Source organism: Corylus avellana, chromosome 6 (genome assembly GCF_965113065.1).
Source record: "Corylus avellana chromosome 6, dhCorAvel1.hap1.2, whole genome shotgun sequence".
In the NCBI taxonomy this organism is placed as follows: Eukaryota; Viridiplantae; Streptophyta; class Magnoliopsida; order Fagales; family Betulaceae; genus Corylus; species Corylus avellana.
In genome coordinates this window covers 1,464,486-1,593,207 of record NC_142495.1, presented here as the reverse complement: position 1 = coordinate 1,593,207, position 128,722 = coordinate 1,464,486, and the positions used below count along the sequence as shown (strand labels likewise).

General features: G+C 36.9%; 13 protein-coding genes and 2 pseudogenes across 22 annotated transcripts; 10 read left to right on the top strand and 5 right to left on the bottom strand.

Annotated features, from left to right (window-relative positions):
• Window positions 1–919: 919 nt before the first annotated feature.
• Window positions 920–3,721, bottom strand: LOC132188167 (GDSL esterase/lipase At2g23540). The gene is made up of 5 exons (XM_059602571.2): window positions 3,123–3,721; window positions 2,801–2,931; window positions 2,429–2,677; window positions 2,076–2,331; window positions 920–1,222 (listed from the first exon to the last, which is right to left on the bottom strand). Exons 1-5 carry the CDS (start codon window positions 3,373–3,375, stop codon window positions 999–1,001), a joined length of 1,113 nt encoding a protein of 370 aa, XP_059458554.1. The 5' UTR covers window positions 3,376–3,721; the 3' UTR covers window positions 920–998.
• An 814-nt stretch (window positions 3,722–4,535) lies between these two features.
• Window positions 4,536–9,331, top strand: LOC132187663 (uncharacterized). The gene is made up of 5 exons (XM_059602053.2): window positions 4,536–4,924; window positions 5,065–5,301; window positions 7,222–7,305; window positions 8,073–8,202; window positions 8,289–9,331. Exons 1-5 carry the CDS (start codon window positions 4,635–4,637, stop codon window positions 9,111–9,113), a joined length of 1,566 nt encoding a protein of 521 aa, XP_059458036.2. The 5' UTR covers window positions 4,536–4,634; the 3' UTR covers window positions 9,114–9,331.
• A 5,126-nt stretch (window positions 9,332–14,457) lies between these two features.
• On the top strand, window positions 14,458–18,205 carry LOC132186814 (uncharacterized). Its single transcript, XM_059600889.2, has one exon. It carries the CDS (start codon window positions 14,989–14,991, stop codon window positions 17,836–17,838), a length of 2,850 nt encoding a protein of 949 aa, XP_059456872.2. The 5' UTR covers window positions 14,458–14,988; the 3' UTR covers window positions 17,839–18,205.
• Window positions 18,206–19,706: 1,501 nt separating this feature from the next.
• On the bottom strand, window positions 19,707–25,640 carry LOC132187199 (Prolyl oligopeptidase family protein). 3 transcript variants are annotated; one of them, XM_059601423.2, is made up of 11 exons: window positions 25,278–25,640; window positions 24,959–25,137; window positions 24,431–24,653; window positions 24,176–24,317; window positions 23,884–24,084; window positions 23,377–23,508; window positions 23,120–23,248; window positions 21,881–22,299; window positions 21,435–21,651; window positions 20,919–21,109; window positions 19,707–20,445 (listed from the first exon to the last, which is right to left on the bottom strand). In XM_059601423.2, exons 1-11 carry the CDS (start codon window positions 25,628–25,630, stop codon window positions 20,268–20,270), a joined length of 2,364 nt encoding a protein of 787 aa, XP_059457406.1. In that variant the 5' UTR covers window positions 25,631–25,640; the 3' UTR covers window positions 19,707–20,267. The 3 variants fall into 3 exon arrangements, with proteins under 3 accessions (XP_059457406.1, XP_059457408.1, XP_059457407.1); XM_059601425.2 differs by having other exon boundaries at window positions 24,959–25,182; window positions 25,278–25,361; XM_059601424.2 differs by having other exon boundaries at window positions 20,363–20,445; window positions 20,896–21,109.
• Window positions 25,641–27,949: 2,309 nt separating this feature from the next.
• Window positions 27,950–30,881, top strand: LOC132188750 (putative B3 domain-containing protein At5g66980). Its single transcript, XM_059603285.2, has 5 exons — window positions 27,950–28,161; window positions 28,825–28,965; window positions 29,823–30,153; window positions 30,253–30,386; window positions 30,495–30,881. Exons 1-5 carry the CDS (start codon window positions 28,147–28,149, stop codon window positions 30,792–30,794), a joined length of 921 nt encoding a protein of 306 aa, XP_059459268.2. The 5' UTR covers window positions 27,950–28,146; the 3' UTR covers window positions 30,795–30,881.
• A 1,584-nt stretch (window positions 30,882–32,465) lies between these two features.
• On the top strand, window positions 32,466–33,331 carry LOC148584766 (cytochrome P450 82A4 pseudogene; annotated as a pseudogene).
• Window positions 33,332–36,327: 2,996 nt separating this feature from the next.
• Window positions 36,328–38,296, top strand: LOC132186483 (putative B3 domain-containing protein At5g66980). The gene is made up of 4 exons (XM_059600462.2): window positions 36,328–36,373; window positions 37,243–37,576; window positions 37,678–37,811; window positions 37,916–38,296. The coding sequence occupies exons 2-4, from the start codon at window positions 37,483–37,485 to the stop codon at window positions 38,240–38,242; spliced, it is 555 nt and encodes a 184-aa protein (XP_059456445.2). The 5' UTR covers window positions 36,328–36,373; window positions 37,243–37,482; the 3' UTR covers window positions 38,243–38,296.
• A 1,204-nt stretch (window positions 38,297–39,500) lies between these two features.
• LOC132186482 (strychnine-10-hydroxylase-like) lies at window positions 39,501–41,875 on the top strand (annotated as a pseudogene).
• Window positions 41,876–45,947: 4,072 nt separating this feature from the next.
• LOC132188228 (cytochrome P450 CYP82D47) lies at window positions 45,948–48,330 on the top strand. Its single transcript, XM_059602637.2, has 2 exons — window positions 45,948–46,993; window positions 47,598–48,330. Exons 1-2 carry the CDS (start codon window positions 46,052–46,054, stop codon window positions 48,219–48,221), a joined length of 1,566 nt encoding a protein of 521 aa, XP_059458620.1. The 5' UTR covers window positions 45,948–46,051; the 3' UTR covers window positions 48,222–48,330.
• A 3,238-nt stretch (window positions 48,331–51,568) lies between these two features.
• Window positions 51,569–53,067, top strand: LOC132188497 (cytochrome P450 CYP82D47-like). The gene is made up of 2 exons (XM_088517757.1): window positions 51,569–52,261; window positions 52,350–53,067. Exons 1-2 carry the CDS (start codon window positions 51,584–51,586, stop codon window positions 52,971–52,973), a joined length of 1,302 nt encoding a protein of 433 aa, XP_088373883.1. The 5' UTR covers window positions 51,569–51,583; the 3' UTR covers window positions 52,974–53,067.
• A 270-nt stretch (window positions 53,068–53,337) lies between these two features.
• Window positions 53,338–60,965, bottom strand: XLG1 (extra-large G-protein 1). 3 transcript variants are annotated; one of them, XM_088517320.1, is made up of 9 exons: window positions 60,776–60,965; window positions 59,167–60,627; window positions 58,944–59,081; window positions 58,755–58,859; window positions 58,477–58,662; window positions 56,948–57,128; window positions 55,841–56,082; window positions 55,141–55,304; window positions 53,338–54,351 (listed from the first exon to the last, which is right to left on the bottom strand). In XM_088517320.1, exons 2-9 carry the CDS (start codon window positions 60,469–60,471, stop codon window positions 53,754–53,756), a joined length of 2,919 nt encoding a protein of 972 aa, XP_088373446.1. In that variant the 5' UTR covers window positions 60,472–60,627; window positions 60,776–60,965; the 3' UTR covers window positions 53,338–53,753. The 3 variants fall into 3 exon arrangements, with proteins under 3 accessions (XP_088373446.1, XP_088373447.1, XP_059456077.2); XM_088517321.1 differs by having other exon boundaries at window positions 59,167–60,588; XM_059600094.2 differs by having other exon boundaries at window positions 59,167–60,965.
• A 1,636-nt stretch (window positions 60,966–62,601) lies between these two features.
• LOC132188269 (Transducin/WD40 repeat-like superfamily protein) lies at window positions 62,602–64,110 on the bottom strand. Its single transcript, XM_059602690.2, has one exon. The coding sequence runs from the start codon at window positions 64,108–64,110 to the stop codon at window positions 62,680–62,682; it is 1,431 nt and encodes a 476-aa protein (XP_059458673.2). The 3' UTR covers window positions 62,602–62,679.
• Window positions 64,111–67,798: 3,688 nt separating this feature from the next.
• LOC132187653 (vacuolar protein sorting-associated protein, putative (DUF1162)) lies at window positions 67,799–108,750 on the top strand. Of its 5 annotated transcripts, XM_059602041.2 has the most exons (36): window positions 67,799–68,312; window positions 68,429–68,525; window positions 68,818–71,120; window positions 72,851–72,965; window positions 74,433–75,125; window positions 75,338–75,623; window positions 75,698–76,170; window positions 77,233–77,359; window positions 77,442–77,566; window positions 85,710–86,377; window positions 86,467–86,584; window positions 86,773–86,889; window positions 89,434–89,528; window positions 91,203–91,354; window positions 96,014–96,069; window positions 96,166–96,379; window positions 97,849–98,268; window positions 98,356–98,633; window positions 98,844–98,929; window positions 99,013–99,099; window positions 99,238–99,499; window positions 99,607–100,005; window positions 100,117–100,213; window positions 101,954–102,231; window positions 102,829–102,945; window positions 103,092–103,256; window positions 103,752–103,880; window positions 103,979–104,068; window positions 104,197–104,303; window positions 104,389–104,537; window positions 105,926–106,008; window positions 106,085–106,180; window positions 106,550–106,672; window positions 107,157–107,240; window positions 107,516–107,659; window positions 108,313–108,750. In XM_059602041.2, exons 1-36 carry the CDS (start codon window positions 68,032–68,034, stop codon window positions 108,646–108,648), a joined length of 9,450 nt encoding a protein of 3,149 aa, XP_059458024.2. In that variant the 5' UTR covers window positions 67,799–68,031; the 3' UTR covers window positions 108,649–108,750. The 5 variants fall into 5 exon arrangements, 4 of the variants coding, with proteins under 4 accessions (XP_059458024.2, XP_088373218.1, XP_059458025.2 ...); XM_088517092.1 differs by lacking the exon at window positions 107,157–107,240; XR_009440841.2 differs by lacking the exons at window positions 106,085–106,180; window positions 106,550–106,672; window positions 107,157–107,240; window positions 107,516–107,659; window positions 108,313–108,750 and adding an exon at window positions 104,829–104,899 and having other exon boundaries at window positions 105,926–106,013.
• Window positions 108,751–112,952: 4,202 nt separating this feature from the next.
• Window positions 112,953–115,869, bottom strand: LOC132187190 (UDP-N-acetylmuramoyl-L-alanyl-D-glutamate-2, 6-diaminopimelate ligase). Its single transcript, XM_059601410.2, has 5 exons — window positions 115,724–115,869; window positions 115,592–115,644; window positions 113,600–113,776; window positions 113,432–113,512; window positions 112,953–113,327 (listed from the first exon to the last, which is right to left on the bottom strand). The coding sequence occupies exons 1-5, from the start codon at window positions 115,778–115,780 to the stop codon at window positions 113,159–113,161; spliced, it is 537 nt and encodes a 178-aa protein (XP_059457393.1). The 5' UTR covers window positions 115,781–115,869; the 3' UTR covers window positions 112,953–113,158.
• A 5,034-nt stretch (window positions 115,870–120,903) lies between these two features.
• LOC132187294 (Protein kinase superfamily protein) lies at window positions 120,904–125,793 on the top strand. 2 transcript variants are annotated; one of them, XM_059601559.2, is made up of 4 exons: window positions 120,904–121,412; window positions 121,568–122,320; window positions 123,820–123,894; window positions 124,359–125,793. In XM_059601559.2, exons 1-4 carry the CDS (start codon window positions 121,388–121,390, stop codon window positions 125,627–125,629), a joined length of 2,124 nt encoding a protein of 707 aa, XP_059457542.2. In that variant the 5' UTR covers window positions 120,904–121,387; the 3' UTR covers window positions 125,630–125,793. The 2 variants fall into 2 exon arrangements, with proteins under 2 accessions (XP_059457542.2, XP_059457544.2); XM_059601561.2 differs by having other exon boundaries at window positions 120,905–121,263.
• Window positions 125,794–128,722: the final 2,929 nt, after the last annotated feature.

Sequence of the window (128,722 nt, the reverse complement as noted above, 5' to 3'; positions counted from 1 at the left end):
TGTGGCACGCTTAGGCTCATTAGCCATCTACATGTCCCTGGCAGACCCTCATACGTCGCTGTCATCTCTTCAAAACTTCTGAACCCCAAACACCATCGCTATCCGCTCTTCAGTCTCCCCTGCTTATTTGGTCGCCCATAATCACTGACAATTTTCTTCTTTCTTCTCTTCTACAGTTTTGCCTTTGAAAACTCTCTCTCCCTCTATTTCTTTATGGCATTTTCTGCTGGAGCATGATTCTCCCATATGGTTTGTAGTTCCTATAAACAGAGCATTATTCCCTGAGATCTGGACCATTTTCGTTCCATTCGCTAAATGTTATTTTGGTTGGTTGGGATGCTAAAATAATGTTTGATGTGTCAGAATAATGTGGCATAGAAAATACTTGTGGTCGGGTTTTGATAGTCTTTGGCCTAGACTGCCTAGTATGCGGTTTTTTTTTTTCCTCTCTTACTTAGAAGCATTTTGAAGTCTTCCTTGATCTCATTTTACACATGTATAGTTAAATTTCAGAGTTTATATTTCATTTAACTAATTAAGAAGATTGTAAGTCAACATTTTTCTTCATTATAATATCTCTTGTTCCCTTATAAAATAGAATCATCCAAAACCCCATGAGCTATATTCGTGGAGAGAGTCAAGATGACAAGGGGTGATTGTTTGTCTTATAATTAGTTGGATCAACCACCCTCAACTAAATCGAATCTATCCAACAAGCATGCACATTAATGGCACGTAGTTATACTTTTAACTACTATATATATATCCCTTCCACTTTTTTCATTAATTTAAGCTTGCAAGCAATATGAAATGTAAGTTGCAAGAATGAAAGAAACCAACAACAAATCCAAAGAACAAAAGAGAAAGCAAAATCCTTTTAAATGAAAAATCTAAGAAACATATACTTTATTAAGGAGCAATACTTCAAACAAGATATTGGGTAATGTTCAAAGGAGATAGTGCAAACTGGTAGACAAGAAGTGTCATGAAAATGAAAATCAGTGATCTCGAAGTTGTTTGAGATTCATAGGAGAGATGACCGTTGTGTCTCCATTGATCAATTGCTTGGCAATTATAAGGTTGGCAGCCTCGCTCGGATGATAGGGATCCCAAAACACATGCTTGTTGCGGTCCGAGCACATACTAGATGTAGGCCCGCACGGTATTATCCCCGCAAACTGGCCTCCATTTCCACAACATGCTTTGCTTGCGGTTGTAAATCCTGCAAAAAAGGTTCATATTCTTAATTAGTAGCTGTGACTTGTGCATATAACTTCAATTCCACCATGTTCATTAAAATTAAGGTAGCTATCCAAGTCTAAGGATACCGATTCTTTGGAATTCGAGTAGAGAATAAGAAAATAATATTGGACAGGACGTGTCCGAAAAGGTGGGCTTTGCACCCTGGGCTGCATAGGGACCTGAATTCTTACATGTATTCAGATTGAGATCCCCTAAAACTACTTTTTAATTTGAGATTCTTAAATTTATAAATCTCAGCCGTCCATCTCATCTAAGTGTCTAAAATAAATAATGTTTTATAATTTAACGAGGAAATTATCTTATGAAATTTCTGTCACTTAGTAACTTTCTCACTAAATTCTGAAATATAACTTATTTTAGACCCTTAGATGAGATGTACGATTGAGATTTATGAATTTGAGAATTTCAAATTTTATGAGAATTCTAAGGGATCTCAATCTCATGCATTCTAAGATTAGGAATAAGTATAAGTACCTATTTTTCTGTTTACTCGTGTACCCTAAAAAAATAAATTTTTTTCCTCGCTAGGCAAGGGGGCGACAATTAACCATTCACTCTTCTTTGGGCACCTTAGGCCTGCCCGAGAAGGTGAGCCTTGTGCTTCAAGCTATTCAGAAATATGTCTAGACACCTCGATCCTGCACTCTCCTCTTTCGTTCCTGGCCCAAAATTTTCAGAAGTGGGCAAGAATTCCAAGGAATCCTTATTCCAATCCCAGACCCTTTTACATAGACTACCTTTAGCTAAGGACCTCAATGTGTTACAAACCATAAATAACTCATTGTACAAATACTATGTGCCATAAACTTTACCGTGTTGTTTATAATTGGTGATGAGCTCCAAGACCAGATCATAGACGTTTGCAAGAACAAAGGTGGCTCCAGGGAGGTTGTCGTTGAGTTCAGTGAGCAAATCCTTCAACCGGGCATTGTATCGAACAGCTAGCTTGTTAGGTAAGTCCACACACTCGTCTTCCGTTAACTGATTTATTGTCTTTTGATAAGGTATGCAGCCTATCGGCCCAACGTTCCCGATGACGAACTTCCGGGCATCTAGCCGGTAAAGCCTCTGCCATCAAACATGCATGCAATTAATACTGTTTAAGACACCGGATTAATTAACAGTAACACCCAATTTAGCATTAAAGATGGTCTAATTTACGCACAGTAAGTTGGCCCCTTAGATGCTCGATCATGTCATTGACGAAACCATCTGGGCTTTCAGAAATTCTTGCTCCAATGGAGAGGACTGGAAGTAGATAGTTGTTTAGAAAATCGTTTGCTCCAATTGTGATTGAAAAGATTGATTGCTTCATTATGTAATCTCTGGCCTCTGATCGACCCAACAAATCGTCAAACTGTTTTCTAGTGATGTTAAAATAATCAATTTGAATGTCCATTCCAAGCCGATTAACCTGCAAAAATGCATAAATCTTGAGCATGTGGACGCATCTTTTCCAAGCCAAATGGGAAACAATATTGATGAAAATGAAAGCGAATTGAAATTTCTGCAGAAGGGTTGAGTCCTAAGTGCTAACAAATATTCTTCCAGTCGCATTCATAATTCCTCCTCCTCCTGATGCATAATTCACACCAGATAACATCGCTTTCCCAGTGGAATTCGGGTCCAAAAATGGGACAGCATAGTTTGCTGTTCCCAATTCTTCTCCTGAAAAATAATTCACACCAGATAATAAATATACCAGATAATTTATTTATTTATTATTATTATTTTTCCTTTTTCTGAGCAATAAATACAAAGAATGTGAAAGAAAGGGTTTGCCAATTAATGCCTTCTAGTTAACCCACCCCCACAAAACTTACATGGAAAGTCACATAAAGAAAGAGCCAATGCTTTACCTACAATATCACCAATGGTTCTCCCATTGGTATACCGGCCTGTAGGCTTTCCTCCAGAAGCTTTAAAATCGATTCCATTAGGTGATATATTTGCCTTGGACAACGTTGGAAGGTAATTATTGTTCCCGGCATCAACCAGAGAATCACCAAAGATAAAAGAAGCTCCAATCCCCTTTTGATTAGCAGCCTTCCCAAAACAGCTCAAACAGATCACGAGCAAGAAAGCAACCAAGGCCACAGTGCATGATTTCATGGCGGCCACGGCCTCCTATAGTCTCCCTCAAATTGATGAAACAGAGGACTAAAACAGAGGCACCAATTCTAAGCCATTAGCCTTGAGGTAGGCATATAAGTACACACCTTCTTGTTCACAGGAGAAGCAAAGAGAATCCATGGGAGAAACTTGTAAACTTGTGTATAATATAGTTAAGTGGCATTTGGTTTGACCCCCTTTTGTAGTGGAAAAGGTCGGCAAGTTGGTCGTAAAACCTTTCATGGGGTAGTTCATCAACAATGGCGGGATTTTCTGAACGTGCTACGAAAATTGGTAGATTTTGCGTCTGCCATAAGCAAAAAGCCCCACATCAGATGAGGGTCAAAGAGAGTGTACCAACTTAAAACATGTTGCCGTGTTATGCCCACATTAACATTAAAGAATGTTGTAGGAGTACTTAGGTGGGTTGTAGTTGAGTTGGAGCACCAATCTATTTAATACAAAATTTCAATAACCCAATTTTAATTGAAAATCTCCATCAATTGAAGAACACGAATATAGGAATATTACACTTATGCTTGGTCCGTTTTTCATGGGCTTTATGGTAGGGAGAGCCCATACTTGAATCAGCCCAACACTTATGGACAAATTTTTTTTTAACTGAATTGGAAAAAAAAAATTCTAATTTAATCTATTAAATTAACATAGGCTGAATTTGAATAATTTTTCATGTTTTTATTTGGAGGAAACTTTGTCTAAATTAATGGAGCTTAGAAATTTTTTAATTTTTAATTTTTAATATAATTGGATGGTATAATAAAATATTCTACACATGGTCCTAATTATAGAACTTAAATCCAATATTAATAATTATGAGAATTATTCGTTCTTATAAAACTTTCTCATCTTTCCAAGATCATGACTTTGATGTACATGAAATTACCTAATCAATAGAACTTGGAACTTTAGCCTAGAGGAGTAAATTTAATCAAGAGTGGTAATTTCAAGCATCACTCATCTGACTCATCTCTTTCTTTAGTTCCTATGTTTGGTTACTGAGAAAAAAAAAAAAAAAAAAAAACCCACTCCCCAGTGACACCACTAACCCCCAACCCAAATAAATAAATAAATAATATTTTTTGAACAATTATATTAATAAAAAAGAATTGATTAAATTCATCTCCATCCCAAATTCCCAACTTTACTTTTACTCCCTCCCATATTTCAGAACCCCTTCGTAGGGCTCCAAACTCGACCGTTGGAGATTCAAACCACCGCGAGAGAGTTCTTCATTCACAATGCCAACCCTGAGAGAGAGAGCTCAAACCCTGGAATCCCCTGCGAACCATACCCATCAAACTCACAATGACCAAGCCCAGACCACCGAGACCCAGGAGGTCTCGCTGTACGAGCAGTCCAGAGAGGAAAGGATCAAAGAAAACCGAGAGAGAATGATGAAACTCGGCATTTTCGACCTCTCTCTCAAGGTAAACTCCGTCATCTCCACCAAGCGCACCGCCAGGACTCGGAATACCGCTCTGCGGCCCTCTCGGACCCCGCCGTCTGGACCGGCTCGCCGTTCTTCCCGGTAACTTTATCGTACCCTCTTCATGTTACTGTTTCTTCAATCGTTGCAGTTATTTATTTAATCTGTTTTAATTTTCTGACAAAATGGGAATTTTGATTGGTCATATTATTATGATTTTTGCTTTTTAATTGTGGGTTTAGGTTGCAGAATGCGACGCCGGTTAGCTATGTGGAAGTGGATATGGTGAAGAAGGGTAAGTCTTTGAAAGGTGAGGGTATTTTGCTGGAAGAGGGTTCGAAGCCAGAGTTTTACACAGAAGAGCACGAGAAGCTGTTGGGCAACACTGAGAAGAGCTGGACACTATTTGTGGATGGTTATGGGAAGGATGGAAGGAGAATTTATGACCCAGTTACAGGAAAGACTTGCCACCAATGCAGGTCTGAATGGTTTTCTCCGCTGTTGTATGACTGGCCCTCCTTTTTGGATTACAAACTTGGCTTGGTTTTTAGGTATCTGAAAATTATGAGGGGAAAAACCTTAGCCCACCAAAATGATATTAGTTAACTGGACAATACCAAAGTTGGGACACGTTTTGAATGCCTTAAAATTATCCTTTTAGAGAAAAAATAAAAAGTAGGAGTGAGGATGTAAGAAAGGGAGTTTATGGAAACGGAAGACCATTTATGATGAAGAATAGATTACATTTAAGGTAGTATACTCGTATACATTGACTTCATTGTAACCTCTGAATTCAAAACTTATCCCTTTTGTTCAATAATATGTGAAGATTATTTCAAAGTCCATGTTTAAATGAAATATGATTTTTTTTTCCCAGTTACAGTTGGAATACTCATGTGTGAGTGGCATAATTAGCTAAGTAGTCAAGTCCCATAATGTATTGTAATAACAAGAGTGGCTTTTTGACATAGTATTGTTGGACCCTAACTTACTGGCCTTAAACTTTTGAGTTAAGGTAGTATTCTAATTTGTCATACCAAGGTCTCAAATAGAGGCGCTCCCCAAAGTGTTAACGCTTAAGTCTTAACTCCCACAAATCCAAAAACCCAACAAATGGTATCGGAGGTGATGATTTGACAAGACAAATATCAATGCAACTATGCTATGTGGATTGCTCCAATTATGGAGGTAGGTGACTCCAATTGTTGCTTCAACCATAGTTAAACTCTAATGGTAAGTATTGGGTTTGGTGGTAATGTATGGCATTTAGATTGTTTAGAGAAGCTCCCATCCATGGGGGAGGCTAGCTGGTGGTTTGATCTAGCAGAAGACTCACAAGTCTAACGTAAACTCTTGGATTAAGGTAGTGTCCCTTCATATTAACTCTCAAATCTCACAAACCAAAAGTTCTAACAGTTATATGTCTGTTTGTAATATCCTTGTGGGATTAAAGGTTTGTTACGTAAAAATACCCTAAGGTGGTCACTCTAATTTCACAAACCAAAATTCCCAACAGTTATATGTCTGTTAATAATGTCCTTATGACATTAAAGGTTTTAAAGAAAGCTCATATCTACTTTTTATTATTATTTATTCTGGAGGTGGGGTGGGGTTGGGGGGATTAAGGAAAGTCTTCTTTGTTTGCTTTTTCTAAAATGTGGCTTTCCTACAATATGAATTTGAGTTCCTGGTCTGGCTTCCAGTTGTGGTTTTGTTGGGAGGTGGACCATGAGGATGCTGGTGCAATTTAGTGATGTGGTAATACTGATGTCAAGTTGACAATGGTGGCAGTGGCTGAAGTAATGGGTGGTGTGACCATTGTGGAATGGTGCAGCTAGGGTGGTCAATGTGGTAGTATTTTGTTCTTTGGACAGATTTGTCGTGGCTGAAGCGTCATTGCCCGTTTAGCAGGGTGCTATTGGTGACTACCAAAGAGTTCTCTTTTTCCGTCCTTTGTACCTTCTAAAATTACATACGAAAATACTATATTTAATGCAAAACAAAAGTTACTTGTTGTTTTATGGTTATCAAATATATGCTTCAAAGCTGGTGGATTAATTTTGCTTCTTGATTGAAGTTCCTTTTTAGGGATACGACAACATTAAAAGGTGGATTTTCGGTGGTATAGATTTCTTAGATTCCCTCTGCTTAACCAGAAGTACCATGCTAGCCCTTGTTTCAATGCTATCGGCTAAAAATGAAACAAACATAAATAAAATGCCTTTTCTAAGCTTTTATTTTTATTTAGATATCCATTTCCTAATTCCCCCCCCCCCCCCCCCCCCCTATTTAGTTGTAAGATTTCCTCCTGCATTTAATGTTCTTGTTTTATATGGACCCTCGGCCTGAAATAATTAATGCAGTTTCGCTTATTCATAAGATGAAATGTTGTTATACAGGCAGAAGACTCTTGGACATCGGACTCACTGTAGCACATGTAACATGGTCCAAGGACAGTTTTGTGGAGATTGTTTGTATATGAGGTATAGACCTCATACTCTGTTCAACAGTGTTATATGCCCTAAATGAACCATCGATTTGATGTTATGATTTTCTTTTATTTTTTTGGTGAATATGTTATGATATTTATAAGAGCCTAATACGCAATGATTGCATAATACTTGGCACAATCTCACTATGGCACCTTCCACTTATTCGTACTTCTACTTCAGAAAAAATTTCATTTTTAAGCTTTTTCTCGAAAGTGCATTTTGGCCCATTTTAGGGTACTTTTGGAGTTTTTTACCAAACAAATCAGCTTTTTGTTAGACACAGCTTTTTAGATACTAAAAGTGTTTTTTAAGCTCCCTAGCACAATTTCAAACAGGCTCTAAGCATTTGCTTACAGATTCATTGTCAACCCCAAATCCAACTACATCCTACATAAGCACAACTAGGTTTTTTGTTGTCACACACACATAGGTTGATTGGAGAGCTATGACAGCACATCATCCCAGAGGAGACTCTTAACTTCTACCTTTTATTATTTCCATGTTAAACAATCACCAAGAAATATGATGAAAACTACATTGGAGGTTATTTTAGTCTTCGTACTCCAAACCTATCCCATCCCGTTACCAAAATTATCATAATTCAGATGGTTATCTGCTTCTTAGTTTTTGTGTATATGGTTCCACATGAGCTCACTTGAGCTCCATATTGTAAATTGTAAAATTGTAAAATCTGACTCTCCTCTTTTTCTTTCTCCTTTTTTTTGGGGGGCGGGGGGGTTTGTCTTATCTTTCTGCAGATATGGGGAGCACGTAGTTGAAGCCTTACAGAACCCTAATTGGATTTGTCCTGTCTGTCGTGGAATCTGCAACTGCAGTTTGTGCCGGCAAGGAAAAGGATGGCCTCCCACTGGTACCCTTTATAGAAAGGTTATTCTTTCAACCATCTCTCTCTCTTTCTCTCTCTAAAATTTGATTTGAAACTAAGCTCAATTTTGGCCATACTCTTACTCTAGATATCACAATTGGGCTTCAAATCGGTTGCGCACTATCTCATTCAAACTCGACGCTTACAGACAAATTTAGATGAAAATGCAGATGCTACCAACCAAGTTTCTGCAAAGAGATCACTGCCATTCTCGGATATTGAAGCACAGCCCAAAGGATCTCTTGAGGTTGACAGTATTCACCTTCAATCATTAAAGCCTCAAGCTGATGTCAAAAGTGAGGATGAGTTCAAGAGTGAAAAAGAGAACAAAATGCAAAGTAGCCCAAATCCAGGTTCTAACAATCAAACTTCCGCAAGGAGGTCATTACCCTTTTCAGATAGAGGAGCGCAGTCTGGAAATTTGAATCCTCCAGAGATTGACCATGAGGTTGATGACCTCCATGGGTTATCAAAGCCGCATTCTGAAGACAAGACAAATGACCAGTTCAAAGGTGAAAAGGAGACGGAACTCCATTCTATGGATCAAGAACATGGTCATACCAGTAATGTGATGGAAAGTCACCTAAAGGTTAACAATCGTGCACTTCCCATTTACCAAAGCCGAGATAGTATTGCTGGGAGGTTAAGGCAGAGGTGTAGAGAAGGCAACAGCCACAATGATGAGAGGTCACCAGGGGTGAATGAGAAAATTTCAGAGGCTGTAGAGAATATTTCATTAGAAAACAATGTAGAGAAAGAGAAGGAAATGCATTCTAAAGAAATAGACAAGCAGGGTACAGATAATGTTGCATCAGAGAGAACTCCAAAGCTTAAAAAGAAGCCTGCTTCTGCTGCTGAACCAAGCCTAGACAGTATTGCTGGAAGATTGAGGTCTAGACGTAAAACAACATGAAGATAAGAAGAGTGCTCCTCTTTTTCCCCTTTTGTACTGAACCCTTCTCTCTAACTTTTCTTCCCTTTTTGCCAGAGTATTGAGTTTACAATACTCGCGACATGTTTGCCTAAAATTGTAAGAGACAGTGGTAGGTTTCAGTCCGGACTCCATTTTGCAACATGTCAAAGTCTTTCCTACTTCTACCAGTAGAAAAGAACCTTCTAAGTTACGTACTTCTTCAGTATTATCAACTTTGAGATTGGTATGTGATTTTTAGAATGCAGGTAAAAACTATATGCTCTAACGATAAATGTCAATTTAATAAACTGAGTTAAAGAAATTTCTTACAACCTAATTTAGAAAAAAACTTTGTAATTCCAACTTGAGCCCAGCCTGCATTAGGCAACATGATCTAACACCCTACTCTACACACACCACAACAACAACAACAACAACAACAACAACAAAAAAAAAAAAAAAAAAAAAAAAAAAAAAAACCAATATATATATAAAGCACTCAAAAAGGGCCCAGAATTGATTCCCAGACCGTCTTACAAGTACAAGCCCAACCCGGGCCTTTCGCTAGCCTAGAATTAAGGGATCAGAGAGATCATGTAGACTCAATTTTAAACTCAAAAACAAAGATTTCTCAGCCTTCGGGACCGAATAAAAGTATCATAAGAAAAATAAAGTTATTCCTTTTTTTGTTTTCAAGTTTAAGAAAATTTCAATATTACATGCTGCATGTTTCCCGTCAAAAAATAATACTACAAATCGTTTCAAACAGGTGATACAATGTCCATTAGTGATTGGAGAAAGTTTTTTTCTTTTCTAAATGGGGTAGAAGAAAATTAATAAATTGACATTTATCCTTAGAACTTGTAATATATATATATATATATATATATATAATTCTCATGTATTTTAATATTATGTGTCAGTTTAATAGACTTAATTGGAATAATTTCACTAATCCAATTCGAAAGAAAACTTCGTCCTTAGCATTCCCATGATATGTTCTTATATTATTGTTGTTATTGTTGACAGGACAATTTATGTCAAGTGCCGGGTTTGGGTCAAGTCAACTATAATTTAATTCATTTAATTAAATTGGTCACACTCCTTAACCATAATTCACTAATTTTGTATTGAATTTGCGTATTGTGTCAATAATTGTTCACCCTAGATAATTGAAACTTTGGATACTCATTTTCTTCCTCAAAGACCCAAGGCATCCCATGAAATCTCATATCAACAAGGACCTCTAGTTGTCTGTTGGATTGTTGGTTGAGGGTACCACTTTTTACCAACAAAACACCCCAAGTCAAATTTCTGGTGCACAATGACCTAATCCAAAATCTTTTATAGTGGAGCTTGTAAAGAATTGAGCATCTTAGAGCGAGCTCAACAAAGAAAACCTCCAAAAAGAAAAGGCATTTGAGCACAAAAAGAGATCACCCCCCTACTCATCAACTCTCTAATCCCCTCCACCTTTAACAAAGTTGCCACCTTCGTGCTTTGAGGCACATAAATTAGTTTACAGACAAACACAGAGATGCTCTAATGGACACCTTGTACTTCGATCATTGCCTCCCTTTTGTTGCCCTCTTTTCGTGGGAGGCATGTGATGGAAACCTGGCTGCCTCGTGATCCGAGCAAAGGGTAAGTTGGTCCTTCAGGAAAGAAAAAAAAAAAAAAAAAAGGATCGTTGACTAATCGAGTTGTCGTTCGATGCAGTCCACCATCGTGAATTGACCAGGGGTAGTTTTGGTCTTCACGAAACTTGGTTGACTAAGCATGATTGTGTTGGGCTGGCTTCAGATAAATACAACTACGGTCTATGGCAACAATTCACGTGCTCCACGATGAGCCCTTCAATTTCATTGTCAAGAAAATATACCTTTCAACTCTTATATAATTGCATAAATAGGGTTTAGAATATCAATTAAATTATTAATTTTTTAATCAATTTAAGTTATTGATAACTGATAACTACTTATTTGATATAGTATTAAAGTAAATGTTGGATTGTATATTACTATATTATCTCCATTATTGATCTCCTATTTCAATTAAATGTTTCACGTTTTGGACTTTATTTATTAATGAAGAGCTTGAGTTACACCTATATAGACGGTGTAAAATATTAATTAAATTTAATTATTTTTTATTTATTTAAACTTTTAAAATAAATGATAATAAAGCCTTAATTGAAAGTACCTGTGATTTTCTATAGTTATTGATGTACCTAGTTATCAATGGCTCCCCATCGGGCCCAACAATTATGGGACCAATTACAACCAAGTCAACTTAGGGGCTCCTAGAAGCCACTTAGGCTAGCCTAATTGTTACATGCCGGCAAAGGGTCCATAATCTTAGCCCATAACACATCTTGCCTCAGAGAACACCTCAACCACAGTAAAATATGTTATACCTCATCACTCCCATTTCGCCACAATAAGTAATCACTAGGCACACAGGATAACCTCACAGATATTCTAGGGAGGATATCTCTAATGAAACAAGATTATTTCTAGTTTATTTGAATTGGATAATATCCAATTAGTTATATTAGAGAGGCATTTTTGTCTTTTTACTTTTTTAGGAGACATAAATATCACTCCAATATAACTAATAGGATATTTGAACCGGAGAGTATCCTAATTCATTTCTCATGGCTCCAACAAAGAATATGTGGGAGTCCCAAAACCCCTATCGCTTCACCATATATATGCTCAATTTTCTTCTTACCTACCATGTGTCGTTTTAACTTTCCTCCTTACTTCACTTTCTAACGGTTCCGCCAATACTTTCATTGAACCTTTGTTACTCTTTTGCCTTCTTTACACACTTTTTTCTCCAAATATTTGGCGTGTTGTATTTGAACATGTTAAAGTATTTAATTAAATGATTAAATTTATTTATTTATTTTTATCGACATAAACTTTTAAAATAAGCGATTATTTAACATTGTATCAAGGCATAAATAATGTTCTAAATGAATGGTGGAGGGCAAATAAAAGGATTTGCTATGATTTGTGTTAAACATTTTAAGCTTGAAGTGCACTGGGCTCTTAAATTACGAAACTAAATAAAAAGGAACAAAGAAATGCATGTGATTATCTGCCACTTCTTTATTGTTTGTATTGTAGTAGCTTTCTTTTTGGGAATTTTTTTATTTTTTTATTTTTTTTTGGAGTGTAGTCAATTTGATAATCGCAAATTAAAAAAGTAAACGGAATGCTGCCAATTGATCATTTTCTTTTCGAGGCAGCTTCTAGGGTTTTGTGCATTGAGTCCGGCTATTGAGGAGAGGGAATCCAAAGGCAGTCTGTAGTGTCTGTTTGTTTCCTTCTTCTTCTTCTTTTTGTTTTTTTGATTGAAGGAATTTCTGATATCAAAGGAATCATCCCCTTTGATCATTTAACCAAAAATATATAAAAGACCCCCCCGGATCAGCAATATCACTGTAAAAAATAATTCCAGACCATATAAAATTATAATTATTATTTAATATTTACCATAAAACTTGTCTTACTAAGTAATTATATCATGAAACATAGTTAATGCAAAAACCCAATATTCCTGCCTCATTAACTAGGCTCATTCCTATGAAGAACAGAACTAAAGTAGAATCTCTTTATGGGCAGCTTTTTGTATTATAGCCTATAAATATCTCAACTTTACCTTCGATAAAAATTATTATCAACAGATAAAGTGCAATGACCATCCAACCCAACTCTTTCCCATGTACATTGACTCTTCAATATGATTCTGAAACAAAACATTCTCCCTCTAATAATGATTGCACCAGATCAACACCCTTTAGTGTCTTTTTTCTTTTTTTGTTAATGTTTTAAGTGGGCACCAAAGATAAAGATACCAAATTGAGTTTGCAGTAATTAAAGGGTATGCTAAATTTACCACACTCTAGACTCTAGAGAAAGGAGCCCCCTCTCCACAAACATTCTTTAATGGGATTGCCATAATTGCATGGATGCTTGATATAAATAGGCCATATTAAGCACTTTTGTTGCAATAGAGTTATTTTTCCCTGACTGTTATTTCAACTTGGTGATGTATTGAGCTGGCTGTGTTTATTAATGTGGGTTTTAAAGCATTTTTTGTTTTTTGGTTTGAAAAAAAATGTTATGACGTGAAATAAAAATGAAAACTGTTTTGTGTTTTTAACAACGTTTTGTTTTATTTTTGTTTTGTTTGTTAATATACTTTTCTTTTTCTTTTTTAGAAGAGAGAACAAAAGACAGAAAATAAAAATTTTAACAAACAATGCCAGCGTGATTAACCTACAAATGGAGTTAAATTCACCGATGAGTATGGGCATCCTAACAACATAGTCTGCATTGGATTAATTCATAGAAATGATGGAGAATTAGGTATGGATAAAACTCCCTTAATAAATTATTTTTATCTTTGATTAATCCTGTTATGGGAGTTGACTACGTTGGTCATTTTCCTGATAATATACTATAAACGTTATCCAAAATTGCTAAAGAAAAAGACAAGTTTAAACAGTTGATCTATCTTCATGTGCCTACAGCCTACGTTTATTTATCAGTTCTCCCCTTTCTAATTTGTTGTCTTCTTTTTTTGTTTTTTTCAAGACAAATCTTAGTCTTTAACAGTATGCCTAGAAGGCCAGAAACACCCACCACTCACCTGCCACAAGGAAGAACCAATAGGCAATAGCTCAATTTTTTTTGTTTTCCTCTATGCCAATAGCTCTAATTTATACTAGATAACAAGCTTCTCAACCACTAAACTTTCTTGATTTAAGATTCCTCGATTAAAAAGAAAAAGAAAACTAGCCATGTTGGTTTTCTCAATTTAAATTATGAATTTAATTATTTAATTAATATTATAAAATTCACATATATATCAAGTAACACTCTTAACGATAGAATATGTTAAATCTATAGAAATAACAGAAATACTGCAACAAAAAAAAAAAATCCCTCTTAATAAATAATCAAAAATAGAGCAGTATTAGTTTGGAGAAAATATCCAAACAGGCCAACATGACAATAATGCAATATTTTTAAATAAATAAAGCATGTGATGGAAGAAGTTAATTAATTAAAAAGATTTCAGGGGGGGTTTTGGATGTGGCTGCCTAATTGGACAGAACACAGCTTTTACACACAAAGCCCAGCCGATTGTTTGACTTTTAGGCGTGGATATGGACTGTGTAGCAAGGAATGGCTCGTAGTGGGTCCCGGCCACAGCACAGCAGGAGCTTAATATATAATTTCTTCTAAGAAAAAGAAAACCAAATTAATTAATAAGGAGTTATAAGAATAGCGTCATTTTACAAATTGGGTTTGTGAAAGTCAATGTCCTTTCTCACTGTTTGTGAAGGGCAGGATAGTGGAAGATTGGAGAGAGAGAGAGAGAGAGGTCAATGAGATAGAGAGCAGAGTGGGGTTATCAATACCGGTATGTCTTGGATTTACTATTATCAAAGTAAATCAGAGAGAGCATTTGATGTGGAGGGTTTGCTTAATTGCTTGCTTTTAATTGTATTGTAGTGAAAAAGAGAGAGAGAGCGAGGTCTTTCTTTGAGCTCTTTCAGGTATACTGGGTTCATCTTTTCTGGGAAGCCCTTTTCTTCTACATTCTTTTACAGTGTTATTGTTAATCTTGGGGATCTGGGTTCTAAGATTTGAGCCTTAAAGTTTCGATCTCTCTTGGGTTTCCTTGCAATTTTGTGTTTTTCTTGGAATTGTGTTTCTATATTGGGATTTTTACCTGGGAAATGGTCCACTGAAAGCCTTAATTTTTGTGGTTGGATTCTCATTGTTCTTCACATTTCTTTGGTGTTGGAGTTATAGATCCTTTGAATTGCTGGGTTTCTTTGATCTGAATTGCTTTCATGCATCTTTCCATATGGAAAAACATTTCCCAATGCGCCGCTCTGATTCTGGACAAGAAGAGCAGCAGCAGAAGAAAAGATGGGTCTGATTCAGCTCTTGAAACCAAGAAAAGCTCGTCGATTCTTCGGAAATTGCAAGAGAACAAGCTCAGGGAAGCTCTCGAGGAAGCTTCCGAAGATGGGTCTCTCTTCAAATCCAAAGACATGGAGGATTCGGAGTCGCTGGCCAACCAGGACGAGACCTTGGGTCGGTCCCGCTCGCTCGCGAGGCTCCATGCGCAGCGCGAGTTCCTCCGAGCCACTGCCCTTGCCGCCGAGCGCTCTTTCGAGTCCGAAGATGCCATTCCAGGCCTCAGCGAGTCCTTCTCGAAGTTCCTAACCATGTATCCCAAATACCAGTCTTTGGAGAAGATCGATCAGCTGAGGTCCGAGGAGTACTCGCACTTGTCCCCTAAGGTATGCCTTGATTACTGTGGGTATGGTTTGTTTTCTTATGTTCAGACTCTTCACTATTGGGAGTCTTCCACGTTTAGCTTGTCTGAGATTACTGCAAATTTGAGCAATCATGCTTTATATGGAGGTGCTGAGAGAGGAACTGTTGAGCATGATATAAAGACTAGGATTATGGACTATTTGAACATTCCTGAGCATGAGTATGGCCTAGTTTTTACCGTGAGTAGAGGGTCTGCATATAAATTGTTGGCTGAGTCATACCCTTTTCATACCAACAAAAAGTTGTTGACAATGTTTGATTACGAGAGCCAGTCTGTGAATTGGATGGCTCAGGGTGCTAGGGAGAAAGGTGCTAAAGTGCACAGTGCGTGGTTCAAATGGCCAACCCTGAAGTTGTGCTCCACTGATTTGAGAAAGCAGATTTCTAGCAAGAAGAGACGGAAGAAGGATTCTGCAGTCGGTCTTTTCGTGTTTCCAGTTCAGTCTAGAGTTACTGGGGCCAAGTATTCGTACCAATGGATGGCACTAGCGCAGCAAAACAATTGGCATGTTTTGCTTGATGCTGGTTCATTGGGTCCCAAGGATATGGATTCACTTGGGTTGTCCTTATTCAGACCAGATTTCATTATCACATCATTTTACAGGGTATTCGGGTATGACCCGACTGGTTTTGGATGTCTTCTGATCAAGAAATCAGTGATGGGAAGCCTTCAAAGTCAGTCTGGGTGTACTGGGGTTGGAATGGTGAAGATTACCCCCGAATTTCCTTTGTATTTGAGTGATTCTATGGACGGTCTGGACAGGTTGGCTGGAATTGAAGATGATGAACTAGTTGGGAATGGTGATAAAACCTCTGAAACTCGCCAGGGAACTCAGTTGCCTGCTTTTTCTGGTGCATTTACATCTGCTCAGGTGAGGGATGTATTTGAGACTGAGATGGATCATGATAGCTCTGAGAGGGATGGGACAAGCACCATATTTGAAGAAACTGAGAGTATTTCAGTTGGGGAGGTGATGAAGAGCCCGGTCTTCAGTGAAGATGAATCATCTGACAACTCGTTCTGGATTGATTTGGGTCAGAGTCCATTGGGGTCTGACAATGTAAGCCAACTGAACAAACAGAAGGTGGCCTCTCCCTTACCGCCCTTCTCGTTTCCTAGCAGGAAAAATCACAAGCGGCTATCTCCAAAGCCCTCTTCCAAGATGTATGGAAGCCCGATATATGATGACAAGGAGGTCAACCATGGGCCTCATGGTGACCGCCATGTGCTATCGTTTGATGCTGCTGTCCTGTCAGTTTCCCAGGAACTGGAACGTGTCAAGGAGGTCCCTGAAGAAGAACAATTTGCAGCAGCAAACCCCACTTCAGAAAATAGTAGAAAGTTTATTGATCGTCTTCGTGTTCAGGAGATTGAAGAAGAGACCACAACCAGCAAACCCCTTCCTAGTGGGTCTGTTTCCAATTCTGCAGCAAATGGATCCCGTGTCAACGGATCATCTTCTGCTTTTCAGCATAGCAGCCAAGAGAATGGCTCAACCTCTGAAATTTACATGGAGATGAAAGAGAGCGCCATAAGGAGAGAAACTGAAGGTGAATATAGGTTGTTGGGGAGAAGGGAAGCGAATAAATATGCTGGTGGTAGATTTTTTGTTTCAGAAGACAATGAAACAGCAAACAGGGAAAAGAGGGTATCCTTCAGCATGGAAGACAATCATAAAGAGCGGCTGAGCCAAACATTGGAGGCAGGAGAGATATCTGTGACCAGCCTGGATGATGAAGAGCACACTAGTGATGGTGAGTATGATGACGGGCAAGACTGGGACAGGAGAGAACCTGAGATAATATGCCGGCATCTTGATCATGTTAATATGTTGGGCCTCAATAAAACCACCCTCAGGCTACGGTTTTTGATCAATTGGCTTGTGACCTCATTACTGCAACTAAGATTACCTGGTTCAGATGGGGATGACAGCAAGAATCTTGTTTACATCTATGGCCCAAAAATAAAATATGAAAGAGGTGCAGCGGTGGCTTTCAATGTGAGGGACAGAAACAGGGGTCTTATCAATCCAGAAGTTGTTCAGAAGCTGGCCGAAAGAGAAGGTATCTCTCTTGGCATCGGCTTTCTTAGTCACATAAGGATTCTAGATAGCCCCAGACAGCAACGAGGTACTTCAAATTTTGAAGATACAACGCTTTGCAGGCCGATGGAAAATGGCCGGCATGATGGAGGAAAAAGTGGGTTCATAAGGGTTGAGGTTGTTACAGCTTCTCTAGGCTTTCTAACAAACTTTGAGGACGTTTACAAGTTATGGGCTTTTGTGGCGAAGTTTCTTAATCCGACATTCATCAGAGAGGGTGCCCTTCCAACAGTTGAAGAAGGTTCTGAGACATAAGACCCCCATACATATCCACGGCTTTGTTCTATTTTGCATATAGTTGAATGCTTTTGGCATGGAAACTTCTTCCGAGGAATCTCCTGCAGTACTCTCAGTGAAAGATTCAGAAGCCAAAGGAAGGATGGGAAAGCCTCAGCAAGGGCGTGAAGGTATTAATTTCTGTGGCCAGATACCCGGGCTCTTCCTCAGACTTCTCAATCCATATGGCTGAATTTGTTAATTCATGTTTGTTATTGCTCGGAATTTTCTTTTTTCAAACTTTTGGGTTCCTGTAGAGTTGGCTTTAGAAATTTATATGTTCCCAGGAAGTCATGGTGAACTTGAAGCTGAAATATATGATAATATGAACACAGTTTCACCATCACATGATAGTCTGCTTGCTTCTGTTAAAAAAGTAGCTAATTTTGCTTACTTTACCTTACAATTCTACTCAATGGCATATGCTTATTTTACCCACTCAGCCTCTCAGGGAACTCTGCAAACACAATTCATCACAGCCACAGGGAAGTTCAAGTTGCTATCTTCCTCTATTTCCTAGTACATACATACTATACTACGTATCCAATCAGTGATCAAGCACCTTCATTCCTCACAGAACCCTTTTTTCTAACTCTACAACATTTGTCTAAATGGAAATTTCTGGTTCGAGTCGTGTCGAAGCATGAAGTATTTATATTAGTCAATTATAATTTGGTTGATTTAATTAAAAATGTCAAACACTTCCACTATAGTCTATAATCTATTAATTTGATGTTAAATTTGTGTTGAATTTGTGTTGAATTTGCGTCTAATTTGAAAAATTGTCCCTGGCTATTTCATGTCCAAGGCATGAGTCATGACTAGTAAAGCAGGTGTCGTTTTCGGTTCAACTTGGTTTAATCCTTTTCCTTACTGGAGGGGGGGACAAAAAGGAACGATTGAATCAGACCGGGCGTGCTCGATCACCAAGAAAGAGGGATTTGACGTTAATAGGAAATAGATATTCCTTTGCATAATGCGTAGAGCATTATCAAACTGGGAAAAGTTAAAGCAATCAAAGACAGGCTAGTTTTAAGTGTATGGGATCTCTTTTCTCGTTTGTAATTATCAAAATTGGGCCATAATCGTCGAGTTTTGTACCCATGGAAATATAGTGGCGAAGGTGGAGTCATTCTTCTTCTTTATTTCCTTTTGATATGTGGATTCTGTGCTCTAGAAGCTTGAGAGGGTCCTTTTTGTGAAGCTGGTAGGGTATGGTCATGCCAGTGGCGGCTTCTTTTTCAAACTTGATAATGATCACACAAAATCTCGAGCGTCTGTTTGTTAATGTGTGTTTTGATGGTTTGTTTGTTTACGTCTTCGGCTTGAGAACATAAAACAAAAGACAAAACAATGTTGTTGACAAATATGGCCAGATTTTTTTTTTTTGGTGGGGTGAGTTGGAATATCCAAAACCTGCTTCTCTTAAAATAGAAAAGAATACAAGCAACCTACCCTGAACAAGCTTCTCTTTGAATATATATATATATATATATATTTCTTTCGTTCGGTATATCTTTTATATACCATCCAAAAGATTGGATTAAAGTAGTTGAGAAAGAATGGTGTGCTGTTTGACAAAACCCTTAAGGGAGAGGCTTTGTAAGGAAGTTGTCTTCTGAAGTGGATCTCATATGGTAGTTGGTGACAGTGATCCGTTGACAATCTCAAGCCGATAGAAGATGTAGTTGGCTACTAAACTAATAGATTTCGAAGATTTTGCTTGTCTATAATCGTCAGCATCAACATAAAATACATACTATCTTAGAAAGATAAAGTACTAGATCAACTAGCTTCTAATTTAATAAGTCCTTATCATAAGATTAAAAGATGAGGACACCTTCAACTTCAAGACATAGTTTTGAATTTCATATATGACCAATAAGGTGATTTGAATTCCTAGCAATTTGTTGATCTGAGCAGTAAATGTAAAAGAACATCATCCTATGAGACTCACTTGCTCGAGCAGGAAATTAGGCTTCCCAAGACTGTTCGGACAAATGAGCCCTATAAGAAGAGCTTTCTCACATTTATTGCCCGAATCACTAATAATCCAAACAACAAAATTATTGGGTATAGATTCCCAATAAGGTACATGGAAGTGATCTCAACTAAAAATAACCACAATCGAAGGTCTTCTTCATGCACCTACTATAGAAATCCCTTCTTGTCTTGATGCAGTTGGCTACTTATGCAAAATGAGCCACCACGTTAGGCCAGATCATCCACCCCCCAAAAGAGTAGGCTTTATATGGTACCACAGCAACCAAATAAGACTTCGATTATTAAATAATGAATCCACAGAGGGATAGTTTGGATTGTAGAATTGATCCCTGAAAAGATGCCTCTCCCCCCCCATTGGTAGAATTTCTGCCTTGCCGAGATCATAAGATTTGGTGGAAGCAAAACTAAGATTCCATTACCTTTATAAGAAATGCAGTCTCCAATGCTGATTCCTTGCACTGTAGGTACCTGTTTTCCTCCACTATGTCTGTTGTTAAATTAAGTAGTATTGGACGTTTTGGATCATAAATAGCAAGTTCACGGACTCGTGCAACCCATTTTGCAGCTTCCCACACCCCAAATCTGAAACATGTCAAAAAATAAAGTGAGTGCTCCACTATATCCGTTCAGTAGATTGGCTCATAAAAAGGCAAAAGAAATAAAAATCAGCACTTCTAGAAGGCCTTAAACAGCACATTTGGCTATTTACAGATATAAGCAAGTAGATCTCTAATCATATCTTATCTTTTTTATTTCTTATAAGTAAAACTAGATCTGTCCAGGAGGCCTCAGCAGGCCATTATTTAGGGACAACTACTGAAGCTCCAAGTTGAAGTCCCCTCACTTCATGTTTTGACTCCTACCCATTTGGAAACTCAAAACCCCTAGTGGCTAATGACATAGCCAACTTCCATTGATAACCATCAAACTTCCCTCATCCAACAACTGGCACAAATTTCTCATTTAACAGTGGTTCTGGTCATACTATACTTCCACAAGTAACACAAGTTAATGTGCATGTCATAGAAAAACCTCAAAATGGTTTAAAATGCTACCGCGTGTTGAAAGATGAGGTAACCAATACAGCTGGATAAAGAGCATCCTTCTGAATATTATCGTAAGGAGAATATTTCTGTATGGCATGAAAATCATCAACATCTCCGGGGTACCCAAACTCTTCATAGTCAACAGCCGTGAGTGGTAAAATGGGATAGAGAAGAGTGTTGGTTGGATCTAGAAATGGAACCTGAAACAGATATATAAGATGGAGTGACATACAAAGAAGAATGTACATCTGCATTCAGTTCTACTATAAGTTCTATATACTCAATATGTATTACGAAAATAAAAAATCACATTGCCTCCTTACAGCTGTGTACAGGCAAGTGCTCAACTTCCATGCCATTGGCTTTCATTTTGGTATGGTGATAACATAACAAGCATTTCTTACACAAGACTTTTCAACTAAGAACAGTGGATACCATCTGATCAAAGCAATCAGACAAAAAGCTATGCAACAAGAACAACAAGAGACTCAAAAGCATGCAGATAGACTCATTACTCATACATACCTTCAAAATTGCAGCACGAAATAAATCTGGGCAAGAATTGATGGCAGAAGCAACCAAAAGCCCTCCAGCACTAAAACCCCAACCAGCAAGCTTGTTTTCTTGCACAATCCCTCTCTCAATAAGGAATTTGGCACAGGAGAGATAATCTTTTGTGGAATTATTCTTTTTTGTACGTCTGCCATCATGATGCCACTTTTTACCCCCACCACCTCCACCCCTGTAACAGATCATCCAGACCATTACAGTTAAGCAATAGGCAGCCAAATTGCTCTGGAAAATTATTTCCCATGCATTTGAAGCAAAAAATTATATTTCCACAAGGGACTTTGAGAGTAGAAAACATAGCCACAGGAATAAAATGCAGCTCAGTTCACAAAATACCTACATTCAGTGCAAGAATAAAAATTCCAGCTAAACAGGACGTCAGTAATTAACATGAAACAAACCTAACATCAGCGTAAGCAACAACCCAACCACGATCAAGAAGGCTTTTCAACTCGCTACGCCATCGTTTGTCAAGTAATTCACCGTAAGCTCCATGCCCATGAAGTAATCCAGGGTTCTGATTCTCTTTCTTGTTTTTGTGTGAGTATACAATAGTTAAAGGAACCACAACCCCATCATGTGAAGAGACATCATAGTGTTCACAAGCATAAAACTCAGAGAGGTCATTCCACATGTTATCATCTTCAACATTGACTTCATTCGTGGAATTGGAATTTTTGGTATTTGAGTTGTTTTCAGCAATGCTTACAGAAGAGACTGTTCCATACAATATTCGTGTTCTTTCATGAAGAATATTTTGCTGTTGAATGATATTCCACTTGCCATTTGAGAGGTCATAATCAACCACAGCATCGGGCATCTGAGAAAATTTCAAGAGCATGGGGTTGATTGGCTGGGAGATACATACTGTCTCATAACAACGTGAAAAGAAAAGACACGTGATCTTTCAAATTAAGAACAATAAGCTACCATGCGAGTTATCAAATGGTATAATTCAGCAATCCATAGGGCAGAAGCATGTATGCTATGCCCAATTTCTTTTTTTTTTTTTTAAATGACATCAAGCAGGTGAAACTGTAGAAGAAAAAAGTTCCAAATCCCTTCTCAGTGATACAGGAAAGAATTGATCTGCATGGCTTACCTTTGAAAGCCAGAGGTGTAGACTATAGTCTCAAGACTAAAATAGTTTGGCTGGTAAATAGATGTAAAATTTAGCGATCACTTTGTGCTAACCAATTTGATTTGAAAATCCAAAGGCTCAAAGACATTATTGTAAGTAATCCAAAAACATATTATCTGATCGCTAAATATGTAAGTGCTATGTCGTAAACATCTTCCATGCACTAGTGAACAAAATACTTCACTCAAAGTACATTACTCCCATAATAACATTTAAGATTCTAATAGAACTTGGTATTAACTTGGTGTTTTGAATTAGTCATAACTTTGATACACACAGACACATCAAAAAATTTAAACACACATTAGTCTCGTAGTAACAACTATGACAAATAAATTGAACCTTAACAACATTTTCCATTCACATCTTCCAACTAGGGTTTGATCAGGATTCATTAATAAATTGTGGGCCATTAACACAAATTAGAAATGATATCAAAATAATTAATAAAGTGGCTTCCTCAAACTATCTCAGAAGAAGACAATATTTACTAACATACCACAGGCGATGAGATTGTAAAGCGCATGGAGGATGAATAGTAGTCATAATTAGGTCCAGATGAAATTTGAGAAACATATTTCGGAAGAGGGAGGAAATATGGATTTAGATCTTTCAGTTGAACTGCTTCCTGCCACAAGATAAAAAACTATGAGACTGAGAGTTGTCAAGAGCATGAAACCATCATGCTTATGGTGAAATTGTTGTCGTCAATGCATGATGTGCACAAACCCCAGATTGCTGTTTTTACGAGTCTACCTTCCCAGCAGGCAAAGGGAGAGTAACGGAACAAATTCTGAATTTTTGACCTTCCCTTGTAATAAGGACCAAGTGTGTATCACTGAAATCAACATCCTCAATGATCAAATCTCCATCATCAAGAAATACACTCTGCAGTAAATAAGACAGTAGTTACTTTTTTAAATATTGAATTTTTGTCATCAGTGAACGAGCTAAACAAGACAGTACATTATTCGAGGTGTATATTAACTGTGAAAACAATCAAGACAGAAAGAAAAACCATGCAGACATAAGCACAGAGTAACTGCAAGCTAATGATAATTAAATAGGAAAATCATTAATAAAAACATTTATTTACACAATTAAAAGAAAGCAGAGAAATGCAACAAACCACAAACATATCTCAAGCAGCAAAAGTATCTTGCTGAAGACATAAAAGAGACTCAATGTATTACAGATCCAATAATTTCACAAGTAAGAAGGGAGGATTATTAGAGCATTAAAAGACATAGTTGACCCACCAACCTCCCATACTCTCGGACTGGAAGAAGCATCAACAGGACTGCGAAGAAGATAATGATAATCAACTGATTGGCTCTCTTTGGCAGCATCTGTAAATATATAAAGGCATCCTTGGTGATGCTCAACTATGCAGTGGGCTATACCTTCACAATCCCAAATTAATGTCATGCCAGACAATGGATCAGCTGCATTTATCAGAAATACCTAAAAAATGGTCAAGATCATTATATCATTTCAACATAAATTGATGTCAAAAGATCCTTACTTCATAACAAACTGTTTTGCATAGCGATACCTTTGAAGATGTAGTAGAGAATGTATTTACAGTCACAAATCGAAAATCCTTTGTATGTCTTATGTTAATATGAACATTATCATCTGATTCTTCCATAAGCAAGACATCTTCATCAGTCGATCCAATCATGCTGCAGTATATCCTGATTCGAAGAATAAGAATGCCAAACTCCCTTATGCTAAATCCAATGCACAATTGAAAAAACAGATAGGAAAATGACATAAAGAGAGCCATTACAAACTCCAAGTAACCCACCGGTACGGCCTCTTATTTTTGTCTGTGACAACATAGAGCAATGCCTGTCCATCCTTGGCCCATGCCAAGTTTGAAACACGTTCTGCTTGAGGTTTACTACATAAAGCACCAGAATTTAAGTTCCTTACGGACAACCTGAAGTAGTCATTATCCTTATCGTACATGGTATATGCAAGAAACTTATGATCCGGAGACACTTCTGATAATTCCTCATAAGCATAACCTGTAAGTAAGTGAGATAAAACAACAATAAACTTTGTGCTTAAAAAACTACTTGTTTTCTCAAGCATTCCAAGTCATTTTCCTTTCCTATTTTTTGCTTTGTTCTGTCCAATATTCAAAATCAGGCTAAATTATGTGATATTTTAATTCAATTTTTTAAGTCAAGAGTTCGAACTCAATATTAGAAGCTCTAACACTATGATAAATTGCCACTTAGCATAAAAATTTAAGCTGAAGGAAATAATGAATTTAACCATTTATCAGTTACTATAACATTAAGAAAATGATATATGTATATATAAGCACCTCCAAATCTCTCAGCTTCCTGATTATAATCAAGCAGCTTCTGCTCAATTCTCTTGCCAGAGGTAAAATCAAACCCAGCTGAAGGAGATTTGTGAGAAATGAACTCTTCATTCAAGCTCGCCAATCTCCGACACAGAACTGGATACTGTTTTCCTTCTTCCACCCGCCGATAGTACAACCTGCGCGGCGACCGAAGATCCACTTTGAATGACACCATTCAGACTCTGAAACAAGAAATAGTAATGCTAACAAAAATAACCAACCACACCCTCACTCGCATTTACACATGCATATTGGAGAAAAAATAAAGAAGACCTACCAAGGGCCCCAGTGGAGGGGAGGGGTGGAGAGGTCGAAGGCGAGGCGAGAGGCCATCTCGGACTGGAGCTTGGGCTGGAGTCGCTCGGTGTCGGACATGACAGCCTCTGTGTACTTCTCCTCCTGCTCCATATATACGTCCATGTGCCGCATGGCCACCTTATCGCCCAGGTTCGACATCCAGCTGTACGGGTCCTCCCAGGTCGAGTCCTGGAACGTGAAGCTCTGCGGCTTCCGCGGCGGTCTCGGCGGCGTCGGCGGTGCCGGCGCAGTCGGGACCTTGAAGTGGGCCCACCGGTAAAAGAGGCGGCGGCCAAGGCGGCCGCGGAGGAGTGGGATTAAGAGGTGGCGCATAGTTGGGTGGTGAGGGTTTAGGGTTGGGGATTGGAAAATGGCTCGACCCGTTAGGGTTTAACAGTCCACGAAAATGGACCAAGCCCATTGTTTTCATGGGTCATATGCACTTGTCCAATGACCAAGATAGTCAAAAGATTAAGCCCCCAAAAAAAAAAAAAATAGTCAAAAGATTATAATTTTTTTTATAATTTAAAAATATAGAGATTTGTGAAAAGTATGGATTTCAAATTAAATAATAAATAATGTTTAATTCGTATTGTGATAAATTTGTAACAATTTCTATTTTTTTTTTTTAAAAAAAAAAGATTAAAGTTTTACATGTAATTTTGTGAATTTTTTCTCAACAATTTTATATTAAGGGTTAATTGTTAATCTAAAAATAGTTCTCTCGTGATTTTATGTTTAGGGCTAAATCACCCTTTACCCATTGCGAGGGGAGATTCCCCCCGCAATCACAAGTTCACAACTCCCACCCCTGGGGTTGGATCTCCACCACCAATAGTATGCGAGGATGATTTCCCTTGCCTTTTTTTTAAAAAAAAAAATAATGCTGACGTAAAAGAATGAGACACTTGTTGAATTCTAAAAGGTATGATATTTCATTAAGTTTTTTAATAGAATATGGGCGGAGTGACTAATTTCATTAATTAGACAAGCCCATGTACCATGTATTAACTTTTGAAATCAATGTGGCTATTTGACAACAGTGTATTAATTAATTTATTTATTTTTCTTAGTAAAAAAAGTGGACAAAAAAGACCAATTATAAGTTTATAACTACTCTTCCTAATAGTGACTCCGGGTATTGCTATTGAAAACGATTATGAATATATATTCATGAAAAATACTATTTACACATAATACTATTTTATACATGATAATTCTCTTCCCCAAAGCTTCAAATCTCATCACGTCTTATATCAATAATTACAAAAATGAATGCTTCAGAAGACATTGATTAAAACGTACCAAAAAAAAAAAAAAAAACGTACAATCAAACACAAAAGAAGCATGTCCCTGCTGTGGCACATGCGATATGATGAACATTACAAACAAGAAAAAGGAAAGAGAGAGAGAGAGAGAGAGAGAGAGAGAGATAAAACCCAAACACAAAAGAAACATGAAGGGAAGAGGACGTAGTACAGACTGCACAGTCCAACATTTTCTTTTTATGCACACTCACGAGGCAAAGACACTTTTAACCTATTCTTTTTATTTGAAAAATATCATTTACATGTTTTTTATTTTTTTAATTAAGGGCATCTCTCTCTCTCTCTCTCTCTCTCTCTATATATATATATATATATATACAAGCCTCTTGTCTATACATAAAATGTAGGCTTTGTTATTCATTAAAAAAAAAAAAACGCATAAAAAATATATGTATAATTTTAAATGACGAACCACTTTATAAATTTCATTAAATACTAAATTATGATTTATAAATTGGCTTGTCTTAATTACTTTTATATATATATACATATATATATATATCCTCTCTTCCTTTTAAGATAAAAAATTTGATGGTGTGCTCTGTTCCTATTTGCAGATCGAGGATGTTTGTCCTCTTCCCCTCCCGTGTTTCTTTTGTGTTTTGACCATTTGAGGTACTTTCTTCCTCTTTCTTTTTTCATACGTGCCACAGCAGGAACATGCAGAATCACGCTTCTCTTGTGCATGTTTCTCTCTTTTTCACTCCCTTTCTGTCGCTCTCTTCAAATATATATATCCAAACGAAAAAAGATCTTCTGCAAACCCAGCCCCTCCCTTTCCCACGCTGCCAGCCTGCCACTCCACCTCCCCCCAAACACCTACATTAATTAATTGGTTCAATACTAAACAGACATTAATTAAGCCTCCAAATTCTAATATAACACTAAATTTCAATCCCAAAAACAGAGTGCATTGTAAAGGCAGTAAATAGATGAAGCTAGAAAAAAACTCAAAAAGGCACCTATTATTGCGCAAATTCTTGACAAAAACGTAACTAGAAACTATAGTAGACACAATGGACAGCGCCGGAGCAGAGAGAACAAAGCCAGACTAGCCAGTCCTTGTTAGTTATTGACCAAAACAAACATCACGGACACCACACCAGACTTGTGATATTGCAGATACTCATCACAATGATGGGCTTGTCCTATCTCTCTTCTTTCTCTCTCTCTCTCTCTCTGGTTCTTAGCTTTTTATTTTGTGGAATAAAGAAGATCTTCTTCACATTGAGATATACCTACTCACCAACGACTCTCTCTCTCTCTCTCTCTCTGGTTCTTAGCTTTTTATTTTGTGGACTACAGAAGATCTTCTTCACATTGAGATACCCACTCACCAACGACTCTCTCTCTCTCTCTCTCTCTCTCTGTCTCTGGTTCTTAGCTTTCTATTTTGTGGACTAAAGAAGATCTTGACATTGAGATACCCACTCACCAACGAAGCTACTCGCCAACGAAGCTATCTACAACATTTTTCACAGATCGCTTGACATTGAGATACCCACATACACCAATCTCAACATGTTCGTTTCCCAGGTATGGAAAATATTCTGCCTTCTCATCTGCTCTGTGAGAGGAAGAGATAGAGAGTCTTTCCTCTTCTTTAGTCGTGAGTTTAATGCTTGACATGATGTTAGACAAAGCTCAAAGTATAAAAGTTGCTTCAGAGTCTCAAACCAAATAGAACAATATATATATATATTTTTTTGTAAAAATTTCAGCTTTTGAAAACTAGTTTGAAACTTTGAAAGCTTTTATCGTGAATATTGTTCTTAATTTTCGTGTAGGACTTTTTTTTGTGCAGTTTGCACTCACTTCTCTTCAAGAAAGCTTAAGGACGACAAAAATATTATTTTTTGAGGGGGGGCGAAAGTATTATTTTGGGGTGTTGAACTATAAAAAAAACTTATATTTAATTTTAAGACAAATTTTTAAAACTTTGGACGTTGGGTAATCTGTTCATTTTTATTTTTTCAGTCTAGTGTGTCTGATTTGTTGGTTTTTTTTTTTTTTTTTCGTTTTGCTGAACTTGAGATATATAGAGCATATATTATGTTAATTTGCTTTTGGTTTTGTCCATTTCACGAGGCCCTAAAAATTGTCCATTCTTTGTTGACTACGCCTTTGATTTCTAAAATTCTTATATATTTTCCATTTGATAATTGTGTTGCTTTTTAATTGTCAAACTCGCACAAACAGGGCAAACAAGAAAAAAGAAAAAGAACGAGACAGAGAGAGACAGCGAGCCAAATGGACAACTCTGGCGGACACAAACAGGCACAGGCCTACAGGCCCAAGTTCTTCAAATTATTTCGCCCCGCTTCCAGCTCTCACCAACTAGTACAGCCTCTCTCTCTCTCTCTCTCTCTCTCTATATATATATAATATGGCGTTTCTATAAGCTCAATGTTTTGTAATATTTGGTAGGTGTGAACTGTGAAGGGTAAAACACAATTTTTTATTTTTAGTTTTTTGGGTTCGTAGATTCATAAGTTGTCTTTTTCGTTGTTTCTTTGAAAATATTATTTCAAGCTTGACTTGTATTTATGATCCAGTGTTTTCAAAAGGTTCATGGTTAATAAGATTTTCATCAGTCCAAAGGAAAATATATGACGAGCGGACGCTGTACGTGTATTTGATTTCATTTAACTATATCAATATGATGACTTTAAATGCAGTAACTAATTCTCTCTCTCTCTCTCTCTCTCTCTCTCTCTCAACATCTAAAGCACCAAATGATGAGTACTGTTGAATATGTCTATAATTTCTACTTTACTTTCCACGTACATCCAGTGGTGACCATTTTGATCGTCCTGAAATTCCATTTAAATAAATTAAATATACTTTTGTCATGATAAACAATTATATATCTCGCTTGAGTTACGAAGTAAAATACTTTTGATTGGCTGCAATTATAGGGATTTCTGTTTAATTATGTGCCTATTAATTATTACTTTTAATATCTTATGGGAGCTTTCGCTCCTTGGCCTTCCTTCCCTTCCCGTCCATTTATATACGCATATATATTTTTGTCTGGCTCTATTCAAAGGAAAATTGTGGATGTATAAGTTTTATGATCCACATTAGAGGATTTTTAACACACACAACATAAAAGAATGAGTAATTCTATGCAGTGTTTTTGAATGTAGCTAGAGTACTGTTTGATATCTAATGAAAATTCAATTTATTTTGTCCAGTCCATACCACATGATTTTGTCAGGCATTTCAATGGAAGGATACCAGAAAAGGTATATTTCATTGATGGTGCTGGAAAGTACTGGTGTGTCCAACTAGAAGAAATTGGTGGGCACGTGTTGTTCACGAATGGCTGGGAACGCTTTAAACGTGCTCATTTTTTGAATTTTGGAGACTTCCTAGTCTTCCAATACAATAGAAGGTCTTTATTTGAAGTGGAGATATTCGATCGAAGAGGATGCATGAAGGAAGAACCAATAGATATTAGTGAGAGTACTCCTGCTGAGGATAAATTGGAACAAGATTATACTGCAGAGCAAGATGAAACAGGCGGTGAGTTGTATTTAATATTTATTATTCTCAGCTAATTCTCTATCTTCCATTTTTTTTCTTTGTTTTGTTTAACATGAAAACAAATTGGTTTACTTACAGATTCATCTGAAGCTAGTGGGCCTAAATCAACAAATCTTGAAAAGAGCAACACCCCTGCAGTGGTAGCTGGACTTGTAGCATCAAAGACTCCACACTTTGTGCTGAGCATTTCTCGTTGTACACTAGCTACCGTGGTGAGTCTTTCTAAGATATTGGTGTGGTATGTAGTAGGGGTACATTGAAATTTTAATATATATAGAAATGAGATTTTTGATGAGTCGTAATATTGTTTATGGTTGCAGTACATTCATAAATCGGTGGTAAAAGCATTTAACATTGCACTAAAACCAAAGACTGTGCTTCGTGATCAGAATGGACAGGCTTGGCCGGTGAGAATCATATTCAAAGAAGATGGCCGAATAGCTATTGGTTCTGGGTGGTCTTATTTCGCGAACAACAATGTGAAAGTTGAAGACCAATGCGTGTTTGAGTTTGTCCTTCAGAGAAGAAATACATGTGAAGAAATACGTGTTCATGTTCTTCGTGGAAATGCAAGAATGAAGAAGCCCTCTAGCCATTGGCATTGGCACAGACAATGTTAGGGAACGCAAGAATAGAAAAGCCCTCTAGCCATTGGCATTGGCACACACATGTTAACATTTTGACTGATCGATCTATTCGTATGTACCTCAATCAACATTGCTCTTTCTTTTTTCTTTTTCTTTTTTTCTTCTTTTGTTTTTTTTCCTTTTTTTGTCTTGGCTGAGATTCAAAATGCCCAAGGTTTTATTCTTCTCCATTTTGATGAAGACAATATTTTGGCTGAGAGTAGTGACCTTTTTCTGTGGCAAGTTGATAACCTTTGGCTAATTACAAAAGAGATGTGTTCGAAAAGGTCTTGTCTACTTGTAGGAATGCAACTTAAATACTTATTAGTTAAAATAAAAATAAAAATAAAAAAAGTTACTTGTAAGAGCAGAACCTAAAGTTAAAAAATTTGTTAAATGTTAAAGGTTACAGGAGAGTAATTTCGGTAAATTTGATCACCCAAATGTAGGGATCGTCATTCAACTTTAATTTGTACTTGATATGCTAGCTAGGGCATAAATTGGAGGATTGGAATACTAATAATGAGACTTAATTTGGCAGAATTTAATCATAGTGGGAAGAGACGCGACCATGGTTCTTCTAACGTGGACTCGGTCTCTAGGACTCAACAATCTACACGTGTTGAGAAAGCCCCAAGACGAGTTAAACATTCATGTTGGCAAGGACACATCCGGATGAATCGGACATTAAAAACTTGGTCTATCTTCAAGCCATTGTCAAGGAAACGTAGTGCCTATACCGGAGCTGGCTTAATTAGGTGTGGTAGTGCAAAACTGTCGCACCATGCAGTAGCCCAAAACGACCCAGTTTGGGGTCATTTTGGGCAATAAAAAAAAAAAAAAAAAAAAAAAAAAAAATTAAAGCAAAAGAAAAAAAAAAGAAAAATATTAAAAAAAAAAATGAAAGGGGTGGCTCAAGCCACTCCCATGGCCACCCTTCCACCCCATTTTGGCCAAGGGGTGGTCCGACCACCTCTAAAAGGCCAAAAAAAAAAAAAAAAAGTTTGGGTTTTGGCCCTTTGGGGGTGGCCGGACCACCTCAAGAGCCTGGGGGTGGTTCTGGCCACTCCCAAGGCCGGTATGGCAGTGGCCAAAACCACCCCTAACCCCATTTTGGCCGAGGGAGTGGCTGGAGCACCACATGGCCAGTCTGAGGGTGGACGAATCACCCCTATGGTCAAGGGAGTTGTCCAGCCACCTACAAAAGGCCAAAAGAAAAAAGATAAAAGATAAAAAAAAAAAAAAAAATTAAAAAGTTTGGGTTTTGACCCTTTGGGGGTGGCCAGACCACCCCAAGAGCCTGGGGGTGGTTCTGGCCACCCCTAAGGCCAGCATGAGGGTGGCCGAAACCACCCCTAGGCCCATGGGGGTGGTCCGGCCACCCCTAAGTTCGGTATGGGAGTGGCCGAAACCACCCCCAGACTGGCCATGGTGGTGGCTCCAGCCACTCCCTTGGCCAAATTGGACTTTCATTTTTTTTATTTTTTTATTTAATACTTTTAGTTTTTTAATATTTAATAAATATTATATTATTACTTTTAAAAAATATATTTTTTTATTACCCAAAACGACACCGAACTGGGTCATTTTGGGCTACCGCATGGTGCGCACCTAAGCCAGATCTGCCTATACCCACCTGCCCCAATCATTAGCCTCCGTGCCGAAATGGAAGACTGCAACCTCTCACCCGGATATCACGTTCCCGCCTGCACGCGTTTAATGGTGAATGCCTGGAAAATCCACCAGGATAAGCACCTGTGGCCTGACCCTCTCAAGTTCCAGCCGGAGAGATTTCTGACCAACCATAAGGACATTGACGTGAGAGGTCACAACTTCGAGCTCATCCCTTTTGGCTCAGGAAGAAGATCGTGCCCTGGAGTCTCACTAGCTCTTCAACTGGTGCATTTGACTTTGGCTAGCTTGTTGCATGCTTTTGATATTGCAAAGCCATCGAATGATGACATGGACATGACAGAGAGCCCTGGCTTGGCAAATCTAAATGTCCATTGTTTAGGGTTTAACAGTCCACGAAAATGGATCAAGCCCATTGTTTTCATGGGTCATATGCACTTGTCGAAGGACCAAGATAGTCAAAAGATTAAGCCCCACCCCCCCCCCCCCAGCCCAAAAAAAAAAAAAAAAAATAGTCAAAAGATTATATATTCATCTAAAAAATGTTTAATTTTTTTTATATAATTTAAAAATATAAATATTTGTGAAAAATATGGATTTCAAAATTCAAATTAAATAATTCGTATAAAATCTAATATATGTGATAAATTTGTAACAATTTTAATAAATAAAAAAAGATTAAAATTTTACATGTAATTTTGAGAAATTTTTCTCAACAATTTTATATTAAGGGTTAATTGTTAATCCAAAAATGTTTCATGTGATTTTATGTTTAGGAATTAGGGCTAAATCACCCTTTTCCCATTGCGAGGGGAGATTCCCCTGCTATTCACCTTCGACAACTCCCAGTCTCTCACCACCGAGGTTGGATCTCCGCCACCAATGGCATGCGAGGATGATTTTCTTTGCTTTTTTTATTTTATTTTATTTTCTCTTTATTTTTAAAATAATGCTGGCGTAAAAAAATGAGACATTTCATTAAATTTTTTAATGGAATATGGACGGAGTGACTAATTTCATTAATTAGACAACTCCATGTACCATGTGCGATAACTTTAGAAATTAAGGTGACTATTTGATAATGGTTCAAAGCACATGTAATTAAATAACATTTTAACCCTTAAGTTTATTCAAAACACTTACTGAATTTTAGAAAGTAATAAAAATTGCTTTTTTTTTTTCTAAATTTATAAGAGTAGTCAATTTTGTCTATTTGACATGCTTGGGTCTTTGCCATCCCATAAAACATAAAAATAAAGAAACGGTGAAAAAAATTCTCTAAACGGGTGGTAATCGGATTTTGTGACCCACCCATACCCTATGAAGGTGGTTGCGGAGGTGGGTGCCGCCCCATGACCGGCCCCACACGACAGCTATATATATTGTGTTAAAACTTTGAATGTGGGAAGATCACATCCACTTAATAAGGTGTAGTACTTTAGCTAAATTATTTATTTATTTTTCTAAGTAAAAAAGTGGACAAAAAAAACCAATTATAACTACTCTTCCTAATAGTGACTCCGGGTATTGCTATTGAAAACGGTTATGAATATTCATGAAAAATACTATTTACACATAATAAAACTGATATTTTATACAAGATAATTCTCTTCCCCAAAGCTTCAAATCTCATCACGTCTTAGAATCTTATATCAATATAATAATTACAAAAATGAATGCTTCAAAAGACATTGATTAAAACGTAACCCAAAAGAAAAAAAAAAAAAAAACACGTACAATCAAACACAAAAGAAGCATGTCCCTGCTGTGGCACATGCGATATGATGAACATTACAAACAAGAAAAAGGAAAGAGAGAGAGAGAGAGATAAAACCCAAACACAAAAGAAACATGAAGGGAAGAGGACGTAGTACAGACTGCACAGTCCAACATTTTCTTTTTATGCACACTCACGAGGCAAAGACACTTTTAACCTATTCTTTTTATTTGAAAAATATCATTTACATGTTTTTTATTTTTTATTTTTTTAATTAAGGACATCTCTCTCTCTCTCTCTCTCTCTCTCTCTCTATATATATATACAAGCCTCTTGTCTATACATAAAATGTAGGCTTTGTTATTCATTAAAAAAAAATATATATGCATAATTTTAAATGATGAACCACTTTAAAAATTATGCTTTATAAATTTCATTAAATACTAAATTATGATTTATAAATTGGCTTGTCTTAATTACTTATATATATATATATATATCCTCTGTTCCTTTTAAGATAAAAATTTGATGGTGTGCTCTGTTCCTATTTGCAGATCGAGGATGTTTGTCCTCTTCCCCTCCCGTGTTTCTTTTGTGTTTTGACCATTTGAGGTACTTTCTTCCTCTTTCTTTTTTCGTACGTGCCACAGCAGGAACATGCAGAATCACGCTTCTCTTGTGCATGTTTCTCTCTTTTTCACTCCCTTTCTGTCGCTCTCTTCAAATATATATATCCAAACGAAAAAAGATCTTCTGCAAACCCAGCCCCTCCCTTTCCCACGCTGCCAGCCTGCCACTCCACCTCCCCCCAAACAACTACATTAATTAATTGGTTCAATACTAAACAGACATTAATTAAGCCTCCAAATTCTAATATAACACTAAATTTCAATCCCAAAAACAGAGTGCATTGTAAAGGCAGTAAATAGATGAAGCTAGAAAAAACTCAAAAAGGCACCTATTATTGCGCAAATTCTTGACAAAAACGTAACTAGAAACAATAGTAGACACAATGGACAGCGCCGGAGCAGAGAGAACAAAGCCAGACTAGCCAGTCCTTGTTAGTTATTGACCAAAACAAACATCACGGACACCACACCAGACTTGTGATATTGCAGATACTCATCACAATGATGGGCTTGTCCTATCTCTCTTCTTTCTCTCTCTCTCTCTCTGGTTCTTAGCTTTTTATTTTGTGGAATAAAGAAGATCTTCTTGACATTGAGATATACCTACTCACCAACGACTCTCTCTCTCTCTCTCTCTCTCTCTGGTTCTTAGCTTTTTATTTTGTGGACTACAGAAGATCTTCTTCACATTGAGATACCCACTCACCAACGAAGCTACTCGCCAACGAAGCTATCTACAACATTTTTCACAGATCGCTTGACATTGAGATACCCACATACACCAATCTCAACATGTTCGTTTCCCAGGTATGGAAAATATTCTGCCTTCTCATCTGCTCTGTGAGAGGAAGAGATAGAGAGTCTTTCGTCATCTTTAGTCGTGAGTTTAATGCTTGACATGATGTTAGACAAAGCTCAAAGTATAAAAGTTGCTTCAGAGTCTCAAACCAAATAGAACAATATTTTTTTTTGTAAAAATTGCAGCTTTTGAAAACTAGTTTGAAACTTTGAAAGCTTTTATCGTGAATATTGTTCTTAATTTTCGTGTAGGACTTTTTTTTTGTGCAGTTTGCACTCACTTCTCTGCAAGAAAGCTTAAGGACGACAAAAATATTATTTTGAGGGGGGCGAAAGTATTATTTTGGGGGTTTGAACTATTAAAAAAACTTATATTTAATTTTAAGACAAATTTTAAAAACTTTGGATGTTGGGTGATCTGTTCATTTTTATTTTTTCAGTCTAGTGTGTCTGATTTGTTGGGTTATTTTTTTTTTTCGTTTTGCTGAACTTGAGATAGAGCATATATTATGTTAGTTTGCTTTTGGTTTTGTCCATTTCAAGAGGCCCTAAAAATTGTCCATTCTTTGTTGACTACGCCTTTGATTTCTACAATTCTTACATATTCTCCATTTTATAATTGTGTTGCTTTTTAATTGTCAAACGCGCACAAACAGGGCAAACAAGAAAAAAGAAAAAGAATGACACAGAGAGTGACAGCGAGCCGAATGGAGAGGTGTGGCGGACACAGACAGGCACAGGCCGTCAGGCCCAAGTTCTTCAAAGTATTTCACCCCGCTTCCAGCTCTCACCAACTAGTACAGCCTCTCTCTCTCTCTCTCTCTCTCTCTCTCTCTATATATATATATATAATATGGCGTTTCTATAAGCTCAATGTTTTGTAATATTTGGTAGGTGTGAACTGTGAAGGGTAAAACACAATTTTTTATTTTAATTTTTTGGGTTCGTAGATTCATAAGTTGTCTTTTTCGTTGTTTCTTTGAAAATATTATTTCAAGCTTGACTTGTATTTATGATCATCTTGAAACAGTGTTTCAAAAGGTTCATGGTTAAAAAGATTTTCATCAGTCCAAAGGAAAATATATGACGAGCGGACGCTGTACGTGTATTTGATTTCATTTAACTATATCAATATGATGACTTTAAATGCAGTAACTAATTGTCTCTCTCTCTCTCTCTCTCAACATCTAAAGCACCAAATGATGAGTACTGTTGAATATGTGTATAATTTCTAATTTACTTTCCACGTACATCCAGTGGTGGCCATTTTGATCATCCTGAAATTCCATTTAAATAAATTAAATATACTTTTGTCATGATAAACAATTATATATCTCGCTTGAGTTACGAAGTTAAATACTTTTGATTGGCTGCAATTATAGGGATTTCTGTTTAATTATGTGCCTATTAATTATTACTTTTAATATCTCATGGGAGCTTTCGCTCCTTGGCCTTCCTTCCCTTCCCGTCCATTTATATACGCATATATATTTTTATCTGAAAATACCATCTCTATTCAAAGGAAAATTGTGGATAAGTTTTATGATCCAAATTAGAGGATTTTTAACACACTCAACATAAAGGAATGATTAATTATATGCAGTGTTTTTGAATGTAGCTAGAGTACTGTTTGATATCTAATGAAAATTCAATTTATTTTGTCTAGTCCATACCACCAGATTTTGTCAGGCATTTCAATGGAAGGATACCAGAAAAGGTATATTTCATTGATGATGCTAGAAAATCATGGTGTGTCCAACTAGAAGAAATTGGTGGGCACGTGTTGTTCACAAATGGCTGGGAATGCTTTAAACGTGCTCATTTTTTGAATTTTGGGGACTTCCTAATCTTCCGATACAATAGAAGTTCCTCATTTGAAGTGGAGATATTCGATAGACGAGGATGCATGAAGGAAGAACCAATAGATATTTGTGAGAGTACTCCTGCTGACGATGAATTGGAACAAGATTATAATATTGCAGAGCAAGATGAGGAAGGCGGTGAGTTGTATTTATATTTATTATTCAATTCTCAACTAATTGTCTATCTTCCATTTTTTGTTTGTTTTGTTTAACATGAAAATAAATTTGTTTACTTACAGATTCATCTGAAGTTAGTGGGCATAAATCAACAAATCTTGAAAAAAACAACACCCCTGAAGTGATAGCTCAACTTGTAGCATCAAAGACTCCACACTTTGTGCTGAGCAATACTAGTCATACACTAACTACCGTGGTGAGTCTTTGTGAGATATTTGTGTGATAGTACGGGTACATCGAGATTTTGATATATAGAGAAATGAGATTTTTGATGAGTCGTAATATTGTTTATGGTTGCAGTACATTCATACATCAGTGGTAAAAGCATTTAACATTGCACTAAAACCAGAGATTGTGCTTCGTGATCAAAATGGAAACGCCTGGCATGCGAGAATCCTATTCAAAGAAGATGGCCGAATAGCCATTGGTTGTGGGTGGTCTTATTTCGCGAAAAACAATGTGAAAGTTGGAGACCAATGCGTGTTTGAATTTGTCCTTCAGAGAGGAAATACATGTGAAGAAATGCTTGTTCATGTTCTTCGTGGAAATGCAAGAATGAAGAAGCCCTCTAGCCATTGGCATTGGCACAGACATGTTAGGAAACGCAAGAATAGAGAAGCCCTCTAGCCATTGGCATTGGCACACACATGTTAACATTTTGACTGATCGATCTATTCGTATGTACCTCAATCAACATTGCTCTTTCTTTTTTTTTCTTTCTTTGTCTTGGCTGAGATTCAAAATGCCCAAGATTTTATTCTTCTCCATTTTGAAGACAATATTTTGGCTGAGAGTAGTGACCTTTTTCTGTGGCAAGTTGATAACCTTTGGTAATTACAAATTAAAGAGATGTGCTCGATCGGAGGTCTTGTCTACCTGTAGGAACGCAACTTAATTAAATATTTATTAGTTAATTTTTTATTTTTATTTTTAAAAATAGTTACTTGTATGGACAGAACCTTAAGTTAAAAAAATTGTGAAGTAGAGAAATCCAATGGTTTGTTCTAGATTGGAGCACCCACTTAAAATGGCATAAAAAAAAATAAAAAATAAATAAAAAATAAAAAATAAAAAAACGTACATTAACTGAAACAATAATGAGATGAAAGGTTATATTGAATTTCATAAAACAAAATCTTATACCATAGTCCATAGAATCACGAAAAGACAGTTTATCATCAAAATTAAATAATATGGAAGAAACTATTAAAAAGTTGCAATAATATAAATAAAATATAAATTGACACTTATTATTGGGTAATGTAATAGTGTCTATTATTATTATTTAAAAAAGAAACAAAAGCCTAATTCAAGGATTGAGATGAACACTCTCACTTTAGTATAGGGTATAGTATGCTGTATTATTTTTACAAGATATAAAGAGGCATATACACATAAATAATGTTACAAATTACATTTTTATCCTACTACTACGACATCATATTGATATTGCGTGCCAATAAATTCTTGTTAAAAGTAAAATTAAAGGCTAATTGATACTTTCATACGTCAATATAATAAAATAACAATAAAATAAAAGTATGTTTCTTACATTATTCTTATAGGTCTAGCTTAGTCATTCATGGACATGAGATCTCTAATTAGCCATTAATTACCTTTTTAAACCCCCTAAAGCCCCTCTCTCTCTCTCTCTCTCTCTCTCTCTCTCTTTCCTCTTCTACAAACTTTTTTTTTTGTTACACTTTTCATCCAAAAGTTTGCATTTCTTAAGGCGGCCGGCATTTGAGTTTGCTTTTTTTAGTGTACAACTCTGGCAAACGAGTTAGATCGAGCTTGCATCTATCATGGAAGCAAATTTGCCTGTAATCCCGTACGTCCAAAACCCAATTCCCCTGGAATATTATCTACTCTATCTGCCTGGAATATGGACCCTGTTCTCCAATTCCCGTCAGCAATAATATCTACCCTCCTTGCCCTGCTACTCTTATGTGTTTTTGTTTATCAAAAAAAGAAACCCACTCCTCATAAGAAAACGACCTGTAGCATACCTCAAGCAGGAGGTGCTTGGCCTTTCATAGGCCACCTGCACCTCTTAGGGGACCAACAACTAACCCACAAGACACTTGGTGCCATGGCTGACAAATATGGTCCTGTTTTTACTATAAACCTGGGTTCACATAAAGTTGTAGTTTTGAGCTGTTGGGAAATGGCCAAAGAGTGTTTTACTGTCCACGACAAGATTTTCTCCACCAGACCAACCATACTTGCTTCAAGAGTACTAGGATACGAGAATGCTATGTTTGGGTTTGCCCCTTACGGGCCTTTCTGGCGTGAAATGCGCAAGATAACTACAATTGAGCTTCTGTCAACCCATCGGCTTGATATGCTCAAGCAAAAACGTTCTTCGCAGGTCGAGGCTGCAATCAGAGAATTGTTCGAGTTATGTGTTGGGAAAGGTTGTGCAGAAACAGGGGTTTTGGTTGAGATGAAACATTGGTTTGGGGATTTGATGCTCAATGTATTTTTGAGGATGGTGGCAGGGAAGCAATGCTGTGTAGGTGGAGCTGATTGTGAAGAAGGTGAGGTGCAGAGCTTTGAGAATTTGATGGGGGATGTATCTTTTTTGTTTGGGGTATTCGTGCTGTCTGATACGATGCCGTTTCTTGGGTGGTTGGATGTCAATGGATATAAAAAGGGCCAAAAGGCAATGAAAAGAACTGCAAAGAAATTGGATTCTATGATTGGAAGGTTGCTGGAGGAGCATAAGGAGAATAGATTGTTGGGTGGGGAGGGAAAGGAAGATCAGGATTTCATGGATGTGATGCTGACCATCCTAGGAGATTGCCAAGATCTCTGGTTTTGACGCAGATACCATTAACAAGGCCACTTGCCTGGTAACTATTTGCCTACTAATTAAGCTATGCATTTCATTTCATCACTCTACAATAATTTCTTGATTTTTTTTTTTTTTATGGCTGGAGCTCGAGATGAATTATTTAATCATCGTGAAGTATACTAATTGAAAATATATATATATATATATATATATATATATATATATATATATAAATTAAGCTTGACCCTTATCAAAATTAAATTTTGCGCCTCTTTCGGGCCTTTTCCCTTGCATTAACAAATCCTAGTTCCATATTCCTTGTTGGTCACCTTGGTTGGTTGGTAATTTATATATATAAAAAAAATTAAGCTTGACCCTTATCAAAATTAAATTTTGCACCTCGTTTGGGCTTTACCCCTTGCATTAACAAATCCTAGTTCCATATTCCTTGTTGGTCACCTTGGTTGGTCGGTAATTTGTGTCTCCGGTGGAAAAAACGAATTATTTCTGTAAATTAAAAAATTAAGTACTGTACAGTCAAGGCTTCATCATTTGAAACCAATTACCTCTGCATCTCCCAGCTTTTGATGAAAGATGCATGACATGAAAATTTTGTTTATTTTGTGCTTTAGTAAACTTTGTGGGATGGGGATCCAAATTTCATTAAAATTTGAGCAACTCAAAGTGAACTCCTTCTTTGGATTGCTCGAATTTTGGTAAATTTGATCACCCAAATGTAGGAATCCGCATTCAACTTTGTACTTGATATTGATATGCTAGCTAGGGAATAAATTAGAGGATTGGAATACTAATAATGAGACTTAATTTGGCAGAATTTAATCATAGCGGGAAGTGACGCGACCATGGTTCTTCTAACGTGGACTCGATCTCTACTACTCAACAATCAACACGTCTTGAGAAAGGCCCAAGACGAGTTAAACATTCATGTTGGCAAGGACAGACATCCGGACGAATCGGACATTAAGAATCTGGTCTATCTCCAGGCCATTGTCAAGGAAACGTTGCGCCTATACCCACCTGCCCCAATCATTAGCCTTCGTGCGGCAATGGAAGACTGCACCATCTCACCCGGATATCACGTTCCCGCCGGCACGCGTTTAATGGTGAATGCCTGGAAAATCCACAGGAATAAACACCTGTGGCCTGACCCTCTCCAGTTCCAGCCGGAGAGATTTCTGACCAGCCACAAGGACATTGACGTGAGAGGTCACAACTTCGAGCTCATCCCTTTTGGCTCAGGAAGAAGATCGTGCCCTGGAGTCTCACTAGCCCTTCAACTAGTGCATTTGACTTTGGCTAGCTTGTTGCATGGTTTTGATGTTGCCAAGCCATCGAATGATGACGTGGACATGACGGAGAGCCCTGGCTTGGCAAATCTGAAAGCAACCCCCCTGGAAGTTATCCTTACTCCACGTCTCAACTCTCAACTATATTCGCAGTAAATTAGTTTATATAATGCCATGATGCCATTAAGGAAACTATGTATGCATTTTCATGCACCAGAACTTGTAATTTCATAAATTTCTGCTGAATTTGATGATATTTTTGGAAATTCATATATCTTTAAAAATAAATAAATAAATAAAAATGGTTATGGAGACGAAATATACTGCATTAGGAAGCAAAGAGCTCTATTAGTTAATGGGCTTAAAGTTTAAATTGGAGAATGGATTGGGATTGGCCCACTTGGAAACCACTCACGTACCCAGGGCCCTTTATGCATGGGCTTAGACTAAGTCATACCCAATACTTTAAATCCTCTTAGACTCGACTCAATTGGGACTAAAATCTAAAAAACACATTTTAAATTTTGAAGAGAAAATCTGAATTTACGAGAGAGATTTGTAAACCCAGCTACTTAGTACTTAGTTTGCAGAGCTTCCCTATCGTGTCATACAAGCAAGGACATAAAGTGGACTTTTCAAATTTTTGGAAACCCTATAACGGCAAGTCAAATTTTCTTTTAAGTAACTTGTTTTTGTCTGGTTTGGACTTTGGACTTTCGAAATTGAAAATTTTCTTTGAAAATTAATTCAATAAAAATCCATGCATGGCCGACTTTGGGGGAGTCAAAAGTCCCCTCCTTGTTCCACAGTCCACACCAACCCTGAACCATTATACAACATGCTATTTTCTACATAAATTTTAAAATTCAAACTTTTAGGACTTACGGGTTCCTAAGTTATGATCCATTTTTATATATATATTTTTTTAAAAAAAATCTCAAATAGTTGGACATGCACACTCTATTCCAATTCATTAGGCTCATCTAAAATTCAATTGAAATATAAAATATGAAATGTTATAGAGGTAGTCGGCTAGCCCTCTCCAATTCCCCACTCATCCTGTGAAGAGAGTCATTCCTTACCAGAGAAGAAGGATGGTGGCCCTCTCATGTGAGAGGCAACCTCCTTGCATAGAGGGGTGGCCACCCATATTCCGTGAGGGACAACCCCCCTTCACCAAGAGGAGATTGCCCCTCTCGTGTGAGGGGCAGTTTCTTCCCGCTCCTTTATTTTATTTTATTTTATTTACGATGTATTTATAATTTAAAGTAAATGTGTTACATGAAACATGACGCGCCAAATGAGAGTCACATAATACCTGCTAATTTATGGTTTGATATAACAACGATGATTAATTTGCCAGCTGCCTGACAAAGAAACTTATTTAAAAACCAAAGTAAAACATAAGTTCCGTTGCTTAAGATTCCTCTGTGACAATTATTAACAATATTCGTTTCTTAACTTGTATTGTATGCCGTATGGTGTAGTAAGACGGGGCCCCTTGAAAGCTTCTCTAGCTTGTTAGTTGGTTCAGACACACCACGGAGACTTCCCAAAGCGCTGCTCTTCATCTATGAGTCATAAGAGATGGGCACCAATTGGCTTTAATTATTGTATGTCAACCATTTTTGTCGTGAAAACTCTGCATCTCCTACCAATAATATAGCATACGAGCATCATGGGCTATATTATTATTGTTAATTATATTTAAAATATATAATATATGTGGGTAGGTGGTTATATAGTTTTATTCCTGATAGTTGATTCTTCCCACCAATAGTATAGCATATATAGCTACGACCAACTTGTGCTATATTATTATTATGTAAGAGTATTTAATCGTCTCGGACCCCCCACCAAAATGATTATGCGATTAACAGTAATTAATTAACTAGTCTACCTACTTGTACGTTGACCTCTAAAAATTCACTATTTAGAGCACTCTTAGCAACCTCATTAAAATTATTTTTTTTATTATTTCGGTGAGACAATTTAATAAAAGTGGCTTAAATTTTCATTTTTTAGACTCGTCATTTTAACCAAAATAAAATGGTGAGTTAACAGTATTCACTATTTTTTTTTTTCAGGCCTCTCTCCCTTCTCTTTTCTTTTCTCTCACCCATTCAGCATTTAGCCCATTTCCCTCCACCATTTCGAATATTATCAGAAAAATTCAAATTTTTAAAAACATTAAATAAAACAAATATTCTTAAAATAGACCATTAGGAAAATACAAACATTCAAAAATATAAAAGTTAGAGAAAAAAATAAACAAATATTTGAAAAATAATATTTAAATGAGATATTGAAAGTAATTTGTTAAAATAATAAGACTGTTGTGGGTGTTCTAAAAATATGAGTTGTTAAAATAGAAAAAAAAAAAAAAAATGTATTTTTGATTATTTTGGCGAGTAATATTTGGTGGGGTTGCTAAAAATGCTCTTACAATGCAATAAATGTGTTTCATGTAAAAGTATAGGTGGACATACAGATGAGACTTTAACGAACGATTTCTCTTTTTGAGAATTATTGTTTTACTATTAAAATGATGCCTCAATGAAATGGTTTCGTCAAAACGACCCCATGCCAAGCATTCCTAAGACGTGGGTTTTTTTTTTTGATTATTTTTATGGCCTGATCAAGCAGATAAAACCTCCCGGTAATCTTATCTATAAAAGATACAAGTTTTCCTCGTCTTTTAAAAAAAAATCTTATCTCCTTTCTCTAGGCGATCGCCAAACAAGACAGACCTTCATCAATTATTTTTTTTAAATAACTCAATAATAGAATCATGTGTAACCATGATGACTGTTACATTAAAAAATCTCTCCTCCAGATAAGGATTACCACATAAGACAGGAATATATTATGATTATATATATATATATATATATATATATATATATGATTCAGTCAACGTCTACCAGTTGCAGGCTTGTAGCAGGTATCAATATATAAATAATTATTTTATATATTAATTTTAAGTATAATGCCAAAAGAATTTTTTTTTTTTTTAGCTCACAATTATTCTACAATATTAATATGACAATTATAATCTACCCTTAATTTTTTTTTTTAAAAGATTAATCAGAGAATTAGTTAATACTTGCATGTTAAATATTATGCGACAATTATGAAATAAAAATATAATATATAACATTTGTCTCATTTTCTATCACTTTTTTCTCTTTTTAACTATTCATTATATATAGAAAAATAAAACCAAAAATCATGGTCGTTGTCTGAACTGATTCATTAGTTTGCTACAGTTATAGCACTATTTACAGCCTTACTAAAACTATTTTTTGGTTAGTTTGATGAGTCAATTTAGTGAAAAGTCTTAAAACCTTCATTTTCAGCCTCACCAATTGACCTAAAAAAAAAAAAGTGAGGGAATAATACTCACCAAATGAATAAAAAAATGGTTTTTCTTTTTTCTTTTTTTCTTTCTCCTCCTTTAATAGTTAAAAAAAAAAAAAAAACAAATTATTGAAAAAGAATATTTAAATTGAATAGTAAAAGTAGATTATTAAAATAGTAAAATAGTTGAGATGTTCTAGAAAAGTAAACCGTTAAAATAGAAAAAATATATATTTTTAGTTATTTTGATGAGTAAAATTTGGTGAAACTGCTAAAAATAATAAGAAAATGGTCTGTTGAACGAGTATGAGGATCCTCTCAATCGATTCCGTTGAACAAAGAGGCATGCGGTGGGTGGGAAAAAAACTATTTAAGACGAGCAGTTTTCACACTAACATGAAGGGTGAAACACATTTCTTTGTGTTCTGCAAACAAATAATTAACACCTTTCTTTGACCAAATGGGATATATACATTTTTGCTTTTGAAAACCGAATTCCAGCCATTGAAAGACAACTCCAGTCTCCCACTGGCGTTAGAGTCAAAGTCGACGGCTTGCTAAAGCGACACCTACCAACCAATCGAGGGCGGTCCAAGTTGAGGGCTTTCAAGCAAAATGACAAATCACCCTTTGACAATCATCGTATGCTGACCCACGCCATCGCCCACTCCTATTTTTTTTTTTTTAAACTCCTTAAAATATATATTTTTTTGTCCCCTTAATTTTTTTTTTCTTTTGTTTTGTCCCCTAACGTGGTATTGGGCAATTGTAGTCTTTGTAGAATATTGGGGAGGTAGTTGGTCTCAAAAGGCAGGCTATATATTATTAAGCTCAAGTTTCAAAGAAAAAAAATCAACCAAGATAAATTTTTTTTTTTGTATTATATATATGAAGCTCTAAGAGGAACTCCACTCCACACTTCATCACTCAAATCCAATCCTGCTAGCTACTACCTCTGAGGACTCACCTCCAATGGAGCCTCTCACCCAATTTATCTTGACCCTCTCTGTCCTGCTTGTCTGTGCCTTGATTTTCAAGAGCCGAGCCGGTCCTAAGAAAAAGGCCTGCACTGCGCCTGCAGCCGGTGGCACTCTGCCAATCATCGGCCATCTGCACCTCCTAGGTGGCCGGACACTTGCCCACAAAGTGTTTAGCAACATGGCCGACAAGTACGGACCAGTCTATACAATAAAGCTGGGTTCCTACAGATATCTGGTTATCAACAGTTGGGAAGTTGCGAAAGAGTGCTTCACTGTCCACGACAAGGCCTTTTCGACCAGGCCAAGTGTGGCGGCGGCGAGGTTGTTGGGCTATAACTGTGCTATGTTTGGGTTGACCGGGTATGGGGAGTACTGGCGTAAAATGCGCAAGATAGCCACAATTGAGCTGTTGTCGAATCACCGACTTGACCTGCTGAAGCACAAACCAGCTGCAGAGGTAGACAGTATGATGAAAGAACTGTACAAAGTGTGCGGTCGTAAAGGGGGCGCAGAAAGTGGAACTGTTGTGGACATGAAGCAATGGTATGGGAACTTGACGCTTAATATTGCTATTAGAATGGTGGGAGGGAAGCGATACTTTGGGACTAACGCCGATGTGGATGAAGAATCGGCGAATCGGGTTCAAAAAGTGATGAGGGAGGTGATTTATCTGTTTGGGGTGTTTGTGTTGTCTGATGCACTTCCTCTTTTCGGTTGGTTGGATACGAATGGGTATGAGAACAGGATGAAGCGAGCTGCCAAAGAATTGGATCGCCTCATTTCATCGTGGCTGGAGGAGCATAAACAGAGGAGGTTGACGGAGGGCAAGCGGTCTGAAGAAGATCAAGATTTTATGGATGTCATGCTCAACACCGTCGAAGATGCCAAGATTTCTAAATTCGACGCCGACACCATCACGAAGGCCACTTGCTTGGTAAAATTTTCACTCTTATCTTATCTATTCTTATCTTTTTAAGGTCTTATAATTATTATTTTCTAAGTAATTGTAAAAACTTTTAATTATTATTATTTTTTTTGAAGACTAATTTTAAAGTTGGTTCATATCGTGCTATCAATATTTTATTTTTTTTTTTCTAATTTGCTATCAATATTAATTACAAGTGTCATATACAATGTTCAATGATAAGTGATCTTGAAAGTTTAAAATTAAATTAAATTATTTAATTAATATTTTAATGATTTTCTTCGTATTCAAGCTTTTATTTTGATATTATGTTAAATTAAATTAATATTTTAACATATAATATTATAATATTGCCTATAGAATTGACTCAATTTAAGATAAGAACTTGCTACTTTGTACATTTCTGTGTCGGCATGAAAATATCCTATTTAATTAAGCCTTATCAAGGAAACGTATACACCCACAACAAATAGTGTTTTTTTTAAGAAATATCTATACCAAGTGGACGAGAATTTGCTTAGGCTGCTTATGGGTAACCAATTTTTTTAAATTATTGGGGCTATTTTGTTTTGTGTATTGACTGACAATCAAGCTTTTTTTTTTTTTTTGGCAGAATCTAATTTTAGCAGGAAGTGACACGACCATGGTAACTCTTGTATGGGCTTTGTCCTGTCTAATGAATAGTGACGAAGCGCTGAAGAAGACGTATGAAGAGCTGGAGAGAGTGGTTGGCAATGATAGACACGTTGACGATTCTGACATCAAAAATTTAGTTTATCTCCAAGCCGTAGTCAAGGAAGCACTGCGCCTATACCCAGCCAGTCCACTCGTGCATCGTGCTCTACTGGAAGACTGCACCCTCTCCGGTGGCTACTTCATTCCGGCCAACACGAGGGTGATGGTGAACGTCTGGAAAATTCAACGGGACGAGACAAAATGGGTGGACCCCGATGTGTTCAGGCCGGAGAGATATTTTACTACCCACAAGGACATGGACGTGAGGGGTAACACTTATGAGTACCTTGCTTTTGGGACGGGAAGGAGATCTTGCGCTGGGGTCTCATTTGCTCTACAAATGGTGCATTTGTCGCTCGCTGGCTTCTTGCAGGCTTTCAAGGTTTCTAGGCCATCAAAGGAGCTTGTGGATATGACTGAGAGTGTTGGTTTGACAAACTTGAAGCAATCCCCACTTGAAATTCGCATCACTCCACGTCTTCCTGCTGAACTCTACAAATGATCACTCTAATATTTAATTAAGCTTTCTGCATTTAAATTACGTGTTCCTATGCTTTTGTGTTTGTTCCATCGCCAATAAGAGCAATAAGAGTAATAATGCTACTTTTTTAGGCCCTTTTTTTTTTTTTTTTGGTCCATGCATGTAACGCTTTTTAAATTATTTTTCATGTACGTTATTTATAGAGTGTACTCTGCTTTGAATTAGATATTTAAACAATATTGAAATCAATCGTTTCAATTCCACATATTCATTTCGGCAGCTAGCTACTAACAATAAATTAAAATATTTTTAATAAGTAACTAGGGAAAATAGCAAATGGACAAAGGCTTTCTTCTCAGCTTCTCTCTCTTGTTTAGTGAGACAATGTTGAAGACAATTGCCAACCAAAGAAGAATTCCACTCCAGTTAAACTACTAAAGGATCACGTTGGTAAATCATCTAAAGTAAAAGATCACGGTTGTAAAGCGGAAAACATAAACTACTGTACTACTTCTTTCATGGTATCAAGGCATTATTAACAAGGACATACGCCAATTTTTTTTTTTACTTCCTCGGCTTCGACCAGCCTTAATATCTCATCTTCCTCTAGAACTGTCTACCCATCAATGCCCATCTCATCTTCCATTGAACCCAATCTTGAATGTTTGGAACATACCCCGAACAGCAATAGGTTTCTTCTCACAGGTGTTGACTTGTGAAGCTCCATGATTCTGCTTCTTTGTACCCAACTAACTTCATCATCTTCTAATGGCTGTGATGCAAAAAACACACAAACAAATTAAATTCTCTAATTGAAAAAAAAAAAAAAAAAAAAAAACCTGATGTAATTGCTCTTATAGGATTTCACGTTTGTAAGCCATGAAATGAAGTGCGGATGTGACTTGAAGTCAACCCCACCTGAAGTTCTCATTACTTCATGTCTCGATCCTGGACTCTATCGAGGCCATCAACATATCCTGTAAAAAAGCCAAGCGCCTCTCCACTACGCTGATATTGCTGAGGCCCATGGGGCATGATGATGCTGCTTCATCTTCTTGCCGCTCAGTTTTTCGCCTTCCTTGGAATTTATTTGCTTTTGCCGTAAGGAGACACCATCAATATTCAATATTATTCTTCCCATCAGCCAGATCTCTATTTTTTTTTTTTTTTTTACCTATGATATTAACTTTTTTTGTTAGGGGAGTTTTCATGTCCATTCTTGAAAAAGTATAAAGCTATATAAATCGTAGCCAAAGTTATCAAGTTACAATATCATAGAGATAAACATAAAAATCTTACAATCAAGTATTATCTATAACTCAACATTTACTAGCCCATGTCAACACTTTAATTATAGAATATATCTGCTATAAGTAGATTCAATCTAATACATAGGTAGCCTATATTCTCAATTTTTATTTTTTCAGCCATGAGAATAAAATCCTTACACCGAAACTAATCCTCCTCGACTCCTAAATAAAGATTAGCAACATTAGTTATGTTTTCTTGTTAGACAGTAATTCTAATTACGTGTTTTCTTGTCAGACTGTACTTGATTTGATTGTTGCTGAAAAACGCTATGCCGACTCCAAAAACTTATTTATCACAATTTATGCGGAATTAATACTATGAAGTAATAAACAATTCAATCACCCAAAATATATAAAGCAATAAAGAGGCAGACACAAATATTTTGGTTACGAAAAGAAAACCTTTTAGAAACCGATCTAAAAGTAAAACTTGTCCGAGGCAGCCAAACCCAGGAAATCACTATCAAAAGATTATCTAGAGATTACAGACACTGGGAACACTTACAACCCTTTGCAAGACCTTGGCTTTGTAAGATCGACAAGCCTACAGCTCGTCTCCTTGCTCACAATTTTCTTCAACGTGATTCTTCTTTACCGGACCCTTCCAATAGACTTCTCAATCGTAGATTTATCAAAAGAATAACTAAAACTCTAAGAGATTCAATTTAACGCTCACCACATATGATCTCTCTTAGCACAGCCTCCGACGAACTCTCTGGAGGTGAAAATTCGTCTCTCTCTCTCTCTCTCTCTCTCTCTCTCTATAAAGATGTATATATACCATCGACAAAACCCTAGATCTAACTCACTTAAAATCACGTTTTTTTGTATAAAACTTACAGGGTGTCTAAACAGGTTAATGGGCTGTCCGGACAGGGCTTTGCGGAGCAGAAACAGTGTTTCTGAAAATGCAGTCCGGACCTGGGGAAGGCCTGTCCGGACAGGGCATGCAATGGGTGAAACAACATTCTGGAAGTGTTATCCAGCCTTGATCAATAGCTCCGATTGATTGGCGTTTGTGGTCCGATTGAGCTTAAATTTTGCAGGGACTTTCATAACACATAAATCTACATTATTAACGGTACGTGGAGATTAGATTCTGAGCATTCTATATCAGTGTTTGAGCTCATGAACAGTAACCTCCTCATTTTGGAATTGAATTAAGCTAGCACAAGAACTAAAGAAAGAACCATTCAAATGGCTATTATTGAAGGGGAGGAACTCCACTCCACAGTTAATCACTCAAATCCAATCCTGCTACTGCCTCTGTCACCTCCGATGTAACCTCTCACCCAATTCCTCTTGACCCTCTTTGCCCTGCTTGGCTGTGCCTTGTTTTTCAAATCCTGGTTGGATGCTTGTCTGTGCCTTGTTGGATGCCCTGATTATGCGAATATTTATAGGAGTAAATATTTGATGGGTGGAATCTAATTTATAGGTCCTAATGTGTTATTAATAAGGGACTTATATTATGTCTTAATTATTCTAGGGAACATTTATAATGATAAAAATAATAATTGAATGAATGGGTCAGTTCTATAATTATGAGGATTAAGTGGGTTCTAGGTAAGACTATGAGAAGCTTCTATAGTGATCAGGACAGTGTGAATGGATAAGCTGGTAGTAAATGTTGAGTGAGTCATCATCTATTTGAGGAAGTTTACAAGGTAATGATTTTTGTGTCCTTTAATTTATGAAATGGGGAGGGATTTTTTTTATGACAATATATATATATATATATATATATACGAAGGTCTAAGAGGAGGATCTCCACTTCACAGTAAATCAGCTACTACCTCTGTCACCTCCAATGGAGCTTCTCATCCAATTCCTATTGACACTCTTTTTGCGCTGCTTGTCTGTGCCTTGTTTTTCAAGAGCCGAACTACAAATAAGAAAAAGACCTGCAATGCGCCCCAAGCTGGTGGCGCTTTGCCTATTATCGGCCATTTGCACCTCCTGGGTGGCCGGCAATTGACCCACAAAACACTGGGCGCCATGGCTGACAAGTACGGACCAGTCTTTACTTTGTGGCTGGGTTCACATAGAGCTCTGGTCTTGAGTAGTTGGGAAATGGCGAGGGAGTGTTGCACTGTCCATGACAAGGTTTTACCCACCAGACCAAGCATGGCTGCCTCAAAGTTGTTGGGCTACAACTATGCCATGTTTGGCATTGCTCCTTATGGGTCATACTGGCGTGAGGTGCGCAAGATAGCTACGATTGAGCTCTTGTCGAATAATCGGCTTGAGCTGCTCAAGCACAAACAAGCTGCAGAGTTGGAAAGCATGATGAAAGAAGCGTACAAATTGTGGGTTCGAAAAGGCAGTGCAGAAAGTGGAGCTCTTGTGGATATGAAGGAATGGTCTGGGGACTTGACGCTTAATGTTGCTATAAGACTGGTGGGAGGGAAGCGATACTTCGGGAGTAATGCTGATGTTGATGAAGAATCGGCACGTGGCGTCCAAAAAGTGATGAGGGAGATATTTTATCTGTTTGGGGTGTTTGTGTTGTCTGATGCACTTCCTTTTCTCGGTTGGTTAGATATTAATGGGTATGAGAAAAGGATGAAGAGAGCTGCCAAAGAATTGGATTCTCTGCTTGGAGGGTGGCTGGAGGAGCATAAACACAAGAGGTTGACGGAAAGGAAGAAAGAAGAAGAGCAAGATTTCATGGATGTGATGCTCAATACCCTCGAAGATGCCAAGATTTCAGGTTATGATGCTGACACCGTAACCAAGGCCACTTGCTTGGTAAGTTCTTAATTTTAACATGATTCTTTTTATATATACAACAATCAATTACATGCTATGGTATGCTATGCTTTTTTCTTTTGGGCAGAATCTAGTTTTATCAGGAAGTGACACCACCATGATAACTCTTACATGGGCTGTGTCTTTACTACTGAATAATAGCCACACGCTGAAGAAGGCGTACGAGGAGCTGGACAAAGTCGTGGGCAGGGGTAGACACGTGGAAGAGTCGGACATAAGAAATTTAGTGTATCTCCAAGCCATCGTGAAGGAAACACTGCGCCTATACCCGGCTAGTCCATTCGTAATACGTTCTCTACTGGAAGATTGCAGCCTCTCAGGTGGGTATAACATTCTGGCCAACACACGCGTAATGGTGAATGTGTGGAAGGTTCACCGTGACGAGCGTGTGTGGCCCAATCCTGAGGATTTTGAGCCTGAGAGATTTCTTAGTAGCCATAAGGACGTAGAGCCGAGGGGGCAGAGTTTTGAGCTCATTCCTTTTGGCTCAGGAAGGCGATGTTGCCCCGGGATCTCAATGGCTCTTAAAATGGTGCATTTGGCGCTTGCTAGCTTCTTACAGGGTTTTAACGTTGCTAAGCCATCGAATGAAGACGTTGATCTGACTGAGAGTTCTGGTTTGACAAACTTGAAGAGCACCCCACTTGAAGTTCTCATCACTCCACGTCTTCATTCTGGACTCTATAATTAAAATCTTGAGTGTCTTCGGTTTCAAATAATGGAGAAAATTTGTAAGTGTGATTTCTTAGGAGAAAATTAGAGATATATTTCCCTAATTACTTTTATAGCTTGTAAGGGTTTTTTCTCTATAAAACCCTAGGTTTGTTGAATAAAATGTATGGTGCGATTTCTTTAGCATATTTTTATCATGGAAAATGTCCGAGTCTTAAAGTGAATATTATTTAAAAAAAAAACTAAAAACTAAAAAAAAAAAAAAGGTAACCCTTATTCCACAACACCATTGCCGAGTGAACAGGAGTACGTTGTACCTTTCAGTTAAGCAGCTAAGCCAGTAATTGCGAACCTACATCTTCTCACATTCACATATATGTTGCTTCTGTACAAAATGGTAATATTATAGGAAAGATCATAGGGTTTGCTACAATGCTACATATACCTGTCGCATTTCATCTTCTCTATTACAAATGAATATTTCAAATCATGTTCAAAGATGGCACGGCTACATATCCATCGTACAAAAACACATCAAATGATTGCTTCACCATATAATGTCATGATAAATCGAACACTTCATGCAATTTGTGTGGCAATGAGCTACGTGTGCACCATTTGCTGCAAGAGATTCAGATTCTCACTACCAAAATGGTCATGCCAATCTCCTGAAGCAGCAACAGCCCCCCGGCAAGGAAGCAATCTTCTCTTGTCCAGTTACTTGCCATTATATGTACACTGGCAAGAAAAATGTCAAACAGGAAGATAACCCATTTACAAGCCTTCTCTGAACTGGACATCAATGGGAGAAGGAGCTGGCCTCGGTGCTATAAATCGAATACTCACTCAAGCTAAAATTGGCCCTCTCGTCATCCCACTTCAGAATCTCTCTTGCATATTTAAGAGATGTATCAACACTATCAGGCTCCAACCCTTTCACCAGAGAAACATACAACTTCTGCCCAGTGAGAGAAGAATAAAGTCTCTTGAACTTCACTGCAATGTAGTGGAATGCCAACTGACCCAGCGAGGGGCTATTATTGATATTGTTGCTGTTGCTGCTGCTGTTGGAGCGATGCCGGCTGATAACTGGATGAAAATCATCAAACCAGTCACACTGAGTCAATGGTACTCGTTCTATCTTTTCCTCAAATAGATCAAATTTGTTTAGTATCAAAAGGAAGTCCATCTGATCAAATGTTGGATGAGTCACAATATTTTCAAACAATTTTCTGCTCTGCATCATCTTGTTAGTGATATAACCATTCTCATCAACAGAAAACTGGTCATAATCACCAAGGGAAACACAGAAGATGACCATTCCAACATCTTCAAACATCTCCAACCACTTGCAGTTTTCTCCTAAGCCTCTTGAATGTACTCTAATTAGCTGGTACCTAAGAACCGACCACAAATAATGTTAAGGATAAAAAAGAAAGACAAACCATTTTCACAGTGACCATTAGGAATGAAAAGGAGTCACCCGATCAAATTTTGTAGGAAATTAAGAGCAACCTAAGCAATATAACACACAGAATTCAGGCTGGTCAATAGCACAGGAAGTGCTTTTCTCTAATTCTTCCAACATTATTAACGTGCCAAAGCAAGATGGCCTTGGTAATAAGGTCTCTCTATGCAGTGATGATGTAACAAGTATTATCATTTTGGGGGAAAATAAACTAGACCTAATATTCAAGCACAGAAAAAATTGAAATGTAAACGGTATAACTTTGCCCCTTCGTTCTATGTAGAAATTTAAGGGACCATGTAGTTGATAATATATCACTTTACACATGTCCGCCTGTGAATAGCACTAACTGAAAAGAGATATTGAGGTGTAGGCTAACAACAGTCAATAGGTCAAATTAAAGAACCCAGAGTAGGATGGTCTGATGATTGATACTATCTAATAGAACAACGACTAGTTCATAATTAATGATTAATATACACCAGTTAATTTTAACATTGATTAGGGCATTGAAAGGCAAAATTTCCTATACTGCATACTAGATTGAGTTTGAAAGGATCAAGATTATATTCGCACTGCATGGTTACATGATATCTAATAATGTAGTGATATGCACTCAATTTAACGGGGAACAGTCATTCTTGCAGTTTCCCAACTTTGAGGCACCAAAGAACTAAGGCATTCCTCCCACAAACATGCAATGAACATTGGCACCTACCTAAGCAAAGAATCTTGCTGATCAGCAGCATCAATGTCATCATCAGGTGCTGACTGGGAAAATGAAAAGTCCACACTAGCAAGCCCATTCGATGAAGTAACACCCTCAGCATATAGGATATCTGAATTTGACGGCTCATAGTCTGTTCTCAATATATTAACGGCCTAAATAGACCAAAAAACAAAAAAAGAATTCCATCAGCATTTCATAGTTGGCATGAAAACAAGAACACAAGATAAAACTTTGCTCAAAGAACAATGCATCAGTACAAGTATGATCCCGACTGAGATTGCTGGACAGTTAGGCAGAAGGCTCATAATAGGGTAACTAATACCAATTTAAGCTTCAACCATTAGAAGCTCAATCAGCCTCAGGACAAAGTACTTGATAGTCCATATTTCTAAATGAGCTGAACTTGCAACAATCGTCTCATCTCAGTTATCTCTGAAACAAGTTATATACTCTAGAAAACATCTTGTGAACCTTCAATTACCTGATTTTCAAGCTAATGCTTATGGGTGCTTATGGGTGCTTATGGGTAGTGTAAATGATATCCATTTTACCTAGCAGCAAAAGTTCACCCACAGAACTTCCCATATTTAATTTTAAAGCAAGTTATGACTGAAGCATAATTGTTAACCAAAAGTTTTCATGCTTTAATAAATTTGACCCAACAGAGGAGTGTGCAGCACCATCTTACCCGCTCTAAGAAATAACTAGCAACAGTTGGTAGCATTTCTAATTCATTTCTCCGATTGTATGTGGCCCGAATGGCTGAATCATTCCATAACTCCTCAACCAACGGAGCATATTCACGAGTAGCAGCTGGAAAGATAGCTTCCAAATTGCCTGACACCATAGTTTTGAGAAGCCAATCGGAGAAAGCTTTCAGCCTTGGGCCAATGGAATAAATAGTCTTGCCATCATTGGCATCAGTGCTCCCTGTTGTCAACCAGAAAACGTTATACAATCAACATATCAAAGTCTATATGGTCCTGCTGAATCTAATTTTCTTGCATGTTTGCAGATCAGTGCCCATCATCCAGTTAATATGCTCCTCAAACCAACTTGACTAAGGAAGAAACAAATTCAGTCCTTTTATTGAAATCAATGCTCCCATGTTTTATTCCAACAAGCTTTTTAGATATTTACATACGAATCATGATGACAAGCAGCATAGATGCACCCCGTCCTAAATTGTTCATTTAAGTTCTCATATAAACAATCATCAATGTCCCCTGTACAGGTATATATAATTTAGTACTAATTGAAAATGAAAGATAAAATCATACACCATTAGTTGTTAATTAAATGAAAACTTGATGCTTTTGCCATAAACCCACTTACCATGCCAACAAGTAGAATTTAAAGCAACCAGACTTATTTAGTTTATGCCAAGTAAAAAAGCAATTAGAATATGAAGCAAGATAAATATATTCTTGGCTTTAGGGTACAACTAATACAAGAGTCACAGATCCAAACAAAAGCTACTGCTCAATGTCAAATTTTTAACTTGTATGAAGTTCAAAGTATTATATAAAGAAAGAGTGCTAATATAACAAAGCATCCTCTAAATCTGAAAATATACTAAGAGATCAATATGTAACAGATTGATTTCTATTTTGAAGAACTTGTTCCATTTAAGGCTAAATCTATAACAAGTGGGGGGAAAATACTTGGAGTACAGTAACTTACAATCATTACAAGTCCTTAACCCCACAAATGGAGAAACCATGTAATATCCATGATATATGCATGCACAAACCAAAGGCATGAAGGGAAAATGAGAATTGATTTAAACTCATACCTGAGGGGTCAATTATACTAGAAGAATGTTTTTTCTTCAACTCATCCAGGCTGTCTTCTTCAAAATGCTCACGACCCTCGAGGAGTATTCCAAGATAGCCATATACATTGCTCTGGATCTTCAACTTAATATTATCCCGCTCTTCCTCGGAAAAAGGGATGTCTTTATAAAGAATCTTGGCCTGAAACATGCATATAAAAACCAAATATAAGCTACTAGAAAAATTATGATGAATTAGAACAAGGCTTTAGGCAGCATTTTTCAGTTGAAAGTCATACGTGCACTCAACGGGCCTCTAATCCACAACCTCAACCTCTATCCATTCTTATGAGGGAGGAAGTGCCCTTTAAGCTACAGCATATTGGCAACTTATGCCAGCGTTAATTCCTTTATAGAATTAAAGAAAGGGGAACCAGATCTTAAATCCCAAATGTTTGGGTTCAATAACATGAATCCTTTTCAATTACTTGGCTTTATATATCTTCTGTTCATCATTTTCAGGATTAAAGTTCATAAAGTGCCAAGTTAAGGTTTATGTTGCTAGTCTATCTATCGTAAGCCTCTTCCTTTCTAGCCTTGGGACAATCCAAACAAAAGTGATGCCTTTGATTCACGCACCTAATGATATGAATACCAAACCACCAACATGTTACTACTTAAGAGAGAGAAAGGGAGTAGAAGATGTTTAGGCATGTACACTATTAATAAAGATGAATGCCATTGGGTTATACCACAGTGGATGCATACAGGAAACAAGCTTATGCAACCAAAATGGATAAAGCATCAAAGTGCCAAAACTGGAAATCACTAAGATTCCAAATTCCAGAACTCTTCAAATTGAATGTATCTAATGAATGGCGCTCTCTTTTATACTTCCCGTGTATGTGGGTTGCGCCCCTCTGCGTTTTTTATATCATTATTACTTATAAAAAAAAAAAAAGAATGTATCTAATGCATGCAATTTTATTTTTTTACATAAATTACGAAGACGTTTCCTTTACTTTGAAGCCAAGTTCTTCAAAATTTTAGAATACATATTCAAGAATGATAATCTAACAACCTGCAAGCTATGCTTTACTCGTATAATATGACATGCTAACTTTAAGCAAAAGTCAAAATCTGTTCTTCTTAAAAAAAAAAATAGGAAAAGGAGGAATTTAAATGCACCACTATGAGAGAGATAGTAAACACATGACCCACATAAGTTTCCCTAAAATTAGTATGATTATCGTAGGATCCACCAACTAAATCTGATTAGAACATAAAAACCAGAAAAATACTATAATGGCATTACTCTCAAATGTTTAGACCCCTATCTAAAATCTCCTTCATATCCAGTCTATGTGATAGAAGTGGATTACTTCGATAAACTTAGATCTATTTCTTCAACAATTGGATGTCTTCCAACAGAAGGGAATACAGATGCCTGACCTATATGGCATTTATACTGTCAGAGTTGATCATTTTCACATAAAAAAAGCAGTAACCATCATAGGTTCAGGGAATTAATTACACCACTAACATATCACCTGCTTAAATATAGTACTCGCCCCAGATCCATTATATCCAACTAAGAGAAGCTTCTGAAGTGTTCTCTGCTCAAGGTAGTCAGGGACAGTTCTGTTAACCAGATTGCTTATTTGTTCTCCGCAAGAATTTGAAACTTTAGAAGGAACAGGCAGTGACAAGAGAGCACAAACAAGCTTCGTTCCAGCCTGTAAAGTAACATAAAAAATTGGGTTGTCAAGGAAAGGTAAATTGGATAAAGAACACAGGGCAGAAACACGTGGTCACAAAGAAACCATACCTTGCCCCAAACATACCCTCTTGTGTTCTTCTGTCCCTCTTCTTGGTATGACCCATCGTCATTCACCCAAAAGTGTGGGTTACCAGCACACTGAACGCCTGCCAACTGCAACATTCAACAAAATGAACTTAAATATCCCTGTATGTCAACCAGTTCCAACAATATTTCTGAACGGCTAGAAACTTCAACCTGTAACATCCGAAGCTCAACTTTAGTAATCTCCCGACCATTTATAAAAACTTGAGTGTTTCCATTGCTAGCATCTGGCTTAATGGGACCCCCGACATTCAGGTGGGGACTAATAATCTTTGAAGGCTTCTGTCCTTCCTGTTAAATTCAAACAGAAAGATCACATTCCATAACAATGCAAGAAACTTAAGTAACAGAAAATGTGTAAGGATACCACATTCACCTTTCCCCAAAGACCAGATACTTTATCATACCAATAGTTCCCTGGTTTGACCTTCTTTGGTGGGTTTGGGCAGGCTTGCAATATAACCAGCTCCTCATGAGAAAGAGGTTTTCCGTTCACACAAACATACTCTGGTGGTAGCTGATTTACTTCACACAACTTCTCAGCCATCATTATCTGTTGAACCTCCAAGTCATTAAGCAGACGCTTAAGCATCCGAGAGCACTTCCCCAAATTTCCTCGTTTTGACTCATCAATAGGGAATCCAATGCAAGTAACACATTTCCTACCTTCTGGCATGGATCCCATAGCTCTAAGCACACAATTACTACAATACTTTGCATCACAAACAACGCAAACCTCCTTTTCAGTGAACCTGTTTCCCTTAAAGCATCGATAGCACGATCCCTTCTTCCCTTTAGTTAGGGGCACTCTCTTTGCAGGCATAGTCTCAGGCTCATCCTGAGTATATTCCTCATCAAAAGCACCATCAGACTCAACATCACGAAAAGTTACAACAGGCGGCCGTCTAACATCATAAGTCGATTCATTATTACAATCCACTGCCTTAATAGAAGAAACTCGAGATGACGGGTAATCCATACTCAAGACTGACTCATTCGACGCCCAATCCGCTTGATTCAAGTCGTTAGTAGAGTCTAAACTCTCCTTCCCACCATTTGAAACCCTCAACGCCATTGAGCTCCCTAGCGACTTATCGAAACTATCGGAAAACTCTATCGTGCTTGAGCTCCCACCTCCACCTAGTAACTCTTGCGAACGCTCATGACTAATAGACGACAACCCCAATGCCCTGGAGCTGTTAGCCACATCGGATAATTCACCAGACCCATAATGCCCATTCGAAAATGAGCTACTCAGCTCACCCGACATAAGACGCCCATGATTGCCCGCCTCTCTCTCCTCAAAGGCAATAACAGAAGTCGGAGACACAGTTGCTTCAGAAACTAACTCTACCTCTTTGCAATCACAACCACTCTCATTACTCCGTTCGAACGCAATCACCGAAGTCGGAGAAACCGTTGTATTAGACTCAGGGCCCAACGTTTTTAGCTCTTTGGAGAACTTTTTGCTCCGAGGATCCAGAGCTAACAGCGGTTGCACAACCGGCAACGACAGTTTATCGGACAAGGAGACCTGGCCGACCACCGCCGCCACCGGAATCCGTTCAACGTTGATCGGAACGGCACGGGGGAGATCGTAACCCACCGGTGGGCCACTGTATTCCACGGCAAACGAGTAATCGGCACCATCATCGGCCTCCGATGTTTGAAGAGGAGACATTGTCGCCAAACTAACTTAAAACCCTAATTTCAACGCCAACCTTAAATTCCAATCCCTAATAATAAACTATAATCAACTGAAGCGTAAGCTGTGAACCTAACTATCTTCAGCTCAAAACTGAAAAGGAAAGCAAGAGTTCCTCAAATACACCAGTTTCTGGTCATTGTGTATAGAGAATAAAGAAATGAAAGCAGGTTAAGCGTGAACGGTTGAAAGCGTATGGAATTAAAGTTTGCTTGGAAACGAAGAGAAGTGAGAATTGTGAGGGAATTTGGGGAAAGGGTTTGAGTTTGATTATGCATACCTGGTGGAGTGGAGGAAGAGAGAAGGAATCGGAAGGAGAAGACAAATTCCCTGGGAAATCCAAATCCGGGGCAAGTGGTGGGGTGTTCAGTTTGGGAAGGAGGAAAATGTGTGTTTGTATTTGGGAAAGTGTGAGTAAAGGTTGGAGAAGGAAAAGGACAGGAAAGAAGAACACTGTTCTGTTTTGGAGTGGGAATCTCGGTACTTTTTTTTTTTTCTCTTTTTTTTTAACGACCAGTGTGTTTTAAGTGTCGCCCGACTAGCCCCAACATTTATAAATCCTCTTTCTCGTGCGCATAGTTGTTGCACCATGCATGAAAATAAGGCGCTAAACTTCTCCTATTTTTTTATTTTTTTATTTTTTTTCTTCAAATTTTGAATTTGACCAAAAATAGTGATTCGGATTTCGGCGCCCCACCCAATCACTCTTTAAGGCTAAAGGTTGTTCGACCGTCTCTTGTGACTTGTCTGACGTGCAAGTGACGTCTTTTTTTTTTTCTTTTTCTTTTTTTTTTGTATTACTTTGTTATTTACCACTTTATTCAAGCTAAAACAGTTGATAATGTGTGTCGAGGTGATCATGATCAAGAAAATAATAATTTAGCATGAGAGTTTAGCGGAGAGAGCCAAAAACACTAATAATCTTAAGAAAGCATAAGATAGCGTCTAAAAGAAGAAGATGAAAGTCTTCTTTTTATTATGTGACTCTAACACGAAACACCAGAGTCATTAATTATTATTGTGCTAAAGAAGATCAGTCCAATTTGGTATCCTACAAATTCGAATTGACTCGAGTCAACTAATATATAGATGGGGCATCGGGTCATCAAGGCCAACCATCCAAATTAAATATTATACGGAATCTCGATATGCCAAACGCTTAGCAATACTGGATTTGTCACTTGAATTTTTGTCGTGGGATTCTTTTTGGTTTAATTTTCACTTTTTTCCTTTGGTTGGACAAAAGGTGATAAAGGGTGATGGGTTTTTTCTTTTCTTTTCTTTTCTTTTTTGTTGGGTGGGTGGTGGTGGGTGATAATAAGGGGGATATTGGTTCCCAGAAGAAAGAGAATTGTGGGCCTGGAGGGGGTGTGGGGTCCGCATCGGATTTTTGTGGGCTAGGACCACGTGTTTACTATCATGGTCCTGTTTCTGGCTGGCTGCTGAGCTCAAATTTATGACTTTTCTGTGTGGAGATTGGAATCAGGATTAATTCTTGTGTAATTGGGATCGTCGAAGGTTTTACAGTGACAAGTCCCTTGCAGAAAGAAATGGACGTAACAATCAAAGCTGTTTTGTATAAAATTAATTATCAAAAGCAAAAGGCTCTAATTAATTCACACGTTATACAGGGTGAATGGGATCATAATTCCTCCAATTAGGCTGAAATAATTTTAGTATAAAATTCGAACCCTCAAAAAGAAAGAGCAGTAAAATTCATTCCGTCTCAAGATATGAAACTTATTTGTTAAGAATACATGGGTCTGGCCATGTCTTCTCTCAAACAATTCGATTTTTAACAAAATCCAAGCAACTTAATCTCACCATCCAATCCATAATTATTACCACATGCAAAATCCATCTATTCAACGTTCACTTTATAGTGAAAAATACACTAAATAATTAACATTCACAAGAACAATATTATATCTATAATTCTTTTACACCAAGGAATTTTAGTTGCTGTCAACATTTTGTAAAAGAGCCGTAAATTTGAACATTACTATCTTCATAAACCACACTCGATCCCTTTATATACTCACATTTTGTAGACCAAAAAAGGAAACTCAACCCTATGCATGTTATGCAATCAAATTGACCATATATATATATGCATGCGCAACCAAGTTTGATGATAGATCAACTTCACACATTCACGGCCGGACACAAAAGAATGCACGTACATTATTCATCGAATATCTTTTTGAGCCCGGCCAATGATCTTCTACCAGAGGAGGAGCCTGGAGTCGAGTTCGGAGTGGTAGGCATAGCTTTCTGCTGTACTTGATTACGTGTCATTGTCGGCGTTTGCTCCGAGACCTTCCATATCTTCACGGACTTGTCCAAACTGCCACTATACAGAATCCATCGCGGCTCGGCGGGCGTGGAGTCGTGTTGATCCTTTTCCACTGCCAAGCACTTCACGGGCCCAGTGTGGCCCGTCAACACCGACAAGCACGTGTGCTCCCCCTCCGACGTTCTCTTCCACACGCATATTCCGGCGTCGGCGGATCCGCTGAACACTAGGTTCCCAGCCGTGGCTAAGCATAGCACTGCCAGTTTATGGCCTCTCAAAGTGCCGCCGTGTGAGAGAGCCTTCTCGAGCTCCCAGAAGTTAACCAGCCCGTCTGACGACCCAGAGTAGACAAAGGTGGCCTCAGGGTTCACCGCCAATGTTGTCACCGCGCACTCTTGCTTTAGCAACGTTTGCGAGAAGAAATGCTTCGTTCCTTTCCCTTGTAACTCTCTACGCCAAACCTTGACGGTTCCGTCAGCTGAGCCGGTGAATACCAAGCCACCAAAACCCGCAACCAATGAATTCACAGCATCCTCGTGAGCATTGATTGATTCCAAGCATTTGGAGTCCGAGATTCGCCATACTTTAAAGGTTTTATCCCAAGAAGCCGAATAAAGGTAAGATCCATCTTCGCTCAAGCTGAGACATGAAATGGCATCGCAGTGCTTGATCCACAGCACGCTACGGTGGCGCCTCACTTCCACGTAGTTCTTGGGCTTCATCGAGCTCTTGAGATAATCCCTCAAAGTCGGCAGCGTCTCTAGGCGCTTGTGAACGCTCCTATTCCTCGAAGACACCTTCCAAACTCTGATCTTCCCGTCCTGGTGTCCCGTAAAGATCTTCTCCCCGCCAATCACTATCGCTTTAACCAACCCGCTATTCGATTTGAACCCGGAGAACTCTTGCTGGTTCTTCCATACCCGAATGTTCTTGCTGTCGGATCCAGTATACAACAAATCCCCAGAGGCTGCCAGCGAGTATATATGCCCTTCTTCGCGGACCAGCGAGCCCATGAGCGCGTTTGGTATGACGTCGGCCGTCGAAGGAGGAGGAGGAAGAGGATTCATATGGGCCGACCACGGAGACTTGGCGAACGGTGACGTGGACGTCGACGGCTCGTACTGACAACCGTCGTCCAAGACCATTAGAGGGTCGGTCACGTCGTAGTTAGCTGGATTCGCCCCAGTAGGGTGATCGTCCCGATCATCATGACGACCGTCCGGATCACAGTTCTTCAGCCTGTCAAACCTTTGTCCTCGCTTGCTGCTTTCTTCCGAGAATATTCGGCGCCCTCTTGACGTGCTTCTCATTCTATGCATCTTGTATAATCTAAGGAAAAAGAAGAAAAGGGTATCTAATACAAGGAATAAAGAGGAAATTAAGCCGAAAGCTTAAAGACTAGAGAACAATCAAGCGAGAGGTGGATCTTAAATCGCTTTCTCTTTTAAGATTCATACGTTGATCGTTGCGGTTGCGAAAAACCCACAACGAGCAATTTCGTTATTTTTGCCGGGAAATTTCCGTTGGTCGGTTGGACGGTCCTTGAGGTTGAGGTTTTTCCATGTCTAGTCGTTTTCTTACAAAGCAACTTTTGGGTTGTGGACTGCCTAATCACGTCACGCCACGTTGATGTTCAATTGGGAGTGAAAGCAGTAAAAATGATTACAATGTCCGGTTCCTCAAACGGAGGCACCGGACGTGTGCGGTTGCAGACAAGGGCGTTTAAAGGCCGAGCTGGTAGGAAAAGAAAGATAATAAGGAAATTTTTGGCCTTTTGACCTGGTCTATTTACTATAGTTAACCAATTGTCTCCTGCGTACATGTGGTAAAGAGGATTTTTAGGAGCCACTTGGGTAGTAAACCACAAACCAATTATCAATAATATATTTTTCCATTCAATTTCTGAGATCCGACAAGTTCGATAATAAACGTGAGTTTTTTTTTTTTTAAGTACGATTAGATGAGAGAGAGTTATGAATCTAACCATGGATGATTAGATGGTGGGGTACGGTTACTAAAATTAGATTGTGAATTATAGATATCAATGGCTAAAGGCTAAAGCTTGGGAATAACATACATCATCTAATTTCTAAGGTGGCTTGGGCCAAAATCGTTTGCCCTGAACAAGTTTCTCAGTGTTGGGCTGGAAGACTCCCTTTTTATCCGGCCCAACATAGTCGGGCCCTTCCTTCCGCTTGTGCGGACATGTAAAAAAAAAAAAAAAAACCGGCTGAAACAATTTATTTTATTGTGCACAATAAATTTGACACTTAGTTAATCGTTGGACTTCCCAAATTTAGTAAGAGCCATTTTATAACTAAATAATACTACGCATTTTTCCGTTTTACACAACCTTAAACTAAATTTTGCTGTTGTCATTGGGGATAAAACTTCTCCATGCTTTGAATCTTTGCTTCATGCTTGGACCAAACTTGTTACCTTGTTGTAATTTTAACTTTAGGAAGTCCAAATTTAGTAAGGACCATTTCATAACTAAATAACACTATGCATTTTTCTGTTTTACACAACCTTAAACTAAATTTTGATGTTGTCATTGGAGATAAAACTTCTCCATGCTTTGAATCTTTGCTTCATGCTTTGACCAAACTTGTTACCTTATTGTGATTTTAACTTGATGAAGTCCAATTTAATTGGGTCTTTTGTTTTTATGTACCGCTTCGTCTAACACTTAGAGGGTAAGGATTCTTTTTAGATTTATTGCCTATTGTTTGTTTCATATTGTCTTTTTAGTTTTGATTTTGTTATTCAGAGCCCACCCGTTTCATTTTTTTATTTTTTTCATGTAACCCTCATCTCATTATTGAATAAAAAAAAATAATAAAAAAAAAAAAAACGTTGGGAAGCCCAAACTGCTCTGACGACAGTCCAATATGTCTTTGATTTTGGTCTCATCAATTTATTTTGAAAAGCAACTCACTTAAAAGATCCATCTATTATTAATAGGTGAGCAAAATAATACTTCAATACTGCTTAGGACAGGCGGGTTCTATACCTTGCTCTTTTAAGCTATTCGAATCTTTATAAAATTCAGGCAGCTTAATTATAAAAGATTCTTATCTCTTCAAAACAGCTTCCTCTCTTCAAGCATATGGATTTTGTCCATTTCCTTCGACCTTCTCATGCATCTTAGTTAGTTGTTAAAGACCCTTTTCCACAAGCATTCATATTGACTCTTCCTCTTTTTGATCTTTGGCTCTACAGTGACAATGATTCTCCCTTTGTTGCTTTTCTTTATTCTTATTACCTAAGAGAGAGAGAGAGAGAGAGAGAGGGAATGTTGATTACAGGACAATAATATTTAGAAAATTTCCTTGGCAAGAAACTAACTCCTGTGTACTTTTTACTTTAAGAAACAAAAAAAAAAAAAAAAAAAAAAAAATCCTTTGTACTTTCTCGATGCAGTGAAACTAAAGAAAACTAAAGAAAAGCTCAAGCAGATGAAGTGCTACACCAATAGAAGCTTCATGCAGCATTTAGTAAGATTAACTTCAGATAATAAAGATGCTGCATAAGTGTTAAGTTTTATATTACTTTCTTATTAAGTACGATTGAATTTTATAAATAATTTAAAAAATGTTTAATTATAATTTGATTAGTTATTTTGGAGTGATAATGCTTCCCTAAATTGAAAAATTTTGTCATTAGCTTAGCTAGTTAAGATGGTGCTTTTGTATTGGAACTCCTCCCCTTGTTGCCATTTTTAATGAACTCTGCTTTTGTATCCAAGTCACATAAATTGTTACATGTCCATTAGCAAGTGATAAACATACAATTTTTTTTTTTAAAAAAAATTTCATGTGATAATTACATGCTCAAAAGGCACATAACAATTTTATAAATTGAATTTAAAGATTTGGAAGAAATTTATGACCAAATTAGATATTGTACAAGCTCTTGTCCGTTATTTACTATTTTTTTGGGTGTGTAAAGCAGTTCATCAAGGCCGGCCTAACCGCTAAGCAAGTTAGGCTAGCGCCTAGAGCCCCAGATAGGCCCCAATTTTTTTTTTTTTTTTAAGGCCCAAATTTTTTTTTAATAATGCATAAAGAAAAAAAAAAAAGTTGCATAACGGCCCTCAACATGCTTTAAGAAAAATATTATTATTTGTTTATAATATCAAGGCGACAAGGCTCCAACATGCTTTATTGAGGCCTTCAACATGCTTTAAAAAAACAATATTATTATTTTTTATAATATGGAGGCCTTTTGCATAACGGCCATGAGACCCTCAACAGTCAACATATTTTTTAAAAAATAATATTATTTGTTTATAATATCGAGACCCTCTATAAAATAAGAATGAAAAAAAAAAAAAAAAAACTGAGAATCCCGCAGACTTGTTTGTTGTGGTTATTTTGCTGAAGAGAAATGCTATACATTCTAAATTTTATTCAAAAAAATGAGTTTCCAAATAATGTGTCACAATCTCATGAGTTTGGTGACACTTCCCAAAATAATAAATCTCATGAGATGGTGACACATCATTTGAAAACTCATTTTTTGGAAGAAAACTTGGCATGTGTAACACTCATTTTACAGAAATTCAGCCCTCACAAAAAGTTAAAATATTCAACTTTTCACATTTCAAAAAGGTTAAAATGATTATTTTGCAATCTACGAAAATGTTGAAAGACAAAAATAAGCCTGCTTAATTTAAATATAAAGAACAAAGAGTAAGGGCAAAATGATAATTTTAGTCTCAAACAAAAAATCACTAATGCAGAATAGGTGTTTATTAGGTAAAAATCTCTTGCAATATTAAAATAAATATTATTTAATTAACATTTAAATATTAAAAAATAAGGCCCAATATCTAAAAAGTAATTTTACAATATTTTTTACATATTATATTACAACAAGTATTTGTATAAATTTGGAGGAAAAAATAGATATGTATCCTTCAAACAATAAGAGTAATTTTGTTTTTTCACAAAAAAGATTTTTGGTAGTTTAGAGTTATCTTACAAGGTTTGGAACGTTCAAAGAAGCTATTCGTATCTGTCCCCTCTACCGCTAGACTCGTATACTCGGGCGACTTTATATATCTTCCTGTCAGTAACTTTCCCGCCGATTTGCCCACGGAATCGGCAACGATTCTTTATCCAGAAAGATAGGCCTAAATATTTGTCTGTTTGTTTCCCGAGAAAGCTTCGAGCAAAATCATGACCATACACGAAACTACTAATTCCCTGAACTTCAATTAGACTTCAATCGGAAAGATGTTCTTGGAGAACTTAATTCGACGGAGAGTAGCGTCTCTGTTGCAGCCATGGCTGCGAGAAGAGCCGGAGCTGGAGGTCAAGTTAGGGTTTATAAATTCTCACGCGGCAGCGAAGAACCTGCGTTTGAACGCATGGGTTCTGAACGAGCTCATCGACGGGACGGATCATTTTTCCTTCAAAGACGTCACCATCGACAGCTTGATCGTCCGGTTCTCGAACTGGTTCGTCCCCGCCTTCAGAATCGAACTTCAAGGGGTCCATGTGACGCTAGCAGCTGCGTGAGTCATTTGCACTTTTCTCTTCGTGTGTGTATGCAATTGTGTGAATGCTTTTTGTGGATTTGGATGTTTTTAATTCTGAAAATGTGATCGATGTTTTGGGATTTTACTCGAAGGGAGTTGAAGGAGGAGGGATATTCGAGAAGGGTGCGGAAACGAAATGATTCGTTTTCAGAGGACTTGAAGAAGAAGCTTTCCATGTTTGATCCTGAGGTATTAGCGTACACTATCAGGCATCAGCTTAGTGATTACATTGTTTTAGATATTGCAGAAGTTTACAATTCAGAGGCAGAGTTACAATGAGGGATTGCAGCTTCATGTAAAGTGTAACTAGGTTCATGTTCTTGAGGATGGGCTTTAAGATGATTATGAGGTCGATCGGATTTTGAGAAAGTTTGCATATTTAGTAGTGTTAACACTAGGAATTCTTTCTCCTTAACTGGCCTATGTAGGTTAAAACTTTGCGTATTTATCACTATCTCTGATGCTTTTTACTGCATTTCAGGGTAGTGCTTTGCACAGCGTTCTTGAGAGGATCTTTGTCACCACTTCTTCAAGAAATCGATTTACCATGTCCTTTTTTAATCTTATGCTTAAACAGTGTCAGCTTCAGATGCGTGATATTAGTCTGCAAGTGGAGTTCGCTATGTTGAATGATTTGTGTATGTGTTTGTCGGAAATAAAGGAATTTAATGCAGAATCCCAGTACCTCGCTCATGGGTGTCTTCTTAGAGGGCTTTTTGGTGCAATTTTTCTACCTCTGAAAGAAGTTTCTTACATTGTCAATGGGACTGGTTTCGAGATTGGCTTCAAGAGAAAAGATCATATCAACCGTGTGTTGCTTTCAACAGATCTGTTCACTCGCATCAAATTGGATGATCTTCAGCTTGTGGAGTTCAGTCTCCGGGTTCCAGAATTAAGCTTGTTTTTTTCTCCAGCTGATCTTTCTATATACTCAGCTTTGGGTAAAATATCATCTAAAGAATCTAAGCATGCTAGAGATGGTAGACAACTATGGAAATTAGCTGCAAGCAAAGTTGGCAATGTGACTTCAGCTCCCAGATTGTCATTTAATAAACTAGTTGTTATTGTTGGTCTCTGGCTACGTTATGTCAAAACTTATGAGCATTTTTTGTCACTATGTGGATATCCTGCTGACCACTTTTTAGAAAGATCTTGTGCTGAGATGTCTAAGGATAAAATGTTTCTGAGTTCTATCCAATACCATTGGAAGGTGATCTCTGATATTGAGAATGAGCTGCCTGCTGAAGCTATTGCACGGGCACGGCAAATTGCCCGTCACAGGGCGGTGTTGAATGTTCAATGTGTCCAAGATACTAACAAGGAATCTGTTGTCAATCGTCACTTCAAGTTTATTTGCAAGATCCTTCATCTACTAGCATTTCTTTTGAAACTCATATGCAATATGGTCCACGCCATTGTAAAATTATTATGTTTGAGGAAAGTTTTGGCTCAAGATCCGAAAAATGATGGAGATTGCAGAACTATCTCTGAATATCCCTATGCATGTAGTTACTTCATTTTGAATCTTGGGAAAATTGTAATCACTGTTTGTCAAATGAAACCAATTCAACCTTCTGTAAATGAAAAGTTAGAATCACATATTGGGATCTCATATTCAGATTTACTTTCGTTCTGTCTTTCAATTGATGAATTGTTATTAATAAATGTACAAAAAACTTGTGAACAGTCTGTCTTTTTATCCTGTGGACAATTGAGGATGAACTCATCATCTTTGACAGAAGCTTCTGTTGGGGAAAGCAGTTCGAAAACTTATCCTAATTCTTTGAAAGGACGTAAGAAGGGGAGAGCTAATGATCTTAAATCTATTTTATGGGGCGAGCCTGCACAAATGTTTCCTCTTCCAGAAACTAGTCATACCAGTGCTGCTCATGATGCTGAAGCTACCTGCTTACCGGTTCTGGAACATTTTCTTGGAGAAATGTGGTTGGGTTGGAGAAGAGGTTGCGTGAAATTTGAAGAAAATGATATTGAGTATTCAAAGAATCCGTGCCTTCTCTTTGAGATCAAAAACTCTCTGACATATCCAGGCGTCAAGCATCCAAATTCTGGATTTTGGAAATGCAGTTTGATTCTGGGAAAATTGAATTTAGCTTTGGGGTTTTCATCAATACTATCAATATCTCTGCTTCTTAGGCAGATAGAAGATGCTCTTAGCTGGACTGAGGACAGTGGTAGAGCAAGGGTTCTTTCAGATTCTCAAAGAAGCAGTGATGAACAACCAGAAATCAGTAGCATTGATGAACAACCAGAAATCAGTAGCATTGATGAACAACCAGAAATCAGTGAGGATAGTAATTACAAGTACAATGGTAGTAGTGGAATGAAGACAGTCTTGCTTAGAATGCTTCCTGAAAAACACACTCAAATTGGGATATTTATAGCTGGTCCTCACATCCGTATGTCATTGAGAAAGGAGTTTGATGGTTTGAATGAAAACATGAATCACACAATTAATGAGGATGATCTTCACCTTGCTTTTGATGTTCATAACATTGAGGTTGCTGTTCGGCCAACTTCTGGATCTGATCCAGCATCATTGAGTGGCTCTAATGATGCTGAAAAGGAGTGTCTGTTGTTGAAAGAGCATCATACAGGTGATTTTCCTATATCAGATAATGAAAAATATGTATCTCGGGGGTGTATTTCCCTTGGATCATGTCTGCAAGTTCATGGTTTAAATGCTTATGTGGAGGACTCAGTAGACAAAAAACAAAGTCAAATTTTGGAGTTAAAGCCCATTACTGTCCAGTTATCATCATTCAGGTAGATTTTTGGCATTAAGTTGCTTTTCATATTTAATGGTTGCTCTGATGAAATCTTCAATGCCCTATCTTTTATATCTAGTTTATGATTTGCTCTACATTATTTTCATATGCATTTTAAGTGGTGTTTTTTTAGGGTATATGAACTTGCTTTAGTAGGTATTTATCTCAAGAAAAAAAAAACTGTTAAGACTACGACTTTTTATTTCAAAATTTTTTTGTTTTTATTAGATTTTTATCTACAGCTCTAAAGTGGATTCTTGATACCTCTTGGTATGTTTTTGATTAGTTCTGATTATTTAGAAGAGTAGAAAAATCTATAACTGAAAAATATACAGTTTAATTACGCAAAAACAAATGAATAGATCTTTAAGTTAATGACAGTATCAACTGACTTACCTCTCATGATTTTTAGTCATGGCTAAATGCAGTTCCAACAACCATTTTAATTCTAAGTGAAATTTTTTGAATGTGGAACCCCCATGTAATACTGGAATTTCTTTATAATCAACTATTGGTCTTAAGTTATTGGATGCTACTAATTTTAGGTAGCATAATTGTCGACAAAACTTCTTATTTAATATATTATATGGTTGCTTCAGTTTAATTAAATTAACGAGTTGTGCACATTAGCTGTTAGTTGTGTGCCTGAATTGCTAGTTTATAATAGTGAACAACTGAACTTTAAAGCATGAGTCCAACCTTAGTATGGACATAGAAGGCATGCATTATGGTGTTGATGCCAATGCTTGACTGGGCTTCACTTGGGAGATTCCATTGCCAACTATCTTTGTGCCATATTTAAATTGGAAAGTATTCTTAATTAATTATTTTGCCTGAGTGAGAAAAAGCGGATGGCTCAGTGATCTTAACTTTGTTGATGTTATAAATAAGGTAGTTTGATCTTCATCATACATGTGGCATATATTGGATACTTTGTTTACTTGCTTGGGGTTTTTAAGTCATTTTCATGCACCGCACAAGAGACCTTGAAAGCTTGTAGACCAAACGGATATATATTTTTTGATAAATAAGTGATTCATTAAAAATATGGTTGTGGCTCATATTTATTTATGTTTGCTTAGGTTTTGATGTTAGGGATATATATATAATTTCTACATTTTCTGAAATGGGCTGTAGTTGTGGCTCATATTTATTAAGTGTTTATATGTACTTTTTTATATTCCCACCTTAATGTACTAGTCAAACTTTCTCGATATCTTCCCTTTTTAAATTAGTTAAACTTATGAAGCCTCACGATATACTTAATGAGTTCCCATAGGATTTCATTTTTTTCCCTCCTCGTGCTTTCTTTTCTATGACTGAACCATTTGAGTTTGCACAAGATGTTATGGTCTTTCTTATCTTCTATCAATTTTGATATTTTATGATGAGAAGAGCACAGCCTAATTTTATTTTGCTTTGACGAAGTAACATATGAACCCTTTATTGAGACACAATTATTTTTTGTCATCTTCAGATCCTCCTTTTCTTGTTGTGCAGTCTTTCTAGACTGATGTATCTGTTAAAATCTAGCTAAATATCTTAACCTTTCTGCTTTTGTTTTCTCATTTGTGATCATGGGGATCATGGAATTGGCAAGAAGTTAAAAAAAGAAGAAGAAGCTTTATTCCCATCTCTTCCTCCAATCACCCACCACTTCCATGGAAAGGGAAAGTAATATAACTTTGGACTTATTCTGATTGTGAAAGAATTATGTTTATATTGCAGGGAGCATCTTCATTCATTTAGTACAACTATTGTCACTTTGACTGCAGCTTTATCTGGGACGGCTACAGGATTCACTGCTTTATCATATATGGATGAGTTGTCTGTTCTCTTTCAGGTGGTTGTGGTTTTCTATTACCTAATCAAATTTGATAAGGTTTTATCGATTTGGTTTAATATACTCATTTACTAATGCAGACTTACTTTTACTGAAAATAGCTGTCATTTAAATTTTCCATTTCTTTATTTGTGGTACGCACCTCTTCTTAATAATGGAAGTAGATTTTGATGGTCTATATCATAACACCTGTTACTTGTTAAGTGCATCTTGAGCATGTTCTCTGCTGCTAGCTCCTGAATCCTCTAAGCATATTTGCAGGGGAAAGTTGTCTTTGTTGGCCTTTCGTTTTGTATTTCAGTCTCAGGTGTTTGGTTAATCCAGTGCAATAATTACAATAACTTTAAGATTCTATGTATTTTCAACAAGTGCCAAACTGTAATTTATGACTGATGACAATTGACTGAAATGACTGAAATGTATCTCTTTTTGTTTACAAGGTTTCAAACTCTGATTGGATGGTTCGAGTATGGAATTAGTTTTTGAAGGTGCAGCAAGAATAAAGAAATTAACTCAAACAAGATTGCAAATCTTATGTGATGATTGTGTTTTAGATTTTGGAATCAAGTTATGGTACTCAAATTGGAATTCTTATGTGGTTGGTCTTTCTGAAGCATGTCTTGGTAAAAATTTTATTGTTACTTTCTATATACTTGAAATCTGATGCTCCTAACCCCCTGCCCTGAAAAAGAAATTAAAAAGAGAGGAAAAAAGATTTCAATATCATCTGCAATTAAAGTAATCATATCAGCATGTTAATAAGGTCAACCAAGCCTTAGTTGCACAGGCATCTCTGTGCGCATATTGACCTCCCTTATTGGTATTAATAAAATATGATTTCAATATGCACGTACACTTCAGCCGATAAATCCTTTATTACCATCCATTGTTTCTATTAATAACTGAATCTACCATCTAGACTCGTATTCATTACAAAATCCTTGGCTGTTTTCCACCATCTCTACCTTTCCTCTTTTTAGCCTTCTTGTCCTTTTGGTCCTTTCAAATTTCTGGATGTGAGATACGTTGAAGGTGCTACACGGCAGGTAAGTGAAAGCTGAAAAGAATCTTGGTGGAGGTTGTGAGAAAAGATGTGCTGGCTATGGCTTGAGGTAGTTTGTCCATGAGTAGAACTGAATGCTGAGAAAATGTTCGAGACCGCACTTAGTTGGGATTGAACGCTTTGTTGAGTTTTAATTTGCTTCATTTCCATGATTTGGGATATTTAACCTTATGACTTCACGAATATCAGTCTGTTTCTATTGAGTTGTTATTGTAATTATTGTTGTTACTTTTTTAAAAAGTATTGGTAATTAGGTGAAGTGGCGAAGTTTTTGACATTATGTGGTTGCTGTTGTTGTTGTTGTAATCTTATGTTTGTATTTGTGTATAAATTCCGTGAGTTTCTATACATGATTACTTTATTTTCGTTTTACCATTTTTGGCTTAAAAATAACTTTCTGACAGGTGGTTGGAAGTTTATCTTCGGCAGTCTCACATGCATATTGTTTCTTTGATCCTATTGGTCCTGTACCTCAAGAATATATCAGGCAAGAGATTGTGCTTGCTGAACCTGAACAAGAGGAGATAAAAGTGAAAGGAGCTCCCTTAATTTGTGGTAGTGTTCTATTTAAAATCTATGGGACCTTCAAACTCGAATCAGTGGATATGGTTCTTCATGACTCTAGGAGGAGCGATAATGTGGAGAGTTCTGTGAAGATCTTTGATGCTTTAACTAGGAGAATGCTGGCTGAGAGTGGTTTGTCTGATTGTGGAATTTGGGTATCTGTTAAGCAAATAAGCATTGAGATATCTTGCAAAGAACAAGTGGAAGTTCTCACTGATTGGTTAGGAATCCAGTTTGTTATTTTCAGATATCAGAATCATATAGGAAAACGTACTGATCACTCTGTACTGGAGGATCTGCTGCTGCAATCTCTTAATTGGTTATATGAATTATCACTTTCAAATTGCACGATTACTTTGACAACCGATTCTGAAAGACCAACTCATTGGTTACTCATAAATGTTGAACTTGGGACGATTTTTATGGCAAGATGCTCACTAAAGAGTGTTCTGGTTGGAGCACATCAGTTGAATAAGCTTATATCATCAGCTTCTGTTGCTAGTGAATTTCGAACAATCTCTTGGGAAATTCAGGTGATAATTTGGTGGATACCGGGTTGGAGAGAGATCAATAAGCTGCCTTATACTTTTTTGCTGCTTCTTTTGATTTATTTGCTCATATGATTATCCTCAGAAACCTTTCCATCTATATGCTTTATAATGCTTAGAGATAGGTGTGTATTGTTGAAACGCCATGCGTCTGTTTTCTGATTGGAGTGAAACTTGATCTTATTGTTATTGGGCAGGGTGGTTTTATTTTCCTTGAAACAACAACTTTGGCAAAGTTCATTCGCTGTTCGGCTTCATATCTTCGTTGTGTCACCAATCTTTTATCTTTCGCTCAATCCTCTGATAAACACATTGGAAAAGCTGAACATGATATGGATATGACAAGACTGAATGATCATTCTGTTAGGGGGTATGCCCAAGAGACTCACTGTGCATCTCAGCAGGCCAGAAAGCAACTGATGGAAGCTTTTATAATAGACGTGTCCGCATTTTCTCTTGTTCTTGTGATTAAAGAAGAATCTGGTATATGCCTGCCCTCTCTAGTCTTAAGTTATAATCATGCCACATATATTTAAACAATTATTTCACTTATATAGGTAGTGTTCGGGAATTCTTGCTTGAGGTTGATGCCCATTTGAAATTCAAGTTGGAAAATATGAGAAGAAAGTTTACATTTGACCTTTCTCGGTTATCAATCTTTTCTCTAGTCTTTCATCATAGTGTGGAAAATGAAATCCAAATTCCTCATTTTTCATCTGTCACATCAAACGATACGATATCTTGCTCTGTATCTGGGGATCCTGCTGCAGGATTTCAGCATAGGAATGGGATTCATCTAGTTAATGAAGCAAGTTGCTCAAGGGATCCTGTTTCCCCGGAAGAATTTTCTGTAAAAAACTGTGCATTTGAAGGAATGCATTTAAGTCATAAGAACCATATTTTAAAACGATTAGGTGCTTTTATGGAAATTGAGAAGCCCAAGGATGATCCTCTGCACTTAAACCAGGTTTGGCTAGGCAGTGGTTCAGTTTCCAATTTCGATATGACAATTTCTCTTTCTGAAATTCAGGTGAGCGGTGCTAAAGTTTCTCCAGTTTTTCAAATACGTTATTTTGAGTCCCCTTTAGAGCATCTCCAGCAGATTAGGTAAAAGAATAATATTAGCTATATTTAGCTATTATTGCTCTTTTTTCGGCTCCAACAGATTAGCTTCAAAAGAGCTAAACTAACTTTTTTGCTACAATAATAGCCATTTCTTGCTATTCATTGTAGCACAATGTTCCTATTTTTTAATATATTTTCTCTCTTCTCTCTCCCTCTCCCTCATACTTTTCCTCTTCTTCACGACTGGTTCCTGGTTCTTGGTTTTCTGGACAAACCCACCCAACACCTCTTCATATTTCCTTCTAGTATCAAATCCTTCTTCTCCACCTACACCTCATGAGCACCGGAACCCACTGCCACAGATGGGGTTCAGATCCACCATAGTTGGCCATATCCAAATTTGTAAATCAAGCCAAATAAATATACCATTGAAATTCACATACCTTTCTGGTTGCAAACAGCCATGGGGGGCTTGGGTTGAGAGGGAAGAGGCAAAGCGAGAGTGAGAGAGAGAAAGAGCTAATTGCAGAGCTGGCCATGGGAGGTTTGGGTTGAGAGGAAATAGCTAGTCATGGGAGGTTTGGGTTTGGGTTGAGAGGGAAGAGGCAGAGCGAGAATGAGAGGGAGAGAGCTAATTGCAGAGCTAACCATGGGGGGTTTGGGTTGAGAGGGAATAGCTGGTCATGGGAGGTTTGGGTTTGGGTTGAGAGGGAAGAGCAAGAGTGAGAGAGACAGAAAAGTGAAAAAAAAAAAATATAAAAAACATTAAATAATAATATTTAAAGAAAAATAGAGAATGAAATAAAGAATCTGTTGGAGTTTGTATTGAAAAATGAGTAGGTAAAATAGATAAGAGTGCTTTTTCATTAGGTAAAATACCTAATATTGCTGGAGATGCTCTAAGTCATCATAATTTGTTCATGCTCTAATACTTTATCCACTACTATAAAATCAAGATGTTACCTTTTTTTGGCTTATGAATATTAAGGCATGTGTCACTGATTCTTAGCTGCTATTGTTGCTTCAGATGATTTTGTCTATTGTTTCATCCTTCTCTGGGGTATTTAGCAATGAGGAGACCAGCAAATCAAATGAAAGGCGCTGGTCCAAGAGCCAAGAATTGAACAATAGGATGGAAGCAATGGTTCCAAATGGTACTTTGATTTCCTAAAGCTTTAAATCTATTTCTTTCAAATTTGACAAGACTTGAATTAATCGTACTGATGATCTGTATAGGAGCAATTGTTGCAATTCAAGATGTCCACCAACACATGTACTTCACTGTTGAAGGTGGAGAAAATAAGTACAGTTTGGTTGGTGCGGATCATTATTCTCTTGTTGGAGAAAGGGCCCTTTTCAGGGTATGGAATTTCTAAAATTTTACATTTCTACTTAATTAGAGGCCTGGAAAAAGATCAGTTTTGAAGATTGAAAAATAATTTGTTTATAATGTATAATTATATAAGCCATATAGGTAGTTCTAGCATATGTATGCAAATCATTGTTATGCTTTGCTGTTAAAGAAAAAAGGCCCAATTTTGTTTACCTGTGTCAAAACTTGTGATGATTCGTAGCTTTTTGGTCATACTCTTTGGTTTATGGTGTTATTGAGATGGTGATGTGGTTTGTGCAGAAGCTCTATCTGGGTACAGTGCTTCGCTTTGGGGCTTGTCATTTGCTATGGGTTTGATTTGTTGTTTTGCATGGGCTGCGAGCCTGTGGCTCTTAGAATTGCATAGTTTCATGGGCTGCGAGCCTGTGGCTCTTAGAATTGTATAGTTTTGGTAATTCCAGTTATCTGATACAGTGCTGTGAGACACTTAAGTGCTAGGTTGCCTCAGGGGATGGCCTGAGGATCATGATGTGATTGTGGTACACCTTACTTCTCTCGACTAACCTCCTGGTCTGACTTCTTATTTATACAATTTCTTTTAACAACAGATCATGTGTTAATGTGGTTTGTATGGAACAAAAGATATAATGTTGGTTTTCTTCTTTTGCTTCTCCCTCCAAAAAAAAAGTGATGATGTATTGGAAATATTCACATAACATTTGCATTAATATCACTTTTAAAGTAGTTAATATTACATTGGATCATTAGTAAAGAAGTCTGACTGTCAAAGTGATCCAATGATTCATCTGCCGCTCATTTCTCTAGTGGGAGTTATTGATTGTTCTTTGTAGTCTTTTTGTTGAAGAAAGAAACTTCCCAAATGGCTGATCTGATTTTATTTCCATTTATTTCTCATTGATTATATTTCCATATTAGATTGTATCACTTTTCTATAAAAGCGATGTAATAGTATCAAGTGATAATCAAGGGAAATAAGAGTATTTTTCCGTTCTTCCTCCATTTTTTCCTTCTCTTTCAACCTGGTATCAGAGTGTTGGAATCCTAGGAGATAGGAGTATGTGATCTGTTGGGGGTGGTTAGGAGACCATTAACTCAATCAAAGACCCTTGTGACATCCAAATACTAACACGATAGTGATAGACGCTACATGAGTTGTGCTCGGGGTCTCTTGAGCATCTTCTTTGTGTACTCCGGAGGTGGATAAAGCACAGTGTCTACCTTTTCTCTCCTCTACTTGAAGAACACGCCACCTGAAAGTGGCGTGCCTGGGTGTTTTTTTTTTCCTGCATGCTAGAGTGTCAGGCAGCGTGTTTTGGGTGTTTTTGGCGCACATCTGGCATTTTTTTGGTGATTGCTGTGCATGTCCTGGCAGCTGACCACAAGAGTGTTATACAGGGAAAAAAATGGTAGGTCGTTTTTGTTTGGGGAGGCAAAACTGTAGGTCATACAGTAGAAGGCAAAACAGCATGTCGTTTAATGAAAGACAAAAGAACATGTCGACTGGAGGAGTAGCTGACGATAGCAGCAAAGCCTCAAAACGACAAGTCGTTCAGTGTGGTAAAAAAAGAAAAAAGAAAAAGAAAAAGAAGGGATCAATATATTGCTCATTGCTTCATGTCTACTTTCATTGATATGATTTTGTTTTTTATTTAGTTATTCATACTTGGTACATTGCTGAACCTGATTGTGTATTGGAGCTATTTGGTTGGATGTCTAAATTCGAAATGTCATAAATGATTCAGACCTTAGAAACTCACAAAATGGGGATGGAGAGTGAGGTGACTTCCCATATTTAGAATCCAACTCTCCATACATGAGGCTCAAGATGTCGGGAGACTTGTTGGAGACTTCGTGGTTGTCTTACAAGAGGTCGAAGGGGTCATTCAAGAGGTGGAACCAGGCTTCAGTCTAACCATACTTCTGTGGTAGAGAAGTTTTTTTTCCCACCAGATTGTAGTTCTACTTTTGCCGATACTGGTGTGTTTAGCAAGGAAGAGGTAAACACACTTCGTTGGCTTTTATCTCGATTGGAAACATATGTTGGTGTTTTTAGCAAGGAAGAGGTAGACACACTTCGTCATTTTTTGTCTCTTCAACATTTGCTACTGCATCCTCCTTCTTTGCCCATACATGTTGTTAGAAGAGTTAGGGTTTGAGTCATTAGGGTTTTGGGGGTATTTTAGTCTTTATGGTATTTCCCTAATCCTATATAATAGGATGCCTGTATTAGGTTAACATAAATTGAATAATATAATAGCCTCCGCCTTTTGTGTCTAAACCGTTCATACAAACTATAACATGGTATCAGAGCTTGTTTCGATTCTTGGGTAGTTTAGTTTTCAACTTGGTGGCCGCACTGCCCGTGTGGGCTAACCCACACGGGCAGTACCTTCAAAAAGCTCCGTAGAGCTGTTTTGTTCTTGTTTTAGGGCGACCGAAACTCCTTCCGGTGAAAATATATATATATATATATATATATTTTGTTTGTTTTTGATGTTCTGTGATGCTGGCCGGATGGTTCTGTGGTGGTTTTCTATCTTGTCTGATGTGGTCGGAGTATTCTGTGGTGGCCGGAAAAGTTGCAGCGGCCATCGGGAAAAAAAAAAAAATAATAATATTCCGACGATTTGATGTTTTTGGTGTTGAAACGTTACTGTGTTGCCCTCTATTGATTCTGTAGTTGCTGTTGTTGAAGTGGTCGGAGTGTTCTGTCTTCAAGTTCCGGCGAGCTCCGGCGAGTCTCCGGCAAAGGTCCGGCAAGCCTCCAGTGACTGTTTCTGTTATGTTTTTCTTGTGTTTTTAGGTACTGCCGGCCAGTTCTGTGTGTTTCTGGCCAATTTTGAAGCCCCGACGAAGTTCTGGCATATTTTCAGCAAAGCTCTGGCAAAGTTTTTTGTTTTTCCAGTATCTGTTTTCCGGCGAATCTTGTTGGTTAATCATGTGAAAATTTGTTGTTTGTTTGTTGTTTGTGATTGATGTATCCGACCGGCCTTGGATTCTCCGGCGAGAACCGATCAAGTGATCAATGCATCCGACCGGCCTTGGTGTTTTACGGCGAGAACCAATCCCAAGATCGATGTATCCGACTAGCCTTGGATTCTCCGGCAAGAACTGATCAAGTGATCGTTGCATCCGACCGGCCTTGGTGTTTTTCGGCGAGAACCGATCAAATGGTTGTTCAAGTTACCAACGAGTTTTCGACCGGTGTTGAAGTTTTATTTAATTAACTTGTGTGGTCCAAGCAGTTCCAGCTTGAGGGGGAGTGTTAGAATATGTTTTCTAGTTGTTTTTCGTTTATTTGTATCTTCCAAGCTGGATTCATATGATGTATATGCTCCAACTTGAGGGGGAGTGTTAGAAGAGTTAGGGTTTGAGTCATTAGGGTTTTGGGGGTATTTTAGTCTTTATGGTATTTCCCTAATCCTATATAATAGGATGCCTGTAGTAGGTTAACATAAGTTGAATAATATAATAGCCTCCGCCTTTTGTGTCTAAACCGTTCATACAAACTATAACACATGTATTTTGCACTCAACATCCTATACCTAACTTTGTATCCTATCAACATCTTTCACCCTCATATCGTTTCTTTGTATCCAAATTGTTTTTCGTGTCTATTCCTCAAAATTTACAGGCGGCAATTAGTGATCTATGGAAGCAATGCGAAAAGAGATGCGAGCTCTACATAAAAATAATACATGGGAGTTGGTTGAGTTGCCTAGTGGAAAAAAGATAGTTGTATGCAAATGAGTGTTTGCAGTGAAGCATAAGGTTGATGGGTCAGTGGAAAGATATAAGGTGCGAGTGGTGGCAAAAGGTTTTACTCAAACTTATGGTATAGACTACGAGAAGAAGTTTGCCCTAGTAGCAAAGATGAATTTTGTTCGAGTTCTACTTTCTTTGGTAGCGAACTTATATTGGCCACTTCAGCAGCTTAATGTGATCCTTCATGGAGATCAAGGGGAAGAAGTATACACTGAACTTCCTCTTGGTCCTCAATTCTCCTTAGCTTAGGGTAAAATGTGTATATTGAAGAAAGCTCTATATGGACTGAAATAATCTTTGAGGGCGTGGTTTGAGAGATTTTCCCGAGATATGCAAAGATTTGGCTATAAACAAAGTCAGGTAGATCATACATTGTTCGTCAAACATTCTTTAAGTGCTTTAGTTGTTTATGTAGACGATATCGTGTTGACTAGAAATGATAGTGAGGAAATACAGATGTTGAAGAAATATCTGGCCAGTGAATATGAGATAACAGACTTAGACCATTTGAAATATTTTTTGGTTATGAAGTTGCAAGATCGAGAAATGGTATCTTCCTTTCCCAATGAAAATATGTTCTTGATCTTCTCAAGGAAACAAGGATGCTCGATTTTAAGGCCATTGACAATCCAGTAGAGCAGAATAAAAAGTTTGAAGAAAGTGATGACAGCCCTTTGGTTGATAAAGAAAGGTACCAACAATTGGTTTGCAGGTTAATATACTTTTTTTTTTTTTTGATAAGTAAAAGTCATTATATAAAAAGCGCAAGGGGGAGCAACCCATGTACACAGGAAGTATACAAAAGAGCCCACTACACGAGCTTTAAACTGAAAAGGACGCACATAGATCGATAAACTCCATAAGCGTTGTAGCTTGCGAAGAAAACCCCATGACCCTCCAAGAGTAGAGTGTTTGGATCACCCTTTTCTTCAATTCTATAATTCCCATTTCACGATCCTCAAAGCTCCGCGCATTCCTTTCTCTCCATGATGACCACATTACACACAAAGGAGCCATCCTCCAAATGTACATGATTGTCCGCTTTCCCCTTTGCCCTCTCCAACTCCCCAAGCATTCCTTCAAACTCCTCGGCATCACCCACGTTATACCAAAAAGTTGGAGAATCATGTTCCATACCTCAACAGTCGTTTCGCAATGCACTAAGAGGTGATCAATAGTTTCGCCACTCTTATTGCACATACAACACCATTCCGTCACAATGATGTTCTTCTTCCGTAGGTTGTCCAATGTTAGAATTTTCCCCATAACTGCCGTCCATACGAAAAAAGCCACCCTCGGAGGAGCTTTACTCTTCCAAATAAGCTTCCATGGACCATCCACCGGGGCTGAATTTATTTTCACCTTGTAGAAAGACTTCACCTCAAAAATTTTCCTCTTTGAGGGCATCCAACAAATTTTATCTACCCCACCTTGCCTTACTTGTTGGGAATACAGCAATTCAGTTTATGAAGTCAATGTAGTGAGTCAGTTTATGCATTCACCTTGGGAGTCTCATATGGAAGCAGTTTGCAGAATACTTCGATATTTGAAATCTTCACCAGATAAATGTTGGTTGTTGTTTGCCCGACATTGGGTTGGGATCAGTGACGAATCGAAGATCTACTTTAGATTATTGCACTTGTTGTATATGACTAACTTTCAAGTCATCACTTTTGTAGTGTGGGCCCAACAATTTTCATTTTGTCTCTTGGATAGTTTTGTGGTGCTTTAGTCCAAATTGGTTTTGGAATACCCAGCGGGTTTGGAGTTCTTGTTCTAGTAGACTTATGTTCTACTCCCACAAGGTTTTGTTTTTCCTCCTATTGCTGGGAAACTTTTTGGCCGACTATAGCATCTATAAAAGGGACATAGCTTCAGCCTTTGAAGAGCAGCACAATAACGAAGAAACCTGTGCCATCTCACTTAGTTTTCTCACGTGTTTGTGTCGTAAGGCACTTAGGGAAAAAGAGTTTTTTCTTGTATTAGTTTTCTCTCTTTTGTTATTTTCTCTTTTGTGTGAGAGTGAGATTTGGGTGTATTGGGTCTTTGGGCTTTGAGTGGTTTTCTCCCTACTATCTTTTTTGCTCTATCTTTTGATAGTGAATTTCCTCTGGGTCGTCTCCTCCAGTGGATATAGGCTTGTTAAGCCGAACCACTTCAATCTTGATGTCGTGTGTGAATGATCTATTTTCTATTTTGCTTTTTTCTGCTTCTTTGGGATCATGTATTTTAATTCCGTGCACAACAACACTCCTGTAGGAGGAAATCTTGTTACCTAGTAAGAAACAATCAATGATAGCTAGATCTAGTGTAGAAGCTGAATTCCTAGTCATGGTCCATGGGATATGTGAGTTATTATGGTTAAAGATTCCATTGAAAGAACTTGAATATGATTTTAAGGAGCCTATGAGGTTATATTGTGACAACAAGGCCGCAATTAATATTGCTCATTGTTAGAAGAGTTAGGGTTTGAGTCATTAGGGTTTTGGGGGTATTTTAGTCTTTATGGTATTTCCCTAATCCTATATAATAGGATGCTTGTATTAGGTTAACATAAGTTGAATAATATAATACCCTCCGCCTTTTGTGTCTAAACCGTTCATACAAATTATAACATGGTATCAGAGCTTGTTTCGATTCTTGGGTAGTTTAGTTTTCTTCTTGGTGGTAGCACTGCTCGTGTGGGCTAACCCACACGGGCAGTACCTTCAAAGAGCTCCGTAGAGTTGTTTTGTTCTTGTTTTATGGTGACCGGAACTCCTTCCGGTGAGAAAATATATATATATATATATATATATATATATATATATATATATATATATATATATATATATATATATATTTTGTTTGTTTTTGATGTTCTGTGATGCTAGCCGGATGGTTCTGCGGTGGTTTTTTGTCTTGTCTGAAGTGGCCGGAGTGTTCTGTGGTGACCGAAAAAGTTGCAATGGCCATCGGGAAAAAAAAAGAAAAAAAAAAAAAATTCCAATGATTTGATGTTTTTGGTGTTGAAACGTTACTGTGTGGCCTTCTATTGATTCTGTAGTTACTGTTGTTGAAGTGGCCGGAGTGTTTTGTCTTCTCCGGCACGTTCTGGCAAGCTCCGGCGTGTCTCAGACAAAGGTCCGGCGAGCCTCCAGTGATTGTTTCTGTTCTGTTTTTCAGTGTTTTTCTTCAGTTTTTAGGTACTGCCAGCCAGTTCTGTGTGTTTCCGGCCAGTTTTGAAGCCCCGACGAAGTTCCAGCATATTTCCAGCAAAGCTCCGACAGTTTTTTTTTTTTTTTTTTTTTTTTTTTTTTTTTCCAGTATCTGTTTTTTGGCGAATCTTGTTGGTTAATCATGTGAAAATTTGTTGTTTGTTTGTTGTTTGTGATTGATGTATTCGACCGGCCTTGGATTCTCCGGCGAGAACCGATCAAGTGATCGATGCATCCGACCGGCCTTGGTGTTTTACGGCGAGAACCAATCCCAAGATCGATGTATCCGACCAGCCTTGGATTCTTCGGCGAGAACCGATCAAGTGATCGTTGCATCCGACCGGCCTTGGTGTTTTTCGGCGAGAACCGATCAAATGGTTGTTCAAGTTACCAATGAGTTTTCGACCGGCGTTAAAGTTTTATTTAATTAACTTGTGTAGTCCAAGCAGTTCCAGCTTGAGAGGGAGTGTTAGAATATGTTTTCTAGTTGTTTTTCGTTTGCTTGTATCTTCCAAGCTGGATTCATATGATGTATATGCTCCAACTTGAGGGGGAGTGTTAGAAGAATTAGGGTTTGAGTCATTAGGGTTTTGGGGGTATTTTAGTCTTTATGGTATTTCCCTAATCCTATATAATAGGATGCTTGTATTAGGTTAACATAAGTTGAATAATATAATACCCTCCGCCTTTTGTGTCTAAACCGTTCATACAAACTATAACACTCATAATCTAGTTTGGCATGATCAAACTAAATGAAATTGGTATATATTTTATTTAGGAAAAATTGTGTGCAATGTTGATTTGCACACCTTGTGAAGACGGGGGCAACTAGCAGCTATTTTGACAAAAGGAGCATCCAGTAGCGTTTTTCATTCCTCATTGTGCAAGCTCAGCATGCAAGACATCTTCACCTTAGCTTGAGGGGGAGTGTTGAAGAAGGAATCTTGCCAAACAGCTGATCTGATTTTATTTCTATTTTATCGATTTTATTTCCATTTATTTCTCATTGATTATATTTCCATAGTAGATTGTATTACTTTTCTATACAAATGATGTAATAGTATCGAGTGATAATGATGGAAAATTAGAGTATTTTTCTGTTCTTCTTCCTCCATTTTTTCCTTCTCTTCCAACCAGATGTTGTCATGATAATATGCTGTTTGATGTCTGCTAAAACTTATTATATAGGTCAAGCACCACAAACAAAGATTCTTCAACTCTCAAGTTTTGTGGTTCTCCTTGATATCATTGCATGCCAAGAATGACTTAGGGGAACCATTGCGATTGAACTATAGGTCAGGATCAGGCTTTGTTGACATATCCAGCACTAACGATAGTGGGTGGGCACTTTGGAGAACACTTTCTTGTGAGCCTGAAAGTTATAAGGGTGATATTGACTGGGAGCCTTACAATCAGCTGGTTAGAAGGAACTTTTTCCTTGTGAACAAGAAGAATGATTGTGCTGTTGCTTTTGTTAATGGAATTCCAGAGTTCGTCCGGAAGCCTGGAAATCCATTCAAATTGAAAGTTTTCCAGGACCATTCCGTGGCTCGTGATGTTTTAAAGCTAGATAGCTACCCTGTGGTAGCTTCTGAAAATAGTCTGCAACATAATGCACACATGGGTGAAGAAAGAACTTCTGGGCAGAGTAACTCTCTCCCTTGCATTGATATCAAAATTGTCAATATTTCCCTTACCATTGTTCATGAACCTTTGGATTCAAAGGACAGGTTTCCTCTCCTTCGTGGCTGCATCAATGATATCCATCTTATTCTACAAGTTCAATCTACTAAAACCCGTCTTATAAGCACATCAAGTACTGTGGCATATTACTTTGATGCCCAAAGAAACTCATGGTGCGTGTTTAGTCATGCTACATTCTCTTGCCTTTCTTTAAGATTGATTTTCCATCTAAATAAGTCTTCACATTGGTTTTAAATTGTAGGAGGGAACTTCTTTACCCAGTTGAAATATGCATATTCTACCGTTCCAGTTTCCAGATTCATGGTTCTAAAACTGTTTCATATGGGGTGCCTGTTCATATCTATTGCAGAATTAGTAAGGTCAGGAACATGGTTTCTCAAATCATATTGCTGTTTACTACTTAAACCATTTTTAACAATTTTTATTGCGGTGCCCTTGCAGTTAAACATATTCCTGACTGAGCTTTCACTAGACATCCTTCTCTTTGTGACATTGCTGTTTACTACTTAAACCATTTTTAACAATTTTTATTGCGGTGCCCTTGCAGTTAAACATATTCCTGACTGAGCTTTCACTAGACATCCTTCTCTTTGTGACTGGGAAATTAGATTTGGCCGGTCCTTTTTCAGTGAGAAGCTCCTTGATTCTGGCCAATTGCTGCAAGGTTTGTTAGTCTGTTATGTTATTGGTCTATATGTGCATCACTGCATGCATATGTAGGCATTTGCTTGTGCTGTTTATATATCTTGTAGACAATAGTTGTCATTTTCTCAACTGGGAAAATATCTATATTTTAGGAGTGAAGTCCTAGTTTCTCAACGTCATGATTTGTCATGCATCAAATTTTTTTCTTCCTTTGTGGAGTTCATTGGGCAGAGAGAGGGAGGGAGGGAGGGAGAAGAAAAAGAGCTGGTGTGTTTAGACTGGTGTTAGGTAATTTCTCAGACAAGAAATAGTTGACAGTGTCTGAAAAAATATTGTCCTTGGTTGCATTCGATAGAGTCAATATATTTGTATGGTCTTTTGTTACTTATTGATGATATAAATTTGAAAGATTTCAAAATGATATACTTGATATTGGCATCCTCAAAGATATTTATTAATTTAAATGTAATTTATCATATGATAAGCAGCAATTCCTATTCTCAAATTTGGAGCATTAACTGTGTTCTCTATCTGGGAACATAAGAAAGAAAAATGATGGATTTAAAGTGATTCTTTTGTAGATTGTGCTTTGAGTAGCGTTTCAAACTCCTTGTCTAAAAGACATACATAATTGGTTGACCATGTAATCAATAAGTTATACAAAATGATTCTATTGGCCATAGCCATCTGGAAACACAGTGATCTTTTCTTTGGTTTCCAATTGTTGCACATTGTGTTTTTTGTTTCTTCCTCATTTTTCCAAAAAAAAAAAAAAAAATTTGTTACATTTGCTCTTCTGTTTGTATGGATATAGACATAAAGATTGTCATGCCACCAACTTGCTATATCCTTTGGTGGCTACCAGGCAATCAAAGGATAAATATTTGAATGAATTTCTAATGTGGCTTTCTTTGACTTGATATATATCAAGAGTAATGGTGGTAAACTTGTATGTGCTATGCCTCCTTATTCGAATATGTCAGAAATGAATGCCCTTTTGAGTTTTTACTAGTGATTGGCTTCAGGGTTGATGTATTAGATTTGGATATGATTAATCTGAAATTGATCTAATATCATGTAGAAATCAGTTGAGATGTGCAAATCCAAATATGAGAGAGTGCTTTAACCTCTATGGTTTGTTGCCTGGAACCACATACTTAAATAGTTGTGTGTTTTCAATATGATAGTTTGAGCGGAGGTTGGTGTTCTAAGGAGATAGAGGGGTCTTTTGGTGTTGGAGTGTGAAAACATTTTAGAAGAGGGTGGGAAACTTTCTCAAGATTTATCAGATATGAAGTAAGAGATGGATCTAAGATTAGGTTTTGGCATGATGTTAGATGTGAGGATCAACCACTGAAGGAAGCTTTGCGACAATTATTTAGTATTGCTCGTTGTAAGGAGGTGTGGGTTGTGGACAATATGTAGTTCTCCAATGGTGTTATTTAGAGGATTTATCTTTTTCTTCTTTTTTTTTTTTTTTTCTTTTTTTTTTTTTTAATTTGTATAGGATAAGGTAGATTCAGTGCTTGCATTTTTTGGTATTCCCTCAGATCGAGACAAGGTGGTGAGGATTGTATTCGGTGGATTCCTTCAAAGAGGAAGTAGTTTGAGGTGAGGTCGTTTTTTCATGAGTTATCTACTTCGGGGGGTTCCTTTCCTTGGAGAAATATTTGGAAAGTTAAAGATCTTTTAAGAGTTTTTTTTTTTTTTTTTTTTTGGTGTGACGATGGCTCTTGGTAAGATTTTGACTTGGGATAATTTGAGAAAAAGAAGAGTAATAGTGGTGGAATGGTGTTGCACGTGTAAGAGGAGTGGAAAATCTCTAGATCTTTTTCTCCATTGTGAAGTGGCAAGAGAATCATGGAGTGCGATTTTTACTCTCTTCGGAGTCCAATGGGTTATGCCTAAAAGGGTGATAGAGCTGTTAGATTGTTGATGAAGACAGGTGGGTAGTCACTTAGTTCTAGCTGTTTGGAGGATAACCTTGTTGTGCTTAATGTGGAGCATATCGAGAGAGCGGAATGCAAAATGTTTTGAAGATTGTGAGAAGTCGAAGGAATAGCTTAAGAATATCTTGGTCAAATCACTTTTTAATTGGACACTCGTGTGTGTGTATATATATATTTGAACTTTTCTGAATTTGTGGACTTTTGTTCCTCTTTTAGCATTTAATAGGGACTCTCTTTATATATATTCTGTGTACTAGAGTTGCACCCCTTTGCGCTTATTAATGATTTGAATTGCTTACAAAATAATAATAATAATAATAATAATATGTGATGTCTCCATGGAGCTATTTGTGCCAAGTCCGAATTGGTTGAGAGCTTCTATTTGTAAGTACTATTCTTTATTATTTTTATTTTCTTTTCTCTTTTTTTTTTTTTTTCTTCAATATAATCTTTGATCACCGACAGATTTAGTTAAATTGGAAAAATATCTGCACTTCATTTTCTTCTCTCTCGTTTGTGGGTGTGTATGTGTTTTATTATTATTATTATTATTATTTACAATAAATCCTGAGCCTATTTTATCCTAATTTTTGTATCAACTTTTACTGTCACAGGTGGAGAACAGGTCAGGCTTAAACCTTCTTTGTGACTTCGACAATAAGCAAAGTTTATCAATCGCCGGAAATCAATCTGCTTCTATTTTTTTAAGGTACCTCCTCAATATATATCTATCAATCAGCATTTCCATGTGTATGAGCTGAGCTAAAATTAAACTAGGTGTAGTATTTTTTCATTCCTACACTTTGCAATAGCTTTTCGTAGGAGCCGACTTTTCCGTAGTCACAAATTAGATAAGATGTTGTATTCATGCCCATCCCCATCATGCCTGTCAATTATCATTTTCTTAATAGGTCAATTGCTATCCAATTGATAAACCACATTACTTTCAAAACAAAAGGTTGAACATTTTATGCCTTTTTTTATTTTTTGGGTTGATTTATTCTTCTAACCTCTATGAGTGAAGAAGAATTGGAAGTTATGGGCATGCGGATGCTTCATTAGATAATGCTTTACCCAGTTACCCCTTGATAAGGTAGCTTCGCGAACTACTAGCCATTTTCAAGAAATCCCCACGAATTGACAAGTGTGACACTTGGATACATCAAATTACCATTTTGTTTCAAAAAGGTCACTCCGTCAGCGTTGATCCTTAGAATGGATGGAAAACTAGTCACGTGCAATTTGACCGAAATCTTTCGAAAATACCCACTTTGACCATTGAAAAACCAGATTTTCCCTTTATAATTATTAATCAATAAAAAAAGAAAATTGACCTATATATATATATATATATATATATATATTTTAAAATTTTAGCTGCATAAGTTTTTTGGCGAATTTGAAATGGGTCCATCCATTGAATTCCCGGCCAACGTTTGTTGGTGCCACGTTACATTAAATTATTATTTTTGACTGTTATTAAAAATAAAAAAATTAAATCTTAAAAATATTATTATTATTTTTTTAAAAGGAAAAACAGAGGAAACCCCTTGAGGGGCACCAACAAGGGTGGGGGTGGCTGGCCTGTGAACCACCCCCATTGGGCTGAGGGTGGCTGGCGGGCCACCCTCGCATGTGGGGGACCGGGCTGGCCTACTCTCTCTCTCTCTCTCTCTCTCTCTCTCTCTATATATATATATATATATATATATATATATATATGCCACCCTCACATGTGGGGGACCGGGCTGGCCTACTCTCTCTCTCTCTATATATATATATAAAATCAGTTATTTTTTATTACTAGATTTTTGTTTTTATTTTTTTTAATTTTATTTTGGTTTTGAGAATAAGGGGTATTTTTGGTAAAAATAGTAGTTTGATGTATCTAAATGTCATACTTGTCGGTTCTTGTGGCTTTTTTGAAAATGACTGGTAGTTCAGGGAGCTTAAATATATTTTTTCCTTGTTATTTTGATTTGATTTTTAATAAATTTGAGAAATACTGATGGCTAATAACATGTCACAGCTAAAAATATGTTGAGTAGTAACCTTCTTGTTGTTCCCTCAAGTTTGATGCATGCACAGATACATGCATTCCTTGATGCATAAGTACATGCATTATATACTTTTGTAACAGGTCTTCCAAAGGAATTATCGGCTAGAATGAACTAGAGTTTTCAAGTATTAACAATGTAATTGAGGTGATTCCATAAAAATATATGTACCATTAGAGATGATTAAATTATAAATTGTTATTTCCTAGAGGTAGGGAATCTTTTATGCTTCATGCGCGTGTATAGATGCACAAACACGCGCACGGCCATCTGGATCAATATATAATTTGTTGATTGATATGTCATATTTATTGCATGATTGCTAGGAACTCGGATATAGCAAACCAATCTTCAGCAGACGAATCAGTTGTTTCAGTCCAACTTTCCATTCCTGGATCCCTCAAAACTTCTCCCATTCATCTTTCTCTTTTAGAAGCTCAAGCACTTACCTGGAGAACACGTGTAATGTCAGTCAAAGGTATGTTCAACTACTCTCTAGTCTGTACAACATTATTGGATATCCTTGCTTTTTACAGCTAGCCATGTGGCCTAATGTACAGCGTGTATTCTGGCAATCATAGTATAAATTGAATATCTTATCATTTCAGTCTTAGTTCATTGGGTTCTTTCCCATTTGTTCGGTCTCTTCAAAAGCTACTATGGGAAAAGGTTGAATGCTATATAATTGTAAAAGGTGGTTTCCCCACACCCACCACCAACCCCATCCCCCCCCCCCCCCCCCCCCCCCCCCCTTCTCCTGAGCTGTTAAAGGTGGTTTCTGATATTTGTATCTGTTAAAGGTGGTTTTTAGCTGCAACATGGGGTTATTTTCTAAAAAATTGGCAACTAAAGCTAATGCCGTGTCACTTGCAGTGTTGAGATAATGGTGGAACATCAAGAAATATGGCTTCGTTTGTTAATGCTTTTTAGAGGGTATTTTTTGTTTGAAAAGTGTTTTGATGTGACATAAAGGTGAAAATAGTTGTGAGTGTTTTGTGTTTGGGGTTGTTTGTTAATGTTTTTGTTTTGAAAAGAGAGAAGAAAAGGGAGAAGGTAAAAGCGTTATCAAACAAACCCATATTTCGTTTGTATTTATTTCTCCTAAATTCAGAAATTATAGTTTGTTAGGGAATTTAGAAGAGAGAAATATAGAAATAGAGAGAGGCTAGTTAGATAATGATCATAGCCCACCTTACAACTATTTATAAATTTTTATGGACGGGTATAATTACAATAATGCCCATGTAACTAAGACCCTAACTAACTAACCACAATAACAACCTTCTAATTAAACTAACAAACTTTGTTAACACTCCCCCTCAAGTTGGAGCAAATATGTTATATAAGCCCATCTTAGAACGAATAAACTCTGATTGAGTTCTGTACAAAGATTTTGTGAACATATCGGCTAATTGATCTCCAGACTTTGCGTATGGTATAGCCATATCTCCACTAAGTATCTTGTCATGAATGAAGTGAGAATTAACTTCAATATGTTTGATTCTTTCATGGAAGATAGGATTTGAAAGCAATATGTATTGCAACATCATGTCACAAAATAATGGAAGCAATGTATGAGTTGAAAATCCAATCTCTTGCAGAAAATGTTGCAACCATGTAAACTCGCTAGCAGTATGGGTCATTGCCCTGTACTCAGCTTCTACACTGGAATGTGCAACAACCATCTAATTTTTATTCTTCCAAGTATTCAAATTTTCACCTGCAAATGTACAATATCCAATAGTGAACCTCTTATTTGTGAATTGTGGGAGATCCTGTCCAATCTGCATTGGTAAATCCTTTTACTCTGAGATGTCCATTTGATCTCTACAATATCTCAAGACTAGGAGCTTTCTTTAAGTACTGAATAATATGGGTTATTGCATCCATTGTAGAACCCTAGGAGTCTCCAAAACATGACTGATAGTACTGGCTGCATATGAAATAACTAGCATGCTGATAATACGATAATTCAACTTTCTAACTAATGGACGTTATCTATCAGGAACTTCAAATAGTTCCCCTTTATCTTTTAATAATTTCTGATTAGTATTCATGAGAAATATCAACAAGACGAGTACCCAATAGACATGTTTCTTCTAACAACTCAAGTATATATTTTCTCTAAGATAAATTGATACCATTACAAGATCTGACAACTTCAATACCCAAGAAATATAGAAGTTTGCTCAAATCCTTTGTATGAACTGTTGTTGCAAAAATTGTTTCAATCGAGTAATACCATCATGCTCATCTCCAGTAATCACTATTTTATCAACATATACCACAAGGAGAATCTAACCCGGATCAATATGTAAATGAAAAACTAAGTGAGCCATTTGACATCTCTGAAGAGAAAAGTCTACTACAGCCTCAAAGAACTTCCCAAACCATGCTTTCGGTGAACTTATGACCATATACAGCTTTCTTCAACCTACAGGCACACCCTTGCTACTTCCCTTGAGCAACAAACCTCAAGTGGTTGTTCCATATAAACCTCCTCATGTAAGTCTTCATGTAGAAAAGCATTTTTGCCATCTAATTGAAATAAGGGCCTGTCAACATTAGCAGCCATGGAAATTAGCACCCTAGTAGATGAGATTTTTGCAATTGGAGAACATGTCTCATCGTAGTCGATGGCATATGTTTGTTTATAGCCTTTAGCAACCAACCTCGCTTTCAATCTGTCAACGGAGCCATCCGAATTAAACTTGACTGTATATACCTATTGGCACCCGGCTTTTTTTAGCCAGGGTGTAGTGTCAAAAGATCCTAAGTTCCATTCTGATGTAAAGCATCCATTTCCAATCCTATAGCTTTTCTCCTGCCAAAATTGAATAAGGCATCTTTCACCGTCTTTGGGGTAGAAACTGATGCAAAGCACCGGACATGAGCCATAGATCACATCATCCCATGATCTTGTGGTTGGGTGATTGACAGCTAGATCATTATTGGACTTTTTTTTGGTTGGCATTTTGTTTTATTATTTATTTTTCAGACGGGTTGTATTATTTTATTTTGGACTTTATGTTATTTTAGCAAGCCATTAGCCCAAAGTAAGGTTAGGTTTAGTGATGCAGCCCGACTTGGTGGGTTGCAGCGAAGAACAACAATAAAAGAACGGATAAACAATTCCAGATCTAGATTCTATCAAAGACCTAAGAATTCTTCTAAAAACAATAGAGTCTATCTAAAGTTTAAAGGAAAAAAAGGAATAAACTCAACTCTTAGTATTCTCATTAATAAAACTCAATACTAATCATCAACTGCTTTCTGGAGGCTATATGCATATATTTATAGCCCAAGACTCCTAACCCTAATAAAACACGAAATATAGACTCCTAAAACTCTAACCCTAATTTAATAACGAAATAAAGATAATTAAATAAAACAGATGTGGCTACGCGTTCGGAGTGGACAAGTGGCCGTTTGGATGGGGACTACTGAAAGCAATAAAAACATAAAAATAACATAGGGCCGTTCGAACGGAGCCTTCTGCCAACTTCATCTGATCTGCATCACTTAGGGTTAGGGTTTAATCCCTAGTCTATTTAAACCTAGTTTTCTATTGTGTTCAGTAGCTTATGATGAATTGAGAAAATTAAACTACTGCTTGTGGTTCCCTCTTGTCTTCTTTCTCCCCTCGTTTCCCCTCTTCGGTTCTTCTTCTTCCCCTCTCTAGCTTGTTTTCTCTTCCCTTCTTGGCTTCTTCTCTCTTCTCAATCTTGTGTATGTCCTGCATCAGAAACACTAGATAGATGGGGAATAAAGTCAGAAAAATGAAAGAGATAAAGATTTGGAAGATACATATTGACTGATGGAATGTTTGGTGACACAAAAATGTTTACCTTTTCGGATAGTAATGGGCAATGAATTATATTGAGGAGAGGAAGCTAGATTGGATTATGTAGAGATGGAATTGTAAGTGAAATTAATGAGGTGTTCATCTCAAGATTATAAACATCAAGAGTACTGACATTTGAAAAATATGGAGTAGACTCAAAAAACGTGACGTCAGAACTAGTGAAATGTTTCCTAAGAATAGGGCTATGACACTTGTAACCCTTTTGGGTATGAGAATAACCAAGAAAGACATTTGCAGCACGAGGATCAAATTTATCAGAACTTGGAACAAGATTGTGAACATAACAGATACATCCAAATATTTTTAGAGGTAAAGAGAACAGTGGAGATGAATGAATTAAGAGAGAGTGAGGAGCACACTCCAACTTAAGGTGACCTCAGATTAATTAAATAACAAGCAGTGCAAACACATCACTCCAACTTATCCCAGATAACAAGTAGTGAAGACAGAAGAAGGCATCCTAAGGTGACCTCAGATTTTCTTGGCTTTAGACAGGTAAATGTAGGAAGATCCAATGTATGACTCTATGCTCGTCAGAATCAAAGAGATAATCCTCCTGTTCCCGTAGACTGGCAGAGTCATTTTTCCCTGGTCTCTTTGATTTGAGATGATGGAATTGGCCTCGTTCTCCCTCTCTCTCTCTCTCTTCATAGTTGGAAGTATTTTCCCTCCAAATTACAGACATGATAAATGGAGTTTTACATTATTGATAGCTGATAAGTTAGATTAGTGGGAAGGAAATATGTTGACCTCCACCCTTTATATTAGTCCTTTCTCGACTTTTTAACGGAGCTGGAAGTTCTGGAGGTTGTCGCTTGGTATGTTCTTGGCGATCGGGTGAGGAGAAATGTCCTCAAGGTGTTGAGAGATGTGGACGTACAGAACAATCTAAAAGGAGAAACATATTTGAGTTTACCATATGGACCAGTTAAACTTCCAAAAACTAAAATATTTGAATGATAATCATGTGTCCACAAATTTCACCCATACATGATCGTTAGTATTGCTTAGTAGCATACCTCCTACAATATATAATAGGACATTGAATTGAGCAGATAGAAACTCTAAGATGGAACTTGAATCAGGATCGCCCAGGCTGATATCAGTCAAATCTGCTTGAGATGATTAGGATAAGCTTCCTTGACTTCTTAATCTTGCTAATTTAATCAACTGATTTTTGCATTCTAGTTTACCAACTGGTACAAGGAATGTCAGAATTAGATCATTTAACTTGTTCTTGGGTTTAGCTTATGCCTTTATTTCATGGAGCAGATTCAAAAACTTACCCTGGGCCTTTTGTTGTGGTTGACATTTCAAGAAAATCTGAGGTATTTGCTTCTTTTTTTTTTTTTTTTGACCTCCTAAATTTCATTATGTTCATAGAAATGTATTGATTATTTTATTGATTTTTTTTTTCTTGGTAGGATGGTTTGTCAATTATAGTTTCTCCTTTAACAAAAATACATAATGAAACTGGATTATCTATGGAGCTACAGTTTCGACGTCCGCTACAAAACAAAGATGAGACTGCTTCTGTGTTGCTAAAATCAGGAGAAACAATTGATGATTCCATGGCCATGTTTGATGCTGTGAATTTGTCTGGTGGATTAAAGAAAGCGTTGATGTCATTAAGCGTTGGTATGCATTGTCAACTGCAATTATTTCAATTAATTCAAACCCCCACTTATTTGTGCCATTTTTCCAAGTCTTACCTACATTTCTTTCCATTATTCTTCTCTCCCTTCTTGTCATTTTTATCGTCATCATCATCATCATTAGTATCCGCAATGTCCTTTAGCACGTTATGGTATGTTCATGTGTGATAACCAATTTATTAGAATCTTAGATAAATATGTTGTCACTTCAGAAGCACAGATTTTGGTGATAAGATGATGCCGCTACTCCTTGACTTTGTATGATGGTGATAAGATTTTTTTTTTTAAAATTTTTTTCTTTAAAAAAAAAAAAAAAACAAAAAACAAAATTCTGGGTATTGTAAATAGTTGGTGCAGGGTGGATGACTTGGAAAAGTGCTCGAGTATTGAGTGATCCTAAAATATCTAGAAAACTGAAGGGGGAAATGTGACTGCTATAAAGCAATGTATGCTTGCTTGTGTTTTGGAGAGATTACCGTGAAAAATTGCTTCCTCTCCTATCAAATGGTGCTACATCTAGAGGCCTCTTATTTATTAGCATGGAGAAAATAAAACCCAATGAGGAATCAGTTCATTTCGCATGTAAATTTTATGGGCATCCTGCTTTTCTATTTTATATAGACTTGAATGTAACGCTTGAGGGTGAAGATATTATGTACAACGTGACTGTTTTACCAAAATTTTTTCTTTTACTTCAAAATTAACAATATGTTGAATCAGAACAACTGACTGCTAGTTCAAAAACATACTTTTTCCTGATTCAGGGAGAGATGTACTGGAGTATTGATGTTTATCTTGCACCTGAATTACATACAGTTATCTCAATCTTTTACCAAAAACAAATCATTTATTGATATTTTGGGAGGTGTGAAAGCCATTTAGAAAAAAAAGTGATTATTAGATGAGCATTGCCTAAGACAAGGGTTCTTTGGTGGCAGTAGGGGATACATTCAGTGGTGACTCCCTCACTATGCATTCTTGAAATGAAAAAAAAAAAGAAAAAAAAAAAAGAAAAATTCATAATCATGCTAGGTGGAAAGGACTGAGCTTTTTACCCAAGTTAATAGTCGTGTTTGGTAAGTCTGATTCAATGGTCTTGAAATGGAAACGTTCATATATGGACTTTATAACCGAGTTGATCATAGGATTTAAGGCATCTGTAGGATTTAGTCATAGGATTTTAGAAAAGGAAAGACAACTATTGGAGATGCCAAAGTTGGCCTAGCACAGTGGCAAAGGATTGAAGGCATATCTGTAAGGGTGGGGGAGTTTGGATCTTGCTGCTGACCAAAATAACTTTATGATTCTCCAAGCTCGAAAGTAGGTCTTCTTATCCCAGGATTTTTTTTTTCTCCTGGATTAGTTACACGTAGTGATAATGGCAATTTTGTTAGTGAACATTTAATTATTAGTTATTGCCCGAAATTAATGTGATTGCTGATTGATATGCAGGTAACTTCTTGTTTTCTTTTAGACCTGAACTTTCAGATGGCTCTAAAAATGCTAAGAATTCACTTTCTGCGGAGTGGTCAGATGATCTTGAAGGTGGAAAGGCAGTTCGTCTCTCTGGAATTTTCGATCAATTAAGTTATAGAGTCCGAAAGGCTTTATTTGTTGGATCCATGAAATGTTCCTTCAGTACAGCCCATTGTATTCTCAAATCTAATGGTTCACGTGTTGCAAGCATGCATTTTTTGATTCAGAGGATTGGAAGAAATGTGCCTGTTATACAACCTGAAAAATCTAGAGATGGGTTCAAAAATAGTGATTCACCGGTTGCATTACAAGAGCAAAAGGAAATTTTTCTTCTTCCTACCATACAGGTGTCCAATTTTTTGCACTCTGAGATAAATGTACTTTTGAGTGAAACGGGTAAGAGCAGAAATTTCATGGGACGATAAAATGTTTCATTTTACTACTGATTTGACTCATAACTGTTTAGCACTTTATCTTGTGCAGATGTATGTACAACTAATGGCTGTGAAAACATCGGGAACCAAGCAACTATACCATGTGATTCAACAGTTGATTTTTATTCTAATCCTTCCATCATATTCTTTATTGTCACTTTAACTGCGTTTGAGACAAGCTGCAAACCAGTGAATAGCAGTGATTGGGTCAAGAAGTTATCAAAGCAGAGAGGTGCAATCCATTGTCTGGACATTGATCTGGATTTTGGAGGTGGGAAGTATTTTGCTTCCTTGCGATTGTCTCGCGGGGACAGAGGCATCTTAGAGGTTGTTATGCTCTGGCCATATTACCATTTAGTCTTGCATGATATTTTTTGGTCAAAGAGCATAGACCAATAGTTGGATTACTACTTTCGGGTTATTTGCTGTGTTATATATTGTTATGTGTTATACACATATTTTCTAATTATATCAACTCGGTTCATTGTGCTAGTTTAACATCTTGTTGGAAATCTATTCTTGATATTTTTTTTGCAGGCTGCTATTTTTACACCATATGCCCTTAAGAATGATACCGATTTCCCCCTTTGTTTCTTTCTACCTGATAAGAAGCCTCTATCAAGGTATCACTACATCTGTCATTGGTTAAATTTATTTAGCATCATTCTAGATCTCTGATTATCTTCATAGCCTTAAATATATGCAGGGATGAACCATGGAAGTTTGATTCCAGCATTCCTCTGGAGTTGGGATTATTTTTGCCTCCAAAGTCGATCAGATCATGGTTCTTAAAGTAAGATAATTTTATTTTTTTGCAATGGCTATATAAATGTGTGAATTTCATCCTTTCACTATATGATGCTAAAATTTGCTTGCTTTATAGGTATTCCAGTTTTGTTTTATAATCATTTTATGTACCCTCTGTTGCTAGATCAAACAAGGTGCGGCTCAAATTGTCAGAAGATTATGCATCAGAGCCACTGCTAGACTTGGATGCATTATCAGGCCTTACAGAGATAAGCTTGGAAGTAGAGAAAGGATCTGGAGTCAAATCTATTACAAAGCTTGGGATGTCCATGGGGCCACTTTGCAGTAAAGTAGCTTTGCCATCTCAAATAGTGACTATGGTCCCACGGTATGTTGTGTTTAATGAATCGGAGGAAAGTATCACTGTCCGACAATGTTATTTACAGGTTTGCTCTAAATTTATAAATAATGGAGGTGTTTTTTCTTTTATCTCATGTCTGTAAATTTTTTTGACTTGTCTTCTTATCATTCCCCCTCTTTCTGTCTCCTTAAGGATGACATGGCAGGCATGATTCCCATTATAAGTAAACAGAGAGTAACACTACAGCTGCAGAGTGGAATTAGCAAAAGGAGAGAGTTCAATTTATTTGAGAATTTTATTAGAAAGCACAGAAATGCTAGCGATGAATCGTTAATACACATCCAGTTTCATCTGAATGATTCTGAACACAGTTGGTCAGGACCAGTATGCATTGCTTCCTTAGGACGCTTTTTCCTGAAGTTCAGGAAACAAGCGACTGCAGTAGAAAAAGGTGTACCAGAATACGCAACTGTTCATGTGGTAGAAGAAGGTTCTTCACTTGTTCTGCATTTCCAGAAACCGCCCGATATCAGTTTACCGTATCGGATTGAAAATTGCTTGAGGAATGTAGCTATAACTTACTACCAAAAGGTTGTGCTATTTTTCCATTTTCCTCCCTTGTCAACTGCTGATCTAGTGGTGCAGATCGGAATTGTTTTCTGTTTGTTAATTTTTTTCTATTATCACTTGAGAATTTTACAGGAGTCGTTAGACCCAGAGGTTTTAAAATCTGCGTCTAGTGTGGATTATGTCTGGGATGATTTGACTCTTCCACATAAACTGGTTGTCCAAATCGATGGTACTCACTGATTCCTTGTTACTTTTTTAAGTTTATTATCAGGAATTTGGCTCTTTTATAACTTTTTCTAATTTATTCATATTAATTTGGTTCAAAATGAATGTGAGAATGCTTCTTTGGTATTTTTTTTGTCCAAAATCATCATGGTGGAGACCAACCTCACCTTCAATTTCTGAAACACCTCCATATCCTTTTACAGAGATTGTGAATTTCTTTTTTTGGGCAATTCATTTCAGCTTTGTTGTGTGATTGTGTTTAGGAAAAAAGCTATCTATGCAGGTTTTTTTTTTTTTTTTGGGTGGGTGGGGGGGGGGGGGGGGGGGGGGAGAGGATGGGGTAAAATATGGTACGTATAAGTGGCATATTCTTTAGGAATCAGCTTGATTTACTTAGCTTGAAAAAGAGAAAAAAGACGATCAGCTTGATCTGCTTGTCATTTGTGACAGGCATGTTATTGTCCATCTCACTGTTGTGGTCTACTATAAGTTTTCTTAAAATCTGGGGCTCAACTTGGTGTGATGTCAGAGTTATGTGTTATATGTAGATGTCCAAACACACAAAAAGTGTAGTATATAGATTTAAAAAAACAAAAAAAAAAATTGGTTTTCTACATGGAGTATGGCTCAGACCAGAGAAACTGTGACCTGGTATAATAGATATAGGAAAATAACACTAGTCACAGTTCTCTTTGTTGATCTTAAATTGAAACACTATCATGAAGCTTATAGGGCTTCATATCTATTGGATGATAAATGCTGAATGGAATTATTAAACGCTTACTGCCATAGTCTGTGCAATTGAGGCTACTTCTTGTAGGTCATGCAATTTCAGTACTATTTAACTGTCTATCTAATTTTCCTAAGCAAACAACTCAACTCAATACCTAAATCTGGCTCTACTAGCAGGGTTTTTTAATGCCACTCTGGAAATAGAATTTCATGGAAGTTAAAAATTAAGTATCAGGTGGTTCAACTTCAGTTTAGGCTGTGTTTGTTAACTTTTAGCAACTTTTGTGATATCAATATGACATTTTGTTGCAAATGTAGAAATCTCAGAGGAATTTATTTCATTTGGTTTCATGGCGCCTAAGTAATATATTTGGACGTGTAAGTGTAATGTCCCTGAAAAAGTGATTAATTAAGGGTTCTCTAGGGGCAAATTATATCAAATTATAATGCTTTTTTTTTTTTTTTTTTTTCTCTCTCATCAAACTGATCAAGATAAAGTTTTCACCATTTGTTGTGGCTCTACCTATATAATGTGGACTCAGGTATGCCACGCGCGCATAGGTATGTCTATATGGGTTAGATCCATCAAACCTTTAAATATCAAGGCTTGGGAATATTTCCAAATCATTAAAATTCTCTAATTTTCTCTCGTATACCTTGGGATTAAATGAAGTATCAATGTACCATGGCATGCCATATACGAGACTGCACTAGTTCTAGAGTATACATTTAATGCAAAAATATGCTTGATATTGTATCATTTAAAATTTCTACCTAACAAGGGAGATGTTTCTTCCTTTCATTCTTTATTTTTTGACATGTCCATGAATCATAAGGTAGGTTTTTGTGATACTTTCTATACCCTTGTCATGAGTGACCTGGTGCAACACATTTAGAAGTGTCCATGCGACATATGCGTGCACCATTTACAATTAGATTGCAGGTTCAATAAATTCATGATATTTTGGATTGTGAAAATAGATATGACATAACAGGATATTTTTTCTTGCAGGTACCCAAGCACGCGAGATTAACTTGGATAAGGTGCGCACTTGGAAGCCTCTCTACAAACTGAGGCAACACAGAGGATTGTCATCTAATTTACCTTTGATTAATGGCATGGAGACGGTAAAAATAGGTTATGAAGTATACACAGATGGTCCCACACGGGTTTTACGAATTTGTGAGATCTCTGGTAGTCACAAGGCAGACACAGTTTTTCAATCATGTGCAAAGATTCAGTTAAGAGTATCCCATTTGGCAATCCACCTACTCGAGTGTGGAAAGCAGGTCCGTCCAATTCCCTGTTATTGATGTTGTGTCCACTCCTCCCCCCTCCCCCAAAAATTTATGAAGCTTATATTGTTTGCAAACTTCAAAGGATTCATTTGTTTGTTTTCATTGAACTTTTATATCTTTCAGTAATAGAAATTATGTGTGACATGGTCAACTGTTGCTTGCTGACTTGTCGGATGTCACCTTCACTTCTCATTTCAAGTCTTGTCCTCAAGTCCAGCCAGCCAAAAACGAAAAAAAAAAAATTCTTGACATATCTTCTGTTACTATAAATTTTTGTATACAGATGGTTATGTCAACATCTATATGTAAAATACTGCTGAGAGGATGATACTTCAGTCACAATTTTCTAGTATGGATGACTAAAATAGGTAGCCCTTGACACTTGGGAATTTGTCCCCCAGCCCACATGATAGTGTTCAAAGTTGCTTCTCAATAATTTTGAACTTTAAAGCCATAGCAACTAGGATTCTGCCTTTTGAGTAGTGTGCTCTATTGTTGTGCAGAGTGCAGGCTCCAAGAGTATAATCTTTTTTTGATGAACAACTTTCAATTTATAGTCTTTATCTAAAATGTTATAATTTTCTGAAGGATGGAGACGACAGTGAGTTGTCGGTTTTTATGCCGATCATAATTGCGAGGCTTGGGAATATTGATCTGGTTTCTGTATTAACTGATCAGCACAAATATTACCAGATATGTTTACAGGTATGATTGCTTATGCTTTATGCCTTAGAAAGTCACTGATCCCTACAAGACCTTTTATTTACATATTCTGGAAATTTTGTAAGAGTTTTGGGTAATTATTTCCATCAAATTATTATACTGATAGTGCCTTGTTGTATTCAATCCAGTCATTAAATTTGGAGGAGAAGTGGGAAGGAGCTCCTTTTGCAGCAATGCTTCGTGGACATCAGTTAGACTCCAGTGACACAAATGATTTACTCAAAATTGTTTTTGTCCAGCTTTCTGCCAGTTCCAATGTTATACAAGTAAAGTACTCATCTATAGTTTTGCAGGTAAAAATCAGACATTGCGTGTCTAACCTTTTCTTTATGTTCACTAAAGCTTATCTGTTGTTTGTTTCTTTTTTTCTTTTTTTTAATCAGTTTGCGAGAAACTGTCGTTATCAATGTCATGGAATAGGTCGTTGTCAATGTCATGGAATAGATTTGATAATACAATATTTGTTAGAATATAAATGATTAAATTTACCTCTTTCTATCGACTTAAGCTTTTAGGGTAAATGGTAATTTAACATGATATCAAAGCAAATGTCCTGAATTCAAACCTTGATTCTATCATTTACTTTCCATTTCAATAAAATATTCTATGTATTGGGTCCCACTAATTAAGAATGAATTTGAGCCCATACGTGAGGGGGGGTATTAGAATATAAATGATTAAATTTACTTCTTCTTATTAACTTAAGCTTTTAGGACAAGTGGTAATTTAATAATATACATTCGTATTTGGCTGTATTGGCTCTGATTTCCTGACTTGGTCTTATGCAGCCCGTTGATTTGAACCTTGATGAGGAGACATTAATGAGGGTTGTCCCATTTTGGAGAACATCTCTTAGCGACTCTAATTCTCAGAGTCGGCAGTTTTACTTTGATCATTTTGAGATCCACCCGATTAAGGTTTGATTTTCTTATTTCCACCATGACTCTGATATTGTAACATATTTCACCTACTTAAATTCCTGACCTGACCTGTGTTTGTATATGTTTTTTAATAGATTTTTGCCAATTTTCTTCCTGGGGAATCGTACTCAAGTTATAGCTCGGCCCAGGAGACTCTAAGGTCCTTACTGCATAGTGTTATAAAGGTATGTTAGGATGCTGTTCCAGGACTTGATATTTGTTGTGCTTAAATGTTTGATACATTATCTGTGCTGTCATTTTGTAAGTGCATTCCCTCATCATTTGTGTCCCCCCAATTTTTTGAACTTCTTAGGTCCCACCCATAAAAAAGAAGGTTGTAGAGCTCAATGGAGTTCTGGTTACACATGCCCTGATAACAGTGCGTGAATTATGTATTAGATGTGCTCAACATTATTCATGGTAAGCTTATCATTTTTAATTTCTTTTTCTTTTTTCTTGTGTGTGTTACATGTTAAGTGGTGTAAACGTTTACATGATTATCCAGGTATGTCATGAGGGCCATCTATATTGCAAAAGGAAGCCCATTGCTTCCACCAGATTTTGTGTCTATATTTGATGACTTGGCTTCATCCTCTCTCGATGTTTTCTTTGATCCTTCTCGTGGGTTAATGAATATTCCGGGTTTGACTTTAGGTACTCTTTCTACATTCTTTGTTCAGTCACTCATCCTCTTTTTGATTTGGTAAGTATCTATTTTTGTTTAAGTTCCCCTTTTTATAAGTATTACTTTTGTTATTAAGCTATATCAATAAGTTCCAAGTCAATTATTTTAATTTTATAGGCGTTTATAAGTGACAACGTATACTAGAAATTTCATCATGATTGTCACTACTGTTTGTGTTTGCATGTCGGCTATGGTCAAACTGTTTGGTATAGCAATCTTTTGTGTGTGTTTCTGTCTGACAAAAAATGGGGGTACTGAAGGTTGAGGACAAGTTCTTGGCTAAAGGATTAGCCCACTAAAGAAGAGTTGAGACTTCGATCCTGATTGTTAGGTAAAATGCAGACTGGTCTCATGACATCTCACCTGCAAAGATTATGGCAAGTTGAGTGATGCTAACTAAAATGGTGGTTTATGATGGTTTTGTAAGTGCTTGGAGTCTTCATTGAATGGTTGTAAAGATTATGTCAAGAACGTGTGTTCCATTTGTACTTGCGTGCAATTTTATTGAAGTTTTGGTTTCTGTTGAGGATCAGTGATAAATGCCGTGTAGTCAGGACATGTGAATCATTATTATACAGGTTTTTTCCACTTAACAGTGTCGATATCCTGACCTGCTAGAAAGCATGTGTGTGATTCAAATAAGTCACTGCAATAATTTTTCCAAAAGTAGGATAAGCTTAACAGGGATACCCTAATAAATAGTTTCCTCATAGAAAGTGCAACATGATTCAATTGTTATATATCTTTAATTGTATGGTGTAATAGTTTAATCATGCAATTATCGTAGTCTATCTTGTAGTCTAAAGATCTGTCATAGGCCCTTAATGCAGTTCCTATGTTATCATTTACAAAATATATTCCCATTCTATACAGAAAAAGATCATATCTGAATGTTGAAGGTGTGTCCAATACTTGTGCAAGAGTATCCAAGGAGTTTCAGACACATTTTGAAACTTCAAGATATTATTCCATCAGTTGGAAAAATTTATGAAGTACCAGATTATGTTCTGGGTTTGTGTGCTCTAAGAGGTCATTGACAAAAGTAAGACTTTGATTATGCATTATAGCCAGAGCATATGTACTTTTCTCTTAGCTTTTTGAGAAATGTTATTTTTTTTAATGTAATTTCTGTTGGCTAAGCTAAAGTTTATATTTCAGCAAGAGATTCGAAATGCATGCCTATTTTGAACTTCCCTTTTTGTAACTATGTGTACTTCAACATGAAATGCCATGTAATTGCTTATTGTGTTTCAGATATACATGTCAGACACTAACTTGCCCTTAATGCCTTCTCTGTTGTTTTAATTGCAAAGGCCTGGTTGTAATATTTGTTTGCTGCTTTGGCTATTGGGGACAGGTACATTTAAGCTCATCAGTAAATGTATTGATGGTAAAGGATTTTCTGGGACAAAACGTTACTTTGGTGATGTAGGAAAAACTGTAAGTACCATATCCGTCTAATTGCCAGCATTATTACTTCTGCTCTCACTGAAACTATCAATTTGGCACTCTGCAGTTGAGAACAGCAGGATCTAATGTACTCTTTGCTGCTGTCACTGAAATATCAGACTCTGTACTGAAGGGAGCAGAAGCAAGTGGTTTTAATGGAATGGTATAATTAGTCTTCACATTTTTGGGTACCACTCATTCATATTGCAATGTCATGATCGCTTTTGCAACCACTGCTAAAGGACTCAAAAAATTCAAGGATTAGTAAAAAAAAAATTGTAGAAATCGAGTGGATTCTGTCTTTATCATATACATACACGAAGAAGGTAATAAAAAAAATGGAAAGAAGACATGTTCTTTCTTTTATAACTTAAAGCCATGCAAGATGAAAGTCTCATGAACGGTTTTAAATGAGAGCCATAGTTTACTAAATTCCAATGTATGTACAATTTTTGTATTGTGCGCCCGCTTGGCTCAAATATTACTGGAATTTCTAATGATGATATTTTGGCTGCCTATAATCATTTTAAAGGTAATTGGCTTTCACCAAGGAATATTGAAATTGGCAATGGAGCCGTCATTGTTGGGAACTGCTTTGATGGAAGGTGGTCCAAATCGAGAGATCAAACTTGATCAGAGTCCTGGGGTTGATGAGGTAAAATCTACTATATGCATCTCTGGTCAGACAATTGGTGTGAATTTTTTTATTCATTGGGCATGCCCCATTTTCGTTAGTAGAAAATCTTTTGTGATATTTTCTCTTGCTTTAATTATAAATTTGGTTTAATTGTATGAGTTGAAGCCGAGACCCCTCCCTACCCCATTGATGGTGCTATGTACTATTGACATATTCCTTCTTTGCTAGTGACACATTGCACTAAAATAATCTACTAAGAAGCTAGTAACATATTGACCTTGTGCCTTGTGTTTGCCGACCTAGTCAATGGCTGTTCTTTTATCTCCTCGAGAATCTCAACGTATTAAAATTGTTGATGATATATCTGGGGGAAGACCATTAAAAATTTAGAATTCTGTATTGTTGTATATATTTTCTATATCTACGTGCAGCTCAGTCTCCTTGACTTTTTATAAGTCTATTTCTGAAGTCAATTATGAATTAGTTGTTTTAATTACTGCAGCTATATATCGAAGGATACCTGCAAGCTATGTTGGATACCCTGTATAGACAAGAATATCTTAGAGTCAGAGTCATTGACAATAAGGTAATTTATTGAAGGGGGAAAAAATCTTGACCAGGTTTTGGAAAATTCTATCGAATATGGCTAATCTTGAGAGTGAAAGCTTATCGACATTCCACTATTGATTTTTCACATAAAACTGATTTAGTAATGATGGTTCAGTTTATTGCTCACAGGTAGGCTTAGTTTGCTTCAATCTTATGCTAAGAGACATGCCTAATTGAGAAATCTTTAACTTGCTTCACTGTTGGACGCATCCTAAATTTAAGATTTCTGATAATATTACATTATATGCATAGGTTTTCCTGAAAAATCTACCCCCAAACAGCTCCCTCATTGAGGATATCATGGACCGTGTAAAGGGATTCCTTATGAGCAAGGCATTGTTAAAAGGAGATTCTTCAAAAACTTCTCGCCCCTTGCACCATGTTCGAGTAGAAAAGGTGAGTGTGTCTGTTCATTTAGTGTGCCTCTTTTCCTCTCTTTTTTTGGGTTCGATTTTTGTATTATTTGTTGTTTGTTTTATGGGTAGAAATTTAATTTCAGTAGTGATTGGAAAAGCTTGTGCTTATATGAGCATGCCAGGCATTAATTCTGGTCTCCTCTGCAATATCATCATCTTAATTTATAATTTTATATGCCATGGATCTAGTTGCAAAAACTCTTGTACTGAACAATCTTCTATGAATAATACTATTTTTCACTCATTTATCACACCAGTTGATGTGACATATTTTTTTAAGTAGATGACATGAAAAACCACTTAAAAGGCGGCACATCGGCCTGTATAAAATAGGCCAGCATGAAGAGTAGTATTAGTCATCTTCTAAGTATTCATCATTTTGTGGTGTCCTAGCAAATGCCTCGTTTTTATCTAAAATTTTGACATAGAAGAGACAATGTATAGAACCCATTACAGACGTTGGACTTTGGTGAGTATGTATATGTTGATATCTCCTGATGTTTCCTTTTTAGGCTGCCAGTAGATTTTTAATTTATGATTAGTATTGAAAACCTTTCGATGTGGTGGTGATAAATGTTCACAAAAGTTCCAAATCCATTCAAGATAACTTAGCGGGGGAATGTTTGCCCACAGGAATGGAAAATCGGACCGACATTGCAGACATTGTGTGAACACGTATTCGTGAGTTTTGCAATCCGCACACTAAGAAAGCACGCTGATAAGTTTATGGCTAACATCAAATGGAAAGGAGAGTCGGAAAGCGACAATGACAAGGCACTTGTCCCTGCAAACCCCAGTGGAGCCAAACAGAAGGCAAAATTCCTCTGGAAATGGGGGATTGGCAAGTTTGTGTTGTCAGGCATTGTGGCATACATCGATGGACGGTTATGTCGTGGTATTCCTAATCCTGTAGCACGACGGATTGTGAGCGGATTTTTGTTGAGTTTTCTTAGCAATGATAATGAATAAACTAATGTACATAAATAGCTTTTTTCTTCGTTAAGGGTGTTAAAGGCTGACACACAAAGCTTGGCATAATAACGTAGTCACACAGCTCCCAACTTCATTCCTGCATTGTTTGTTTATGACCTTTGGCTCGATTTGGAACCTTAATCCTTTACGCCTTTTTTTTCCCTTCTATTTAGAAAGTCAAATTTCTTTCTTCACCTTTAAATTTCTTTTACTTTTATGTAAGATCAATCCATTCATTTTTCCTTCAAAAAAGGTTTGCCAAATTTATTTTGTCTTTTGTTTTCCGGTATCAAGTGAAAGACATGAACAAAACACTCCTTAAAAAAAAAAAAAATCAGAAGTAAAGTAAATCAAGAAACTTATGATGAAAGCACATTATTGTGTGCTGCATTGACAATACTAGGGGCATTTCAAAAATGTCAAGTGTAGTAGCCTTGGTTAATATGGGGAATACCTTTATAGCCCTATTAACCCATTTGCCCCCAATAGATAATTTATTTCGGGTCACCAACCAAGCAATAAAGTAATGTATTGGGATTGATTTAAATTGCCCTAATAATAGCAGTCTCAAGGGACTAGTTGAAGGTCCAATTTTAGTTAAAGAAAGTCACATCGAGTTTAAATTTTTAATGCTGTCCTGGCCCCTCGGTTCGTATCCAAAACAACTGCTGCTGCCCACTGTTTTTCACTTGGGAACACACATATCAGCCCATTGGTTAATTTGGTTGGGACCATTGGGGTCTCTCTCTACTATTTCCAAATTCCACTCTTATTAGGACATGCCAGTGGGCTTATGGGCAATTGGCAGCTTGTACAATCTGTTTAATCTCTGGATTTGGCATGTAATTATTCTTTCATCATTATTATTATTATAATAATATTTTTGGCCATGAGAAGATACCGGTGGGGATAGAGGGCGACCTCCAATTGCTCGTTTCTTGCCGTCTTCAAAATCAAGTCATGTATTTTGTCACTATGAAAGAGAGAATAATCAGTGACTAATCACAGTAGGCCAAAAAATGGACTCTCACGGATTGTTTGCGCTTTGATACAACGTGAAAATCCGAGCCAGAACGATGAAAAGAGAAAGAAAAAAAAAGAAAAAAAAAACAAGCTATATATATATATGCAGACAATTGGGAGACAGATTCTGTGTTTACTTCAATTCCATTGATGTGATAGCATTGATATGGAAAGTAGTAATCCTGCACAACACGTATGGTATAGGTTCTCGATGAACTCCAGCTATGAGATTCGTTTGATAAACGATTTTGTTTTGGTATTGGTTTAATACTGTAACAAAACATGATTGATGTGAACAAAAAGTAAGAATATTTTTTTTTAAGTGAAAAAGTAAGAATATTATGTATAAAAAAAATAAAAAAAATTTTGTTTTGTAGTAATTTTTTTTATTTGAATAATAATAAAAAATGATTGATATGATGTAAAAAAGTAAAAGAATATTAAAAAAATAAAAAGGTGAAATGAACAGTATATTGCCAAAACCATCAAAAAACCGTTTGTCAAACAAGGCCATGGTTTCTATGTTTGGTATTGGGTTTCTTTCTTTGTTTGGCTAATTTCCTTAACAGCCTATAATCTCTTAATAAAGTGCAATAACCACTAAAATCAGTGCTTTTAGATATTTGCACATATCCTATCTTTTTGCTTTTTCATTCTTTAATATCTTCCAAGTAAGATAAACTATTTGTTCCGATATTATTATTCTCTGCCTAATTTTGATAATTTCATTTTGAATTTCTAGTGTGATGAAAACACACCTACACCAAATAACTGGCGTTCAATTGAAACAAATAGTGATTGATATTTCATTATTAGTTTTAAACTAGTCCTCTCTTTTGCCTCACAATACCCACTTGGCAATTTGATTTGTCTGCACATTTCCCTCTTCCTAATATGATTTAGAAAAAAATAAATAAATAAATTATATTTATCCTCCTCTAATTGCCACCATATTTGTAACATTTCTTCCCAATATTTTAATTTTTGTAATGTCTTTTACAGTCTACAATTAACATCTCAGAAAGAAAAAAAGAAAAAAAAGAAAAAAGAAATCCACCGTACCATTTTTCAAAAAATAAAATGAAAAGAATATGTTGAAAATGAAGGCTATCTGTTTGTCCCCTCAAATTAATCCACCATGGATCGGCCTATGTATGATGCGGGGAAAAGAATTCAGCGGTCCAACGACTTTGAAGAAAGGCAAATATATATATATAATAAAGTATTTTTAAATTTTTAATGTCCCCTGAAAATTTGAAGAGAATTTTGATATAAATTGTTGTGCTTATCAAATAACAAGGGGCCGGCAAAGGACCGCTTGAGCCCACCAATTTCCGTTTTAACAACCTAAAAACCACGGGTTTGAGAACCCTGAAAAGCCCAAAAACCGCTATGGAAAGCAAGAAAACAAAACCCTCTGGCTATAAATAAATAAAAAGGATGATCCCCTTTCCCCTGCACTGCACACTTGAGTTCCTTTCCTCGTGAATTAAAAATGTCATTCGTGGTTTCCCAAGTCCAGATTTCAGTCTCAGAGACCGAGAAGGTGAGGCTGGATCATGCAGAAGATCAGAGAGAGTCCGAGTCAGAGACACTTGGTCCCATCTCAAGCCAACTCCACCTAAAGCAATCACCTCGCGCCTTGGACAAACAAGCTGTCCTCCGACGTATCCGCCACCATAAGAGCTTGAACAAGCTCAGAGGAGCTTTCCAAGCTCTGGTTACCAGCTCAGGACAGGCCAACAAACCCTCAATTCTGGACCACAACTGGCTCAACCCAGATGACGCTTTCTCCTCCCCATAACTCACAACTGCCTGCCTGCTAGTGCTGCCATATATATATATTACTAGTGCTAGGAATGGTGAGACCCCAGAAGTGCTAGGATTTTGTATAGGCAGAGGGATTGTATTCTACTGCTGTTGATGCATGTAAATTGATCTATCATCTATGTTTCTTGGAAGTAAAAACAACTTCTACACCACTTTTGCCAACATGCATGAACAGAAACTATGTGGTAATTAATAAGACCATAATTTCCTTGCTTTCATTTATAGAAATATTTATTTTATTTGCAGTAGCATTTCTCCATGTGGAGGATTAAATGTTTAAGTTTAGATCGTTTAATTTTGTTTCAGTTACAAGTCTAGTTTGAGCTATAATCGATAACATATCCAGTTTGCTTTTACTTTTTTCAAAAAATTTGTGCTAATTATAGTTAATCAGTTATTAGTAAGATAATATATAGCTCGATTTAATTAGATAAACTAATTTTTATTGCTAAAATTAGGTCCCTTTACCGATTCGAAAGGGTCCATAACCATATGGCCCCTTACTTCACGCACCAGCCAAGTCGTTCTAGGTTGTCCAATAACATTCTCTCATTTGTTAGCTTAACCCACAAGGGTATACAAGCAATATAACATGAGTAGCCAGGGTCATCCAATCATCTGTGCTCTGTCAAAGTCTGACGTGGTATTTTTTAATTAAAAAATATTTTTATTCTAGAAATCAATCTCTCTCTCTCTCTTCACCCAAATTCGTAACCACCTCCCCTGCTCATCTCTGTCTGCTCTCTTCCCACAAAACTCTTTCAACTCCCCTTCTCTCTTTCTCCTCTCTCCTCTTTCCTCTTTCTCCTCTTTACAAATTTTACAGCCAGATTAATGTGTTGGCAGCATCTAATTTTCAGGATCTTGAGTTGCAAATGACAATGCAAAATTATAGCAAATTGCAAATGGCAATGCCACGAAAAGGAGATGAAATTACAACATTATCATCATTAACTAAACTTTGAAGCAATCTTTTTTTTTTTTTTTAATTGAAGAAGAAAGATGTTATAAGGGAAATCCAAATTTGAGTTATTAGCACCAAATTTAGGATGATCGAATCCCTTTTGAGTGATACTATCCCTAAAGGATTAACCTTCCACCATTCGATTTTAGTTTTGAATCCAAAAATAAATTTTGATACATTAGAACCTAAATATTAACTCATAAAAATTTAACTAACAAAAAAAAATAACAATTTATTATTATTATTATTATTATTTTTTAATATTTGGCCGACGCTAGGCTGCCTCAATTTAGCAGCCGCATAGCACAGCCCATATAACATAAAGATATAACCGGAAAAAAAAAAAAAAAAAAAAAAAAAAAAAAAAAAAATCAGCTAATATAGAATGAATAGCATTGGAGATAAAATAAAAAATAAAAAAACCACACATTTCTGTTAAGAGTTTGGTCTGTAAAAAAAAAAAAAAAAAACCATGGAGACAAAATAATTGGAAGAACACATATTATTAGATTCAAGTTAGGCTGAATCTCTGACCCCCACTATGTTAAGCAATGTGATTACTCGCACTAAATTGGAATTCGCAACAAAATTTTACTTTGAATTGTTCGTCAGAACAATGAAACATGCGGAGAAGACGACTATGGTATCAGTACAACAGACTAATAACAAATTGACATAATAAATAATTTGTCACTTCTTATTAATCAAGCCAGAATTTGAAAGGAGACGTAATGCTTGGTTGGAATTGGTTAAAACCGCAGATGACCTCGATACCTCCATTTTCCTTTTCTTCAAGAACTCTAAGGAATTCTGCAAGCACTGAGCAGGTCTCATTTCCTTCAAAATAATAGTTTCTACCCTGCAAAAATCACCAATTCAAGAAAAAAAATTATTCCTTTTTGAAAGAAATTGTGAACCCAGAAAGAAATCTTTTCCATCAGTTTGGAAGGCAGAGCTCCTCACCCCAAGGTTTTGGGTTTTTTCTTTCTTTTGGTGGGCTTTACCTCAGGCTTCTCATCCTCCGAGTCTGATAAGAAAACTTTTCTGCAGATAGATCATACCCTTTTTTGTCAGGATCTTAATACAAATTCACACACACATGCAAACCAAGAGAGAAGAGATGGATCATACTTCTCACGAGCTGCAATCACTTTAACAATGTCATCTGGAAGCATCCCCTCATTACCCACAGACTCTTGCTGCATTTCATCTTCCACTGCATCTTGGATACTTTCACCTTTTCTAGATGGTCGTGGAGTTAACTTTTGGGCCCATAGCCTACGACGTTCTTTTTTTTCACGGACAACCCTAAATTGAGGAAGTTCTGTCAATCAATGTATTTGCATGCATTTACTAATATTTTTAATAGCTTTCAGAACCACCATCAAAATGCTAAATATACATGTAAATGATAAAGTCTAAAATTCAGTCAAAGTGGGGGTGCGAGGGATCAAGATTTGCTAGAATCTGCTTGCAGGCCTTAACTGCATTATTTACTTTTTCATCTACACATAATTGCACCAACATGTAACTTCTCATATATGTTGACCACCAGTTTGACAACTACTCAAATTCATTGCTCTTTGTGGGTAGTCGGGTACACAACCTCCGCAAGTTTGTTGTGTGAGTTGTGAGAGGGAGCTTAGTTCCCTTCTAGACGTGTCATGGAATTGTTATTTTCATATTCAGCTTTTGAAGATTAATAGGGCACGCAAACCACAAACAATTGAAAATATACCCCCTCTCTCTACTATCTATTCCTTGTAATTCTGTGGGGAGCCAGGTATCATAAAAATGTACAGTTTTCCCAAAAACGTCCATTAACATTGCCACAATGTTGGCTTAGGCTTCAGACCATTCAAAGATGACACCTAACTATTTGAACTTAACACCCATCCGCCTCCATAGATCCAGCCACATAACTCCTAATGCTTGAGATATTCCCACTATCTTTTAGAAGTTCAATTTCAACGCAGCCTTGTCATCCAATACAGGGCTTTCATGTTCCTCAATTCTGCAACATAACGCCTTATCTCTTTTCCTATTCTTTTTTTATCATCCAAACCTTGTTCTACCCATAAACACTAGACTGTAACAAATGACCATTAGAGTGACAATGGATTCCCTAGTTCTAACATCTATGTTCCACAAGAACATCATAAAGAACCTCACAGTAACAGCAACCTTTAGAAGCATTGCCTTGACAGTCCACAAAGTCACCCAAGTAAGCTTAAAACTTTATAAAAAGAAGCCGACTTCGTAGCAAACTATTTAGCAAAGACAGCATCTAAATTGCAAAAAGAAATCACGCCAACTGGGCATCCAAGAAAAGTAACAATGTACCAGAAAATTACTTAGCCCAAGAACACTCACAAACTGAACTTATTCTTTAACAGTAGCACATAAATTTTTCTAAAACAAATTTCAAGCATTTGAGACTTAGAGCTATAAAAAGCCAGCAACTTCAAAATCAAACACATTTCAGCAAAGTTTATATTCATTGATATCCAGAAGACTATTTATGTAACGAAGCGCTAGCCACATCTGCGCTATCACTATGAAATGATTAGTCAAGTTGCAATGAGATTTAGAGCTCGTTCAAATAACTTATAAAATTCAGTCTCATTTAATAAGAAATCAATGCAAGACTTAGCATCCATGAGCTCCACTCTATGTGGGCAACTAATCTTCCCAATGTGGGACTGGAATCTTACAATCTCCTCCCATTAAATTTATGACGTCTTTGCCAGAACAGAAGACGCCAACCATCTGCATTCCAAAAGTTTTAGTCAAGTTGCAATTAAAACTCCCTAAAATTTCTTATAAAGCTCAGTCTCACCTAGCAAGTGAACCGACGATATGAGACTTAGCACCATGACCATGAGTACCTTTATAATCTCCTGGCTATATATAAGCTATTCATCTTCCCATCGTGGTACCGGAGGTTATTGTAAAAGCGATTTTTCTATCCTAAGCCAAAAATCACTTTTGGCCTCAGCTCAGATAAAATCCTTTCATAAAAAGCTACAAGCCTTGTAATAAACCAGCCAAACAGAACCTAAATACATGAAAGCGCCGTTTGGTGACGGAGACAAAGACAGAGGGAGCAGAAACCAAACAAACCTGGCCTTATTTTCTCTCTCGATTTTCTTTATATCCTCGTGTTGTTCCTTAGCCTGCAAAACAGCAAATTTAAGAAAACAAAAATATGCGACTTTCATTAATAAATTTCTTGAAACAGCTTTAGAGCTTAACCTGATCGGCTGTCAATTCCTCGGGTGCCTCCAAATCGCTATCTTCTCTATCCGACATAACTATCTATCTATCTGCTTCAGATTTCCTCGGTTCTGGTGAAATTTGAGGTCTAGGGTTTAAGGTGCCAAAGCGACGGGGTTGTTTGTTTTGGGCGTTCAGTTCAGGATCCAACTTAGATGGGTTGGGCTAGGCCATGGTGAACCTAAGCCGAAGTTGTCTTTTTTAGGCCTCTATTGGGCCGAGATGAAATTTCCAGCCCAAAATAAAGGTCTATCTAATAGAGAGGGGTGATTTTGGCCTTAAAATACAGGAAAGCAATTTTTTGGTAAAACTCCACTCTGATTATGGTTTAAGAACTTTTTTTTTTTTTTTTTTGACAGTAATAAGTCTTTAATATTGCTGTTATAATATTTATTAAATGACTAAAGTTCTTATTTTATATCAATATAGATTTTTAGACAACTGTCTATTTATTATGGTTTTAGGGTAAATGCCCTTAAACCTTATCATGAATTTATTTTTTACTTAAACCTCTCGAGATGCCCTTAAAAATTATTAAAAAAAAAATTAAAAACAACTAAAAGCCACATGCGTGACACATTTATCCAATTTGACAAAAAAAAAAATTAATGGAGGTTGTTAGCCATAACGAAATAGCAGTTAAAGAGAGGTAAGTGTCACTTTTTAAAGTTTGATGATCTAAGAACAGTTGAACGGGAGTGACACTCTTGGAAGGTCGGAGTGAAGAAGGGTGGTCTCTAGACTCTCTACCCTCCACTTGGATTCATCTTCTCTCAATAAAACGACATGCCTTGATGCCTGCACAAATTTGACGACATTATACCATATTTGGTTATATGCAGCATCTCAGCTGGTTCTTTCCCAGATATTGAACAGATATTCTCTCTCTGTCATTGGTCCGAAGCATTTGAAAATTGTTTGTGAGCCTTGTCAGCTCAACGTACAAAAGCAAAGCAGTTATGTTTCCAAATTTTGATCGTGTCTCATCTCCTCCTTTAGAGCTCATTCACACCCATATATATTTGGTCCGGTTCCATAAAGTCCTTGAGTGGTTGGTTGGCACTTGCCAGCATATTATGCTTTATTTATTTATTTGTGAAATTTAATTAAGACATTAATTAGTTGAAAACTATATAGTTTTCACGTCAAATAAAGAAATTGCAATCATGGTGGTGAAGTGAATATAAAGTTAAAGCATGTCGTTTATATTACGTCTTGCCTCCTACCTTCCAAGAATGTCACTCCCGTTCCCGTTGGTTAACAAATTAAAGTAATGGGAATCCGTAAGTACAACAAACTAGCTATAGTGTCACTTTTTTCTCCTATTTTTCATCTATATTATTGATTTCATATTTAATTATCATATCTTATACAAAAGACATTTATATTGAGTCAAAAAGAGGGAAAAAAAAGATGCCCGACTACACGAGGTGGTCCGTTAAAGAGGGATTTGTCCAATAACGTGGGAAGAAAGTGGAGCTAGCTAGTACATATTGAAGTCAAGCGTATTATTCGCACATGCCCTGTTACTGTTTTGGTCTGCATATATAGAAGACTGAGTAAAAAGGTTTGCTTTTGGTGGCCCAAATTATAAGAAAATGATGTACGTGGGGAGCGATGTTGTTGTCTCCATTTTATCCACGTAATGTTTGAAGGCAAGCAGACCGAAACTCAAATTCTGGTGCCGAATTTAATTTCACTTAGGATTGGTGACCAATAATACCGAATTCCCCCCATATATCCGGCTCCTTCCCTTGCTATTTTCTTGATTGGAATTGAAGGAAAGTAATTTACACAACCAAAAGGCAGCTCCCTGGATGCATCATGCATTCCCCCAAACCCATGTGCTAATCTTAAACAAACAACATATTTCACTTTCCTTTCCCCTTTTCCCCCATTTGAATATATATATATATATTTTGCAAAAAAGAACATATAATACCTCGGACAGTCCAAGGAACACTTAGTCACTTGCTCGTTGTTCTGTTATTTACATTGGTAAGCTATCCCTTCACTTTCTTGCTAATGTTTCTTCGAAGTGAAGAAGGCCCCGAAAATCTCTATACTATTCTTTTTTTCCTAATATAATATTTATGCCAACATAAACTGCGAGAAAGTGACCCGAGATGTGATGCTTGGACACGTGCAATTGATGCCTTGCTTTTTCCTAGTGGCAAAGAATTCAAACATGTTATTAATTACTCCAAAAGAATACTTGGAGTTAATTTTCATGTAGATTTTGTGTAGTATATGTTTGTATGCAAGACTTTGTACGCCCTCGTAGAAGTAGGCAGACCTATTTTTCATTTTTGTAACGTTTAATGGATTAAAGAGAGATTAACTTCCAGTAATTTCAGGTGAGTGGTGAGGGTGTTAGGTAAATCTCCATGCAATTACTTTCCTCTTTTTGTGACAGAATTTAATATTAATAATGCGGTACTACTCGGTAGGCAATTGGATTACGATGAAATTTGTCATGCAAATTTTTTCGTCTTCAAAATACAATCAATGATGGCCATGAATAAATCAGCAATGGCGCCTGTCATTTTCCGGCATCCCGCGTCCCACTTGCTTGCTTCCCAACGGTCAAGTAATACTGCTTTGTCGTTTAGGCTTAATCAAACCCCTCTCACACTTTCAAATATATATATATATATATATATATATATATATATATTTCTTCTAACTGGAATATGCTACCTATGGATTTGGCTATGAAAATACTTATACGATGTTTTTTAGGGACAGAAATTTCCTATGTTGAAGAGTAAAAAGAAGAAGAAGAAGAAAAAAAAATTAAAGCATCACATATGCACCTAAAATCCCCCCAAGAAAATAACCTACCGTTTCAAAAGGTTGTTGTACCAATTCCAGCGACAGAATATATATGGTTCTCCTTCTTCACCGACTTTTAAAGTCCATCTTATGAAGTACGTAAACCAATTGGAAATTTCCAATTGGATGGATATATACCTACGTGATTACTATTTTGACACGTTTATATCATATGTACTCCATCAATCTTCTTCAATGGACGTTATAATATTATCTAGCCTAGCTAGCTCTAACAAATAATTATTACATCATACCATGTTAGAATGTTGAAAATCAAGGCCACCAACCATAAAGTGACCGAACAGTACAAGTTTCAAGCCATAGAGTGGATTAGGAGTCCTTGCAATTGCTTGTACGGATTGTAATCAGTCCATGCAAATAATTTAGAAAGGGTTTCAATGTAACTCACGTGATTGAGTAATTTTGAGTTGTTCAAGCACTGTTGCTAAACAAGTGGGTCTTTCATCAAGACTCTCTTTCGTGCAGAGGTTGGACAAACTGCAATACGATTGACGAATTATGACAAATCCCTGGAACTTGTAGCCCCCAATCTCCAAATCTGTACCACCTTTTGGTTTAATTCTCTGTAATACACATTATCATTTTCTTCTTAGAAAATTTCGACTTCCTTATAATTGTATCATAATTAGCGTCTTTGTTTTGGAACATAAAGAGGAAAGTGAGACCTTATTACCTTATTCTTTACGGCAAACGGACCGCATAGAAAGGGCCAAAAGGCAGTGGCCAGTGGGTCATATAAGAAAGGGACTAGAGTAAGGAAAAAAAAAAAAAAAAACCCAAAAACTTGTGTCGAACAAATTAACAGCAGTGCAATATGACAACAACAATTGCTTTCCAAGAAATTAATTTCTAACAACAAAACATATCAATCAATAAATTGGTTGAGGAATTAGTCAGCTACGTACAAATTATATTGGAATACAGCTTTCTCAAAGAGGAGAAAAAAAAAAAAAAAAAAACTTGTGTCATTGGAGAATTTTACCTGGAAAATACAAATGTCAAGTTGAAACTTGGGATCATTTCGCACATGGGCTTTAATATTATATGTTTTTGGTTTTGACCGAAATAACCCTATTTGATCAAAAGTTTAGAGCTTTCAAATTATTAAAATTCATCCCATTTATATGTCGGTAAATTTACGCACGTACGTAATCCTTCATTTATCACTCAATACTTTCAAAGCCGACAATATTATTCAGCTAACATTGACCTATTCAATTGCATATATATATATATATATATATATATATATATATATTTGGGTATGACAAAAAAATCACTCAGTGGGCGAAGGAGTGATTTTTTTTTTATTATTATTATAAAAAAATCTGATAACCACGGTTTACTTAACCCACGCCAGCTCAGCAGTCACGGACAGTTTGCTAAAAAAATGCTACTGCGTAGCATTACTCACATATATATATATATATATATATATATGCATCACTCGACTTACAATGGTGGGTGGGGTTCATTTATATCTTAAAACATGTTGATGTTTGCCAGTATATAAGAATTGTGCCTTGTCATCTAAGCTCCATGTGCTGGTGCATTTATCTTCCAAAGGTGTGCTGCTGATCTAATTCAGAAAGTCAATTTAATCGGGCATAAATGAGAAAGGTCCGGAAATTCATCGAAAAAGAATCAGTTGACTTTCGAGTCCTGTATATTTCTTAATTGTTCCCGCCACTAGAATAAAGCATTGGGTTCTTCTATTATAATTAGTACTAGCCACAAAAGTCTTGAATCCTCTCTTTTCTACCCTCATTAAATCGGATGCGGTCCTTATTATTAATAGGTGTGGTGAATTGCGTTTGCGTAAGAATAGGTTTAATCTGGTTAATTTTAATTTGATATATTTAATTAAATGAATTAGATTTTTTTTTTTTAATTCATTAATTTTATGTTAAATTTATGTCATATTTACAGGTCTATCAAAAACTAATTAAATGAGTTAAATATTTTAACCATAATTTATTAATTTTATATTAAATTTGAATTAAATTTATAGAACGTGTCAAAATTATCAACCTTAATTAGTGTTGAATTTTATGATATTTGAACCGTCAATATATTAAAAAATTTAAAAAAAAAAAAAAAAAAAATCTGTAGAACCTACCTTCTTCAGACAACTCAAAAAGCAGAATTCACATGTTCGGTACAAGTAAATTTTTCAGTTTTTCTCCGTTAAACTATTCAAATTTTTTAATTTCGTCAACGGAATAATGAGAATCCAATCCCATCAAATCATATATATTATATATATATATAGATTACCCAACAACAGTAGTACGATGCTGTCCACACAACACAAAACTCTGTACAGATCAAACTAATCATAATATCTCGCTGACCTTCAAAGTTCACGAACCCTGGATTCTGTGGGTAAATTATACTCCACTACAGGGGCATTCCTGTACCAACAATCAAGGGTAAGTTCGTCATCTCAGAAACCCCCAATGGACATTATATTCTACGGGTGTCAGACAACTGGACAAGCGTGACAAAGAGGAAGCTTCTTCATCGAAATCACACGGTTTGCCTGTCTTACGTTTTTCTTCTTTCTTCCTCCTCGAGGTTTGATCAGTCAGAAGCAAAGCCATAGACTTTCACAGGGTTAAAGAAAGAGCAAATTACTACGAGCACTGAAGGGGAGTTGAGAGGTAAGTTTCCACCTGACCAAACCCATGGAAATGGAATTAAAAGCTTAGACTCAGATCATTTACTATAAAGAAAAAAAAAAAGAAAAAAAAGACCTCTCTTCTATGAGAGCATTTATTGGGTTTGATGGCCTCCCAACGGCTCCATAAGGGTCAGCTTTTATTTCCTCAATCAATTACCATAATTCCAAGCTAGCTCTTTCTCTCAAACCATACAAATTTTTCATCAAACTCATCAACTATTATTAACTTTCAATCTCAAGCTCGTTGTTTGATATATTTCCTCTGTTCTTTACCTTTTTTGCAGCAGAGAAAGGTGATGATTACTCTGTTTGGCCTAAACCCAGAATGAGAACTGTAATTGTCTCTCTTATTATCACAATTTTCACAGTCTATCCAACCAGAGCCCAAAGTTCAACAGACCGATGCAACACCTCATGTGGAGCTAACACAGTACAGTACCCGTTCGGGTTCTCGGACTCATGCCTGATAAAACTTAACTGCTCCAACAACTACAAAATCCAAATCGGCGAGTTCCAAGTTCAGAACGTAACCTCAGACAGCATCTTCGTGGATTTCCCGCCGATGTGCAAACGAGCGATAGGATCGATCTCACCGCTTTTCAGCAAGAACTTCGCGCCGACGCCGCGGAACAGGCTGCTCCTCCGGGACTGTACCACCAAGCAAAACGATTGTGTCTTGCCCACTAGCTTTGTCCAAGACCAGTTCAACTTGTCGAGCTGCGGGAGCCACAATTTCAGCTGCGCGAAGAGTGTGGAGAGAGTGGATTTCCTGAGCAACCTCAATGGGAGCGCGGGCAACTGCGAGTTCTTGTTCTCGTCGTTCGTGTTCGACTCGCACCCGAACGAATCGGCGGTCTCGCTCACGCTCGAGAGGGTCGAGCTCGGGTGGTGGATCGAAGGGCAGTGCAATTGCTCCGATGATTCGCACTGTGTGATGGTCAATAAAACCGACGGCGGGAGTCGAGGTTTCCGGTGCCAGCAGTGTAGAGACGGGTTTCACGGCGATGGGTACGTAGGTGGTGAGGGTTGCCGGAAAGGTGAGCCAACTAGCCGATTTATTTATTTAGCCGATTTTTTTTTTTTTTTTTTGCTTTTTGTTTGAGATAAAGTAAACGACTGGGTGGGGGGCCTGGGGCGGCGATTGGCCAATTAAAGAAAGACGCGCGAGTTGAATCTCTCCAGTCAAGTCCATGGTCGTACAGTCGCAAGTGGGCTTGGGTATGGGGCTGAATTGACTGAAATAACCATGTTTACTTCATTGAGCATGTGGCAATATAAGTTTTGTGGGGGGCAAATTGGTCCTGATGTCTTTCCTTTTATTTGGGTATGACAAATCAACGGGTTGGTTTTGAACTGAACTAACTTTGTCAATGGCTGCTAGTCATGGCCAATTGGGTCGTGATGATTTTTGTTTATAGATTGATGACAATTTGATTTTGTTAGAGCATTTACATACGACTTACTAAATTTTCTCATCATTTTAGTTAAAAAATTACATTTATTTTTTATTTTAACTACCAATTTTTTTAAAGCTCTCTATTTTCATTATTATACTTAAATATTCTTTGTCAAAGATTTCTTTGTTCTTTGTAAGAAAAAAAAATTGAGAAGAGAGAGAATGATAGAATTTTCTTCTTGTTTCGCATCTGGTGAATGGTGATGCTCACTAAATTTGGTAAGCATTGTAGCAGCTCACCAAATTTTTTGGTAACATAGCTAGTTGGATGTGGGTGGTTTTTCACCCAAATTTGCATCCCTACTTTGGCTAACCAGGTATAAATGCTCTTAGGTCTAGGTTTTATCCCACTCAAAGATTTGGCATAAGTATATTCACAATTGGCTTTTCAAATTGAGTAATGCTACGCTTACAACTATTTTACAACTTTTGACATGTGTTAGCATGTGATTGGAGACACATCGGTCAAAAAAAAACAAACAAAATCATCTTCCAATCACATGATGACATAACTTAAAAGTTGTAAAATAGTTGGGAAGCCTTCGCGCATATAGTTCCTGCAGAGTTGAAGTTGATCTATTTTTGTTTAGGTTATGTCTTGCCAGGCATAATGCATTAAATGTCAAAAGCTATGACTGTTTCTTGTAGCCGTTTGTGGAGTGATTTTAGGGGAAGCACATGTCTAAGCTGGATAGGTTTGGACTTTGATCAAAAAATTCAAAAGGGAGAGATGACTTTGATTACCAGGATTCTAATATCGGTTTTGTCTTTCATTAAACAAATATTCATGATGAAATCTTTCTAACTGTGAATGTGTTTTACTGTTTTAAGGTTTTTTCTAATCTTTTAATAAAGTAATAAGATAGACTTGAAATGAAATATGTAAATAGATAGATTATATTTGAGCTTTTTTTTTTTGGAGGGGGGGGGGGGTGTCTAAATATCTAACAAACATGAAATTCATTTTATAAATCCATAATGCCATGACCCTTTGATGTAACTAAGCTGAAAATTATCGCACTATATTTGAAACTTGATTTGTTTGCTAATCCATTTTTCCATTAATTGGCATGTGATTAGATTCTCATTGCAATCCTTCAAAGTACCTGTCTGGCAAATGTGGAGGCACGACCAGAATTGGTGTTCTCATTGGAGGTAAATCTTCTCTCTTTTACTGGCAGAAACCTACCTATTATGTTAGATTAATGGAAAAAAAAAAAAAAAATTACATCTAGTAGCTCAACTTCTCATCCTCTTCCCCCTCCCCGCCCCCCCCCCCCCCCCCCCCAAAAAAGAAAAAAAAAGGTGAAGATTTCTCTCCATGCGTTTGGTTTGAATTGTTCCCATTGTTTACAATATCAAGAAGCATCAGAAGACTTTCTATCAAATAAACATAAGAGTCCTTACATCCGAGGAGGCTCAAATGAGTCAAATCAATATCTTGATTGTATTAGAACTGCAATGTGGTTCAAGTTCAACCCAAATCACCTTAACTTACACACTGAACGTATGTGAATAATATTTGGTAGGTTTCATACATTTTGGTGATTGTGCTGTGCAGTGTAGTATACCCTAAATATTTTTGAGTTGTAAAATGATCCACATCATTTTGTTTTTAGGGATTGTTGCTGGAGCTTCAGTAATGGCTAGTCTGTTTCTTATCTGTTCCTCTGTTCGGCGCCGTTCCACTTGTTTGAAGAGCCAAATGAGTGCAAAACGCCTCCTATGTGATGCTGCTGGAAACTCCAGTGTTCCTCTGTATCCTTACAAAGAAATAGAAAGAGCTACTAATTGCTTCTCTGAGACACAAATGTTGGGAACAGGGGCCTTTGGCACGGTTTATGCAGGAAAATTTCAAGATGATGAGTTGGTTGCCATAAAAAAGATCAAATATAGAGATACTAACAGTATTGACCAAGTCCTCAATGAGATCAAACTCCTGTCCTCCGTGAGCCACCCAAATCTTGTTCGCCTCTTAGGTTGCTGCATAGAGGAGGGTGAACAGATCCTTGTGTATGAATATATGCCTAATGGAACTCTTGCTCAGCATTTACAAAGAGAGAGGAGCAATGGACTCCCATGGACAACACGGCTCACAATTGCTTCCGAGACTGCTAATGCTATAGCCTATCTCCACTCTGCCATGAACCCACCAATTTATCACAGGGACATCAAATCGAGCAATATATTACTGGATCACAGTTACAAATCAAAAGTAGCTGATTTTGGTCTTTCTAGACTTGGCATGACGGAAATCTCACACATCTCGACTGCCCCACAAGGGACCCCAGGCTATGTTGATCCTCAATACCATCAAAACTTTCATCTCTCTGATAAAAGTGATGTTTACAGTTTCGGGGTTGTTTTAGTGGAGATAATAACTGCATTGAAAGTGGTTGATTTCTCTCGGCCTCAGACTGACGTGAATTTGGCAGCACTTGCTATTGATAGGATTGGGAAGGGTTGTGTAGATGAGATAGTAGATCCTTTCCTAGAGCCAAATAGGGATGCTTGGACACTTTATTCTGTTCACAAGGTTGCTGAGCTTGCATTCAGATGCCTAGCTTTTCATAGTGACATGAGGCCTTCTATGATGGAAGTGGCCGAAGAGCTGGAACACATCAGACGCAGTGGGTGGGCGACATTAGAGGAAAATATATGCATGGCATCTTCAGCGGTATCCTCTTGTTCATCACCACATAATGGAAGTGAGAGGTCATTTGCAGGGGCAGGGAGCCAGAGATCGATTGTTTCAGAGAAGGTGGATGTTCGTCTGGCTTTGATGGAGGAGGTGAAGGATAGCTCCCCTGTTTCTGTGCATGATCCTTGGTTAAGTGAACAGAGTTCTTCACCCTCAACAAACAGCTTGTTGGGCAATGTAGTACGATGATGAGAAAACTGCTTCAATTCTTTGGGTGCTTGCTTAGCTTTCTCTTGTGAATACCATACAAGTATTTTAGAGCTTACGATATATATATATACCATGGAAGGATGTTGAATTTATTACTAAATATTTTGAAGCAGATATAAAGTAACAAGATGAAACTATGATCATGTGATGCTTTCTTTCTGCATGTGTGAAAAAATGAGTCACAAGCTTATGGTAATAGCTAGGAAATATTGAACTGATGGGATAATAAACTGTAGAGTCACAAGAGAAAATAAACTACTCCTACCAACTCGTAGGGTTTTTATTTATTAATCAAAAATACAAATGAGAATAATTATTGATTAAATTCACTAAGACACCATATCCATCCAATCCATAACATATTCATGGTGTTTTCAGCGGGATGTACGTACGTACACGGCTTCGCAGCTATAAATGGCAATTAACGAAACAGGCTTTTTCGTCAAAGTAGCATGATGGTCGGCCGAAGGCTTTTTTAAGTAACGCGCAACACCAACAAGTATCTGCAATCCCACATTTGTTCTCTTGGTTGCAAAATGAAACATGTAATTTGCTGCTCCTAAATACATCAGCTCCCTTACCTAAATCGGCAACGTCATTTCCCCTTTTTCTAGTGCCATCATATTGGTTGCCTGTTGATGTCAAGTTGAGAAAATACAACAATATTGTTACAGTCGGAGACAAACATCTTAGAGAAATCCAAAAGAAATACTTCTTTTTTTTCTTTTTAAGTGTCAAAAGAAATACTTAGAGATGCTTACATTCATAAAGTGCCGCGAGAGTGACCAAAACAATACAGAAAATAGCCAAGCGAGCAGTGGCCATGATGTTTGTGCGAAAAATTGTTTTTGTTTTTTTCGATGAATGCTTACCGAATAACAATTAGGAGGTAGGTTTTTCTATACAACAAAGAAAATCTTATGGGAATTTCAGTTTTTGAAATTTCAGATGCAGGTCGTCTATTTTCCATTTAAGGTTCATTGTTTTGTCATGTTTTCTACTACTAATAAAATAATAAATATTTATTATTTTATTAGTAGTGGGACACGTGATAGAATAATGACCATTAGATGAAAAATGGACGGTCTGAATTCAAAATTTCAGAAACTAAAATTTCTTAGAAATTTCAGTAAATTCGGATCCTTAAACGGCGCCAACGCAATTCCACGATCAAAAGATTAATGTATAGCCATGTGAATATCTCTTGCATCAAGGTTGTTAAGGAATAGAATTTTTGCATTAATGCTAAAAGATCTCCCCCATTAAATACGTGTGATGATTTTAAGGACTTGAAAAGAAGAAAAGAAGATTTCAAATTTGAATAAGACTTGAGTATGGATATCTTTAAAAATGTGATATCTTTCAGTTGAGAATTGAGTGTATTTTCATCACGTTCTTGCTCTCTATGTTGTAAAAAAGATTTGACCTAAAAATTGTCTTTTGATTTTATGAAGAATAAGCGTCTCTACAAAAGTGAAGATGAACCCTTTTGGGAGGAATTTTTTTTTTATTTTAGTTACCTCGATAATATGCCACATTTTTAATAGGTAGCATTTTTCAAGCATTTTGATACCTAAAAACAACATAAATCACGTAATTTGATAATCTATAAATTTAAAGAAATTGTAGGGGATCCTAATCCACAAAAGTAACCTATGTAATATGTATCACTTTAGAGATAGAAGAAGAAAATGCATTGACTATTCAATTGCCGGTTTGGGACTTGAGATCATAATTTATTGCTGATTAGCCGTCATTGTAAATTATGATGAAAATCTTTTGCTGCTCATTACCAAAAATCTCTACGTTCAATATGATAATTTTATTTAAGAATGATTTTGATATTAATATTTTATTTGATTTCCTCATTTAATGCTATGTAGTACTTGTTTTTCAAGAATGGAATGTTGGAGATTTTAAGAGAATCAAGCGATATTAATACATTTTTTAATTACTTATTTACCATAATTTGGGGCCTTAATTAAAAAATATTGACTTTAATTAAGTCCTTAAATATATATATATTTTTTTTATGGAAAACATCTTCATTAATATTTATTAATTAAGGGCCTTATTAAATTGGGGGCCTTAGGCGGCCACCTAATGAATGTGCCTAAGGCTCCAGCCGGCCGGCCCCAGCGCCCATACAAATTTAATAGTGGATTCATCTATTAACTATAAAAATGATTAAAAAATGATTGAAAAATGAATAAATTGTATCATTATTCAAGTGTGAGATAAATCTTAAATACAAAAGATAAGGCAAAATAAGTACTTAACGTTAATCTTGGTTTTGTTGGATATATGCAGTGTGCGATGTAACCTTCTTCCTTCCTATTCTCAAGGAAATGTCATCATGGTTGTAGCTAGAATGCTTCAAAGTTGCTTGTGGCTTCAGAAAGTGTTTTCTTTGTTTCAGATGCAACCCACAAAGCCTAAATCGACAACATCAATGCCAATTAGTACATCAGCTCTCTCACCTAAATCGACAACATCTCTCTTCATTGTCTCCATTGCAGAACGGAGCCACGACACAATCAATCACAACGGTAAGCGAGCTTTTCTCTCTATTTTTCTTTTCTTTTTTCCTCTTTGGGTTTTGATCTGATTTTTTCTAGCTTATTGATTTTTATTTGTTTTTGGTTTATGGTTTATTAACTTTTTCTTAGATTCTCTCTCATTCTCCAAAATTTTTAACACCTTCTTTTTGATATGATATTTTAACAGTCCGGGAAAAACACAGAGGAAATGGAGCGGTTGAGATGAAACTTGAGTTACCCAAATTGGCAGATTTGCTGGTAAAGAGGAAGTTAGATTTCTTTCAAGATCTTAATCTACAAATGGGAGAGAATGATCATAAGTCCACACCAATCAAGTAACTAAATATTACTAAACAAAAACCAGATGCTTTTAAATATAAAAACCCGAGAGAGAAAATCGAATGCACAACAGCTACACATGCACGAAAAGAAATTGAGCACAACTCACAACTATTAAAGATGACAGCACACATGCTCCAACACATCAGCGAGTTACCAAAGACGCGTGCAATCAATCTGTACGTGTAACAAC

Coding starts and splice junctions, on each gene's coding strand:
- LOC132188167 (XM_059602571.2), bottom strand. CDS start 3,375: ATGAAATCATGCACTGTGGCCTTGGTTGCTTTCTTGCTCGTGATCTGT. Junction 2,932..3,122: donor AACCATTGGTGATATTGTAG/GTAAAGCATTGG, acceptor ATTATTTTTCAG/GAGAAGAATTGGGAACAGCA. Junction 1,223..2,075: donor CACCAATTATAAACAACACG/GTAAAGTTTATG, acceptor CCTTTTTTGCAG/GATTTACAACCGCAAGCAAA.
- LOC132187663 (XM_059602053.2), top strand. CDS start 4,635: ATGCCAACCCTGAGAGAGAGAGCTCAAACCCTGGAATCCCCTGCGAAC. Junction 5,302..7,221: donor AAGACTTGCCACCAATGCAG/GTCTGAATGGTT, acceptor GTTGTTATACAG/GCAGAAGACTCTTGGACATC. Junction 7,306..8,072: donor GGAGATTGTTTGTATATGAG/GTATAGACCTCA, acceptor ATCTTTCTGCAG/ATATGGGGAGCACGTAGTTG.
- LOC132186814 (XM_059600889.2), top strand. CDS start 14,989: ATGCATCTTTCCATATGGAAAAACATTTCCCAATGCGCCGCTCTGATT.
- LOC132187199 (XM_059601423.2), bottom strand. CDS start 25,630: ATGCGCCACCTCTTAATCCCACTCCTCCGCGGCCGCCTTGGCCGCCGC. Junction 23,509..23,883: donor CCAGTCCGAGAGTATGGGAG/GTTGGTGGGTCA, acceptor TATTTACTGCAG/AGTGTATTTCTTGATGATGG. Junction 21,110..21,434: donor TTCGTGCTGCAATTTTGAAG/GTATGTATGAGT, acceptor TATCTGTTTCAG/GTTCCATTTCTAGATCCAAC.
- LOC132188750 (XM_059603285.2), top strand. Junction 28,966..29,822: donor CTTCCAGCTCTCACCAACTA/GTACAGCCTCTC, acceptor TATTTTGTCCAG/TCCATACCACATGATTTTGT. Junction 30,154..30,252: donor AGAGCAAGATGAAACAGGCG/GTGAGTTGTATT, acceptor GTTTACTTACAG/ATTCATCTGAAGCTAGTGGG.
- LOC132186483 (XM_059600462.2), top strand. CDS start 37,483: ATGAAGGAAGAACCAATAGATATTTGTGAGAGTACTCCTGCTGACGAT. Junction 37,577..37,677: donor AGAGCAAGATGAGGAAGGCG/GTGAGTTGTATT, acceptor GTTTACTTACAG/ATTCATCTGAAGTTAGTGGG. Junction 37,812..37,915: donor GTCATACACTAACTACCGTG/GTGAGTCTTTGT, acceptor TTATGGTTGCAG/TACATTCATACATCAGTGGT.
- LOC132188228 (XM_059602637.2), top strand. CDS start 46,052: ATGGAGCCTCTCACCCAATTTATCTTGACCCTCTCTGTCCTGCTTGTC. Junction 46,994..47,597: donor TCACGAAGGCCACTTGCTTG/GTAAAATTTTCA, acceptor TTTTTTTGGCAG/AATCTAATTTTAGCAGGAAG.
- LOC132188497 (XM_088517757.1), top strand. CDS start 51,584: ATGGCGAGGGAGTGTTGCACTGTCCATGACAAGGTTTTACCCACCAGA. Junction 52,262..52,349: donor TAACCAAGGCCACTTGCTTG/GTAAGTTCTTAA, acceptor TCTTTTGGGCAG/AATCTAGTTTTATCAGGAAG.
- XLG1 (XM_059600094.2), bottom strand. CDS start 60,471: ATGTCTCCTCTTCAAACATCGGAGGCCGATGATGGTGCCGATTACTCG. Junction 59,082..59,166: donor TATCTGGTCTTTGGGGAAAG/GTGAATGTGGTA, acceptor TGAATTTAACAG/GAAGGACAGAAGCCTTCAAA. Junction 54,352..55,140: donor CAGCAAGATTCTTTGCTTAG/GTAGGTGCCAAT, acceptor GTCGGTTCTTAG/GTACCAGCTAATTAGAGTAC.
- LOC132188269 (XM_059602690.2), bottom strand. CDS start 64,110: ATGCATAGAATGAGAAGCACGTCAAGAGGGCGCCGAATATTCTCGGAA.
- LOC132187653 (XM_059602041.2), top strand. CDS start 68,032: ATGTTCTTGGAGAACTTAATTCGACGGAGAGTAGCGTCTCTGTTGCAG. Junction 68,313..68,428: donor CATGTGACGCTAGCAGCTGC/GTGAGTCATTTG, acceptor TTTTACTCGAAG/GGAGTTGAAGGAGGAGGGAT. Junction 71,121..72,850: donor GTCCAGTTATCATCATTCAG/GTAGATTTTTGG, acceptor TTTATATTGCAG/GGAGCATCTTCATTCATTTA.
- LOC132187190 (XM_059601410.2), bottom strand. CDS start 115,780: ATGTCGGATAGAGAAGATAGCGATTTGGAGGCACCCGAGGAATTGACA. Junction 115,645..115,723: donor AGGAATTGACAGCCGATCAG/GTTAAGCTCTAA, acceptor GCTGTTTTGCAG/GCTAAGGAACAACACGAGGA. Junction 113,513..113,599: donor GTGATTGCAGCTCGTGAGAA/GTATGATCCATC, acceptor ATCTATCTGCAG/AAAAGTTTTCTTATCAGACT.
- LOC132187294 (XM_059601559.2), top strand. CDS start 121,388: ATGGCCTCCCAACGGCTCCATAAGG. Junction 121,413..121,567: donor CTCCCAACGGCTCCATAAGG/GTCAGCTTTTAT, acceptor CCTTTTTTGCAG/CAGAGAAAGGTGATGATTAC. Junction 122,321..123,819: donor TGGTGAGGGTTGCCGGAAAG/GTGAGCCAACTA, acceptor GCATGTGATTAG/ATTCTCATTGCAATCCTTCA.